Below are 144,179 nucleotides of genomic sequence, written 5' to 3'. Positions count from 1 at the left end.
CTGGTAACACAATAACATATTTTCAAAACCAAAGACTGTTATTTTCTAAATGGGTTTACAGATGCATGAAAATATTCTAAAAATAGACTGAAACAAAAATCATTCTCATCACCTTTCAAAAGACTTATCTTCAAATTTTACCAAGTGATGCCTGCTATATATGCATTATGCATTGTTATGACAGTAAGCTTCTAACAATAGAACACAATAATCTGATTAGGACTTGTCGATGAATTTGCTCAATTGACACACCTTTTTGTAATTTAATTTAGTGTTCCAGCAGTCACAACAGAGAATAATATAGTCTTGGTTCTTGAACAGTGTAGCATCTTGAACATCTAAACTTGGATATTTTTCTTTCCCTTTAAGTTGAATAATATTTCTAGTTGCAGCAAATAATAATGCTGCAAATATTTCATGTATACAGTTTTCCAAACTGAACAAGGGGATCTGATCTCAGAATTGTGCTGCTTCTAACCTTCCTTTTCTAAAAAGAAATCTTCATTAATTACATGATTTGGACTATGTACCCAACCATATTTTCCAAGCTCTCTTTGGAAACTGGACATTGTATTTTAATTAGCTTATTGCATATTGATTCCCTTTTTATTTAAGCAGAGATACAGGCACAATTCTTTCACCATCCAAGCTCACTTATATTGTTGAGAGCTATTTTCTCTGAATATCCAACTCTTTTTCATGATTGAAGATTGCCTTTTGGTTAGGATGTTAAACTGAGGCTTCATCTGCCCTCTTGTCAAGGATCCCTTGACACTATTTAAAGAAGAATAGGGAACTCTCCCCAGTGTCCTGACCAATATTTATCCCTCAACCAGCACTGGTAAAATAGATTATCTGGTCATTATCTCATTGCTGTTTGGGGAATGTGTTTATGTGTAAATTGGCTGCCACATTACCTACATTACAACAGTGACTACATGTCATATGTACTTCACTGGATGTGAAGCACTTGGAAGACCCTGAGGTCATGAATACATCATGTATAGTCAGTATCAACATTGTAGGAGCAATTAATATAAAACATGGCTTAAAAATTACATCTTAGAGTTCTTTCACTTGAAAGATTTAAAAATTGAAAATTTATTCTTGCAATATATAACTTTTGAAACTTAACAAACTTCAGCTCTATATTTTTCATAAACTATTCCAGTCCATCATGTATGCTTTGCATTTCATATTTCATAACCATCTGCTTATTAAGAAGTCTCTTCAAGTAATGAAACAGCAGCAGCAGCAGCTGTAGGTCAGAAAGCGAAATTTTTTTTTCCCCTAGTTGCTGGCGAGTGTATGATGGTAGTAATTATGTGAAAAATACAAGGATAGGAAAAGATTGTTTTCAGTTTTGTGAAATGTTTTTGAAGTCATTGTTTTAACCCAGCAATTAAATATTTATCTTTATGAATTCAAAAAAACCTTCAAAACTTTACACCTAAAAGTAATATCCAGTTTTCAATTTTTAACATGGGCAAAGATTTCATGTCGTACTTGCATTGTTCATTATCTTCCACCACCGATATCAAGTAAAACGCATCTGGTCAATTTGAAAACTTTATTCTAGTGCCAGGAGCCAGAATCAAATAGGGAGGGGGATGCAATAGTTAGCTGAGTGTCCAACCTCTAACTTCTGGAACATGGGATTACTGTGTGTATACTCTTGGCATCTAACATGTAGAATGGGATCCTGCAGAACTGGCAATGTTACCGGAAAGCTACTGAGGCTTTTTAACACAGGACACAGTTCATGTCTTTAACAACATGATTTGGACGAATAGGTTGTATTGGAGTTCAGTAATACTCTAGGTCCTGAAGTATTAAGCAGAGATACAAGCACAATTCTTGCACCATCCAAGCTTACTTGTATTGTTGAGAGCTATTTTCTCTGAATATCCAGCTCTTTTTCATGATTGAAGATTGTCTTTTGGTTTAGATTGTTCTTTGGAGTATGTTCAGCAGAAACAAGCAAGTAACAAGGGCTTCATAAAATTGAGGCTGGGGTTTTGGTGTTTGGAAGCACTGATGTGAGAATCTTGTTTGTCAGCATCAAACAAGAGTATCTTTGGCAATAACAAGGAATTTTTTTTTAAGTAGATCTGGGAGCAGGAATTGTGTCTCTCTTTGTGATTCATTAATGGATTTTAAGGCCTAGCAACACCTGTGGATAGCGGTCCTACAATATAGCTGGGCAGGGAAGAGTATAGCATGTTGGAGAATCTTTATTCTGTCTGTGCCCTAAATACCCTCCTTCCAGCCTTTCTAGCTCCTCTCAAAGATCTGCTCTCCATATTCATCCCTTGTGCATTTGTTCTCTGTACATGCCAACGTGCCCTTCTCTCAACTGGTAAATTCCATTTTCCTCATTTCTTTCACTTTCCTTTGACTGCTTCGTTTTTACACAAATCTTCAACCTCCTCTCCAACTCTTTACTGTCCATCACTCTTCCCAAAGTCTATTTCTGATCAGTAGTAAATGGTATCAGAACAATAGTTAAGAGATGGTTGTGTAAGAAATAAAGTTCTGCAAGCAATGCATCTGAAATAACTGCACAGAGCCTGATATTGCATCACAAAATCATCCTTTATTGACACATTTATGTTACATGGGTTCTAACCACCCCACTCAGAACCCTAGAATGAGGAGACTCCCTGAATCTCCTGTTTATATCTGTCAGCCAGGGCTCCCTAATTGATCATGGTTAACAGTCTCAATCAAGGATCTCATACTCCATAAGATTCACCTGATCCTCATTCCAATCACTACGGCGATCAATCTGTGATCTGTGGAATTGGAGAGGGAGGGGCTAGTGGATTTCGCCTGGGCAGAAGAGAAGTATGGTACGGGAGTTGCTGATCTAGCTGCAATATTTCATTTTACCCATGCTCATAAATTACTCAAAACCACTATCAAACTGGATATTGTTCATCATGGTCTCCTCTTCAGTCTTCTGCTTATATCACTCTACATCTAGAGGTAATCTAACAAGCAGAGATGTATGATTAGTTGAAGCACAAGCCGTTCAAATCAAGCTGCTAGAGGATTGAGGGGCAGTAGTGATGGGGGGTTGTGGAGGGGTGCTGCAGGGAACCATTTATGCAAAGGTACAATTGCAATATGACAATGTTACCTCTGAAGTCTTCATTATGGTATAGACAGCAGAATTTATAATAGAAATGCATTGAGACAAAGCATGGTTACATAATATATCTAAATTCAAAAAGATGCAAGATTTTAAAAAATATTTCATTGTTTGATAAAACTATTCTGTTTTATTATAAACATCGTAAAAAGTATGAAAATCTTTTTTAAGATTGTTGTAAATCCATGAAGTTAATTATTGAGATTAACCAACCAAAATGGTAACACAGCTAGGTCTTTGTAAGGAAAATTGATAGTATTTACAATCCTCAAGAAATAGATTATCCTTTTTAATGAAAACAAAGGTTATTTAGTCAATTTAAATGACATTATAATGTAACAATGATTGGTAATGCTATCAACAATGCATAATGACTGCTGGTAAGGAGTCTGTGTACAATTTAAGTGTAGTCTGTGATTCAGAATAATGACCACAGGTGAGATTCCTGTTGGGGTTGAGGTTTTTCTTGACCCTACTTACTTGACCTGCCACAAGAGTGGATGGAAATAGTGAATGGAAATGGTATTGAATAAGCTACCAAAATGATTCAGGGTGAAACATCAGCAGACAAAGACCCAAAGGTTGGTCTTTAGGGCAGAGTACCTATGGAGTGATTAATTGAATGGAGTTGGAAAAGATGAAGGGGTTTGGATAGCATTGTAGTGAAAATACCATCCTGTTTCTGAAATTCAGGTCATAGAGCTGAGAAGAGAAACTCCTTTCTGATTACAGTTATGAGTTTAGGAATGCTCAATTCAGTTTCCAATGGATGCATTCACAACCCAAATAATCTGTATATTTAGTATTAATTTGATGGTATCAGTCCAAGAGATACACTAATACTGAAGATATTTGGAGATTATGCACTGGAAAGGCATTCATCAGTTTGATTACCATAAACTTTAAAAAGAGTTACCCGATAGCTCTTTGTTTATTTGACTATAAACAACAGTGTTTGAAATTAGAATGTAAATCTTGGGACATGTGAAATGCTTTCACAATTATCTGATGATTAATTTATCTCAGTGTTTATGTTTGTGAAAGATATTGGCTTAAATCTTTCCATCTGCAGATGATTGGAGATAGAATGTATGTCTAGAAATGCGCATCAGGACCCGCCGAATATCTTGAAACATGAACATTCGTGGGAAGTTTACATTTCTCATGGGACAACTCCTTGCTGCCAGGACCATCCGTAAGTGTTTTCAACCCTAAGTTCAGGACAGGGACTTTGTTTAGATATGAAGGACTTTTCTGTGTACTTATCTCACAAATGTCTAACAGCTCAGTAACTCCACAAGTAACCTCCCATTTAACTACCACTCTGAGGACTCAATTTAATCCCCATGATAACCCATCTAATTCCCTGCCACCTGATTACCAGCTCGAACAACCAACTAACCCATGCAATGAACTACCTATTACTCCAATTAACCTATGACCACTGAACTACATTCCCCACCTGTTCCAACTACTGGATCCAACTATCCCTGAATTCCCACACAACCAATGTTACTGACCCAAGCATTTGTTTACCATCCCCCTGAATTGACTAAACAATCACCCATCTGTTGACTTAACCAGCTCACCCATGAAACTATCTCCCCTTGCTTCCCACCTACTCACTGAAGGATAGGTTGGAAAGTTGATGAGTGGTTAGTTAGTGAGATAGGCATGTTTGGGGGTAGGAGGATACCCCCAAGTAGTGAATTAGTTGGCTCAGGTATAGAGCTGGTTCAATGATTAAAGAGTAGTTGGGTCATTGTTATGGATAGTCGGGTACTTGGGGATGTAATGAAATGGGTAGTGGGGCCAGATCAGTAAATATATGCGATCAGCACAATCTGCCTAAGTTTGTCACTGACTGGATTATATTGGCTAATATAACAAATAACCATTTAAATGCATCTCATATGCATGGCTATGTTTGAAAAAAGTGCATTTCAAGTTACTGGCAATAAAATTAATGCTTGAAATCATTGAGTGATCACTTATGATTTCCGTTTGAACTATTGACTATAAAAATTCTGTTGCTAAGTTTAAAAAGTCTACAGATTTAAAATGCTCTCACTAAAGATGAAAAACATTCTCCATGAATGGTTAATTTTACAAGATATATCAGATTGTCTTTTCTCAGATGTAAGATACATAGAGAGTGCTCAATTTTGTAACCCTTTTATAATTATGAACTTTATAAGATTATTATATCTTAGGACTATATCTTTTGGTTTATAAGGTTCATAGATATTGGGTCAAATAAATGTACTCATGTGACCTATACCTCTGAGTCTGCCTGACAGTAAGCCTGGCTGGGCTGTTAGCAATTAAAAGAACTCTGATTACTTTCTGATAGGAGTCATGATTTGGAGATGCCGGTGTTGGACTGGGGTGTATAAAGTTAAAAATCACACAACACCAGGTTATAGTCCAACAGGTTTATTTGGAAGCACATGAGCTTTCAGAGCGTCGCTCCTTCATCAGGTGGTAGTGGAGGGCTCAATCCTAACACACAGAATTTATAGCAAAAATTTACAGTGTGATGTAACTGAAATTATACATTGAAAAATTGATTGTTAAGCCTTTCATCTGTTAGAATACCGTGATAGTTTCATTTCTTTCATGTGTAAATCACAAAACCCTTTTTTTAAAAAGTTGCATTCTTGGGTTAGCTGTTAATAATTGGTGTTAGCTAAACAATATGTTGAAGGTGTTGGCCCCCTGTGTTCTCTGTCTATGCCATGATGTTTAAATTGATTCTGGAGTTTTACATGAATTCATGCAGTTTTTGAGCAAAATACAATGTAACCCTGCAAGTACACATTCACCCCACAAAATATATGTGTGCATGTGGGTCTTTGTCTGTCTGTGTGTCTGTCTGGGTTGGGGGTTGTGAGTGTGAGAAAGTGTACGTGTGTCTGTAGTGAGTGCAGAATGTCTTAAGTCTGTGAGGGGGTGCATGTGTGAGTGTGGGAGTGTGTGTGTCTGTAAGGGTGTGTGTGGGTGTCTGTTTGCGTGTCTGTGTATATGTGTGTCCGTGTGTATGTGTGCATAGGAGTGCCTGTGTGTGTGTGTGAGTGCGTGTGTGTGTAGGAGTATCTGTGTGTGTGTATAGTGCAGTGGTGGTCACCTGTAATGTGACATGAACCCAAGGTCCCGGTTGAAGCCCTCCCTATGGGTACCGAACTTAGCTATCAGCCTCTGCTCAGCCACTTTCCTCTGCTGCCTGTCCCGAAGTCCACCTTGGAGGATGGTCACCCGAAGGTCCGAGGCCGAATGTCCTGGACCACTGAACTGTTCCCCAACTGGGAGTGAACACTCCTGTCTGTTGATTGTTGTGCAGTGTCCATTCATCCGTTGTCGTAGCCTTTGCTCAGTTTCCCCAAAGTACCACGCCTCCGGGCATCCTTGCCTGCAACGTATAAGATAGACAACGTTGGCTGAGTCACATGAGTACCTGCCATGTACAAGGTGGGAGGTGTCCCCATGCGTACTGGTGGTATCCATGTTCACACTCTGACACGTCTTGCAGTGCCTACCGTGACAGGGTTGTATGGAGTTGTCCTGAGAGCCGGGCAGCTTGCTACGAACAACAATCTGTTTGAGGTATGGCGGTTGTTTAAAGGCAAGTAGTGGAGGTGTGGGGAAGGTCTTGGTGAGGTGCTCATCCTCATTGATAATGTGTTGCAGGTCATGAAGAACATGGCGTAATTATTCAGCTCCTGGGAAATACTGAACAACGAAGGGTACCCTGTCGGTTGCAGCACGTGTCTGTCTCCTGAGGAGGTCATTACGGTTCCTTGCTGTGGCACGTCGAACTGGTGGTCAATGAGTTGGGCATTGTATCCCGTTCTTGTGAGGGCATCCCTGAGTACTTCCAGGTGTCTGTCACGTTCCTCCTCATCTGAGCAGATCCGGTGTATGTGTAGGCATCTCCATAGGGGATGGCTGTTTTAATATGTTTTGGGTGGAAGCTGGAGAAGTGTAGCATTATGAGGTTGTCTGTGGGTTTGCGGTAGAGTGTGGTGCTGAGGTTTCCATCCTTGATCACCATTGTTAACAGCTAACCTGAGAATGCAACTTTTTAAAAAAAAGGTTTTGTGATTTACACATGAAAGAAGAGAAACTATCACGGTATTCTAACAGATGAAAGGCTTAACAGACAATCAATTTTTCAATGTATAATTTCAGTTACATCACACTGTAAATTTTTGTTATAAATTCTGTGTGTTAGGATTGAGCCCTCCATTACCACCTGATGAAGAAGTGACGCTCCGAAAGCTAGTGTGCTTCCAATTAAGCCTGTTGGACTATAAGCTGGTGTCGTGTGATTTTTAACTTTCTGATAGGAAGGTGCAAAGAATTGACTCTTGTCCTTTTGTAAACCATCAATCTTGACTCCAAGTTTCACAAAATCCCAGAAAGGTGTTAGAAGTGTCAAGTTGTAAGCAGTGGAGCTGTAAACTATCCATTTATTTCCCGGATGAAAGGAAGTCAAAATCAAAGACAACTAATGGTTATTTCAACTGAGACACAAAACTAACATATTTTCCATTGTCATGCGGAATGGCAGCCATTTTAAAATCTGATTATAAGCTTCCCCATAAACCCATAAATATCATGGAGAGTTGGTTCCAGTTTTGTCTCGTGTAATCTGTGGATATCTGAGAGGTAGAGTAAACAAAAGACAGAAACAAGCAGGCCTGCACCTCAATCAGTGCAAGTACTGACTTTGCCATCCACCATGCAGAATGCAGTGGGACCTCATGCTCAGACTGAAGACCAAATTTGTGATGAGTTAAAGGAGGCTAGAAGATTTTCATAGCTTGTTGCTAGAAAAAGACATCTACAGTGAGGGATATTTCCATGATTAGAGGTTCTCTGGCTGGGAAAGTAAAATTAGATGCTTCATATGAAGCTGGGAGCAACTGGAAAGTGTTTATGATAAGAACTGTAATTCCTTGTGATAAGTAAAAAAGGGTGTACTTATTTCAATAAAATGTGAAGTGTAAATAACAAAACATAGTTTTGTCGATAGTTTATTTTAGCATTCGATGTAATAAAATTTTAAAATATAATATCTTGACATGTTCTTCTAGCTGTTAACTACAAATTCAGATTTCTCTTTATAAGTTATTTGTCTCTTTATAAGTTATAGTAGTAATGACCCCAACTACCATAATTGAGGAAACCAACCTGATGGATGTACTGACCTTAACATTACGATATAGCTATAATGTGTCAGTTTGAGACAATAACCAACTTAGAATGATAGGGAGCTGGTAATATTTGTTGTCTCCACATCGCCCTCTAGTTAGTCAAATTGATCTTAGCATGCTTATCATTTACATAGAGTTCTGCTTTAGGCTTCCAAATTCTGATTATATTTCTTAACACTAGAAAATGTTGATAAGAGCTGACAGCAGTAATACTTAGCAAGTTTACCTTGCACAAGTTATTTTTGCACTGTGACTGACACAAAGGCAGAATAGCACAAAATTATTTCCTCCAGGTGATCTTGCATATCTGCAAAAATTTGACGTTTGCTCAATTTGGCAAGATTACTCCCGCGTAATATTAACCTTTCCCCATAAAGCAGGGCCATTACTACAATTTCATAATGATTTTAGTGACACTTGTAAGTTATTTTCTCACATCAAAGGCATTTATTGATTTAAGATCAGAAAACTTCAGAAGAGGTCAGAGTTGGTTTTTAATTTTTCTTACTGGTTAATTTTTAATGCGGGTCTGCCTCTATTTTTTCATAAAACATCTCTTCTCATAAACACGATACTGTACACAAAAGGAAACACCCATTAACTTTGTCATCACATCATATCACAATAACAAAAAATGTTGAGGAAGGCTGCACAGGAAAGGCAACAGTTTAAGTTATTAAACAAAAGAAAAGATACAAGAATAAATGCCAAAACAGACACTGGACCACACCTTGTCAATAAGTCAGCTCACAATCGAAGGAAGAGCAATCACCAAAGGAATTATTCTTACAAGTTTAGATAGGTGGATTTATTTTCTAAAAAAAAACAAGAGAACATGATTGTTGACCGTTCAGAATTTTGAGTTTTGCTGTTAGACTAATTTTGTAGCTTTGCAACTTACAAAGTCATTTCCTGCTGCCAAATAGGCAGCACATGAAAATGAAATCTGTCAAACTGATTTTTAAGAATTTACGAACTAATGAGAAGATCACCCAGCATGTGTAAGTTTAAGTTGTTTTGCATAGGGATGCTTGTTGTGCAGTAAAAAGTAAATCAATCAAGCTTTGTAGAGATAGAAGGTGTGAATTGTACCTTTCCTGCTCAGAGAGACGACTTGCCCAAATATTCTGCTATTTTCTAGTATAACTACTTCCAGCCACACAGCAAGGATCTCTGAGTCTGGGACACCATCAAGCCCTGTGTGTAATTATAATTGTATTTTGAGTGAAAACATTATCGTGAATTTCCCTCCTGATGAAGGCAACAGAAAGACAATGAGAATAAAAAAAATAAAGTTTGAATAAGGCTTTGAAAATTGTAATTGTGGTTCCCCAGAAGAACATATCATGTGTTTCTCAAGGCTTCACAAGTATATTTTAGGTCTCTGTTGCCCAAATATTTATTCTCATTTCTCTCCTTTTAAACATTTCCCGTATCTGTTCCACAACTTAACTGAAGGCGGATGAACCGTGTTTTGGTGACAGCCAATAGATTTCTGCTACTCAATCATACACCTACACAATCCGACGACTTCTCAAGCAGCTCGTTGTCCAGGGGCAGGCAAAAGAGGCCTAGCAGTTAAAATCACACAGGATTGATATCTAGGCATCCACACTTTCATCAACAGACTTTCTCTCGATAAGGAAGTAGACATATTGAAAATATAACAATTAATTGTGAAATATCTGAGAAGTCCCACTTTGTCACATGAAAGGCAGTCTCAATATCTTACCAGCCTCTGCAATCCCAAACCCTGATCACAAATATGGACAACTCTGTCTCTGGCACTTAAGTCACCACATCTGTCAAAAGTCAATCATTATTCACTTCATCCTACATTAGATGAATGTAGGATGCCAGAAATACATACTTGTAGTGTGACTAATGACTTTACTATCCCCTGTACAGAAACTACCAATCGCAACAGAAAAAAAATCCAGTATACTACAACCAGTCTAACATTCTGTGGGTCAGTTAGCTCAGTTGGCTGGATGGCTGTTCTGAAATGTAGAATAATGTCAATTCCTGCTCCAGCTAAGGTTAGCATGAAGGTCTTGCCTTCTCAACCTTGTCCCTTGTCTAAGGCATGGTGACCCTCCAATTTAAACTACCAGCAGTAGTATCTCTCTAATGAGAGAGTGGTCCTCTGAGATTATGACTTTTCCTCTTTATTGAAGCAGCATGTTACATAAGCTTTTAAATAAACCTGAGAAAGCATTTGTGTGCCATATTTCCAATGAATTAGATACCCAACCCAAATTACTTCATTATCCGAGAGTTTACCTCATAACATACATTCAATTCCTGGCAGGATGAAGAAATCTAAAGCAATTAACTTTTTACATAAAGTTCAATCAGGTTTTCTTCACCTTAATGAAATATTCCTTGCATCTCTGAACTTGCTTCTTCTTCTTGTTTGCTGATTCACTTGATGATTGTTTCCTGAAAAGCTGATGAGTCAATCTTACGTAGGGACTGCAAAACTTGATTGTGCTGAATCCACATTTCCACAGCAATGGGTGGTGTTTTGGGCCCAAAAAGGCATCTGAGTTATACACACAATTCTATTACAGTCCACAACAGTTGCCATTTTGTAGAGAGAATGTGACGTCAGTTGATATGCATCACTGATTTGAGTCTAGTACCATTTTCAATGTCACAGCTCCAACTAATGACTTCTCTTAACCTTACACAGCCCACTATCCACTGAGCAGCAGCAAGGAGCCCCTGGAAAGCTGCAAATTTAAAAGGATCAGCAACCACTTTGAGGTCAGTTGCTGATTTATTTCCACTCATAGTTACTGAGTTAGAAAGATTTGGACTTTTATACAGCTATTTAATGTTGCTGATGCCTACAGGGAGCAATATGGCAAATGGTAAAATCCTGGGTTCTGATTCCAAGCTTTCTGCCTTGTAAGGAAGTATGACTATCTCTGATTTTACCAAATCTACACTGTAATATGACTGAAATTACCAAACCAGCATGTCTTGAGAGACTGAGGGATATACTGTTGGATAGGTTTAGATGAACCAGTTTCAAACCATTCTCCCTAATCTAAACACAGTTACTTGAGTAATCAAAATTCACGTGTTCTGATAGAATCCCTACAGTGTGAAAACAGGCCCTTCAGCCTGACAAGTCCACAATGACCCTCTGACAAGTCCACCCAAACCCATTCGCCAACGTTTACCCCTGACTAATGCACCTAACCTACACATCCCTGAACACTAAGGGCAATGTAGCATGGCCAACTCAAGTAACCTGCACATTTTTAGATTGTGGAAGGAAACCCACACAGGCATAGGGAGGATGTGCAAACTCCACACAGACAGTCGCTCAAGGCTGGAGTTGAACCTGGGGCCCTGGTGCTGTAATTCAGCAGTGCTAACCACTGAACCACTGTGCTGCCCCACTGATAGTAATTATCATTATCAAAAACTTCAAAGTCAAGCTGATTAGAACTACATAATAGTATCAGATTAGAAAATCACAAGACAACTATTGCACCTTAGGTGAAAGAATGTACCTAGAGAACTACTGAATGGAGAATTTCTGAAATTCCATCAGAGATATATCAAGGCTTGTTGGTTGTAGATGAGAAGAAAGGATGTAGCAACAACTGACAATCATTACTGTAGTCTTAGATGTTTGCATACAAGACTCATTTCAAGTACCCATCTCGATGTCCACTTTCATTCCTTTTAGGCATCATAAGAGTTTCATATAGCTTAGTGGCCAGCTAGGCCATTTCAGAGTCAACTGTCCTTCCTTAAATGGCATTAGGAAACCAGAGAGTCTTTTAGGATGATTGACAGTGGCTCAATGTGGATTTAAATTCCACATTGTGGGTTTTGAACCAGGGTCCTCAGAACATCAGACTGTGCCACTAGACTGATTCCAGCAACATTACTATTGCCTCCCCAATTGTTCCTGATGTCCTTGAATATCGTATTGCCCATTTGGCTTTCTTATATTAGTTCTTTTGCTTCAAGATGATCAACATACTTAAAGAAAATAATTTAACGATGGTCCTCAATGGGAATTATCACTAACAAAATATATATTGCTCATTCAATAAGGATAATCTGGATGGAATTCAATGAAGAAAAATGTGTTACTTATTCTGTCAGAACAGCATAATTAGTTATTTATTAAATGCTCTAAGACATCATGAATATTTCATGCACTATATTGAATTTAAAGTTTTAACCAAAATATGTGAGCAAAGGAATTTGAGCGCTGTGGTCACACTTTAACTAACATAGATCATTTGTGTTTTGTTTCTCAAATGGCCAATATTTAAATATACAAACAGCAAAGTATGGTAATGTCCCATCTCATCTTGGTTTTCAGGGTACAGCTTCCCTTTTTTTTTAAAGTTGGTTACCTCTCATCTACGCTTTAGTCCATAGCTTGAGTTTTTAGATTTTGCTTGGTTTCCCTTCTGTTACAAACAACAGTCATAAGGATAATGTCTCAGAGGACAGCAGAACTGATTGCATAACACTTTGCTGAAGCAAATAAATACTTGAGAAGAGCTTAGAAGAATTAAACCATACTTATATAAAAAAGAAACATGTATTAGCTAAGCAAATGATGGGCAATTAATTTGAATATTTTTTGGAGTAATTATTAGCTGAAAGAAGAGTTTGCACAGAGGAAGGCGGTTGGAAGTCAAAGCACATTAAAATAAATTTTAAAAAAGAAAAAAAGTCAAGCTTTAGATGGTATTATTTGAAACATTGCACTGGCTATCTACTTTATGAAAATTTACAATACTTTTGCTGATTTATTTCAAAGAATGACTTTTTCTCATATCACTTCTCATTTACATACCAAAATATTAGCACTGTAAAGGTTCTTAAAATCACGTGAAACCTAACCAGAATAGCCGAAAACCTTGCTTAACAAATTGAAGGATTCTTAGTTGAAATAAGATTTTCTGCATCTTAGGATAGAATAATATTTTGTTGTAATTGCTGTGTAGTAAAGAAACCGTTATGAAGTAATAAACAATTATGCATCTTTTTGATTTGTCCATTATCACAGGACTTTCATGCAATTCCAATGTTTGGTTATTACTTAATTGAGATCAGTGAAAGCTTAGATTCTTGTGTATTTAAAGTTGAGATGCTGCTGTCCACTTATAGTCTCCAAATGTTTCTTGGAGAAAGAATGAATACATTCAGAGTAAATTTTCGTGAACTGATGAAATATGCAGTTTTTTTATCCTTAAAACCTCTCTTTTTCAAAACTCGAAGTGATCAGAGAATTATATTAACTAGACAGCAATCCTTTATTTCACTACAATTTAATATTTCTCTGTCAATTTATCCACCTTCTTTGAGGGAGATTAACCTTTGTTCACCAGTAATGGATCTGGCAGACGTCCCGGGTAACAAATAAGCTGCTTTGACAAAATTGCATCTCGTATTTTAACATGAAACACATCTCCTTCCTTAAGTTTCCCAATTGTTGTAAGAGTCTACATAAAAAGCAAAAAGGAAAGGGAGTTTCAGTGCTATAAAAGGACAAACAATAGCAAATAGATTGAAGCTCATCAAACTAAACCCGGCATTGTAGGACTTAGACAACTGGTCCAGAGACAATTATAAAATTTTTAAACCAAATATACAGCAGTGTAAAAATGTCACATGAAATTTATAGCTGTGCCATTTGTCATTTATAACATTATGTAAGCAACATGAATTGTTTAATAATTGGTCTGATTAATATTCTTACAGCAGAAAACTATTATTTTTCAGCTGGAAAAGGTCTCTTTCGGAAGGTTGTCCTGAGGTGAATTAGTTTAGATTACCGACAGTGTGGAAACAGGCCCTTCAGCCCAACAAGTCCACACCGACCCTCCAAAGAGTAAACCACCAGACCCATTTACCTCTGGCTAATGCACCTAACACTATGAGCAATTTAGCATGGCCAATTTACCTGACCTGCACATCTTTGGATTATGGGAGGAAACCGGAGCACCCGGAGAAATTCGACGCAGACACGGGAAAATGTGCAAACTCCACACAGACAGTCACCTAAGGCTGGAATCGAACCTAGGGCCTAGCGCTGTGAGGCAGCAATGCTAACCACTGAGCCACCGTGCTGCCCCACTCATGAGTCTCATGAATGCTCTGTACAGTTTCAATAAACTTACCTATTTTTATTGCAAGAGGGTGAATTATGAAGTCCAACTTTCCATTTGTCTTCCTAAATGCTTGCTGTACCTGCATGGTTTTGTTTGTGATTCAATCATAAGAATACCGAGTTCACTCTGTACTGTTATGTTCTGCAGTCTGTGTCCATTTAAATCATTTTTTCCTTTTCTGTTCTGCCTTTCAGCTTTGATATCATATGTTCCACATTGTACTCCTTCTGCCATTTCTTTGCTCATTCACTTAACCTATCTATATCCCTTTTCAGTCTCTCTGTGCCTTCCTCACAGCATACTTTCCTATTTAATATTTGTATTATCAGCAAATTTTACAATATACAGTTGGTTCCTTCATCCAGGTTATTAACATAGATCATAAATAGTTGAGCCCAGCACATATTTGTGTGATACTTCACTAGTTCACAGTTGACCAACCTGAACATTTATCCCAATATTCTGTCACATATTAGCCAATCCTGTATCCATGTGAGGATATTATCTCCATCTCTTATTTCATGCGCTACAGTACTCTTTTGTGGTACATTATCTTATATTGTCTCGAAATCCAAATACACGTCTACTGGTTTCTCTATGTACACCTTGCTTCTTACATCCTCAAAGTAATCGTAATAAGTTTGTCAAACATCATTTTCCTTTTGCAAAACCATGTCTGACTCTACCTGATTATATGACAATTTTCTAAATATCCTGCAACTATCTCCTTAATAATGATTGTAGCATTTTCACAACGACAGATGTTGATCTGAGTTGCCTCTAGTTTTCCAATTTCAGTCTTCTTCCTTCTTTAAATAGAAGTGTTACATTTTCAGTTTTCCAGCTGAGACTCTTTCCATAAAATGAAATTTTGAAAGTTTACAATTTGAGGATCATGTGATAAACAAAATTTGAAAGAATATCTTTCCAGATACCTCTGTAGGAATTGATGCAGTTTGATTAATGTTTCTGTGTTATCACAACTTCTACAACATACATTTGGTATATTTTAACAAATCACACTTCAGTGGTTTTCATGGTACTGATAAACATTCCACAAAAAAGAGAAAATATCACCAATGAAATTATTTTAAAAATCGAGATTATTAGTGAATTCTAATCTGATCAATTATTTTATGAAGTATATCTTCAAGGGTTCAGAATGTTGAGATGATTAACTTTATATCTGTAATTTGAGGGTATAATTCACAAACTGTATTTGCAATGATATCTATTAGACTCCACCTGTTGAACTGTACCAAAACTTACAGTAAAGACAAAAGGTTTAAGCACTATAAAACAAGTTTGATATTTTCCAGAAATTATGTGAACATTTATGGTGAGAAGTTAATCCAAATTTTAAGGATCAGTCTATGCAACTTGTAATTATGTCTTCAGAAAAGAACCAAGTTTAAGTGTGTTTTTTTAAGTGATCCAAGGAACAGGAAAATGCTAGATCTGATTTCTGCACAGATTGTGGAGCCCGAGCAGATTTCAGTATGTTCCATGATTAAATACTTTCAGGATTTGGACACAGACAAGTTGCATACCATCCACAGAAGGTCAGAACTCACTACAGCTTGGTTTGACTAGAATCAACTGTTATTTTTTGCTCCACTTTACCATACAATAAATGTTCCTTTTGTTGGACAGTTACGATTTCCAGCTCCATTTTAATTTTAGCAGAACCTTTATCACATTTTGCTGGAATATTCATTTTCTATGTATCATTGGCACTATTGACTTATACACCATAGGGATGTTTAAAACTATTGGCTGAACTTGACCATATATTGACTCAGGTAATCTAATATTACACGTATGCTTTTTTTCAGAAATGGAATTTGTCATGGCTACTTTCAAATTCCATTTTATGAGTGCTCTAATTCATTCTTAATAACTTTGTGGGGCTCTCTGGGAGTATGCATCAAAGTCCAGTCTATCATTTATGTAATGACATTTATTTGGATACTGATTAGCTTCTATATCAGTTTTGGACTGCTGGAAACCCAGTCTTGATCATTTCATCTGAAGTCATACTGTATATAATCACAAGTTTATATTGTAAGTTTTAGGTTTCACACCTTGCAGGCTGGAGCACTGTGCGTGTCATCCCAGAAGCCTGTCAAAATCCAAGTTAGTTAATACAATCATTCAATGTGTTCCAAAACTTCAGGACTAAAACATAAATGATGGTCATCTACACATAAGTATGATTCCATTCAGAAAATATTCAACATTGGAAAATAAAATGCATTCCCCAATAGAAAATTTACAGAAGAAATTACTGTCCTGCCAGACATATTGATTCTGGTGCTGTCAACTTAGGAAATGAAGCAATTTCTTATATGAAACTTGATATTGTAAGACTTAGAAAATTGTGAATACAGATTTTCACATATAAAATAAAATAAAGGGCACTCCATGTAATCACAATGAAATGGGTGTGTAGATAGCTGCAGAATGAGTAGTTTGTGCAAGATACAGTAATCTTTGGGGTTTAGTTAAAGGATTGGAATATCAGACCTCGAGAACAAAGAGAATGTTTTTAATAACAGAAACTGCAATGGCCATTGAAAGGACTGCGTGCTGCAGGGTAATGGAACTGTGCACGTGCAGAGGCCTAAATTTCCTCCATTCTGTTTAGCAGTACACTTCTGCTTTGTTTATCATACAGAGGAAGTAATAGTGTTCATATGTTGTCAAGCAAGACAACCCCATTAGCTCTGGATGAAACGATTGGTTTATTCAGTTGCACATAAAATTTTTTTGAGTCTGGTCAGGTCCATCAATTATTAACAGACTTTCTACCTGATTTATAATACACACTTCTCCAAAACTGAAATTTGCAACTATATAATGTAAAAGTTTATATTTATCTACTCTGCATTATATAAGTTAAAATGCATAAATTAATTTATACCTCACTTTTTTCATGAAGTTAACCCTTTTTTGACTTCAAACACAAATTTTAACTCATTTCTTTGATGTACAATAATAAATGAGTAACAGTCTGGCATAGTCAAACTCACCAAATTAAATCTTACAGGCAATTTCTTAAGCATCACCATCATCATCCCTAGATGTATCCAGTCCCATGAGTAGAGCAGACCCCAGATGTGGCAGCACAGTGGTATATAGTCAGGAAGGAGTTGCCCGATGAGAGCTTCACATCAATTCTCAACCCCATGGAATCCAATGGCCTCATGTCAAACATGAGCAAGGAAACTGCTGACACCACCTGCCCCTCACCTAATGAATCAGTGCTCCTCTATGTTGAACACCAGTTGGAGAAAGCAAGGGTTCAAAATGTACTGTGGGTGGGGCCTTCAATGTCCACCAAGTAGCACTATCAGTAATGCCATCACTGGTTGGGCTAGCCGAACCCTAAAGATCAGCGCTTCTGAGTCTGCTGCAGTTGGTGAGAACAACATGAAGGAAAATCTTTTCTGACCTTGTCCTCACAAACCTACCTGTCACAGATGAATTTTCCCATGACAGTTTTTGTAGAGATGACCATGACACAGTCCATGTGACCATGAAGTTTCATCTTCACATTGAGGTGACAATTGGAACCTCACAGCCTATGGGAGAAGTAGTGGCAGAAGGGTACTGTCACTAGACTACTAATCAATAGAACCAGGCTAATGCTCTGGAGTCGTGAGTTCAAATTCCTCTGTGGCGATTTAAATTTAGTTAATACGCCAGCGATAAAATCTAGAGTCATCTTATAATGGTGACCGTGAAATTATCATCAAAACTAAAACAACTGCAGATTAGAAGTTCTGACAGAGCGATGACTCTGCTTTCTTTCCACAGATGCTGACAGAACTAATGAGTTTCTTCAGCAATTTCTGTTTTGTATTAAATTATCATCAATTGTTGTAAAATAGGGTTTATTATTGTTGTTTATGGAAGGAAATCTACCCTCTCCTAGTTCACTTGACTTCTGATCCATAGCAATGTCATTGATTCTTAATTGTTCCCTGAAATGGCTCAACAATTCATTCAGTTCAAGGCTGCATGGTGATGGAGAACAAATGCTGGCTGAGCCAGTGATGCTTACATTCCATCAAATAATTTAAAAAATCTCTAAGATGGCGGATCAAATTTTGTTCAATAAAGAGTGCAAGCAGGCATGCCTACAGTCTGTAGCACCTTCTTGAGGACAATTAAGGATGAGCATAAATGCTGGCTTAACTAAGGACACTCACTCACAACCTCACACTCACCCTCATATCAAGCATTTCCAAACTGCTATCAGTTCTGAAGAAGGGTCACCGGACCTGGAGTTAACTCTGCTTTCTGTCTGTAGATGCTGCCAAACCTGCTGAGATTTTCCAGCAATTTCTGTTTTTGTTTCTGATTTCCAGCATCTACAGTTCTTGAATTTGCTAAGGACACTCGCATTCCATCAATGAATAAAATGATGTTATATTAAAGAGCTGACAGAGTAGTGGTCCATCAAAATATTTTCTAGTGCAAATGAGATCATTTATAACCATGTAATTAATTAATTAAAGTTCACTTGATTTATGAACATTGACTAAGAAAAGTTAAATTTATCATCAAGGACTAAGAATGAGAAAACAAATTTGCATGGAACTAAATGATCATGTGGATTTTGTTGTTTCAGGATTCTAGTTGCTCTTTTTGGTCAATATAGACCCCAGTCCCTGTAATCATAAAATCAGTTATCAGAAACACTTCCAAAACTTATAAATATTCTTTACCATAAAAAATAGAAATCTAGCACATATTCATTGTCATTAGTCTCAAATAGTATCACAATATTATTAGATCTGATTGTCAGGTCACAGAGTGTTATGTAAAGTGACAAAGTGACATTCCAAAGGCTGGACAATGAAAAATTTGGCAACCTTTCAGGAAGCTGAAGGAGATAACATACCTTAAACTGGTATCTGGCAGTCAAGTTACATTTCCTCACTTGCTGGAGGAATAACCTGAATATCATTGCCCACATTTTCTGATGGCCAGATAGTTGTTTCTGCCGTTCAAACACAAGTTGCACATTGGGACCCTGTGGAATCACAGACATAGCAGACTCCAATGGATTTGCCTGGCAACTTGAAGATTCTGTTTTGCAATTCCCCTGCAGCTGAAACCCTCCACAAATGTATTAACGTAAATCAGAGGATGCAGAGGTTTCTGCTGCAGCTAAGTTAACAGTTACCCAAGAGAATTAAAATTCTCGTCAGACGGCTGGGTTATTTTTTGAACTGACCCCCCCATCCTCCTAATTTGACATTCAACCCCTAACTAGGCCTCCCCCAAACACGTTACACCTCCATAACTCTGTCCCAACACCATATATCTGTTAACTGACTGATGTGATTGCCCTACTCTCTACACCAGGAACCTAATGTTTCTCCTCCACCCAAACCCCCAGCAGGACTGAACATCTCTTCCTCTATGAGCTGAGAATTCCGCCCCCCCCCTTCATTTACCCCTTTCTTTTCCCAGCCTGCCAGCTGACGTGACAGCCAACTCTGCCCCTAGTACAGGACACACTCCCCTGCTTGTGACCCAACACCATACTCACTGGTGTACCCAACACTCCCCAGGATCTCACAAACCCCCCTGCAGGACCTGACACAACCAGCTGCCGCTGAGGTCTAATTGCTACCCGTCCTGACATCTCCCTCTGCCCTGGAATCTGACACTCCTCTGTCTGACTCCACACAATCCTGGGACCTGACAATGCCCCCTCTCCTCAGGACACCAGAGCCCCTCTCTGTCCGCATGACAGAACAGCAGCCCCTGCCCATCACCTGACCTGACACTCCCTGTCATTCCAAGATCTGAAGCCTCCCCTCCCTCTTGTCTGACATACAACTCCCCCTCTCTCTGCTGGGCCATGTACTTCCTGCCCACCCCAAGCTATCCTAAACACTCAAGGAATTACTTGGTACTGTTTCCATCTTATATCTTGGAACTCCACCCATGAGGCACCCTACCCACAGTATCCCACTTACCTTGCAGCCTACCATCTGGCACTTTGGCACTTTATCCACTCTGCTTATCAGGCATCTTACCTGACATCTCACTCCTTGTCACCATGGTATTTCATCCACCAGTCACCCTACCTAGCTATTTGGCACACTTCCTGCCTGGCACCCTAATTTCTCCTGACAGACAAGACTTATCATTTAATAGGAGCTGTCAAAATGGCTGTCTGAGCTGCTGAATGTTTGAATCACAGTATACAGAAACTACTGTCAGCAAAAATTCATAGCTTACCCCCGACTATTCTGCGCTACAAAAATAGAGTTGGCTCGAAGGTACACTCCATGTTTCTATAGGATCCGTGATCAGAATCTCCTCCTGGAAATGCAGAGGTATCTTTTAACTTAAAAATCATCTGACTATGATTGCCACTCCATGGAAAATCCAGGCCTGTGATTTATTGGAACTGCTTAAAGAGGTGCAGTGTTACACCTTTGAGTCACTTTTCAAGTTTATTTAGAATTTAGAATGTATGAAATTCATGAAGTGCCTCATCTACTAAACATGGGGCTAATTTTAGTTGGTTTAGTTAGTTTAGTTGGTAACTAAATTTAGTTAGTTTATTTGGAAAATAGGCCAAACCATGCTTTAATGAAGGAGAATGCAAAATGATGTCCAGATAACAATTGCATAATATGAACCATGTCAAAGATGAACTCAAGTGGAATTTTCAATGTTGGAATATGAAAATAGAGACCTTTTTCAAGCACTAAGCAGTGCGTTCCAATTAGTTTATTGTTTATAGGAGCTAAGAGCCAGGAAGGGCCTGGAAATCGAAAATAGTTGATGTGCTTTTCATCCACAATAAACACAATGACCACAATTTGGTCAGCATCTCAAAAGGCCTCTCCTAATCAAAATCCTCCTGCCCAGCTTCATATGCTAATCCATGTTTATAACAGTGGGTAGAAGTGTGAAGGGAAGTATTGGACGGTTTTACCAAACAATTCACAAATGGACTGGAGAGAGATACAAAAAGTAGGTGAGCCTATTTGCCTGCTCAGCAATTAATCTAGGAGGAGAACAATTCCAATGTAAGACCTTCATTCTTTCAGCTCCTGCACTGTGGCACACCTTGTGCTAGTGTAGTAGGCTAGGCCCACAAATCTTACCTATTTAAATCTGCTCAATATATTTCAGCAGGTTATCAACCAAAACTCCGTATCCTGGGAATTAACTCATGCATTCCTCCATGACACCTGTTAGTAACTAAGTCCCTTTAAGAACTTGCACAATATCCCTGATAACATTTAATTTCTTAAAATTGTCAATTAGTACTTCCTTGTTAGCCAATCAGACTTTGCTATTTTAATAACCAATCTACTCATGCAAGATGAAGACTACAATATTTTTTACTGTTAATTGTACTGTACATTAGTCATAATTGGGTAAACATGTTCAAGAAATGCTGTGTATCCTATTGAATTAACCCTTTGAGTATCAAAAAGCTGTTTTAGATGTAAAGATGTTCTATTTCAAAACTATTCTGTATTAGCTTTTCTGTAAACGTCTGTAGTGATATCACATAAACACAGAAAATACAGCTTATATATTTTTTAAAAATGCAGTTCCATTAACTTTGTTGTTCAAGTAACCTAAGTCAAGAGCTCAATACTTGTGTTTGCCCAGTTCTCTGTTTTATGTCAATGTGCTACACCATGAGTTTCAGGGTTCAAATTCATATCATTAAATCGATATGTGGCAAGAAGCAATTGGGCTGGACGTGGTTCAGTGCTGAAGATGGATAGTTCCCTTCTCGTGACTCGTTAGATAAGGGCACCGACAAGAACTTGATATTAGGGCCTGGAGCTTTGAAATGTCAGAGAGCCTCTCCATTTTTGCAAAAATGGAAGAGGAGGCAGAAATGCTAAAGTCTCACCCTAAATGTGGCACATACCATTTTCACAAGAACAGCAGTGGAAATGGGTCATGTCTCATACTTGTGCATATCACAGAGGCACTTCAATCAGCAACTGCTTCGGGTCATGTTTGATTTCAGTGACCCAGATGTGTTAAAAGTGAGATATGCAGATTATGGGTAGCACGTGGCTTAGTGGTTAGTACTGCTACCTCACAGCGCCAGGGACCCAGATTTGCACCCAGCCTCAGGTGACTGTCTGTGTGGAGTTTGCACATTCTCCCTATGTCAGCGTGGGTTTCCTCTGGGTGTTTCAGTTTCTTCCCACAGTCCAAAGATGTGCAGGTTAAGTGAATTGGTCAAGCTAAATTGCCAGTAGTGTTCAGGGATATGTAGGTTAGGTGCATTAATCAGGGGAAGTGTAGGGTAATAGGACTAGGTGGAGGGCCTACATTGGCATGCATGAGACATTGGGGGGAGCGTGCAATGTAAATGGTAGGCTGCTTTATATTCTATTATGTTTTTTTTAATGTATCACTTAACACGTCTCTGTTGTCAGCAGTCTCTGCATTCGTCCAAGGGTTTCCAAGTTCAACTCCAGATGACACCAGAATAAAACTTCCACCTTCTGGGCACTTAGAGTCATAGATATGTATAGCATGGAAACAGACCCTTCAGTCCAACCCGACCACGCCGACCAGATATCTCAACCCAATCTAGTCCCACCTGCCAGCACCCGGCCCATATCCCTCCAAACCCAGTTGTACCAGCCTCCACCACATCCTCTGGCAGCTCATTCCATACACGTACCACCCTCTGCGTGAAAAAGTTGCCTCTTAGGTCTCTTTTCTTTCCATGCAGACATATGAAATGCCCTGACACTGAGCTTCCAACCTTGGAGTGAAATTCCAGTCTACTTTTATATTACTGTTCTCTCTCATGTCACGTGTTCTACCTACAGGCAGGTCTTTGGCTTACAGTCCGCAAATGCTTCACCTTGAACTATTTTCTAAGTATTCTTTGTCAGTGGTAATTTGCCACTGCCTTTCACTGTCCTGGTCAGTGAGTGAATAAGTCCAATTCTACCTCAGCTGGAATGGGAATTGAACCTGTCCAGGTGGTGTTCTAAATGACAGAATGGCTACTATCGAGCCAGCTGAAATGATTACATCATTTCCCATCACTCCCCCACCCCACATCTCATTCTCCCCACTGCTAGAGGATGATTTGTGAAATAATGGTGCTTTGACTGCAAGAGGAAATAATTCAAAAGTAATTCTTAAAATATCAACTTAAAATCGATATAACATGCAATGGAAGAAGATTCTTTGCTTGACAAAATAGACCTCCTGATCAGCAAAATTCTATCAAAATGTTCATGACTATGCCGAAGATGTCAGAATATGCCAGTTTCCTTTGATTTTCAAGTCAAGCTAAAGGAAAATCACAGGACACTAAAATACCAAATGACAGCAGATTGTTACTGAGAAATGTCTGTCCCTTGCTTCTCAATTCTGCTACATCCATCCTGATGGCAGATTAGAAACAGAATTCTGTGAGGCTGTGACAAATACCTAGGTAATATCCTTCAGTTTGTTTAACTGTGAAACAGAATTTACCATCATTCTTTGTTTGATTGTCAACCTGACGCGTCAGATGAGAGTGACTCTCGGACAATCTGCCAGTGCTGTAGCACAAACTAAATGCCACAGACAAGTGGTATTTGAAGTAAGACTGCAAACAGTATACTTACAATAAGTGACAGGCCACATGTTTTATATTCCACAGTATGGATACTTCTGTGAGAAAGACATCCAAGATTAAAAAAAAAAGGAATCTTCTAGTGAATGTTTGATTTAAAAACGAATGTTTAACATCCAATTTAGTCCTTGTGATATATTTTTACTCATGCCCAGGTAATTCTGCTGAACTCTACTTTATTGGAGTTGGTTGGCTTAAACTACTTCTCCTTCCCTGCTGGGTCAAAGCACACTACCTGGAACTGCTACCTAAATATCACCATTTTTCATTTAACTTTATCTGTTGGTATGTTAGATGTAAAGTAATTTTGTCAGATAGCTTTTCATTTACGTCGATCCAACATCACGGTAAAATAGAACCAGACTTGCTTAAGAAGTGTACCCCATTTTTGTTTAGAATAATGCATTTTGATTTAAATAACCTACGGAAAAACATTAGTTTAAGATCAATGTGATCTCATAGTATAATGTAATGCATCATCAGTAAACAGATCAGTAGCTAAATATTTTAGTTTGTTTTTATTCACTCAAGGGATGTGGGCATCACTGGCTGGCCAGCATTTATATTGCCCATCCCTAGTTGCCCTTAAGAAGGTGATGGTGAGCTGCCTTTGTGAACTGTTGCAGTCCATGTACTGTAGATTGGCCTGCAATGCCTTGAGGGAGGAAATTCCAGAATTTTGACCTACCAATAGTGAAGCAATAGTGATATGTTTCCAAGTCAGGATGGTGAGTGGCTTGAAGGAGATCTTGCATGTGTTGGTGTTCCCATGTTTCTGCTGCCCTTGTCCTTCCAGATGGCAGTGTTCGTGGGTTTAGAAGGTGCTGCATTAGGATTTTGGTGAATTTCTGCAGCGCACCTTATAGATGAACACACTGTTGCTACTGAATGTCAGTGATGGAGGGAGTGGATGCTCATTGAAATACTGACAATCAAGTGGGCTGCTTTGTCCGGGATGTTGTCAAGCTTCTTGAGTGCTGTTGAAGCTGCACTTATCCAGGCAAGTTGGCAGTATTCCATCACACACCTGACCTGTGCCTTGTAGATGGTGGACAGGCTTTGAGGAGTCAGGAGGTGAGTTACACGCTGCAGTATTCCTAGCCTCTGACCTGCTCTTGTAGACATTGTTTTTATGTGACGAGTCCAGTTGAGGTTCTAGTCAATGATAATGCCTAGGATATTGATAGTGGATGATTCAGCAATGGTGCCACCATTGAATGTCAATGGGCAGTATGTAAAAGGTCTCTTATTATGGATGGTCATTGCCTGGAATTTGTGTGGCATGAATGTTACTTGCCAATTGTCAGTCCAAGTCTGGATATTGCCCAGATCTTGTTGCATTTGAACATGGACAGCTTCAGTATCTGGGGAGTCACGAATGGTGCAGACCATTGTGCAATCATTGGTGAACATCCCCACTTCAGACCTTATGATAGAGGGAAGGTTATTGGTGAAGCAGCTGAATATGGTTGGGCTTCAGACATGAGCCTGAGGAACTCCTGCAGAAATGTCCTGGAGCTGAGGTGACAACAGCCATCTTCCTATATGTCAGGTATGATACTAAACAACGGCGGGTTTGTCATCTGATACCAAGTGATTTCAGTTTTACTAGGGCTCCTTGATGGTAAAGTCAAATGTGGCCTTGATGTCAAGGGCTGTCACTCTTACCTCACCCCTGGCATTTAGCTCTTTTGTATATGTTTGAAACAAGGCTGTAATAAGGTCAGGAGCTGAGTGGCCCTGGTGGATCCCAAACTGGGTGTCACTGAGCAGGTTATTGCTGAGGAGATGCTGCTTGATAGCATTGTTGATAACATCTTCAACCACTTTACTGATGATCGAGTGTAGACTGATGGGGCAGTATTGGCCGAGTTGGACTTGTCCTGCTTTTTCTGTACAGGTCCTATCTAAGCAATTTGCCTCATTGTCAGGTAGATGCTAATGTTGTAACTGTACTGCAATAGCTTGGCTAAGGGAACGATAAGTTCTAGAGCACAAGTCTTCAGTACTAGTGCTGGAATGTTATCAGGGCCCATTGCATTTGCAGTATCCAGTACTTCTAACCATTTCTTGATATCAAGTGGAGTATATTGAATTGGCTCAAGACTGGTATCTGTGATGCTGGGGATCACTGGAGAAGGCCGAGATAGATCATCCACTCAGCACTTCTGGCTGAAGATTGCTGTGAATTTTTCAGCCTTATCTTTTGCACTGATATACTGGGCTCTTCCATCATTGAGGATGGGAATATTTATGGAGTGCCCTCTTCCAGTGAATTGTTTAATTGTCCACCACCATTCATGACTGGATGTGTCAGGGCTGCAGAACTAAGATTTTATCCATTGGTTGAGGGATCACATAGCTCTGTCCATCATTTGCTGCTTATGCTGTTTGGCATCCAAGTAGTTCTGTTTGGTAATTTTACCAAGATGATACCTCATTTTTAGGTATGCCTGATGCTGTTCCTGGCAGGCCCTCCTGTACTCTTCATTAGACCAGGGTTGTTCCCCTGACTTGGTTGTAATGGTTGAATGGGGAATATGCTGGGCCAGGAGAGTTACAAATTGTACTGGAGTACAGTTCTCTTTCTGTTGATGGCCCACAGTGCCTCATGGATGCCCAGTTTTGAATTTTCCAACTGTTTGAAATCTGTCCCATTTAGCACGGTGATAGTGCCACACAGCATGATGGAGGGTATTTTCAATGTGAAGGCAGGACTTTGTCTCCACAAGGACTGAGCAGTGGTCACTTTTACTGCTGCTGCCATTGACAGATCCATCTGCAGCCAGCAAATTGGTAAGGATGAGGTCAAGTACGTGTTTCCCTTTTTTTGGTTCCCTTGGCATCTGGAGCCGACCTAGTCTAGCAGCAATGTGCTTTAGAAGCTGGCTAGCTCGATCAGTAGTGCTGCTACCAAGCTACCGGTGGATGTGAATATTGAAATCCTCCACCTAGAGTACCTTTTGTGCCCTTGCTACCATCATTGTTTCCACCAAGTGTTGTTCAACATGGAGGAGTACTGATTCATCAGCCAAGGGATGACAGTACGTGGTAATCAGCAAGGGGTTTTCTTGTCAAAGTTGAACCTGAAGCCATGAAACATCATAGGGCTCAGAGTCAATGTTGAGGACTCCAAGAACAACTCCATCCTGACTGTGTACCACTGTGCCATTACCTCTGCTGGGTCCGTCCTGTCGGTGGGACAGGCCACATCCAGGGATGGTGATGGTGGTGACTGGGACTTTGTCTGTAAATTATGATTCCATGAGTATGACTTTGTCAGGCTCTTGCTTGTGGGAAGCTCTCCCTATTTTGGGACTAGTCCCCAGACATTCATAAGGAGATTTTTGCAGGGTTGACTGCAAAAACAGGGCTGTTTTTGCCATTGTCTTTTCTGGTGCCTAGGTCAATGCCAGGTGATCTGTCCAGTTTCGTTTCTTTGTTGAGACTTTGTAGTAATTGATACAACTGCTTTCAGGGGACATTTAAGAGTCAACCACATTGCTGTGTGTCAGGAGTCACATGTAGTCCAGACAAGTGAGGATGGTAGTTCTTCTTTGAAGGACATTAGTGAGCCAGATGGGTTTTTCCTGACAATTAACAATGGTTGTATGTTCAGCTGTAGACTCTTAATTCCAGTTATTTCTTGTTGAATTTATATTCCACTAGTTGCCATGATGGGATTCAAACCTGGATCCCCAGTCATTAGCTGAGTTTCTGGATTAATAGTTTATTGATAATACCATCAACTCACCTACATGAGAAGGATTTTGGATATTTTAGGGAACAAACCCTCCCCCCCCTCCAAACTCAGTAGCATCATGTTCAATTTTCTTGAAGTTTGCTTTCCAATTCCAGTCTGCATTTCCCTTTTTTAATAGTTCAGCCGTTGTTCATGTTTGGGCTTTGATGATGAATGTCAAGTATTTTGCAGTGGATCTAGACCATATCTTTGCATGATAACCAAGCATTAACTTCCAATAAAGGTCACAAGCCAATTTTTTGAAATGGTGTATATTTTCTATTTCTCGACCTTTAGTGCCAGGATGAATTTTCCTGTTCTTTCTGTTACTCTGGCTTGGTTTATACATTGAGACTTCTTTAGCCTCTGTATGTCAGTTACATATTGATGAAGTAATATACAGGAAGAGACAGTACCCAGTGTCACTTACCCTCTGAACAGTCAATCATAGGCGAGCCACAGGATGGTCCATCTTGTGGTATCTGTCCACATAGTTGTAAATAATGTGGAGTTCAAATCAGAAATTTAAGCCTGCATTTTTTCTTCCCATTTCTGCCCATGAGGATAATTATGAAACTATTTGATACTTACTATTTCAGCGCAAAGTTATGGGACAAGTGTAGAGGAATCTTGATTATCCGACATTCGATTATCGGAATATCAGATTATCCGATAAGATCGCAAGGTCCTGATGCTTAGCCAAACCATGTTATCTGGTTTCGATTATCCAGAATTTGATTAACCGAATGGAATACTCCTCGCCCATGTCCTTCGGATAATCGAGATTCCTCTGTATTTGTCAAAGATTGACTTTAGTATGCATTCTCCATGGTTTTCTTTTCCAGAGGGGAAATACTAAATTCAAATCTAGATTCAGATTTCCTCAGTACTTTTTTCTATTTTAGGACTTCTATGTGACTGTTGTTCAGTGGAACTGAATTATGTAAAGTAATCTTTCACTGTAAATGGTTTGATGCTGCAGAGACCAGCATCTCCCATCAAATGCTAACTGCAAGGACAATTTGGTGATTTCAGCTTTTTTTTATGCTTTTCCTCTTACTTCATACAAGTTATATTTTCAAAATGATGGACGCATTCACGTATTCTGATGCTCCCTCATTCAATCCTAATAGTACTTTGTGCTAGAATGGGCACAATGGAAAGGGTAGCTATCATTCAAACAGGGCTAGGACATAATGTGATACTGAGGACAGCTATCTTCATTCTTATAATTTAGCTAAAAAGGTATTTGTTCACACTGCTGTTGATGAAACATGAATATATATTTACAAATGTGATAATATATTTACACAATATGGATATTGTGAAGTTTTCTATGATGGTAAATGTGTCGGGCAGGCTTGGAGGGTGAAAAGCCTGTTCTTGTTTTGTTTTATTCTTTGTTCTTCGTTGCCTGAGAAGGTTCTTTTTTTCCCTTTCTCTCTTACCATATCGAGGTGCCGTCCAGGAGTTCACGGCTGATGTGGAGGGAGCCCGCCTGATAGTGGAAACTGTTGTGGGTTTGTTTGTGGCTAAACAACCAGATATGCTGAAAGTGATCTCTTCAGAAGCAAGTGCACCCTCCTCAGCTTGAACAGCAACAGCTGGGGATTGCAGACTGTGTGGAGGTTGAGAGACTTGGCATTTCTGGAGTATCCTCTGAAGAGACTTACAGAGACTTGTATGTGGATCCTCCTCTGACTGGGAGCCTACTGGCAACATCCTACCTCCTTGTGAGAAAGGGACACTGGAGTGAGGTCAAGGTCCCTCACCTCTCCGTAACCTTGCTGTCTGTGTTGAGCATCAATGGCTAGAGCGTTGGAATGCAAGTCTTTGTGCATAGCCAGCCGACACTGGGCTGAGTCTCCATGAGAACTGCCATCTTGTTTACACAGATGGTTAGATGTTCACACACCAGAGGCAGTACAGTACAGATAGGTGGACTCCTCGATCTTTTGAATCATTTGGCCAGTGCTTCCAAAAAAGCCTGCCTGCTGCTCCTGTGTCTGCCAGTGTATGGAGTTGTTAATGGTGCGCTGACTAACCTGGAGCTGAGCAGGTACCTGAACTCTGGTGGTCCTCTGTGTGGCAGGAACCTGGACTGTTTCTTCCTTGGCCAACTGTGGAGGCATGCCTGTGTTGTGTTCACTGGAATGTGTTCTGTCCTGTCATGGAGCTAAGGTACTCATCAAGATGTCAGTATCTGAGCTGGTGAAGGATCTAGGAGGCAGCTTTCCTGATGCTTACTCTGGGGACTTTCTGACCTCTTCCTCAGAGAGACGAAGAACGTGGAGGTTTGGGTATCACCGTATGAGCAATTATGGTCCTCTGCCTCTCAGGAAAAGATTCCCTCCTAGGGGATGAGGAGGCAAATGTCAGGCACACTACCAGTTTCTCTGCCGTAGAGTGGGCTTGTTTTCTGCTGGAATGAGAGAAAGGGAGGGGTTGAGTGAGATTAGAATGGTTGGCATAGTGTTATTGCAGTTGCAGGTTGAGGAAAGGTTTTGAATGTTCCAAAGCACAGATCGCAGGCGAGGGTAAAAGTCCAGGAGGCTGAGGTGGATGAGAGAAATTGAGGAAAGATGTTGCACGCAAGAGGAAGAATGGTACATCATGTGTTAGGATGGGAGTTGGGTGCAATTGTAGTGTTAGAATGAATGTAAGGCTGCAGAGGGACTTTGCAGATAGTGGTACTTTAGCTTGTGGAGCACATAACCTGTCTTCCCACATTGCTGGGTGTTCTTCCAGACCATGGACATTGGTCCTGATGGAAACTTCAGATCAGGCTGACAGGGTCTAGGTGCAATGGTCTTCTCTGGCAGTCCTGAGGAAAAAGGATGGCCCTCCTCTCTGTCACCCCATCCACCAGAATCTCTAGGTCAGCAAATCAGGGTGCCACTTTGCCACTGTCAGCCATCTTGGGGTCAAACTTTGCCTCACTGCCACTGTGAAGGCCAGTTCCTGCCTTGCAATGATGGACTGGTGCACAGCTAGTGTTTAAGTACAGACTGGCAGCAAAAATCCCAGAAGGCCTTGATGGCAGCAAGTACTTTCACGGGATAGTGCAGAAGAGATGCCAGAGAGGAGTGACACATATATTGAGGTGAGCAGCATAGAAATGTATAAGAAAACTCACTGGGGCTCATGGAGTGAAACTCTCAGATATATTCCATAAAATTGACACTTAGTCAACCTTAGATGAAACTCAGCCTAATGTTTCAATTGATCTGATCGATATAATATAAGAACAAACATTGCAAATACTTCAGTTGGTGAGGGGTTTGTTTAACGATTTGCATATATACTAGTCAGAAGCAATTGTTGAAGAATCTAATAGTAATTATTTGAGAATGGTGATACATAAATTAAGGTTAGAAAGAATGGTTTTGATGGATGCCTCTGAACTGTACCAGTCTGGAAGACTGCAATCGATGGCCAACAAAGGTATTGATTCATGACAGGCATATAAATATGTGTTTTCCACAGGTAACAGTTATAACAGAGACTCAAAACACTTCATTGACTATAACCTGTTTTGATGTTCAGTGACCGTTAATCCAACCGCCCCGTTATTAAGAAAATGGTTGGGAAATAATAAACTTATAAAGGTGAAGAAATAAAGAATGAAGTTGGTAACTGTCTTGAGAAAATGTTTCTTTGGGATCATTTCTGGCATGCGTTGGTAAAGATTCAGTTTTTGCACAAAAAAGTTTCCCTTCTACTTTTGCTGCAAGCACACCTTGGGGATCTACTTAGTGCCTCCGTGTCTTAGTATACAATAAGTGGAATAGAAGACAATTTGTGTCATCCCAGAAAGAGAGAAAAATTAGATATGTGGCTCAAATTGCAATGACTCGCACCTCAGCCTTGAAATTCAGTGTGTGAAAAAGAGTAAGAATGCCTCCTTTGTACAACGTAGACCTTTACACTAGTGCTGACTGAAATGTTCATTTTGTTCCAGCAGTAAAGGCATCTGTGTTGTGAGGAAATTGAGAACAATGGCTGGGGCAGTTCCACATTCTAATCTGATTTTTAAAATCTATTTTTTTTTTGCCTAAATAATTAGTACTTCTTGCTTCGTTATTCCCATCACTTTCGTCCCTCTTTCAAATAACCAGAGAACGGGTTCTTTTCCTCTTGTCATCTACTTAATGCTGATCGTAAATGGCAATGAGATTGAAGCCTCAAATGGTATATCTCATGTTTGTTTCCTGTAACTGAATCAAGTAATTGTTCCTATTGTGTACATTACACATTGATAACTCCTTCTAGTCAGCTTATTCTGTTTATTGCCAGTGATTATTATCATGTATCACCTGACTTGGTGAGTAAAACAGTTAATATTTTTGCTGAAAGGAAAGCTGTCAGGTTATTGATGTTATTTTAAAATGAATAAAGGAACTCTTGTCATGAATTTGAGAGAAAGGAATAACTATGAGCATACAGATGATCACTAAGCCCTCTGGGGTATGCCGTAGAGAATAATGTTTTCAGTATATGTGTGCTGTCTGAATAGCAGTGCCAAAATCTACCAAATCTCTACATTTACCTCGGAGACTCCTTGAGACAAAAGCCGTATATGGTTGCCCCTCATTGCATGTAATTTCTCCCAGAGAGAGTTATTTCTTTTCCTGTGCACCCTCTGCCGAAACTACCTTAGTAGCATCTTTAGCAGTTATGCTGGTTTATTTATCTGAATAATGACCTTGAAAGCAAAAAAAAGAATTGCAGAGATGAATTGAAGAACGAGTTTGTATTAAATATATTATACAAATAAAGATCCCAAGTGCTATTTCGTACAGTACTAAGAGAATCATGAAAAGATTATGGTTTCACTTATTGCTCCAATTGCAAACAATGACCTTGACTTAAGATGCAGGGGAAGGTTGTTGAATTTTTCAGAAGGCAAAATAAAATGTTAGATTTCTAAGTTTTTTTTGAAATGAATATTTTTCTTCAGGTTCAAGGTTTCTTTTTGTTGATCCCTGTTTAATAATTAATAAACAGCATGAAAACACACTTGGGACATATTTTCAATTAACCCTCTGAGTACCACTGCTGGTCTAGATCTAAAAGTAATTCAGAATTAGCATTCTATATGTTTCTCAACAAGTAAAACCATTTGCCTGTAAACTATTTATATTCAAATTATCTGTATTCGTGGATTAGTTATGTCGTTGATATTAAATTCTTTCAGTTAGTTCATTCAAATTCTGCGCAAATTTCTTCCAGTTGATTCAATGATTTAGTAATTGTAAACTGGTAACTTCCAATTTGTTATAAGGAAAGGCAAAATTGTTCAAACTCGTCTTGGGGGGGGGGAGAAAGAGTGAGTTGCGCAATATTTCCTGTCATGCAATTGATAGACTTCAAGGAAGGCTTTTAACACAACATGAACCAATTTATAAAAAATCATGAAAGCACAGCCTATATATGATAAAATTGTACTTTTTAATCTTATTATTCCCTCACATAGTAGGCGATATTAAGGCTTTGGAAATGTCCACAGAAAGACCATAAGGTTCATTGCTATTTTAAACCACCTTAGTTACCCAGGTGGCTTACAATATTGGGTCTATCTTCTTTAGAACAGTGCTAAATCGGGGAAATTTGATTCAGGACCATTAAAAAAATGAAGGGACTGAGTTGCATTTGCATTGATAAATCATTTTAATTAGATTGTTTGCAGAAAGACTAGCTTTTTATAAGGATAGAGCTAGATTAGACAATAGATAGTTCTTCATTTTCCATAGCTTAGTAGACCATTGGATCAAGTTGCCAGCTTGTGTGGTGAGTGCTGATTTTCTAACGACCTTCAGTAAAAGAAGCTGTGTTACTTTATGACTAGGGTAGAATTTATATCTACATGTAATTAAGTTATGGTCAACTGATATCCTGGGCTAATTTTAATCACTTCAGTCATAGTTGAGGAAACTTCCAGATATTTTTCAATAGCTTTTTTATCCAATCCCAGGGGGCTACATGGACCCTGGTGTGTAGGTAGTGTCTAAATCTAATGCATGAGATACCATGATCAAATGATACAAGCTGGATGGACCAGTTGATCTTTTCTTGGCTGACATTTTTGTCTTTTGCAAAAGCCTAGCCTTGGACTTGATTATTTTCTTTGTTAGCTGATGGGAAATCCTATAGATGGAGCAGTGTGCAGAACTCCCTAAGATGCAACATTAGGATTGTTATCACTCCACTAGTAAAATGTTTCTTTTTATGTAATCAAAGCATTTTGAATATGTTTAGTTAGCTTACAAATTATTTGAAGAAATGATAGACAATAAATTTCAAAATTTTTATTAAAATTCTTTATGTTTTCTCATTATAAACTCAGTGTTTACATAAGTTGCAGTGTGAGAGAGAAATACTAATAATTCACTTTTGAATGTAAAAGATGGATTCATAGGAAGTAATTAATTATGACCTTTTTACCTGAACAATTACTCAGGGACTTTTATTGAAGATAAGTAATTTATTCCAAACCAAAAAGGGTAATTTTAACTTGAACTAACCTGCCCAGAAGGAAATTGCAAAATAGAAAATGTTATCAAATTCTGGAAGTTTTTATGATTGACAACTAAGGTTGACCATTCACAGAGGATTGCTATTCGCAAGTCTTGGCCTCCTTCCTGGCACTTTCTAAGAGATGTAAACATTGCTTACAGGATTTTACTGCTTGAAAGTAAAAGCACATTTTATTAAAGCAGACAAGTGTTTATTTATTCAATGTTCCAGAGAGATAGAGACATAGGGAGCTGCGGTGTTTATTTTTCAAAACTTGAAAAAAACACAATTTAAGGTCTTTTTACCAAGCTTACAAACCAATGATGCCAGACCTTCTCACGTACTCAGTGCTGACACACCTTGGGAATTCACAATTGAGCCACATTCCACATTCCTCACTCTGATCCGTTCCTGCAATGACTCAGGAGCTCCCTCCCTCCTGATAGTAACCTCCTCCTTCTGAACAAAAGGTGTACCTACCTCCAAACCAGTATGCCTTGGGTACCACTTAGATGTGTGTACAGACACTAAGTACTGCAGACACTAGAATCTGAAATAAAAACTGAAAATGTTAGAAATACTAAGTTGGTCAGGTGGCAACTGTAGGGATATAAACAGTTAAAATTTATTACAAACGCAGAGAATGCTGGAGAAACTCAGCAGGTCTGACAGTGTCTGTTGGGAGAGGAACAGTTAATGTTTTAGATTAGATTAGATTACATTAGATTACATTACAGTGTGGAAACAGGCCCTTCGGCCCGACAAGTCCACACCGACCCGCCGAAGCGTAACCCACCCATACCCCTACATTTACCCCTTACCTAACACTACAGGCAATTTTGCATGGCCAATTCACCTGACCTGCACATCTTTGGACTGTGGGAGGAAACCGGAGCACCCGGAGGAAACCCACGCACATACGGGGAGAACGTGCAAACTCCACACAGTCAGTCGCCTGAGGCGGGAATTGAACCCGGGTCTCAGGCGCTGTGAGGCAGCAGTGCTAACCACTGTGCCACCGTGCCGCCCACAATCTGGTTTGACTCTTTTCAGAACATTAAAACAGTTGACAACCTTATCCACATATAGACATCCAATTCATTGATACACTGTGTCCCCACCAGAATAATCTTCGGACTGTTGCTTCTTCTTTGAACAGATGCCCGATGAGTACCTGCCCAGTTTTGCCCTTCCTTACCTGACTGACCATGTTCTCTCACACTCCTATTTCTTCTTTGCTTCCACTCACTTCGTTCAAAGTAAATGTGTCTCCATAGGAATCCTTTGGATCTTCGCTAAGCTGACTTCTTGTGGGATATGTGAAACATTCGTGGTTGCAGTCCAATTCAAGTCCCATCAGTTTTTCTGGCAGTGCCATTTCCTGGTCTCACCACAAAGTGAAAAAAAATGCATTAACTTTGCCTCTAATATCCACTTTTCTCACTTTTACATAGTCCAACTCCAGTTCTTTTTTTGTAATCCTTAATTTCTTTGTCCAGTTTTGGGAATAGACTGTCAACTAATATCTGTTAGAGGCCTACTGACCTTGACAGCTACTTTGACTTCTCTTCGTCCAGGTGCAGTTCCTGTGAGGAATATATTCCATTCTCTCATTTTCCCAGGCGTTAATCACATCTGTTTTACTTTTTCGTAACCTCAATGTCCCCTACCCTTGCCATGACTCTTCCGTGTGCAATCAAAGAAGATGCAACACCTGTCTTTTTAAATCCTCACTTCCCATCATTTAGGGCTCAAAATAATTAGAATCAGAGAAGGGTAGACAGAAAGAGGCCACTGATCCCATTGTATCTGAACCAGCTGAAAAACAAACCACTCAGCCTAATCCCATTTTTGAGCATTTGCTATACAATGTTGTAAGTTACAGCACTTAAAATGCATACTGAGACACCTTTGAAATGCGTTGAGGGCTTCTGCATCAACTACCCTCGCAGGCAATGAATTCCAGACCCACAAATTTATGGGAATGAAATGATTTTCCTTATCTCCTCTCTATTCTTTTTACCAGCTCTTTTAAATCCATGCCTCGAGTGACCTGGCCCCTCTGCTAAGGCAAATAAGCCCTTCCTAGTCACTTTATCAAGGCCCTCATAACTTTGTAAATCTCAGTCAAATCTCTCCTCAGCCTGCTTTGTTCCAAGGGGAACAACACCAGCCTATCCAATCTTTCCTCACAGTTGCAGTGTTCCAGTCCTGGAAGTCGTATTCCATGTGAAACAATGATTTATTTGTACATCCTTCAGTATAGAATTCTGTATTCATTGCTTATAATGTGCTGTCCTCTACAGTGAGGAAATCTAACATAGGGTGGGTAACAACTGCTTTACATAACACCTTATCACTAAGAGTTAAATTAAATTTTTCTGAGGGGCCTCACAATATTTGAGTGTGTGCCTAACTTTTTATTGTGTATGGAATGGTGTTTCAGTTATCCGTGTGATAAGTGCAGATGTGCGTACCATGTTTGTGATGAATTCAAGACAATTTATATATGTTGGCCCTTGAAGTTATTATTGGTGCAGGACATAGTATACTGAAATCATCCATTGGTAAACGAGTCATGGTTTCTCACTTAAACATTTAAAATTTCAAATTTTGATTACTTTTGGAGGCCAATGTGTATGGGTCTTTAACTTTGTTACAATGAGCTTTTGTTGATTTTTCAATATTAGAGGAAGTTTGTTTCCCTCACCATTGAAAAGAATGCACAAGTAACTAAGACTTGAGTGTGTGAAGATGGGAAATGGTTACGCACAGTACTTGAAACAGTACATGCTCGAGTATTTGTGGGTTTTCAACTTAGTCTTGTGCAATGTTTCAAAACTTTCTTGAGAACTGCATGACAAAGTGAGCTTTGCCACAGGTCATGAGAAAAGGGCACATCTTCCTCAACGACAGCCAACTATGAGGTAACCAGCTGACTGCATTAATTTTGATGCAGATCCTATTTGTTTACTGAAATGTGGTTTGCATCCAGATAAGAACACTGATATTTGATGCATTTTCTGCACCAGGACCATCAAAACTTCAGTATCAAAAGGAAAATAATTGCTTGTGCATCACTATGAATGAGTAAGTAATCCTTTGTACCCTTGTTATAGTGAGCTCCCGCCCTTTAAAAAGCTATTCTTACATCCAGTCATGAAATCCTCAGCCATGTCTGGTACACTACTTTGTAACTGAGACAAAATACACTGAAGTTTATATAGAAAAATTGGCCATAGACCACCATGAAGTTGCACAGAATCTATAGCAAGGTATTTTGGAAAATTGAGCCTGTTTTGTCTGTATGTGTTACCGATCTCTGCAATATTTGCTCAGTTACCTAACTAAGTGCCACTAGCTCAGTGCAAGATCAGCCTCTGAGACACTTTTGAGTCTTGAGGCATCAGCTTCTGATGGACAAACATTCTAATACTCGGTCTGAAGGGGCAATCAGTAAACCACCAATTTGTGCTGAGCAATCTCAATGGTTCCTAGTCAATGGCACTACAATTTATTGTATAGATTATTCTTTCCTTTTCTTGCTCTTATCAAATAGCTGCGAGTAAATGATTCAGATTTTGCACATGGCTCTTCATACATATAGTCAACAAAATCTAAGACACCAATATATTTTCCTGTAAGCAGTATGTCATCAAAGTATATGATGTTTCCAGAAAAAGCATGTCCCAGCATATAAAGTCCTGAAAATTTAATTTTTAAGTACCAAAACCAAGGGCATTCAAAATTGCCTTAAGCAGAAATCCACAATGCATTCACACGGGAGTAACAAGGAGTAAGGAATAACACTCAATGCTGGACCAACAGATATGGAATAGTTTGCTTTTAAAGCAGAGTTGGTGTTCTGAGTTCAGTGACACTTCATCAAAAGTGGACTCAAAATGTTAACGTTGTTTTCTTCCCATAGATGCTGCCAGACCTGCTGAGTTTCTCTAGCAATTTTTTTTTGTATTAAAACACTAGCATTTGCAGTTCTTTGTTTTATTTTAATTAAATAATAGAAATTGAATCAAAGATGCATGAGTGAATTCTCAATGCATGATCTTTCTATTCAGTTTGGTGGTCCTCTTCAATGGAAAAAATAATTTGCATTTATTTAGCATCTTGTGTCATTTTCCTACTTTTTAAAATTCATTTACACAGTGAGGGCATTGCTGGCTAGTCCAGCATTTATTGCCCAGAGAGCAGTTAAGAGTCAATCGCATTGCTGTGGATCTGGAGTCACTTGGACACCAGAGTAGATAAGGTTGGCAGTTCCCTTCCCTAAAGGACATCAGTGAACTATTCACAGGATGTGGACTTTGTTGGCAAAATCTGCCTTGTCACTTTCCCAATTGCCTTGTGCTATCAGTGGTGAGCTGACTCCTTGAATCACTGCAGTCTCTGTGATGAAAGCATTCCCACAGTAGATGGGAAATTCCAAGATTTTGACCAAGCAATGATGGAGTGGCAATCTCTATCCAACACAAGGTATAGTATGTGACTTAAAGGGGGTTGGAGGTGTTGGTGTTTTCATTCTGCCCATCTGGGCGGTGAAGGTTGTAAGTTTGGAAGGTGCCAGTGAAGAAACCTCAGCAAGTTTCTGGAGTCCATCTCATAGATGGTATACACTGCAACCATCCTGTGCCAGTGGTGGAGTGGGTGAATGTTTTAGGCAGTGGATGGGCTGCTATCTCTTGAATGATGTTGAGCTTCCTGAGTCTTGTTGGAACAGCACCCATTCAGTTAAATGAAGAGTACTTGTTTGCACTGTTTGCCAATACTCAGCCACCAACCTGCTCATGTCAGCGTAGTGTTTGTGTAGCTGGTCAAATTTGATTTCTGGTCAATGGTGACTTTCCAGGATGTTGATACTGAGAAAATGAGCAATAAAAGTGCCAAGGTAAGGTAGCCATAGTTCTCATTTTGGAGAATATTATTGCTTGTTATTTGTATGGCTTGAATGTAAGTTGCCTCTCGTCAGCTTGTAGTGTAACACTCAGAAAGAGATGGTAGAAGGTCCAAATGAAGCAAAGGCTTTGCTTTATACACGTGTGCATATGGAGGGTAGCGCTTTAGATGGACTGCTCCCTGATTGTATTTTGTTGTATATGTTTACAATTGTGCCTGATTCTCAAATATCCTTATTCACAGCATAACTTGTAAAGCTAATCACGCCTTTACCTTACACTACTTGGGAACCTTTGTAAAAGTAATTGAGCCCCCATCTTGCAGTACTTATAGTTCTTTGTAAAGCTAATCAAGTCTCCGTAGTACTTATGTTTCTTTGTAAAGCTAATCAAGGGTCTACAGTACTTATGTTACTTTGAGGTATTCAAGTATCCACTTTGCAACACTTTCTTTCACCAGGAGTCAGGTATCTTTGTTTTCATTAAGCTATTCAGGTCTCCATTTAAGGTGATCAGATTAGATTCCCTAACTTGAATCAATTATTCCTTAACCCTTTAAATCCCAACAGCAATGTGTCACTCCTTTACTGCCACTTCTTTACTGTTTCTGCCACCTTCAGCTTGAATTTCACCATCAAATATATTATACCCTCTCTCTCCTGTCAGCAGTCCACAGGAACCTTTCCCTCAGCAATGCTCTGATTCACTCTCTGTCACTCCTGGCAACCCTTCACCTCCTCACCATGGCAACTCCCGAATCCCGGAAGGTGTTAGACTTGCCCATTTACTTTCTCCCTTCTCACTCACTAAGGCCATACATTCACCTGCTAAGTGAAGCAGCAAGTTACTTGTACTTATTTCTATTTAATTGATTGGATTTGTTGCTCAGTGTGGTGTCCTTTACACTGGCGAGAAGAAACATAGACTGGGTTGACCATATTACAGATGGAGCAGAGGGGTTCTGCAGGAATGACCAGAGTCTTCTGATTGCTTCCCATTTCAATACACCAGCTACTCTCTTAGGCACTTTACAGCCTATAAGACTCAACATTGAGTTCAGACTATGAACTCTGCCTTCCCTTTTAATAACCTCTTCTGCCCAACATTCCCCCAGTGTCTTTGCATGGGTTTGTGCTCAGCACTGCTTACCTTTTCTCTGCCATTAACACCTATTCTTTGGCTACAACTCTGTTTTCTTATTAGTTGCACACCCTTCCCCTTTTTCTCAAGGCATGTTGACCATCTGTTCGACTTACTCAATGTCCCTTCTTTATAACAGCAATAAACCCTTCACTTTTCCACCCCTCTTCAGTATGGAAAAGGAGTCAAAACATAAGCTCTACCTTTCTCTGCACAGGTGCTGCCAGACTTACTGAGTTTCTCCATTGCTTTGTTTTTATATTCCAGACCTCCAGCATCTGCAGTCTTCTGCTTTTATATTTCCCCTTTAATGAACTCCCTGCTTTTCTATATACCCGTACAGTTAATATCTATCTTCATATAAGCCCACATGAAGGCATGTATTATTTCATTTTCTGAAGAAGTGTGAATGATACTGAAGGTGGTGAAATCAAGAGGGAATATCATCACTTTTGACTCTACAATGGAGGGAAAGTCATTAATGAAACTATGAAGATGGCTTTGCAGAGGACCTGGCATGACAAATTCTTGCAACAATACACTCGTACGGAAATGGTTGGCTTCCAACAATCACAGCAATCTTCCTTACATGCTCAGGATGCCTCCTGATCCCACTCACAACCTTAAATTACTTAAAAGTGCTTACCGTCCAACAAGTTGTCTTTGGAGTGTCATCAGTGCCTTTGCAGTGCAGCATCCAATTTGTGCAGCACATTGTTCCGATAACAATAATTCAATAAATTAAAGAAAGAATGAGCATTCAATTTGTTTGTGGTGATGTAGATTGAAGGATAATGTTTGGCCGCAATTCACATTTATATAATACCTTGGGATCTGTTTATATACACCAGAGTGGGCTTTGGTTTAGTATCTTATGTGAAAGATTGTAGCTCAGCAGCTGGCCCACAGTACCACAATAAAATGTCTTCCTGCAATCTGTGCTTGAGGCCTGTAGTTGAGCTTGAAACCACAACTTGCTGACTCAGGCAAAAATGCTATCACTGAGCCAAACTAGCATTTCTGAGCCAGGCCCATTTGTAAACAAAACCTGTGCAACAAGATTTAACTCTCGGTTGCAAAATTGAAAACAGATGTTTAATAGATCACATTACTATGTGGTTTTTGAGGTAACCTTAATTTTTATCTGTAAAACAAAATGGGCAGTTGCAATTTTAGCTTATTACTCTAATATTAACAGCGTAAATAGTAGAGAAATGATCCATTGTAAATTTTGATTACATCACTTTCAGTAAAGTGTAATATAAAAATATATTGAGAGTCAATGTAATACATTGTTTGGTTAATGATCACCTATGGTCAGTGTACATTTTGCCATGATTATAGTCTCCCCTCCTCACTGTATGTAATGAATGAAGTATGCATCCTTGATGCTGTCACAGTTTGATAAAGCTATTAACCTGGGAGCTATTTCCAAGTTATGTTCAATATGCATCTCTCTGCAACTAATTTTCAAATGCTGGCAGCAACAGCCTTTAGAACACTCTTATTTCCCACTTAAGTCAAGAACTATCATTTATACAGACAGCAATGATCTGGGTTGTTACCAATATAAATGACAAATTAAGTTAAAATGCTCTGTGTAAATTTTCCATTATTGCTTAATTACAAGTCAAAATTATTATTAGCAAATCCTGGGTAATTTTATGAGCTTGACTGTAGATCAACTTCATCTTCTGTAGTTTTGTAGTAACTGAAGTTGTAGAAATCAGATGCCACAAATTGCACAAAGCTCACTCAGGATGTTCTTAGATACAGAAGACAATGTTGCTACTTTTCTCTTTTTATTCCTTTTAAAACCGCAATCAGAAAGTTCCACTGCATAATTTCCTCTTTTTGTTTCAATGGATTGTTTAAACTTTTTAATTATGCAGTTCTACATGAATAGAGAAAGCACAGTGTTTAAAGATCTAAACAATTCAACCTTTTTTATTATTGGTTATTCCCAAAACAGCAGGTGATGTAATTGAGCATCCAAAGGCATGGTTCTGAAGACGAATACAAAATGGTGCTCCTGGTGTGTCACAGAACTCGAGTGAGCTTTGTAGAATTTTTGAAAACATCAGTCTTGCTCAGTAGGATGGGGAACAAAAGCAACTTTAAGAGTAGATTAGCATATACCAATGTATAAGACTAGGTTGAAGTTTTATTTAAAGCTGTAAGTAAGAGTTAATGACATAGACCAACACTGCTGTAATGTTTTAAAAAATATTGGAAGTACAAATTCTATTTCACATTTTATGTATAAGAAATTTAACATACTTTTTTATCAATGCACACTGATTCAATATGTGCCCATTTAGAATAGAATAGAATAGATTTTGTGTTGCAGATGTTTCGTCCCCTGTCTAGGTGACATCCTCAGTGCTTGGGAGCCTCCTGTGAAGCGTTTCTGTGATCTTTCCTCTGGCATTTGTAGTGGTTTGAATCTGCCGCTTCCTGTTGTCAGTTCCAGCTGTCCGTTGCAGTGGTCGGTATATTGGGTCCAGATCGATGTGCTTATTGATTGAATCTGTGGATGAGTGCCATGCCTCTAGGAATTCCCTGGCTGTTCTCTATTTGGCTTGTCCTATAATAGTACTGTTGTCCCAGTCGAATTCGTGTTGCTTGTCATCTGTGTGTGTGGCTACTAAGGATAGCTGGTCGTGTCGTTTCGTGGCTAGTTGGTGTTCATGGATGCGGATCGTTAGCTGCCTTCCTGTTTGTCCTATGTAGTGTTTGTACAGTCCTTGCATGGGATTTTGTACACTTCATTGGTTTTGCTCATGCTGGGTGTCGGGTCCTTCGTTCTGGTGAGTTGTTGTCTGAGAGTGGCTGTTGGTTTGTGTGCTGTTATGAGTCCTAGTGGTCGCAGTAGTCTGGCTGTCAGTTCGAAAATGCTCTTGATGTATGGTAACGTGGCTAGTCCTTTGGGTTGTGGCATGTCCTCTTTCCGTTGTCTTTCCCTTCGGCATCTATTGATGAAATTGCGGGGGTATCCGTTTTTGGCGAATGCGTTGTATAGGTGTTCTTCCTCTTTTTGCAGTTCTGGTGTGCTGCAGTGTGTTGTGGCTCTTTTGAATAGTGTCTTGATGCAACTTCTTTTGTGTGTGTTGGGGTGGTTGCTTTCGTAGTTTAGGACTTGGTCTGTGTGTGTGGCTTTCCTGAATACCTTTGTGGTGAATTCTCCGTTCGGTGTTCTCTGTACCATCATGTCTAGGAATGGGAGTTGGTTGTCCTTTTCTTCCTCTCTAGTGAATCGGATTCCTGTGAGTGTGGCATTGATGATCCGGTGTGTGTTCTCTATTTCTGTGTTTTTAATGATTACAAAGGTTATAATCATTTTCATCAACAGATGCCTAAGGGAAAGACAACGGAACGAGGACATACCACAACCCAAAGGACTAGCCACACTACCATACATCAAGAGCATTTCCGAACTGACAGCCAGACTACTGCGACCACTAGGACTCATAACAGCACACAAACCAACAGCCACTCTCAGACAACAACTCACCAGAACGAAGGACCCGATACCCAGCATGAGCAAAACCAATGTAGTGTACAAAATCCCATGCAAGGACTGTACAAAACACTACATAGGACAAACAGGAAGACAGCTAACGATCCGCATCCATGAACACCAACTAGCCACGAAACGACACGACCAGCTATCCTTAGTAGCCACACACACAGATGACAAGCAACACGAATTCGACTGGGACAACAGTACTATTATAGGACAAGCCAAATAGAGAACAGTCAGGGAATTCCTAGAGGCATGGCACTCATCCACAGATTCAATCAATAAGCACATCGATCTGGACCCAATATACCGACCACTGCAACGGACAGCTGGAACTGACAACCGGAAGCAGCAGATTCAAACCACTACAAATGCCGGAGGAAAGATCACAGAAGCACTTCACAGGAGGCTCCCAAGCACTGAGGATGTCACCTAGACAGGGGACGAAACGTCTGCAACACAAATTCCCAGCTCGGCGAACAGAACCACAATAACGAGCACCCGAGCTACAAATCTTCTCACAAACTTAGAATAGAATGGAATAGAAAGTTATTGTCACATGTACTTCTACATGGAAAATACAGTGAAAAGTTTTATAAGTTGCACAATACGCCATATTAATGATGGAAGTCATGCATAATAATCTTTTAAAAGTAAAATTAAGACAAAGTTGATCACAGTTCAGTTAACAGTTTCTGGATTTGGGGAATGATGGAACGAGACCACCATGCTAGGCCACTGGAAGCCATCTTGTCACTGGGCCTGGAGAAGCCTCCTGTTCCCCATCCGACATTCCTCCATCTGCCGATCCGCCGGCCGTCCCTTTCACCAATGCTTCAGCAAATTCTGGCGCCCAGGCCTAGCCTCAGCCCAGCCTGAGGGGAGTCCAGGCTGGGGGAGTCAGCCCAGGACCTGCTCCTTCCTCAACAGGAAACTCCAGGTTGGGGTGAAACTGTGTCCAATTCATCCTGGTGGTGCTGTTGCCGCTGGATTTATTATCATCCCTTCCTCATTGACATTTGTTTTGCAACGTAGAAATATCTTGGAGTAGCCAATTGTTTACTTTACCATTTGACACTTTTTGATTTTCAGGCAATGAAAATTTCCACCTATTACATAATATTTTTCTGAATGTTGTTGTCATCTTTTCACCCGATGTTAATTCCACATAAATGAGCTGAAATGAATTTTTCGTAGTCATCATTACTGTTATTATTTAGGAACTGACCCTTCTTATTGATTGTTTCTAGATAAGAATAGTTTTTGTTGGAACAGACATTACAAATGATAAGCAGTTTAATAAAGCAAAACGTAGAAAATAAGAACACGAGTAGCCTGTTCAACATGATTATGGCTGTTTTTCCATCCCAGTACAATACTCTCACTCTCTCTCCAAACCCAAACACCTTTAGCCTCTCAAAATCTCTCTATTTCTTTGTTAAATATATTGCATATCTTGGCCTCCACTGTTTTCTGAACTTGAATTCTACAAGTTCACCACCCTCTCAGAGAAGTAACTTTTCCTCATTTCAGACTGACATGGCCTGCTGCATATATTGAGACTGTGACTGCTTGTTCTGGAATCCCTGACCAGGGTAAACAGCATTCTTGCATTAAGCCCTGACAGAATTGTTTACATTTTAAGGAGATTCCCTCTCCTGATTCTAAACTCTAGTGAATACAAGCCCAGTCAACCCTTTCTCTCTTCATTTAACAAAGCTGCCATCCCAGGAATCAGTCTGATGAGCCATGCTGGTCTCCATTTATGGCAAGTATATCTTTTCATATCACAGAGATTAAAATCACATGAAATACTCCAGATGTGGTCTCAGTAAGGTCCCGTACAACTGCAGTAAGACTTCCTTGCTTCTGCATGTAAATCCTCTTGCAATGGAGGCCAAAAGAGTATTAAAATAATGCATTGAATTCTAAAGTTAGTATTATGTCACAAATTCTTGGTAGGTATGTTCTATTCATCTCACTTGCAGATGATTCATTCTATACCAGGAAAATATAACAAGAATCATAAAACTGCAGTAAAACTCTTGACACATTGATGCTTTTTGTTAGGTGGTACTTTTATTTCAAGGAAATTCATCTTGAATGCTTCAGTAGAGGAAAACTGGCTGATATTGGAGTGAAGTTCTGTTATTGTCACTTCCGTTGATTGCCTTCTTTCTTGTCTGTCAAATTGAAAGTGACAGTAGAAAGGCTCCTGGTATTTTCCAGTTGTGAAACCCTGTTGTTCCTAAACTGTCACCTTTAACGAGTCTTAGATTAGTGACAGAGATGTCTCACATTGTGATATCGCAGGTATAATAATGAAGTACTGTATTCCAACGACTGATTTCTTTGAACAATTCTTCAAGTATATTAGAACAATCAAACTATTTTATTGAAATTCCTGTTTCCATAATATAAAATTGTTTATCTCTATTGTTGGAACATTACAATATTGTGCTGAGCAAAATTACAACCATTGATTCTTTGACATGATGGTTTCAAAAGAATATTAATTGATTCATAAGGAGAAATCAGACTCTCACAGAAGAACACAAGGCATTTGTTTTTTTTTTGTTTTCTAAGATGATTTGCCATTGTTTATTCTATCTTTTAAAAAGCTTTTTAATTGCGTAGTCAAATTTATTTGACTTACTCAATCTTCTGTCTCCCCAAATCAAATGTCCTCTCTCTTCCAAACAAGGCCACAGAAGTATTCAGTCTCTCTGTCTGGCTTCACCTGTATCGTGTATTCAAATTGATTCTGACTTGGCCTTTCTATCTGATTTAAATTTAACCTGACCTAGTATTTTTCACCCATTTAATTTGTGCTGGTACCTTTCTAGTTACCTGTTTTAAGTAGCCACTCTTCCTGTTGTTGTAAGTCTCACTCACGTGTGTTTCTCAGCTGTTGAGATTTGATTTCATAGTCATAGTAGCATCTGAGGAGCAGGAAAATCAACATTTCGGGCAAAAGCTCTTCATCAGGAAGGGCTGATTCCTCATGAAGGGCTTTTGCCCGAAACATCGATTTTCCTGCTCCTCAGATGCTACTATGACTGTGACTTTTCTAGCACCACTCTAATCTTGACTCTGACCTCCACCATTTGCAGTACCCACTTTCACAGTCATAGTGACAGACAAGATTAAATACATCTGTGTAGTATAACAGATTTCATATGCACATTTTCTGAGAATTTATTGCAAAAATTGTTGCTTCATGCAAAACATTTTCATTCCTAAATAGATACAACATGTACTACTTCAGTTATTTTTGAAGTTAGGTGGTTAACATCCATTATGTGAAATTTGCTGAGGAAGGGCAAAGCAGATATGGGGCCTGTCCTGACCAGAATTCTTCAACAGCCCTCCCCACATCTGTCATAAAGTAAATAATAAATATTTCATTGTTCTTATTTAAAAAATTACTGTGGCATAGTCCACCAATTCGGTAAGAGTTTCAATCAATTCCCAACCCCATGTAACTCTCTCTAAACTCCACCACCAACACCCCTCTCTGGACTTGTCTGAGAGGCACTGCCAATGAGACAGGTGGGCCTATCATAAATGCATTTACCTGGGTGAAATACTTATAGGAGCTGACAGCTTAACTGAGTATGCTGTAGGTTAACTTGCAATGAGTCTTGGATGTGTTGTTTTGGATTTGTATCACTTTGCACCAGACCTGGACCCAAAACTAGGTCAAGATGAAAATATTTTTTTTAACCTGTGAATAGTAGCATTGGAAATTCACTGTTCAATTATAGAAGTTTCAGCCATATTCCTTTGTGCCATTAACATGTAATGAATATGTAGGGATTAATAAGGTCCACCAACAGAAACCTTTCGGGAAAAAGTTAATAGTAAAAATATAGAAAAAAAACAGGCACATGTGATGGGTTTCTCTGTGTGCAGTATCTAGCCACCATCTTATGATGACACAAATGGCAGCAGGACTATTACATCCAAGTATCATTATCTGTTATCAACTTAAAGGTCATTGTTAAACCAAAAAAAAAGAATTGTGGATGTTAGAAATCTGAAACAGAAGCAGAAATTGCTGAGAAAACTCAGCAATTCTGGCAGCATCAATGAAGATAAAGCCAAGTTAACATTTCTGATTCAGTGAACCTTCTTTGGAACTGCTAAGGTGGGAAATCATTGAATCCTTACAGTGTAGAGACATGCCTACCAAGTCTATACCAATCTCCCGAAGAGTAACCCACCCAGTCCCATTCCCCTATCCTATTGCTCTACATTTCCCCTGATTAATGCACCTAGCCTACACAAAGGTTGGTATACATGGCAAAGAATGAGTGGAGAAAGGGGGAAAGAGTAAACAAGAGGTGAGATGGAGTCCAGAGAGAGGGAAAAGCAGTTAGGCAGACAAAGAAATAAGGAGAAAGCGAGGACTGCAGATGCTGGAGTACCAGAGTTGAAAAATGTGGTGCTGGAAAAACACAGCAGGCCAGGCAGCATCTGAGGAGCAGGAGAATCGACGTTTCGGGCATAAGCCCTTCTTCAGGAATGAGGCTGGTGCGCCAAGCGGGCTGAGATAAAAGGTTGGGGGGAAGGAATTTGGGGGAGGGGCGCTGGGAATACGATAGGTGGAAGGAGGTGAGGGTGAGGGCAAAGAAGACAAAGAAATAAGTAAAGATCAGTCCGTGAGAAGGCATACCTACTAATTAGGACCATTCGTGGCTGACAATGGATTGTTTTTGGTAGCAGTCATTATGTATGTTAGTACTATTTGTATTTAATTGTATGCATTAAATGGGCGTTAACTGGATTCACCTGCGCTTCTATAAAAAGAACAATGAAAGAAAATAGCTCTGGCGGCTGGTGTAGGAGGTGCATATTTGTAAAGTATAGTTGTGAATAAATTCCTTTAAAAGTAAAGTTTGACTCCAGTTCCTTTCTTTACTATTGTGACTTCTGGAACAGAATAGCTAAGACTAGAAACATTTTCACTCACCCTGCAATTACAGAATGGGCTTGATAGAAACCTGATTTTGTACGATAATTTTAACAGTAAGGCTATTTGTAAGTTTTAATTTCTATCTGGTACTTGAGCTTTACAGAGTTGCTATTTTTCATAGCATAGCCTTATTTCTGATATGATTGAATGTACTGGCTGCAGAAATGTATTTATTATATAATGCATCCAGTTTATGTATTCTTCTAAAGCTTAAGAAGCATTAAATCCACATTTTTGCATAAGTATTCAAGCATATGGGAATATTTCAAAACACAGCAGCTTATGACATTGATCTACTGTAAGTCATTCATGTCTGTCAGGTTTTATTATACATTCAGCTTGTGACTGATATAAAACGAGAACATAGGAAGGTAATGTTATGCATTAATTAAATAAAGCTGTTATCCCTGGAAGAATATCATACAGAGAGTATGCATTCACATCTCAAAACAAGAAGTTAAAAATAAACTGCTGCAGAATATGAATGCTTTTACAGAAGATTGTGGTGGGAAGATCCTTGTAAGTATTTTGCTCTTCGTCTTCGCTTTCATTAAGTATTAATTTAGCCCTATATTATGAAAAATATCTCTCAATGATTAACCCAGACACAGGAAGCAAAACTGAAAGTCCATGAAAATAATGGTATTATTTTTGGTGAGGTCCTAGGGAGTGTTGCTGAATAAAGAGACCTTGGAGTGCAGGTTCATAGTTCCTTGAAAGTACAGTTGCAGGTAGATAGGATAGTGAAGAAGGCATTTGGTATGCTTCCTTTATTGGTTAGAGCATTGAGTATAGGAGTTGGGAGGTCATGTTATGGCTGCATAGGATATCGGTTAGGCCACTTTTGGAATATTGTGTGCAATTCTGGTCTCCTTCCTATTGGAATAATGTTGTGAAACTTGATAGGGATCAGAAAAGATTTACAAGGATTTTGCCAGGGTTGAAGGATTTGAGCTATAGGGAAAGGCTGAATAGGCTGGGATTGTTTTCTCTGAAACGTCTGAGGCTGAGGGGTGACCTTATAGAGGTTTATAAAATCATGAGGGGCATGGATAGGATAAACAGACAAGGTGTGTCCAGAACTAGAAGGCATAGGTTCAGGGTGAGAAGGGAAAGATATAAAAGAGACCTAAGGGGCAATTTTATCATGCAGAGGGTGGTGCATGTATGGAATGAGCTGCCAGAAGAAGTATTGGATGCTAGTATAACTACAACATTTAAAAGGCATCTGAATGGGTATATGAATAGGAAAGGTTTAGAGGGATATGGGCCAAGTGCTGGCAAATGGGATAAATTAGGTTAGGATATCTGATCGGCATGGACGAGTTGGACTGAAGGGTCTGTTTCCGTGTGTTACATCTCTATGACTCTAAATGTAGTGATTGAAACACTTGATTAACCAACATCGACTCTGTAAAATACAGGAAGGTTTTGCTGCTTGCTAATTTAAGTAGTAGCAGCTTTAATTGCCCAGGGTCTTGCTAAGTCCACATCTCATGGCGAAAGTTCACTTGACGTGGGTATCGTACAAGTTAAAGCTTGTCTACACTTCAAAAAGCTAATATTCCAGCTCTCAAACTGTAACTGCACTCTGGCTGAGTAGGTGCTGGACACAAGAGAATGTTCCCTTCAAGAAGACTGACTAATGGCCACACAGTATAGGACATGGTCCAACATGCTCAGAAATAGCACTGTCATGGTTAATGCCAGCAGTACACCCAAAGATCTTGAATGCAGTTTCACAAGAAGGTTAATAATGTAAAACAGATGACAAATATCAGTGAATATATCTACAAAGCATACTGAGGGTTCTTGTGGAACTGCAATGGTGTCCCTGCCTCAGGGTCAGGAGGCTCGGGTTTAAGTCAGAAGTGTGCAATGACATCTCTGGGCAGGTTGGTTAGAAAATAACAAAAAGCATTTCAAAGAACACTTGTGGTGCAGTGTCCCTACCTCTGAGCCAGGAGGCCTACGTTCAAGACCCATGTGCTGCAGAAGTGTGTCATAACATGTTTGGACATGATTTAAAATAAAATCAATTACCATATTGTTACAGCTGATCTATTAGACTCACAACCTTTTCAATTGACTACCAGACGCAGCATGTAATGCTTATTTAGGGACGTCATACCTCCAGCATTAATATTAATCCAGCTCTAGTTGGATGTCACCATGTAGGGAGTATAAGAAGCAAACCTTTGTGTCTTCATTTGTAGGCTTCAGGAAGGTACTCTCCTTTGTTCAAAGGTATGTAATGCTAGTGTTGGCAAAGGGCACCCTGAAACCCACCCCCGTGACTTTGTTGCCAATTCCCTCACCCGTGAGTCCATCCCATGTTTTTGTGTGTGTGTATGTGTATGTGTGAGGGGGGGAGCGGTGGTGGGAGACAGGCGTGAAGAAAGGACTAACTGAGTCTTTTGTCAGCATAAAAAATAGAGAGTTTGCCTGAAATTTCAATGACTGGTGACTGTTGCATATCATGTTACATGTCTACTCAGTAGCATTAAACATTCACTTTCTGTCGATTGAGAAAAGCATAATGCCACATTCCGGTAAGGTAAATTATATCAGTTTTATCTTCAAGCTGGATTGTGCTTAGCAGAATCCACAGTGAAAATGCAACCTCCAGGAACTATAAATATTATTTTTGTCATCTGAAAGCCTCAATAGAAAATTAAAACTTTTTATTTGACACATCTTGCATTAAAATCAATGATTTTAAGATGGCCTTTATGGAATCTTGGTGTAATGTTATTATAGATCAGTAATCCTGAATGCCAACCGATCATCAACAGTATCCACTGCTTCCTGGTGTTATGAAAATGCTTCATTTTAAATAATCTTTGTTGACTTGAGTTTGAAGGATTGTGGAGATACTGGACATTTTTTAAAAAGACAATGTAATAACACATTGCAACTTGTTTTAAACCCAAGTATTTCTTGGATGCATGTTTCCAGATAATTGCTGATTTTGTTTACTTAAACTGAGTTTAGGAGAAAACACCTGAGTGCTTTAAATCTGTTCTGGTATAACGATGTTTGCAGGTTTCAAGTTCATGTTTGAATTTTTAGTTGAGAAAGGCCTGCTACAGAACAATTCTGACTCTATAAGTTGCTCAGACTGTGTCTTCTGTCTCTGAAACATCTTTGCTGTGAAATGAGGGCAAAACGTCAACACTTTTTTTTTCTTGAAGAGTGACTTAAAAACTCCTCAATAGTATATTTCCTGAGTAATTTGTATCTGCCAAGACTCCAGAGACAACTGTGGATGATTATTGACTTGACCATACATGTAAGAACAACAGACTTTGGAATACTCCATGCTTTATCCATTTCTGCCTTCTAGAATAATCACTCATGGCCAAAAAGTTGTTTTATTCTTCTTTTTAAGTGAGAGAGAAAGAAATCTTTGCCCCCCCCCATAAACACTCCTACCCCCCTAATTCATGCATACTGTTTTATGTATCTGTTTTAAATCATGGAGAAGGGCAAATATTTATATTTTTGTATTTCAAATTGTTTCCAGTAGCCAGTTCTGCACCTTCATTTGATGTGTTTTGCTTTATAATAAATCAGCAATTTAATGTCTATTGAAGAAACCTGATTGAAGGTTGTTTTCATTCTAAGCCATATATAGAGAATGCACACGATTAACCAATTTAGGGCTTCATGATAATATTTTTACTTTCTGGTGTAATCTGGTAGAAAAGAATTCTGGGTATTCCCAAGATGGAGGACGGGAAAAATTTCTGGCTATAAGAGCTGCTCCTTTTTTTAAGGTATTTTAGGTGTTGGAGGTGATTTCCTCGAATTCCAGGAGCAGCAATTATTGTTTTATATGCTGTTGCATTGTTTTGGAACTTTGGAAAAAAAAGTCAAAACAACAGTAGTTTTAAAAGGGAGAAGAGGAGACGAAGGAAGCACATGGTGAGGACAGTTATGGAGAGAGAGAGAGATACACGAATTCAAACAGCAAAGGTGATAACTGTGCAGGTTCTCTCTCAAGAGATGCAGCTCTGAGGAGTTACCACAAATCTGTGAAACACAAACCACTAGTTCTCTTTCAAACGGTCCTCCAAACAGGACCATTCTGCTAGTGCCCTTAATGAGAGTTCAAGGGGTAAGGATATCTACAACAAATTCACTAGATACATGCTTGTTAAAAACATTCCAGTGAATAAACTGATTTCCGTCACAAATGATTTTGAGATGGATTTGCTCAGCACAAATTGAGCTTTGTTGCATTTTGCTGAAATGAACTTGATTTCCCCTCTTTTGTGAATGAACACTGTCTAAACTACCAGCAGGCACTGGTGAATAATTTTATGATTTTTTTTTCATGTGATATAAGTTGTTGAGATTGCAAACTCAATTTGAGGAAGAGGCCTTCAGCCCTAATTGTTCAAATCCTTATTTGACAAACTTAATACTGTCTATGGTGAACTAATCCTCCATGTTGTTTGAGGTGGTTCAGTCAAGGGAAGGTACTGCAAAGCTTTTTCAAACTGCTGCCTGAAATTGTCACTTTCCTTAAATCAAAGAATGTCGTCTGCAGTGTGCCAGACAATGCGTGGTTGCTCAATTTAAAGTTTCTTATGGAAATAATGTGAAAACTGAACTGTGATCTGTTGGGAAAGGACATAGACTATGCACATGCAATCAGTGCTGAGAATGCATTCAAATTGAAACTGGATCCATGATCCTCCCAATTTTAAAAAAATGGTGCAGTATCTCCTAAATCTGGAGAAAACACTAGAAAAAAAATCAAAGGCAAAGAAAAATGGTTCCACCCAGAAATCTTCTGTGCACATCTGAGGAAGATACAAGAATTCAACAAACAGTTCCAGGAATTGGATACGATGGAACAAGTTCTCGTGTTTTCCTCAAATCCATTCCTTCAATTAGACATTAGTGGTTGGCTACCAAGTTCTACCAGGTTTAGAACAGTAGAGCAAAAGTGTAATAAACAGAGAAAAGTGCAATTCTATGCTTTTAAAGTGAAAAGTTATTTTTGTCTCCACATACCTCTGTGATACAGTGTTCTCCCAAACAAAAATAATCAATCCAAGTACTGCACTTGCCTCAGAGATACCCCTTTGATGGATTGTATACAACTAGCAGTCTCAAAGTAAAACCCAGACTTCAAGGCACTGGCAAAGAATGTGCAGTTATAGGTGTCACACAGAGACTTGGTGAGTAGAGGTCAAAATGAACAGGTATATTTGTATTTAGATTCATATTTCACTAAAAGTAAACTGTTAATTCTATATTTTCTTAGTAGTAGATCTTGGGTTGCATTTAAGCTTAAGAAGTTATCTTGTGTTTGAAAAGGTTAGAAAACACTAATCTACAAAGTTTTCAACAGTATTTATCAAACTTGTGATCTCCAACACCTAGAAAAAGAAAGGTAGTGGTACTAGGCATACAGGGCAAATTCAAGGTCACACACCAGTTTGATTTGGAAAAACATCACTATTCCTTCACTGTCCCTGAATAAAATTATGGAACTCCCTCCTTAACAGCACTGTTGGTGTACCTACACCGTGTTGAATGAAATGGTTCAATTCGGCAGTTTTCTGCCACCTTGTTAAGAGCAAGTACCAATGGGCAAAAGTTGGTGGCCTTGCAGCAATGCCCATATCTTGTGAATGAATGAAAAAATCTATATTGTGATTATATGCACGCCTGAGTTTTCAGTTTTTCTTTCAAGTTCTGAATTGCTTTGTACAAGCACATGATGTGGGGCATTCATGCTTGTATATATCCAATAACAGCTGGAATTTAACTGTAACAATTAAATTGAGCATAGAGTGCCATTGGAACAGTATGAATAAGATGGTGTTAAAGCTTGTGCCTCCTGTGGGCTGGCCAGGTAAACACACATTAGCGCAATGTGCAAAGTTGAAGAACCTTGTTGATATCATAATCAACATATTAAATCACCTTGTTATCTGAACTGGTAAATCCATTTAAATCAGTATTGCCAATATGATCAAAATACGCCATGTGAAAAATAACAAAAAAAAGTTTAAACTATAATTCATGGTAATGCTAGTTTCTTATAAAATGTTAGCTTGCTAGTAAAATATCAATTAATAATTACCACATTGCCATTTTCAGAAACAAGCTTTAAACTTAAAGAGGCCTAGAAGTCGATAAATTACCATTGTATTTAGTGTACAAATGCTAAATGCATGTGTATAACATTAATCTGCTATTATTTTAACAGAACTATTAACCCATTTATTTTCCAAGAGGCAGTGTCTCATTTAAATAGCAAGCAGCAAAATGTCACAGAGGTTCATTAAACATTCTTAGACAACAGTAATTTCTCAATTCTAATTGACTTTCTTTTGTTATAATGAAACTAAAGGTCTATGTATAACCTACTTTCTGCCTCCTCTTGCTATTAGTTGATATAGCCTAGGTACATTACTGTTTTGATCAACATTTATAAAATATATGACAAGAACAGCAAGTAGGTCACAGATAATTTGTCAGGTTTAATTACTTTTTACAATCAAATCAAGATACAAATAAGATGTTATCTGGAAGTTAACCCTTGCACTGGGAATAAAATAAAAATCTCAAACATATTGAAGGAATAATGCTTGCTGTTTGTCATGTTTCCAGCTTTTGCAAATGTTTGAGTCTGAACTTCATTCATGGAGATCATTTTAGCCGGGCTTCTTTTACAGGTAATCTGTGATGTGGGTGGGCTGTACAAGCAACACAATATGTGTGTTCAACCAATCAAATTGAAGAGCCCCTCTTAAAAGTGTATTGATACTCCATCCTTCCCACTCCTGGGATTATCACAAGAGTTACAGATTTAATTACGTTACTCAAAGTCCAGAAGTTTTCTGTCTGATGAGCTCAAGTTAACATAAAATACTGACTCACTTCTGTACCTAGTAAGAATCTACTATTTGTTACAATAAAATCAGTCCAACTACATGATAACAAAATCTGAATTATCAATTTATAACTGTCTAACTTAAACTCCATCCCATTTTAAACCCCAATGCACGCAGTGGACAGATAAGCAAAACAGAAAATCTGTGCTGGGTGGAGAAAAATTACTAAGGAGACACAGTTCAATAGCACCAGCCCACATGGTTGAATAGGGTGTTCTTTGCTTCTTCCAAACACTAATTTTATTCTTTCCAAGTCTTATCAGTTCTTTACTGCAGACACAGGGCAGTTCCCATACAAATTGTTCAGTGTTTCAGTCATTGGTTAGTTCAAAAACCTATGGGCAAATGGTGAGTGAGAATAATTAGCTTTTTTCTAATCCATTGTAACTTCTTTGTAAAGGGAAGTATATTTTTATACAGGAGCCTTTTTGGCCCTCTAATGTTCAATCACAGGCTGTCCATCTGCCCAGGAGCCAGAGAGTTGTTGTCATGCTGAGCACTCTTAACACACACAACTTGATCATGATTAAAAAAACAAACAACAGACAGTTTCTGGGTAAAACTGTCCTGAATAAACACCCGTTGGTGTCAATGACTCCAACAATCCTCCTTCATTGCTTGAACAAGGCAATAATGTAAATACAATTCACAAAGAGTTCCAATAACTTGTATCAAAACTGCAACACCTCCTTTCATAGATTCCTTGGTTAAAGCAATATCCTTTCACCATTTTGCTTCACAATCCAAAAATAAAGAAAAATTTAAAAAGTGGTCTTTACACCTGTAGAGTCCAAACTGCAAATAGAATACTTCATTCTATATATCTTGGTGTACTGGAAACAAAATAAAGAGAGGGAAAGAAAGACAGGTACAAAAGAACGGGCAGTCGAAACAAAGTAAAACAGAATTTAAAAACAAATTACAACAAGAATTATTGGAATACAGAATGAGACTATACATGTTAAAATTAAATTATTAGTGCGAGAGAACTGGTTATAAGTAAGTAAGCCGAGTCACTTTGTTAAAAGTTCACCTATACCTGAATGTACCAGCCTTACTTCCTTCTAGAATAGTCAGTGGGTAGTGTCTGGGCAAGTACAGCAATTTCACATCCTTCTATGGATTCCAGTTTATTACAAAGGTGAAGTTTCAAAAGATGATTATGTTTTGAACTGTCTCTTTAAGATAAAATTGTATTAAGAAGAGAGTCAAATGACTTGCTGGTTGTAACTGTTGGAAAAAATCAAGGTAATTGGAAAGGATCAGCTTGGTTTTGTGGAAGGGAAATTTTGAAAGATCCATCACAGTCTCCTCCATACCAATTTGATTCACTCCACATGATGGCAAGCAATGGCTGAAATAATTAGATGCTGCAAAGGCTATGGGCTCCAACTACTATATTGCTGAAGAATTGTGCTCCTGAATTTGCCACACCTCTATAGCTCCAACAGCTACTAACAATATGGAAAATTGTCTCAATGTGTTCTGTACATAAAAAGCAGTGCAAATCCACTACAACTGATTACTGCCACATAAGCAAATCTCACTGCTGCTTGAAATAATGCCAAGTACAATGTATGATGATTGTGGTTTTTGGAAATCAGTCATCTCAGCTCCAGGACATCCCTGCAGGAGTTCCTCAGGGTTGTGTCCTAGGATCAACCATCTTCTACTCCTTCATCAATAACCTTGCCACCATCATAAGGTTGGAAGTGGGATTTGCAATCATTGTCAAACAATGTTAATTTGCTATTCCTCAGATGCTGCAGCAGGCCATTTCCAAATGCAGCAAGACCTGGAGAATATCCAGACCTGATGTGACAGCTGACAAGTAACATTCATGCCACATAAGTACCAGGTAATGATTATTTCCAATGAGATAGAATCTAACCCATCACCCTTTGATATTTAAGATAATTGCCATTGCTAAATCCCTCACACACAACCTCTTGGGAATTACCATTGTCCAGAAATTAAAATAGACTATCTATATAAATACTGTGGTGACAAGAGCAAGTCAGAGCCAGGAGTCCTGCTATGGATTTAAACTAGATGGCCGGAGGCTGGGAACCACAGCAGCAGGTCAGCAAGTGGAGGGATCGAGGGGAAGGTAGTTATTAGGAATGGTAAGTCAGAAAGGAAGGATAGACAGAGACAGGTAAATGAACACAATGGTACTAATGCACTGAAGTATGTTTATTTAGATGCAAGAAGTATTATAGGTAAGGGGGATGAGATTAGAGTCTGGATCAGTACATGGTGTAATGGCCATATCAGAGATTTGGTTGAAAAAGGACAGGACTGACTGCTCAACTTTCCAGGTTTTCATTGTTTTAGATCAGATAGAGAGTGAGATAAAAGAGGTGGAGGGGAGTGGCATTGCTAATCAGGGAGAATGTCACATCTGCACTCAGAGAGGACATACTGAAGGGCTCATCCACTGTGGCAATATGGATAGAGCTCAAAAATAAGATGGATGCAATCACTCTGATGGGGTCATACTATAGGCCCCTCAACAGCCACTGAGATGTTGAGGAACAAATATGTTGACAGATTATGGAAAGATGCAATAAACATAGAGTTGTTATTGTGGGTGACTTCAACTTCCCCAATATAGACTGGGACTCCCTTAGAGCAAGACGCTTAGACAGAACAAAATTTGTTAAGTGCATTCAAGAGGGTTTCTTGAAACAGTATGTGGATAGTCCAACTGCAGGACTATCCACATATTGTATTGGTTAATGAGCCTGACCAGGGGACTGACCTGTCAGTGAGAGAGCACTGGGAAACAGTGATCACAACTCCTTATGTTTTCAGATAGCTATAAATAAGGATAAGTCAGGACTTTGCAGGAAGGTACTAAATTGGAGGGCAAATTACATTAGTATAAGACAGGACATGGGAAGTGTTAATTGGGAGGAGCTGTTATCTGGCAAGTCTACATTTGTCTTATGGGAGTTGTTTAAAGACCTACTAATCAGAGTTTGGGACCGGCAGGCTCCAGTAAGGAAAAAGGACAAGGATGTCAAGGTAAGGAATCCTTGGATAATGAGCAATGTTGTGAATTTAATCAAAAGGAAAAAAGAAGCTAAAATCAGACAGGGCCCATGAGGAATATAAGGAAAGCAGGAAAGAACTCAAGTAGGGAATTAGGAGAGCAAGAAGAGGCCATGAATTGACATTGGCAAGTAGGGTTCTGGAGAATCCCAAGGCATTCTATACATACATTAAAAATAAGGTGATAACTAGGGAAGAGTTAGGACCACTAAAGGATAAAGGAGGGAACTTGTGCTTGGAGGCAGAGAGTGTGAGTGAGATCCCAAATGAGTACTTTCTGTTGGTATTCACCCAGGAGAAGGATATGGTTGATAGTGAGATTTGTGTGGAGCATGCTAATGCGTTAAGACATCTTAAGATCAAGAAACAAGTGGTGTTGTTTCTCTCGAAGAGCATTACGGTGGATAAATTCCCAGGACCCAGTGGTATCTACCATTACTGAGAGAAACAAGAGAGGAGATTTCTTGGGCCTTGACCAAGATCTTTGTATCCTCACTAGCCACTGGAGAGGTCCCGGACGACTGGTGGGTAGCTAACATTGTTCCTCTGTTTAAGAAGGGAAATAGGGATAATCCAGGAAACTACAGACCGGTGAGTCTCACATCAGCAGTTGGAAAGCTATTGGAGAGAATTCATAAGGACAAGATTAATGCATTTTTGGAAAAGCATGGCTGAAGTATGGAGAGTAAGCATAGCTTTGTGCAAGGCAGATCATGTCTTACTAACCTGATTGAATTTTTTGAGGAGGCAACAAAGGTGATGAGGGTAGAGCAGTCAATGTTATTCACATAAATTTTAGTAAAGTTTTTGACAAGCTCCCTTATGGTACGTTCATCCAGAACATTAAGATGCATGGGATCCATCATGACTTGGCTGTGTGGATTCAAAATTGACTTTCCCATAAAAGGCAGAGGGTATTGGTGGATGGTTGTTTTTCAGGCTGGAGGTCCGTGACTGGTGGTGATCTGCAGGGATCCATACTGGGACCTCTGCTGTTTGTGATATACATATATATATATATATAAATGACTTGGATAAATGTAGATGGTTGGGTTAGTAAATTTGCAGATGATACAAAGGTTGGTGGAGTTGTGGATAGTATAAAAAGTTGTCAAAGGATACAGTGGGACATAGATCAGTTGCATATATGGGCGGAGAAATGGGCGATGAAGTTTACTTTGGATAAATGTGAGGTGCTGCACTTTGGGAGATCAAATGTTAAGGAAAATTATACAGTTAATAGCAGGATCCTGAACAGCATTGATGTCCAGAGGAATCTTGAGATTCAAAGTGAAAACAATTTTCTAGAGAAGGTAAAATATACCATCTCTGCTTATGGTTGAATATTTTGATTAGATAAATTAAGACAGAATATAGTGCTCTCCTTTGTCCACAACATTTCTCTTGCAGCTGTTGGACTGAGATCTTGTCATCGTAAATTTTCCAATTTTAAATTATGTTGAAGTAGATGCATTCAGTTAGGATCTGCCATCTGAAAAGAGCAGCATGGGAAAATACTTATCCCATAATGCTCAGCAGGGCGTTGCCTCAATACTCATTGCAATTGCTGCATTCACACTTGTCTAAGTATAGTGTCACAATCATTGCATCACACACATCCTTGGCATTTCTGCCGAGAATGAAAGACAGAGAGATTTCTACAGATGCTGTCAGAATACTGGTTTCTTGTTCTTACTGAATTCAGGCAGTATAACATCAGCAATGTGTGCTTTATCTACAGCAATCATCTCTCTTCCACAGTGTATTCAATATCCAGCTCTGCCAGATCATCCAACTTCCACCTGAGGGTTATTGATATGAAGTGGGAGAGGGAAAGAGTTTGGCAATTGAAGGTCATCCATTTTGGTCATTGCTTTGCTTTATAATTGAAAAAAATATTTATTTGATATTTTAATTTTATATATATCAGATATATATTATAAAATATAATGTTTGAGGAATATTGTAATTAGGAGTGGGATCTCAGCAAAACTGAACATGTCAAATGCCAGCAGGTGAGGGCTGATCAATGTTAACTCCCAGGTTTCACATGTAGATACTTGGGAGCTTCCCACACAATCACATTTGGAAATTTGCGGCCTGCCATTTGGACTACACAAATTCTGGCCAGTTTCTCCAGGTTAAATTTAGAGGGGAAAGCACCTCGATAGGGATCTATATTTCCCATTTTGAGCCTTTGTTAGAACACAGTTGGACAGAATTCTCCATTTGAACAAGTCGAAGAGCTGCACACGATTATGGGCAATGATGGGTCAGTTGGGGAAATACAGCAAGCTTAGTAAAACAAGACTCTCGACTTCAAGAAAGAGCAGGCTGATTCTGCAACCACACTGTGAATGGTGAGGCCTACTTACAACCACATATCTCACATTAGTACCCAAATCTCACTCCAATAATATGCAGTTTCCTCTTCTCCCATACACTGAAGAGAAACTAAATGGCAATAATTCCTAGCAGAGAAATTCAGAGCATGTCCCAGGTGACTCCAGCTCACTGCTTGCACCACTAGGCATTCATTTTAGACAGCATTCCCCAATATGTCAAGGTACACTCCACTGATAGTGAATACCTACACCTCCTACCTCTGGAGATTAGTTTGGGTGTGTCAACACCTTGCAATGTATTGGCGCTGGGTGAAACCTACACTCACAGACAAATCCCCATCTCATGATTTAAAGCAGGGTATACCACCGGGATCCTCAGCAGCTCTCTCAGCATCCAATCACTTTGCAGCTATTTGATGCTCACAGCATCATTGCCTTGATTTTTCTTCCATTGCCTTATCTTTTTGTCCTTTGCCGTGTCATTCAGAACTTAAAGGCTCACCATACTTTTACCTTTCCCTGAAGTTTCAGACACCCACAAAGCCAGGCAGCATGTCATGCTTGCCAGCAATGATCTGTCAAAGGAGATGGACACATAGCCGTATGGTACTGTGCCACATCATCTGCCAGCAGCGCATGCAGCAAGCACATTGAACATTCTCCAACCAAATGGCCAGGTCTCGAAGTCTAAGGGCAGCAGTCCTCGGGCAAGTCATGTGTACTGTCCAGAGTCAGGGGTCCTACAGAAGATAGTCCAATGTAGTGCCTGATGTCAGTCCTTGGGCTTGGACACAGTTAGTTGACTGTTTGGTGTGGACAGGGTAAAGGGTTCCATAACACACATTGAGCCCTGGTGCTACAGCTTAGTCATGCTACCCATTGTGTTGCACTGCCCCTCATCAAATGCAGGGTGGTTGTGAATGTCAATGACACCCCACTCCCACAGTATTTGGTCTCATCCAATGCACTATCTCTCACCCTTAATGTATTGAGAGATGTCATCTTCCACGGCATCCCAACCTGCTGCCTCCAATCCCCACGACTGGCTTCTCCAGCTTCTCTAAAACACCAGTGACCCTCGATAATTCCCTTTGAGCTGTTGTTTTATTCTGTCATGGGATGTGGGTGTTAACTGGCTGGGCCAGCATTATGATTTGCCCTTGATCCAAGTACTGAGCCACTTCAGAGGGCAGTTCACATCACCTACATGATTGTGGTTCTGAAGTGACATGCAGGTCAGGCCAGGGAAGGATGAATCATCTGCTTTTATTTGTTTAGCTGTTTGTACGAATGAGGAGTCACAGATTCATAGAATTATAGAATCCCTACAGGGCGGAAACAGGCCATTTGGCCCAACATGTCCACACTGACCCTCTGAAGAGTACCCACCCAGATGCATATCCCTATCCCATTTCCCCCTGACTAATGTACCTAACCTATGCATCCGTGAACACTGTGGGCAATTTAACATGGCCTATTCACCTAACCCGAACATCTCTGGACTGTGGGAGGAAACCATAGTGAGATGTCTCAAGTGAATGGGTCAGTAGTGCAGTGCTGAAAATGTGTTGCTGGAAAAGCGCAGCAGGTCAGGCAGCATCCAAGGAACAGGAGAATCGATGTTTCGGGCATGAGCCCTTCTTCAGGAATGAGGAAAGTGTGTCCAGCAGGGTAACGTAAAAGGTAGGGAGGAGGGGTGTTGGAAATGCGATAGGTGGAAGGAGGTCAAGGTGAGGGTGATAGGCCGGAGTGGGAGTGGGGGCGGAAAGGTCAGGAAGAAGATTGCAGGTTAGGAAGGCAGTGCTGAGTTCGAGGGATTTGACTGAGACAAGGTGGGGGGAGGGGAAATGAGGAAACTGGAGAAATCTGAGTTCATACCTTGAGGTTGGAGGGTTCCTAGGCGGAAGATAAGGCGTTCTTCCTCCAACCGTCGTATTGCTATGGTCTGGCGATGGAGGAGTCCCAGGACCTGCATGTCTTTGGTGAAGTGGGAGGGGGAGTTGAAGTGTTGAGCCACGGGGTGGTTGGGTTGGTTGGTCTGGGTGTCCCAGAGGTGTTCTCTGAAACGTTCCGCAAGTAGGCGGACTGTCTGCCCAATATAGAGGAGGCCACATCGGGTGCAGCGGATGCAATAAATGATGTGTGTGGAGGTGCAGGTGATTTTGTGGAGGATATGGAAGGATCCCTTGGGGCCTTGGAGGGAAGTAAGGGGGGAGGTGTGGGCGCAAGTTTTGCATTTCTTGCGGTTGCAGGGGAAGGTGCCGGGAGTGGAAGTTGGGTTGGTGGGGGTGTGGACCTGACGAGGGAGTCACGGAGGGAGTGGTCTTTTCGGAACGCTGATAGGGGAGGGGAGGGAAATATATCCCTGGTGGTGGGGTCCGTTTGGAGGTGGCGGAAATGACGACGGATGATACGCTGTGTATGGATGTTGGTGGGGTGGTAGATGAGGACCAGTGGGGTTCTGTCCTGGTGGTGGTTGGAGGGGCAGGGCTCAAGGGCAGAGGAGCGGGAAGTGGAGGAGATGCGGTGGAGGGCATCGCCGATCACGTCCGGGGGGAAATTGCGGAGTTTGAAGAAGGAGGCCATCTGGGTTGTACGGTATTGGAACTGGTCCTCCTGGGAGCAGATGCGGTGGAGACGAAGGAATTGGGAATATGGGATGGCATTTTTACAGGGGGCAAGGTGGGAGGAGGTGTAGTCTAGGTAGCTGTGGGAGTCAATCGGTTTATAGTAAATGTCCGTGTTGATTCGGTCGCCCGAGATAGAAATGGAAAGGTCTAGGAAGGGGAGGGAGGAGTCTGAGACGGTCCAGGTGAATTTGAGGTCGGGATGAAAGATGTTGGTAAAGTGGATGAACTGTTCAACCTCCTCGTGGGAGCACGAGGCAGTGCCAATACAGTCATCGATGTAGTGGAGGAAAAGGTGGGGGGTGGTGCCAGTGTAGCTGTGGAAGATGGACTGTTCCACATATCCTACGAAGAGGCAGGCATAGCTGGGAATCCTAGTTGAAGAAGTAGGCGCAGAGGCGAAGGCGGCGGAAGAAATGTTCGATGTCTCGCCGCTTATTGAACTCGTTAATCCGAGAGCGTAGGGGAATGAAGGTGAGGCCTCTGCTGAGGACTGATCTTTCATCCTCAGAGTGGGGTAGTTCTGGAGGGATGGTGAAAACACGGCAGGGCTGGGAGCTAGGACCTGGTGTGGGGCTGGAGCTGGGATTGGGGGCGGGTTGGGTGTGGGGGCGGGGACTGAGGTCGGCGTGTGGGCGGGGTTGGGCGTTGGGGCGGGGACGGAGATCGACATGGGGGCGGGGTTAGGCGTGGTGACGGAGATCAGCATGAGGGCGGAGACGCATGCGGCGGGGTGGTCGTACAGGTTAGTGATGTCACTGGGGGCGGAAGTGGCTGCGGCGACGGCAACACAGGGGGCGGAAGTGGCTATGGCGACGACAGAAACGGTGTTATTCTCGATAGCCGCGGAGGCTGCAAATCTGTCGGCGATGGTCTTCCTGGCGATCGTGGAGGCAGTTGTCCAGAACTATCCCTCTCTGCGGATGAAAGATCAGTCCTCAGCAGAGGCCTCACCTTCATTCCCCTATGCTCCCGGATTAACGAGTTCAACACGCGGCGAGACATCGAAAAATTCTTCCGCCGCCTTCACCTCCGTGCCTACTTCTTCAACCAGGATTCCCGCCCACCCTCTGAAGACCCCTTCTCCCGCCTCCAACACAACCCATCCACTTGGACACCCCGTGCTGGCCTCTTACCTGCCCTCGCTCTCTTCATAGCCAACTGCCGCCGCGACATTAACCGCCTCAACTTCTCCACCCCTCTCACCCACTCCAACCTCTCACCCTCGGAACGTGCAGCCCACCACTCCCTCCGTTCCAACCTCATTATCAAACCGGCAGACAAGGGAGGCGCAGTAGTAGTTTGGCGCACTGACCTTTACACTGCTGAGGCTAAACGCCAGCTCGTGGACACCTCCTCCTACTGCCCCCTTGACCATGACCCCACCTCCCATCACCAAATCATCATCTCCCAGACCATCCATAACCTCCTCTCCTCAGGGAGTCTCCCATCCACCGCCTCCAACCTCATAGTCCCACAACCCCGCACCGCCCGTTTCTACCTCCTGCCCAAAATCCACAAACCTGACTGCCCCGGCCGACCCATTGTCTCAGCCTGCTCCTGCCCCACCGAACTCATCTCTGCATACCTCGACACAGTCCTGTTCCCCTTAGTCCAAGAACTCCCAACCTACATTCGGGACACCACCCACGCCCTCCACCTCCTCCATGACTTTCGCTTCACCGATCCCCAACGCCTTCTCTTCCCCATGGACATCCAGTCCCTGTACACCTCCATCCCTCATCACGAAGGACTCAAAGCCCTCTGCTTCTTCCTTTCCCACCGTTCCAACCAGTACCCTTCCACTGACACCCTCCTTCGACTGACTGAACTGGTCCTCACTCTGAACAACTTCTCTTTCCAATCCTCCTACTTCCTCCAAACCAAAGGAGTAGCCATGGGCACCCGCATGGGCCCCAGCTATGCCTGCCTCTTCGTAGGATATGTGGAACAATCCATCTTCCGCAGCTACACTGGCACCACCCCCCACCTTTTCCTCCGCTACATTGATAACTGTATCGGCGCTGCCTCGTGCTCCCACGAGGAGGTTGAACAGTTCATCCACTTTACCAACACCTTCCACCCCGACCTCAAATTCACCTGGACCGTCTCAGACTCCTTTCTCCCCTTCCTAGACCTTTCCATTTCTATCTCAGGCGACCGAATCAACACGGACATTTACTATAAACCGATCGACTCCCACAGCTACCTAGACTACACCTCCTCCCACCCTGCCCCCTGTAAAAACGCCATCCCATATTCCCAATTCCTTCGTCTCCGCCGCATCTGCTCCCAGGAGGACCAGTTCCAATACCATACAACCCAGATGGCCTCCTTCTTCAAAAACCACAATTTCCTCCTGGACGTGATCGACGATGCCCTCCACCGCATCTCCTCCACTTCCCGCTCCTCCGCCCTTGAGCCCCACCCCTCCAACCGCCACCAGGACAGAACCCCACTGGTCCTCATCTACCACCCCACCAACCTCCATATATAGTGTATCATCCGTCGTCATTTCCGCCACCTCCAAACGGACCCCACCACCAGGGATATATTTCCCTCCCCTCCCCTATCAGCGTTCCGAAAAGACCACTCCCTCCGTGACTCCCTCGTCAGGTCCACACCCCCACCAACCCAACTTCCACTCCCGGCACCTTCCCCTGCAACCGCAAGAAATGCAAAACTTGCGCCCACACCTCCCCCCTTACTTCCCTCCAAGACCCCAAGGGATCCTTCCATATCCTCCACAAATTCACCTGCACCTCCTCACACATCATTTATTGCATCCGCTGCACCCGATGTGGCCTCCTCTATATTGGGGAGACAGGCCGCCTACTTGCGGAACGTTTCAGAGAACACGTCTGGGACACCCAGACCAACCAACCCAACCACCCCGTGGCTCAACACTTCAACTCCCCCTCCCACTCCACCAAGGACATGCAGGTCCTTGGACTCCTCCATCGCCAGACCATAGCAACATGACGGTTGGAGGAAGAACGCCTTATCTTCCGCCTAGAAATCCTCCAACCACAAGGGATGAACTCAGATTTCTCCAGTTTCCTCATTTCCCCTCCCCCCACCTTGTCTCAGTCAAATCCCTCGAACTCAGCACCGCCTTCCTAACTTGCAATCTTCTTCCTGACCTCTTCGCCCCCACTCCCACTCCGGCCTATCACCCTCACCTTGACCTCCTTCCATCTATCGCATTTCCAACCCCCCCCCCCCCCCCCCCCAAGTCTCTCCTCCCTCCCTTTTATGTTAGCCTGCTGGACACACTTTCCTCATTCCTGAAGAAGGGCTCATGCCCGAAACGTCGATTCTCCTGTTCCTTGGATGCTGCCTGACCTACTGCGCTTTTCCAGCAACACATTTTCAGCTCTGATCTCCAGCATCTGCAGTCCTCACTTTCTCCTCAGTAGTGCAGTGGCCATGCAGGACTAGTGTTATGAGGGTTCAGGGTAGGTAAGAGAAGATGTTACATGCAAGAGTAGGAGTAGTAGAGCATGAGATTGGGTGGGAGCTGTGTGCAATAGCAGAGAAAGAGTGAGTGTAAGGTATCAGAGAGACTGCACTTATCCTGGCAGAGCAAGAAGGTTATTGATCTTTTTGTGGCATTGCTGGGTATTCCCTGGATCATTAAAACAGCACTGACCCGGGCACTAACTTCGGATCAGGCAGGCAGGGTGTGGAGTCGTTGCCTTCTTTGCCACTCCTGGGGGAAGATGATGACCCTTCACTGAATCAATTCATTCATGAGGTCCTCCAGGTCCCTGTCCAAGACATTGTTTCAAACCCACGGATCCAATCAATTTTAATGTGTACTAAAATACAAGTTTCAAAAGCAATATTAATGTGTAGACAAATTATGTGCCTTTTATCACACAAGAGAATCAGGGGTTTGGGTGTGCAGATAGCAAAATGGAGGTGAGACAACAGCCAGATCAGCCGCCATCTTACTGAATGGTGGAGCAGGCTGACAGGGTCAATGCCTCCTCCTACCTCTGTTTTCCTTACTTGGATTGTTTGTAGGTTTGTGCTTCTTTAAGTAGGATTTCAGTCACCTTGAGAGGCCTATCCAGCTAGCCCTCCTAACAGGGTGGACATTTGGGTTTCTTTTTGGTTTGTTGTGTGTTTATTTCATACATAAATAGAAATGAATATATATATATATATATATATATATATACACACACACAAGAGATCTATGCAGAGATATGACTGCAGTTTCTACACATGCAGCAGGTTTATTTACAATGCTTTTAAAATATCTTCACAATCACAAAATGTCTGCACTCATACTCATAGCTCAGCTTCTGGTAGCTTTTGTTTACTCAGGCTATGAATCAATATACAGGTATAACAGTCAGCATTGATCAGTTACCAGAGTCAAGAATTGAAGATTACATTCAACACCTAACAATTCCATGTTAAAATGTTGCCAAGTCTTAGTGCACTTCCTGAACATTCTCGCACTGTGACACCATTTTGAGGCTTGGAAATTGCCATGGCTCCAGAGTTGTATGAATGGGGGCCCGGATATTGGTTGATATATGATTTGTAAGGGGAGAGGAAAGTTGTGAAAATAGGAAAGTGGTACTGCTTAGGTCGCAGGATTTTCAAGGAAGAAACATCTTTTCACTGGGTTTTTGAGGTCAGAAATCAGATCTCAAAGATCAGTCAGTTGGGCCATAACCCCTATTAAATAAAATCTGAAAATTTAACAGGCCCTCACAACTGGTGGCTCTTGCTCAGAGCTCCGGGCTACCCCATAGCTTGCACCTCAAAGCTTTATGACCCACACTTTGGGACATTCTGCTCTGTGACATCTACGTCACTTATTTGATTATAGTCATAAGGCTTTCATCTGTTTTAATGTGTACTAACACTCTGAAAAGAGAAAAAAAATGTTATTTCCTGGGATGGTAGGACTCATCCTACTGGATCAGTTACAACTCTATTCGTTATGAAGTTAAAAATCACACAACACCAGGTTATAGTCCAACAGGTTTATTTGGAAGCACACTAGCTTTCGGAGCGACGCTCCTTCATCAGGTGGTAGTGGAGGGCTCAATCCTAACACACAGAATTTATAGCAAAAATTTACAGTGTGATGTAACTGAAATTATACATTGAAAAATTGATTGTCTGTTAAGCCTTTCATCTGTTAGAATACAGTGATAGTTTCACTTCTTTCATGTGTAAATCACAAAACCTTTGTTTTTAAAAGTTGCATTCTTGGGTTAGCTGCTAACAATGGTGATAGATAGATAATATGTTGAAGGTGTTAGCCCACTGTGTTCTCTGTCTATGCCATGATGTTTAGATTGATTCTAATCTAAAAAGTGAGATAACGGAGTTTTACATAAATTCATGCAGTTTTTGAGCTCAGAGTTCTACATGAATGCATGATGTTTTTGAGCAAAGTACAATGTAACCCTGAAAGTACAAATTCACCCCATAAAATATATGTGTGTATGTGGGTCTTTGTCTGTCTATTTGTGTATGTCTGTCTGGGTTGGGGGTTGTGAATGTGAGAAAGTGTATGTGTGTGTGTAGTGAGTGCAGAGTGTCCTAAGTCTGTGAGGGGGTGCATGTGTGAGTGTGGGAGTGTGTGTATCTGTAGGGGTGTGTGTGGGTGTCTGTATGCGAGTCTGTGTGTATATGTGTCCATGTGTATGTGTGTATAGGAGTGCCTGTGTGTGTGTGTGAGAGTGTGTGTGTAGGAGTATCTGTGTGTGTGTATAGTGCAATGGTGGTCACCTGTAATGTGACATGAACCCAAGGTCCCGGTTGAGGCCCTCCCTATGGGTACCGAACTTAGCTAACAGCCTCTGCTCGGCCACTTTTCTCTGCTGCCTGTCCCGAAGTCCACCTTGGAGGATGGTCACCCGAAGGTCTGAGGCTGAATGTCCTGGACCACTGAAGTGTTCCCCAACTGGGAGGGAACCCTCCTGTCTGTTGATTGTTGTGCGGTGCCCATTCATCCGTTGTCGTAGCCTTTGCTCAGTTTCCCCAAAGTACCACGCCTCCGGGCATCCTTGCCTGCAACGTATAAGATAGACAACGTTGGCTGAGTCACATGAGTACCTGCCATGTACAAGGTGGGAGGTGTCCCCACGTGTAATGGTGGTATCTATGTCCACACTCTGACACGTCTTGCAGCGCTTACCGTGACAGGGTTGTACAGAGTTGTCCTGAGAGCCGGGCAGTTTGCTACGAACAACGATCTGTTTGAAGTTTGGTGGTTGCTTAAAGGCAAGTAGTAGAGGTGTGGGGAAGGTCTTGGTGAGGTGCTCATCCTCATTGATAATGTGTTGCAGGTCACGAAGAACATGGCATAATTTTTCAGCTCTTGGGAAATACTGAACAATAAAGGGTACCCTGTCAGTTGCAGCACGTGTCTGTCTCCTGAGGAGGTCATTATGGTTCCTTGCTGTGGCACATCGGAACTGGCAGTCGATGAGTTGGGCATTGTATCCCGTTCTTATGAGGGTATCCCTGAGTACTTCCATAACTATTCGTTATGAGTTTAGAAGAATGAAGGGAATCTCATAGAAACCTGTGTAATTCTAACAGAATTAAACAGGATAAATAAGGATGTTTTCAGTGACCAGGGAGTTCAGAGCTAGGGGTCATTGTCTAAGGATATGAGCTGAGCGATTTACGACTGAGATTAGGAGAAGTTACTTCACCAATTGAGTGGTGAGCCATTGAGAGGAATTCTGTCTCACAATAAGCATTTGCGACCAAACAGTTGAATGTTTTCTAGAAGGAGTCATGTACACCTGTAATTCTTAAGTCTGAAGAGATCAAATGTTGTGAGAATAAAATGGGAATAGAGTACTAAGTTTGATCGGCCATGATCATAGAATGTCAGGGCAGACTTGATGGGCTGAATGGCCAACTCCTGTTCCTATATACTATATTTTAAATGATGTTTGGTGGCAGGTCAACAGTCCCAAACAATTTTAACAACATCCAAGTAAATCTTTGCAGGGTGAGTCAGGTTATAGTCCTCCCAATTGTATCCAATGTTGAATACATTCTAAAATATTATTTAGAGTGGACTATGGCTGATCATGCCCAATTATTAATTTACATCCATTGCAATGCAATGTATAAATTTCTGTTGGCCATGGCCTTGGTAGGTTCCACTGTGTTTGTTTAAAAATTGAATTCAGGAACAGAACATAATTACCAATCTACTTAAAACATTTTTTTTTTACAATGCTGAAATCTGCAGTCACTTAAATTTCATGTTGATTCTTCACAATGGATTTCCCCCATCATTAGATGAACATTTTCATGCCATCTCAGTAATATTGTTTTATGTTCTGTAGAAAGATTAGACATTTATAATATTTCCTCCCTTAAATAATATGGTACGTCATTTTATGTATGCATGAAGGAGATTCCATGTTTGATGTTCATGACTAGTTTAGTCTTAGATGACCCTTTATCTAACTATCTTGAGGAAGTGTATTATATCAAGAAATTTTATATGGGTTCAAAATTAATGAGGAACTTAAATAACTCACTTGTTTTCAGACTATGTCAGTGTGAAGAATTACTACATTTAATTTGGCAAAGTTTTTTAGTTTTTGAATGACCTGCTTAGTACAAAATTGAATATATTAAGATAATGTGTAGACGAAGGAAGTTTAAATGACTGTTATCTCTACATTCCAAATGCTATAAGATATATTATGGATTATGACAATAAAATCTAACAGTGGTAGGTTATAACCTCACTACTATTTGGAATTAAGTGGACTAATGGAGCACAAAGATTTATTGCAGTGAAGATTTCTTGCTGAACATAAGCCTGATCATTCCATTAATAATAACTGCTTATGAGGTATCTGTTTGGCATATTTGTTGTCCTGAAAACTTGAAACACACTATGCAATTCTTTATGATGTGCTTGGTTCCCTCCCTCCCTTTGGGTATTCTTGACCATTATTCCATTTGGATATATTTAAAACCATTGCCTCTTGAGAGAGTATTAGGAGTGACCTTTCACCTTACAATATTCATAGTTCAAATGGTGTGATAACATGCAGTGAATATTTACAAGCATACTTATAATATAATAGAGTACTGCTGTGAACATTAGCACATATTTTCTGCTCAATCAGGCTTTGATGTAGAGCTTTGCTTTTACCCTGGAGAAATTGCATTCTCCAATAAGCTATGTTACTGCAACTCTACTGAACCTAAACAGCCTGCATTTACAGGACTGAGTGGAAACTGATTAAAAAGCATGTGTGTATGTTTATAGTTTGAAGAAATATAACCATGTCTGATTTTAAAGAATTGCATCATATATAATCCTTTGCTCTTTTGTAATGTCATAATGTCCAGACATTTGTTGGCTTACATGATGGAAGTCCTATTGCAACTTTGCCCTTCAATTTTACAAAATGTGTTACTACTTATGAGTGCAAATGGTTATATTTCATAATGTATAGCAAATGTAGATTCTTTGTAAGCTAAAGAGAAACTTTTTAGCATTATCCAGAACGGGTTGAAGATTGAATCCAAACATTACATTAATTGAGAGCATATACAATCTCAGATCTGTTGGTTGGCAGAAAAGAAATCAAATTTATAATTCCGAAATACAATATAAAACATGTTTTAGTTTGGCTTAAGTAGAGATTGCATTTCCAAGTCATTATTCTTCAGATTATGGGTCTGCCTTGCCAAATTGAGAATGTGCTGTAGAATTATAAGATCAGACTGAATTTTCCATCAGTCTTCCCACTCATGTATGCTGTTTCTATCCAACACTCTGTATAGGTTTGTAATGACAGATATGTTAAAAGCAGCACAAAAGTTTGAAATGGAATCAATGATGGTCTTACAGACAGAAATATATACAGCCTCACTCTAGATATAAATAAATGTATTATGAGGTATTAACATTTAAATCAACATGGATCAGATATTCTTTTCACGTATTTACTTAATCAGAATTGATAACCTCTACAATTCAGTTTCTACATTTGATTTTGTTTTATATTCACAAAGTATCATAATATTTACACATGAAAATACAAAAACAAGGATTGAGAGTGAATCAAGTCTGCCTCACCTGCTCATAAAATATGCAGCGATATGATTAGAATCCACTACTCACCATCAATGTGTTATTTCCTGACAGAGTCACAAAAATTAAAAGATTGTAGTTAAGTATTCAAAGAAAAATATGCTTTTCTCTTTTAGGCAGTATGGGTGAGTTCAGCCCTGATGTCTTTGCTCAGAATGATCAGTATGGTTTTCTCATAAATGAGAGAAATGTGAAATACTTAGAAGTTATTTGTATTGCCAAGATAGCTGTTGTAGAACAAATGCCTGATATTACCAAATTTTCAATTGGGTTTGGAGTTAAGAAAAACTACATTGAAGATTTTGAGAGTGCTGTTGATGTTCAGAAAGAGTAACTTCTCTGAATCTGCGAGTATCCTTCACTGGTTTGTTGGTGACTCTGCATATCCGACTACGATTTCAAAAGTATAATTGCCTGTTGAGGAACAAACACACACTGAAGAGCATGTACAAGAAGAACCACTACCTACACAAAGAGAACTTCCTACCATATTCACATAAAATATTATCCACAGGCTGTTCACAAGAAATGATTGAGCTTCATTCATTCGGCAACAAGCTAACAGCTTCACTTTTCTTCAGTGGTAGGGAAGGAGAAGTAAATGAAAGCAGAGAAAATGAAGATCTCTCTCCATCATCTTTCTATATTGGGTAAGAAGCTGAGATCTCATTTGTTGATGCCAGTGCCTTCCAAGGAAAATAATTCAGAGAGTGTACAGTTGACACAAGGAGTTGGAATTGGACAAAGGTGGAAATGATTTATGGGTGCAATAAAGGACATAGGAACTGTAGCTCAAGGGGTTAATCACTATTCGGTTCACTGTTGGAGTGCATCATCAATGATATCAGAAGATGTCAGATCATGTGGATTTGGGACCAGAGGGAAGAATGTTCTAATGGAGTCTTGCTAAACAGTATCACATAAATAATGTATATAGTCAATAAATACAGAGGAACCTTGATTATAATGCATTGAATTATCTGAATATCGGATTATCTAGCAAGATCACAAGGTCCTAATGCTTGGCTAAACTATGTTATCTGGCATTTGATTATCCGGCATTTGATTAACTATACTAAATACTCCCCACTTGTGTCCTTCAGATAATTGAGGTTCCTTTGTATTCAGTAGTATGCATTTGCAAGGTTTCCAACTCTCATCTGTCAAAAGCACCCATAACCCAGTCATGACATCTGTGCATCCAGGAGGCTGATGATTCTCTGAATTAGCAACATTCTTGATGGTTCCTGACCTCAAATGGGCTGTGGAAATGTCAATTTCGAAGAGCTAAGCCCTTGAAACTTTGAAAAACATTTTGATTTTTTTTTAACTCCTCCAGCATCTGTGACTTGCACCAGACATGGTCATCACTTCTATTGCATCCACCTTATGTATATGATCATTTTATAAAATTGATAATTATCAGAAGGCAATAGCATTTAACCCATAGAGAGGTTTATGTGTATGGGTGTCCACATAATAAGCTGACAATTTGAACTACTGTAACAAACATACCTTGCCACAAGCCAGGCTTGATTTGCTAAAAAAATTAGCAATTAAATGTTTCATGTTTCCTAATTTTTTTTACTGTTTTGAAAAGTAAAAGCACATAGAGAAGTGCTAACAGGTTGACTGTGAGGTCTCTCATGTGTACCAGTAGTGAATGATAAACAAAATAATGAAAAACATAAATTATATCAATAATATGTTAGTTTTAAAATTATAAGGCTTAACCAGATAATGGATGAAAATTGGCAATGGACATGTTTCTAAAGTAAAAATTATTACACTGCCTATTGTTTGTTTTATGTTACAATCTTTTAACAGATTAATCTGTTAGGAGTTTGGTTTTCTAAGGGTTTAGATCTAACCTGGTTTATGTTTTCAGATTGTGATTTGTTGTTTCATTTTTCAGAAAAGCAATTTAGCAATCAGTCTAATTCTAGTAATTGACAAATAGTTGAGGTCAAGTCAGGCGACACAAGCTGGCTGACTTGGATGCATTTACAGAACGTATTTGATTAACTGTGCAATGTCTGGCAAATGCATTGTTGCTTCATATTGACAGAATGGTAATTCTCATTCATTACCAAGAACACATACCAGCTGTAACCATGACCTGCCTGTGGTATTGAACATGTCATTTTAAAGAAAGTTAGCAGGAATATTCAACAGAATACTGATGTGCACCCTATGGGTGCATAACCCATACCCTGTGGTGCCAAAAAGAACGTGAAAAGATTAGTTCTTCCATTAGCTCTTGGGGAACACTCAATCATTTCATAATTGAGAAAGAAGAAATTAATTAAGCAAAGATTGGCAAACATTACTCAGAAAAATAAGATATCCTCCAAGACCTAATGGAAGATGGATATCCTTGTTCACACAATGCCTTCATCATTTCAAAATGTCCAAAATTATGTTACTTTTGGTAACAGCCTATCACAATGATAATAAAAGTAATTTTGAACTTAAAGGTTCAATAGAAATCACTCAAGCAACCATTACAATAATATTCAATTTTATCTGCCCTTTCCTCAACCTAATAACTTTGAGCCCAGAAAACTATTTTAATCCTTTGTTAGTCACTAGTTCATGATCAACACTGGTTTCATCTGACAAAGGGAGCATTGTTACAAGTTTTGAATCGGCATAAGTATTTCTTTGGGATAGTACTGCTGATCACAGCTTTCAGCAATCTGATCATAAAGCACTTTGGCTAAGTTGACACTACGCAATGTTTAATCATACAATTACATTATATCATGGAGCCGTAACAATTTGAACTGGGTACGGTGTTATGTGTTTGTGCCTTCATATGTACCAGTCAAAACTTTTTAAAGAAGTATTTTGAAATACTTTGGGAAAGAAAATACCAGATATGTATTGTTGAACAATTTTATCTCACTAATGATATTTGATCATCCAATAATTTATTATAATATAATTTATTATAATATGTATTATAATATGTTCAATAAATACCTTTTACTCAGCTATATCTTACTTTCTCTTCTTTGAAAACAAAGGTAAAAATAATAAAGCACATAACTACTTGTTTTTGGCTAACTTTCCTTCAGACCCTGACTGTAAAAATTAAATTCTATCAATTTTACCTTCCAGGTACAAGGCACAGGGGCATGCCACTCAGCCTCAACCATCAACATGCCATTATCATACATCAGTGCTGTTGCAGGAAGCAGACATTTTTCCATGCAGAGATTTACCTGTCAGTCTGTCAACTGAATTGTCCCTCTGTCCTAGGAATTCATGTACGTTCCTTGCGGACATCTCAAGCTGTGCCTACACAAGTACACTAAACCACATCATAATGGATTTAAATATTTCTTAGGTAACTGAGATATGATGGCGAATTGCTTAATGTCCCATGTCATTTTGTCCACTGGACATGGGGAAAGGATGAGGGTTCTCGCATCTAAAGCAAATGTGAGATTGCATATTCTGCAAACTAACTCACTTGGCATTAATAAAGATCATTGATGGCTGAAGGCTGTGTGTTTTCTTTATGATGTAATATGAATTCACTTGAATTAAAACACAACCATAAAGCATAATCCCCAAATCCTCTATTGGGAAGAAAGAATGCCAAATGTGATAGTTATATTTCTAGCTGTTTTCTAAATTTCATGTAAATTAAAGGAGAGTATGAACTAGTGTTTCTGACAGTATGCTGATGCCTCTTCAGTTGAAATTAGCAATGGAAGACATTTTAAGCCCAAGTGATTGTTGAATTTATCAGCACTTCTAGAAGCACCTCCAAGGCCTTAAACCATGATCTTGTTAAACATTTGGCAAAAGAAGATGCACTAAAACTTATTATCATAATCTAGCTTAGAGTGTACTTTCAGATCATTGAAATGTCTAGATCTCCACCTATGTTCAAAATCAGATATCAGCTAACAACATCATCCACACTTCCATGAATGACATCTGCACTGTCACATCAGATGAACTTTGCAGAAACCATCCTCTTTCCTTTCCCTTTCCTGTTATCATGCCACAGATCTTTATAGATGCATTCATTTTCAGGTGGGTTATTAACAGTGTTGCTCCCAAGTGTCCCTGCTGATGGCTCGCAATGTTTGCAAATTGCCTTCAATTCATCATCAGAATAAATGTACAGTGTTGCCAGACAGCAGATGTTGTTTAGTTGATTTTTGATCCCTGCGCTGAAAAGCGTCCAGTTAAAGGACAGGAGTAAGTAGTGTGGAATAAGCATAGTGTGACCAATGTTAGCAGTTGCAAGAATGCTGGAGCCAGAATGCTTTCCCTTCATTCGTTCCCCACACCACCATTTCCATGATTTGTTTCTGACCCAGTTTGTACTCATTTTGTGAGATTTGGCTGCCTTTAGTGTATCATCAGCAGCATAATCCACTTTTGATTTTCTTGTGACCAGCTTTAACTTGCACACAATAATGGAATTTGTGGGAGAAAGAAAAAAATAGAGAAAGAATCAGTGGATTATGTAGTGGTCATAAGCAATGAGTTTGGCAGGCCCTATTGCAGTTCTTGGAATATCACAAATAATCTAGTTTTGCCACTGACCATCTGAGTACACTGACATAATTAGACAGGTAGGACACCATTCTGCTCCACAATGTAGATGGATTCATTTGTTTATTTACCTGTGTTTCTAAGTATCACTTCCATTGTCAGTATGATAAACTGTATAGATTCAAACAGTAGCGGAGGTAGCATTGCTGAGTAGCAAGACATTGTGTGCTTTGAAAGTGAGGTGCAGCCATGAATGTTAGGTACAAGCCATAATAGATTGAGATTGTTGGTGGAGGTGTAATGGCAATGTGGTGGATTGATAGTGTGTGAGACTCAGTGATATTCATGGTAGAATGTGACATTTTGAAATGCATGAATTTAAAAAAAAACAATTCACTGACTAGATGCACTCACGTTGGATTTCTTGTGCCACTGTGTCCAAGTGTTTGGCCTAGATTCCTACCCTATCTGTCCTCCAACTATCTGTCCCACTGCTTTGTGACAATTTGACAAAAAGACCTCTAACCCTTGCAGATAGACATAAGGAAAGGAGACCATAAAGCCAAAGGAACAGAAGTAATGACTCTGCGGATTATATGATGTGTGTCTAAATGCACAACTTTTACATCCTTTATAGTAGACTCTAATATTTTCCCATTGAAAATGTTAAGCTAATTGTTCTATAACTATGTTTTTTGTCCCTCTCCCTTCCTGAAAAAGAGTGTTATAATGGAAGCTTTCCAATCTTCTGAAACTTTTTCGATACCTAAGCATTCTTAGAAGATTATGACCAGCGCATTCACTATCTCTGTAAATATCTTCTTTAAAAACCCTAGGATGTAACCCATAACATCCAGGGAACCTATTGGCCTTTAGCACCCTGGGTTTCCCTGGTTGATTTTCTCAGGTGACAGTTATAGTACCTATTCTCCTTAGCACTTCCTTTAACACCTTGATTATTTAATATTTTTGGAGTTCAATTCATGTCCTCAACGGTGAAGGCTGTTGCAAAACACTTATTCACTTCCACGGCCATTTCCTATTCACCATTATTATTTCCCCAGCTTCATTCCCATGTTTACTTTGGCCTCTCTTTTCCTTATTTATTTATTTAAATAAGGTCTCGTTGCATTTCTATATTACTTACTGGTTTGCCTTCATAGTTTATTTTCTCCATCTTTATAATTTCATTTGATCATCTTTTGTCGGCTTTTAGACTTCCTTAATCCTCTGGGCTACGTCTAATCTTTGGAACATTGTATGTCTTTTTGCTTTGCTATTTTCCTTAACTTCCTTGGTTAACCATGGTTGGTTTATTTCCTTCCAGAAACCTCCTTCCTTAATGGAATATATCTTTGCTGTGAGTCATGAACTATACTCTTCAACATCTGCCATCATTTCTCAGCATTTCTTTCTTCTATGCTTCTTTCATAGTCCACTTCAGTTCAGTCTGTTCTCATTCCTATATAATTACTCTTACTTAACTTCAATACAATTGTTTCCAACCCAAGTTTCTCACTCTCAAACTCAGTGCTAAATGATGACATGTTATGGTCACTGTTCCCTCGGTGACTTTTTGCTCTGAGATAATTTATTAAACTTGCATATAACAACTCCAAATACACTCTGTGAATTCTTCCTTGTGGTTAATTTTGCCAGTATTTTTGAATATTCTGTAACCAGCTTTGATCTCCTTGCGACCATGCTTACAAGATAGCTGGGTATAAGAAATATGAGTCAGCAAAGGCCATTTGGTCCTTCAAACCTTCTTCACTATACAGCGTTAAAATCACACAACACCAGGTCATGGTCCAAAAAGTCTCTTTGGAAGCACTAGCTTTTGAAGCACTGCTTCTTCATCAGGTGGTTGTGGAGCAGAATCATGAGACTCTGAATTTATAGCAACAGGATTGCAGTGTCATAGAATGCACCATTAAATAAATTTAGCTTAAGTCTTTCATGTTTCAGAATAATCATGTTAGTTTCGATTTCTTCAAATGTAAATTCCAGAACTTTTTAAAAGTTATATTCTCAAGATATCTTTAAAAATAGGTGCCATCTCAGCTCAGACAATGCATTGAAGGTGTGGGATTAAAGTCAGTCTGTCTTTGTTCCAATGTTAGGTCAGACTGAATCTATTTCTAAAGTGGAATTTACAGAATCTTACATGGATTCATGCAGTTTTTGAGCAAAATAAAATGTAATTCTGAGGTACAAATTCACCCCACAAACTTATATGTGTGTGTGCAGGGGAGACCGAGTGAGTGTGTGCATGTGTGGGTGTGAGTGTGAGAGAGTATGTGTTTGTCTGTGTGTGAGCGTAATGGGGTATAAATCTATGAAAGGGTGCATGTGGGGGTGTGAGTGTGGGGGGTATATGTGTGAGTGTATGAGCGAGAGCTTGTGTATGAGAGAGGATCTGCGTGAGAGTGTGTGTGTGTGTGTGTGTGTGTGTGTGTGTGTGTGTGTGTGTGTGTGTGTGTGTGTGTGTGTGTGTGTGTGTGTGTGTGTGTGTGTGTGTGTGTGTGTGTGTGTGTACGTACATGTGTGAGAGAATGTACAGTGCAGTGGGATCACTTGTAGTGTCACATGAACCCAAGATCCCACTGGGTAACAAGCTATCAGCCTCTGCTCGGCCACTTTGCAGTGTTGCCTGTCCTGAAGTTGCCTGTTGGACCATAACCTGGTGTTGTGTGATTTTAAACTTTGTCCACCCCAGTCCAACACCGGCATCTCCAAATATTCATGAGACAACATAATTATTACTGATCTTCTACCTCAACTGTGGTTAATATTAGTGTTAATTCCCGTGATCCTCCAAAATCCCAGTCTCTGTCTTGAACATAACCATGTAAAATTCTTTCTATTTACAAGGATTACAAAAGCTTTGATTTAAACTGTCTTCAATGGGAATTGAACTCTGAAATAAGCATTCAAAGTCAACAGTTCATGTCATTATGTCATTGTCCCAGCACAATCTGTCTACCTCTGCAGCTCCCTGATCAAGGCCTGTACTGCTGTGTTGGAAACCCTTGAAACTCCGTTTTCTTGCCATGCTGTGCCACCGTCTTTCACTTTCCTGGTAAATTTACTTTTACAATTACTTGCAGTGCCCATTGCAGCCAAAATGCATTTCCTCTTTAAAGGGTGATGTTTGACTCGCACAGGCTAGCTTTAACTTGTTCTAGCCTCTAATAATTTTCCACTCCCTACACCCGACATGCAGTGAACATGTTTTTGTCAGGAAATTCATGGAAATTAAATGTTAACAGACTCAATCAACAGCATGTTCAAGAAAATATCTATGTGTAAAAGTGTTATGTTTAAAGAAATTATTTTCAATGTTTCACACCATACAATAGTTATTTAGGTCACCAATAACTCTCACGCATGTAATGAATGAATGCAAAATTAATATTTTCATTTCACATTATAGGAGAGAATATTAAGTGACAGGCAAGCTTGCTATGAATTGTTTTTTCATAAATTGAAAGTATTGACCTTCTGAGTGTAAATAGCTACTCAGTCTCTAAATAAATCCATAAGGGAATCCTTCCTCAGTCATTTCAAGTTCACAATATTTAATCCCCAAACACTTTTTAAAAAGCGTGATTCATGGCAACAAAGCCCTATTGAAGGGTGTATGCTGCAGATATTAATAGATGTTTATTTTAATAGTGTTTTCCATTTTTTTTGGAAAAAAACATGTAGAATCAACTTACTGCTTAATTTCTTCCACAGCTTGTCATGTTCCATTCATCATTTCTCCCAAATAATAGAACCTTGTTTATCACATTGATTCTGTCATAATTTAAGCCACTAACTACCATTGCTGACTGAAATGACCACAGTACCAGAACAAAATCAAGGATATGTAACACCAATACAGTCCAGTAGGAAATCAAATTCCAACTGGGAAATAAAAACCAAAATGTTTAATCATCCCTGGTATTCAAATTTGGATAATGTTTATTCCCATTTGTTTTTGACAATGATTATATACTAAATAATCCTTGTAATTTATCATTTATGGACAAAGATGACAATGTAGCTACTCATCACCCTTATGTACACAGCAATGAGTGATAGTTTGGGTGCCCTTCACTGGATGCCATTTTGATGAGGGTGTTAGCACAGCTGTTTAGAGTATGTGCCAAGAGTATGAACAGTAAGAAGATTGTGGTACCTGACGATAAAGTTCACTGCAGAGAAGTGTGAGGTGATGTACTTAGGTGCAAAGAGCTTGGAGAGAAGTTATAACATAAAGAGTACTTGTCTAAAGGGTGTGCAGGAGCAAAGAAATCTGGGTGCATATGTACATGCTATATGTACAAAACTATTAATAAAGCATACAATATTTTAGGAATCATAAATAGGAGCATAGCATACAAGAGCAGGGAGGTTACGATGAGCCAATTGAAGACACAGGTTGGATTTTAGCGACAGTATTGTGTACAGATCTTGGCACTAGATTATAGGAAGGATGTGAATACATTAGACAGAGTGCTGAAGAGGTTTATAAGAATGGGGTTCAAGGGATGAGGCACTTCATTTATGAGGAAAGATTGGAGAAGTTGGGATTTTTTTCCTTGGAGAGGTGAACAACAAGAGATTTCATAGAAGTTTTCAAAAGTATGAGATTCTGGACAGAGTGGAAAGGGAGACATTTCCCACTTGTAAACAGTTTAAGAGCTAGAGGGATCATTGTTTTGCAAAAGAAGCAAATGGGTAACTCTTTTTCTCACAGCAAGTAGCTAGGGTCTGGAATGCCCTGTTAAGAAGTGCAGCGGAGCCAGGTTTAATTGAGTCAATGAAGCGAACATTGGATGATTATTTAAAATGGAAACAATATGCAGGACTATGGAGAAAAGGCTGGAGATTGGAACTCGGTTAAAATGCTCGCAAAGCTAGTGTGAACACACTGGTCTGAATGGACTCTTTCCACACTGCATCAATTGTGAGAGGTAACAATGATCTAATGGCAGCAGTCTCTAGAATCTGAATAATAGAGCTTCTTAGCAAATGGATATTAGGGGATTTTGTGCATTGAACAGTGAGGTTAGTGGAATATGGAATTTCAATTGTTGACAGCTATTCGAGGCAGAACTTTCTTTTGAGCTGGAGCTGGAAATCGGGAAATCCAGGCAATTGTCTCTCTTCAAAGCATTAAATGGTTGTGAGACAGCCTGCCAGAAACGGGTGAAGATTCACTGCAATATTTTTGGTGGTGGAGCAAAAATCTGGGCCACTGTGAAATCCTGCTTCAAAGGTTTTATGCCATAGAATTATAAAGAATTGATTTTCCTTTTAATGATAGCTTCAGGATTTGTCCTCATATTTAAAACAATTGTTATTTGTTAGTTACTAAGTTTGAAGATTGCCACTATTACAAACAAACAAACACTCTCAATGCGCAAAATGTCCTGACACCCATTTGTCAGAATCTCTACCAGTTATTGAAGTGAAACTTGTCTCCATTTTGTAAATAAAACATTGTACTTACCAACTGGGTCAGAGCCTCTGGTGGTCTCTTTGAGGATGACTAATTTGGCTGCTGTGTGTCTGAGATAATTGACTGAGGCAAGAACAGCGCACGATGCACGTGATCATAACCTAATTTAGCAAAGTGGACCAAAAACGACATAGGGCTTCAATTTGCACGGCAATGGTGTTAAGCCAGCTTCATGTGGTCAGTAGATGACTAGCTAATGTGGCACACTGCTGTGTACTGTAGCAGACTGCATACTCAGATCCCACTCTCTACACTTGACACTATCAACACTTGTTTTTCACCTGGAAACCAGGCGTTGTGCAATAACTTTTCTTGGCCAATAAATTTAAAGCATGGAATGCTACAAATGTGCCAAATCTAAGTTTTTGAAAGATGCAAAGTCTTCTGTTGAACATTTCGCATATTTAAAACTGGATTTATGAATTGAATCCTTGTAATTTCTGAAACTCATTTTGTTTTGGATTATCCTGATTTTAAAAAAAATCTGTTTTGCATCAATACCATTTATTGGCATTTAGAAAACTTTCAGTGGAGTTAATATAAGGGTGTGGACATGTTGTTATACCATGGAATTCTACACAGTGATAATTTGATTTGAAATGGAAGATAGGACATGTAAATCATGTCTTCCCCAGTAGACAGGGAGGAAACATCAGAGGAGAATTCAAGTTAATGTTCTCATGCATCTTCTAGTGACAGCTAACATCACTTTATCATTAAAACATAAGATTATCAGATCTAAGAGACCGTCCAATTAATATGCCATTCTTTTGGCTAAAGATTGGTGAGTGACATAGAATGAGTTATGTAGAGTAACATGCAAGGCAACATTCAACCTGCAAAATGGTGCAGTTGTAATAAAATATAATAAACTACAGATATCTATTTCCTATTTCTCCTATGTGCTGCATAAGTCTAAGACACATCAAATGTTTTAGAAAATTTGAGGAACTACTTTCCCTAATGCTCTATATGATATGTTTAAATTACACAGGTTCAATTGTGTGATTTTTTGCTGGCATCTGTATATCTTGCAATATGCATGCTGAAGCAATTAACAGCAATTCACAATAGGCATAACATAGAGATAAATTTAAGATTCCTTTGGCAACTGCCAAATTTAACACTAAATACCCATTCCATTCGATATGTATTTCCACAGAAATTCACAACCTTCCTTCAAATGAACTTATAGAACAGGGACAAATCAACAAGAGGTATTCAACTGTGTTTTTTTTGTACCTGCTGTAAATATATGTATATTTAAATAAAATTGAAATCATAATATTTACTTCCCTTTTCAAATGAAGCAAAAAGCAGTATGATATAATAATTTAATAGCCCACAGCATACAAATACATGGAATTTCTGAAAATGCTTGTTAATTTCTATTTACTGGACCTACACAAGTGTATATATTAGATATGTTAGGTTTTATTTCACCTCTCACTTCTCCCAGGGAATCATATGGTTTCAAAATATAATAACAAGATATGGGACAGAGTGGATGGACCAGAGGGCCTTTAACAGTCTGTCACTATTTGTATGTCCATATGCGTACAAGATTGCAGCTACGCAATGGTATTTTTTCAACGGTAGATAAATGTACGGTTACTGGGATATAAATCTTGAGTGGAAAAATGGCTTGTCTCCAATAAAATTTTCCAAAAACCATTAAGAATGTTACATTAACTGGAAAGTTTGGAAATAGTAAAACATGTGTGTAGATGCAGAAATTTCATTACGTCATCTTAATTAGAATTATATTTTTAACTGATACTGAAGTGTGGAAGAAACACTGCTGTTGCTTGCCATTTGACTGCATTTTTTGAGATGCATAAAGGATAGAAAATCTTGGAATTCCATTTTTGTGCTTGAGTGAATTACTTGATAACATACATGTTATTGCAAACTTTTAATGAGTATTAGATAACAAAATGACCAACCTACAGCCAGGATAACTGCAACTTAGGAACCACTTATGGTTCCATTGAACAAAGAACAAGTTGCTTAAATCAGATTACTGCTGCAATGAGGTTCAGAGATCCCAATTTTCTAGGCTTTGGGGTTATGATTGAAGTTCAGCTTGGAGGTGTGAAATTTCACTTGAAAATGTTCAATTCATAGACCTTATGAGATACCTTTTGGTTCAAAACTGGCATCTACAGCACATTGATACATTTTAGATACTGTGATGCTGCTGCTCCAATCACAAGGTTGTGATGCCCTTGGTTATTTTCAAAAGTGTTTTACGACACAGGTTCTGAAATGTCTGGCTTGATCTATTTGAAGCTTTTAAGTTTAAAAAAATGCTTGTACAATGAAAAGGAAGTGGCCAGTTCTTCCAGCATAGTTTCCCTCTGGTTTGGTTTGGTTTGGGTTGGGTTATGACAGTCTGAATGTTCAGATTAGTCAGTTTGTTTGAGGATGATGATCAAGGAAACAGCTGCATGGAAGAAAGTGTTCCATGCTGAATCTCTCTGCCATCTCTCTCTCTTTCTGACATATCTCCTGTAAGAACCTATGTTTGACCTTTCCTTTTTTGCCAATGGGTGTTTATGGGGATTGTTGCAAGTAGTTGCAACAGCACGAGTAAGTTGGGACAGTGTGTTCTGTTTTCAGATAGGTTAAGTTATTCTATATTGTAGTCTCTTAAAATAAGTGGTTGGGTCAGCTGCATCACGCCTGGACTATCCACATTACACCTGCTTAAAACAACTGGCAAAGTTAGGGTCTGGGCTACTTCCTTGAAATGTTTCGAGAGGGTTTAGTCTGGTCCACAATATATTCGGGGCTCTTAGTGGGATTTGTTCTATCGCTCCGAATTGGGATTAGGACTGTTGGACTCGAAGGCAGTGAGTGGTAGGTGTTAATGTCTTTTGATCTGAGTGTTGGTTTTGGTTGGTTTAGACAATGCTTGGGATAGCAATGTCTCTTTCAGTCACTGAGAGTTTTCTGGGGATGGAAGTGACTTTGGGGGCCTTAGAAAAGGTGAATAAGGCCAAGCTGTTAGAATTAGCAGACAAGTTGGAGTTGAAGCTGCTTCCTTCCATGAGGAAAGGAGAAATAATTACAGCAGTGGCTCATCATTTAAATTTGCTGGAAATGCCATCAGAATCTTTAGAGATGGCTAAACTTCAACTGAAAATGAAGCAACCTCAGTTAGAGGCACAGGATAAGAAATGGTTTGAATTACTCTTAAAGTAGAGGAATGAGAGAGAGAAGAAAGAGATAAGGAGAGAGAGAGGAAAGGATGAAAGAGAGGGAGTTTGAACTTCAGAAATTGGCACCGAGATAGGAAAATCAGCTTAAAAGGATGGAGGTGAAGACTGAAGGTAAGCTTAGTGAGGCAGAGAGTGAGGATGAGCAAATCTATGGTAGCCAAAGGCCTGGTGAGAAACTGTTTAAATATATTCAAGCATTGCCTAAATTCGAGGAGAAGGATGTAGAGGTCTTTGTCTTCTCATTTGAAATGGTGGCTAAACAAATGCAGTGGTCAGTGACCATTTGTTGATCCCAACAAACTTTATAGGTAGAGCTAGTGAGGTATTCACATCATTACCAGAGGAGGTATCTGTGGCATATGAAGAGGTGAAGAAAGCTATCTTAAGTGCATCTGAGCTTGTGTCAGAAGCCAACAGACAACCTTTCAGGAATCTCAGGAGAGACCCGGGTCAAACCTCCACTGAGTTGAGGGGATCAAACAAAGTAATTTTAATAGGTAGATAAGGGCATTAAAAATAGAGCAAGCCTTTGACTTTCTTAGAGAGACAATTATTTTGAAGGAGTTCAAAAATTCACTTCTTGAAGTAGTGAGAACTCGTGCAAGAGCAGAGAGTTAAAATGGCAAGGTTAGCAGCTGAAATGGCTGATGATTATGAGCTGGTCCATAAATCAAAGTTTGGCTTCCAATATCAGTTTCAATCTGTGACGGATAAAAATTGGGGAAAAGAGAAATCCTCAAGGGGAAAGGGAAAGGTAGATCTCAGTGAAGATTATAAGGATAACTTACCACAGGGTGAAAAGGAAACTCTTGAAGGGGAAGAAGAAGTTAAAAATCTCCAATTTTTTCACTGCAATAACGTAGGTCACATGAAATCACAATGTTGGTGGGTTAGGCAAAGCACTGGGAAGCCAGATGCAGGAAAACAGGATAAGCCAGTGAATTTTGTTGGAGTGGTAATAAAAAGTACAGTGGAGGCTAGAAAGCTGCACCAGAATGTACAACCTGATTGGAGGTTGGTTAAGGAGGAAGTGCCAGATCTTCTTAAACCATATACCTGCAACGGTAAAGTTTACTCACATAGGTCTGGAGCAACAGGTAAAGAGGTTACAATATTAAGAGATACAGGATCCTCTCAATTTGTGAAACTGAAAGATAAGGAGATATGTACCTCTGAAGGACTACTGCCAGAAAAGATACGAGTAACAGGAATTCACGGTGAGACAGGAAGCACTCAATTATGTAGAGTGAGATTAGAGTGTCCAGTGAAGAATGGAGAAGTCATGGGTGGAGTACTGGACAAACTCTTAGCTCCTAGAATACAATTTGTCCTTGGTAACAATATAGCTGGTTCACAGGTAGGAGGGCTGTCTATTGTGGTTGAAAAGCCAGTGGAAACTCAGGCAAATGGACTATTGCAGAACACATAGGGCGGCACGGTGGCACAGTGGTTAGCACTGCTGCCTCACAGTGCCAGAGACCCCGGTTCAGTTCCCGCCTCAGGCAACTGTTTGTGTGGAGTTTGCACATTCTCCCAGTGTCTGGGTGCTCTGGTTTCTTCCCACAGTCCAAAAATGTGCAGATTAGGTGAATTGGCAATGCTAAATTGCCTGTAGTGTTAGGTGAAGGTTAAATGTAGGGGAATGGTCTGGGTGGGTTGCTCTTCGGAGGGTCGGTGTGGACTTGTTGGGCTGAAGGGCCTGTTTCCACACTGTAAGAAATCGAAATCTAATTAAAAAAACATATCCTGTGATTTTTCCTGACTGTGTGGTAACAAGGTCACAAAGTCATAAGTTGAAGCAAGTGAGATCAAAGATAAGATATAGATAAGAAAGTTAAAGTGGAATTAGCAAAGACCCTGTTTGAGCAGATAGTTGATGCAAACCAGGAGCAAATAAATGATAGAGCAAACAATGAGGATATGGAGAATATCACATATTCGGGCAGATGAGAAATGGGCAGAAATTCATCAAGTCGTACTGCCAGTAGGCTATAGAAAGGAGGTATGAGTGGTGCATAAATTACCAGTGGTGGGGGGCATTTCAGGGTGACAAAATCTCAAGCAAAAATACAGATCCATTTTTACTGGCCTGGACTTCACAAGTAAGTAGTTGAACTTTGCCAGATGTGTCATATATGTCAGGTGATTGGAAAAGCACAGGCAGTAATAAAACCTACACCTTTAATGCCTATTCCTGCATTTGAGGAACCTTTTAGTGGAGTCTTAGTTGATTGTTTAGGACCCCTACCTAAAACAAAAAGTGGAAATCAGTATTTGTTAACAATAATAGATGTATCAATAGATTTCCAGAGACCATTCCATAATGCAATATCACAGCTAAAAGGATTGTAGAGGAGTTCCTCAAATTTTTCACTAGATACAGACTAACCGCAGAGATACAATCAGATCAATGGTCAAACTTCATATCAAAATTATTCAAGGAAGTTATGGACAGCTTAAAAATAAAACAATTCATACCATCCAAAACCACAGGGAGCACTAGAAAGGTGGCATCAGACATTAAAGACCGTGTTGAGAGCTTATAGTCAAGACTATCCAGATGATTGGGATAAGGGAATTCTGTTTGTACATTTTGTGACCAGAGATGCACCAAATGAATTGACCAAATTCAGTCCATTTGAAGTTTTTGGGTATGAGGTGAGAGGACCACGAAGAATGTTTAAAGAGAAATTGGTAAGTCAGAATTCAGACACCACGTATTATGACTATGTGTCAAATTTCCAGGAATGATTAAATAGAGTGGGGGAGTTGGCTAAACATCATTTAAAAGTATCATAGCATACAATGAAACAGGAAGCAGACAAGAAATCAAAAACTCCCAATTTTGCTATGAGCAATAAGGTGTTAGTGTTACTTCCAGTGTTTGATGAACCTTTAAAAGCAAGGTTTAGTGGACCTTATCAAGTCGAAAGGAAATTGAGTGAGGTAAACTATTTGATAAGGACAGCAGACAGAGAGAAATTTCACAGAGTGTGTCAATGAATATGCTCAAAAGGTATTTTGACAGGGAAGGAAAGCCAAAGGAGACTGTATTATTGGTTACAACACAGAGGGGAGAACCAAGTTCAGAGGATTCTGAATTGGACGTTCCTCAAATTAAATTGGACAATGAGCAAGTTGTCAAACATTTGGATAAGTTATTGAGTAACCTTCCAGAGGAAAATTGAATTGACCTAAAAGTGTTATTACTACTGCATGGGGAGATATGTGGAAATAAGCTGGGAAATCCTAACTTAATTATGCATGATGTAGATATAGAAAATGCTATTCTGATTAAGCAACATCCTTATAGGCAAAACCCTCTAAAGTTGACACAGGTTCAAAATGAGATTGAACACATGCTGCAAGACGACATAATCAAAGTCAGTTCCAGTGACTGGAGCTCACCCACAGTAATGGTGCCAAAACCAAATGGTACCCAACAGTTATGCATGGACTATCACAAAGTCAATGCAGTTACAAAGACTAGTGCATATCCAATTTTGTGTTTGGAAGACAGTGTTGAGAAGGTGGGACAAGCAACCTATATTTCTAAGTTGCGCTTGCTCAGAGGATACTGGTAGGTGCCTTTGTCCGAAAGACCGATGCTAATTTTGGCTTTCATAATGCCAAACGGACTGTATCGATTTAAAGTCATGCCGTTTGATATGACTTTAGAGACTATTTCAGAAACTAATCAATAAAGTCATTTCCAGATTACCCAATTGTATAGTTTATGTTGATGACCTGGTGATTTTTAGTCACACCTGGAAGGAACATTTACAACATTTACCAGAGTTGTTCGATCGACTTCGGGAGGCTGGCTTGGTGATGAACCTGGCTAAAAGTGAATTTAAAGCTAGTTATCAATGCAAGTGATGTGGGTGTCGGTGCTGTGCTCTAACAGGAAGATGATGGGAAGATAGAAAGACCTATCAGATATTTCTCCAGGAAATTGAATATTCATCAGCAGAAATATTTGGCAGTTGAGAAGGAGACCTTGAGCTTGATGTTGGTGTTACAACATCTCAATGTTTATTTTATCAGTAATGTATCCGAGACAATCATATACACTGACCATAACCCATTGAAGTTTGTGGAGAAATTTAAGGACAAAAATACCAGACTGTTTAGATAGAGTTTGTTGTTACAGCAATTCAATTTGACAACTGTGCAAGTGGCAGGACAAGAAAATGTGATTAACGATGCATTGTTGAGACTTGGATGAGAAATGGAGGTGTTTGGTGGCAGGAGTAAAACAGACTGAAACAATGTAGTAGTAGTGCATGTTTGTATGATTCCTGTCAATGTAATGTATATGTAGTGTACTAACAATTTAAGATTAAGAGATTTTAATATGAAGCCATCTTTGGATATTAATGGTTCATTTTATTTTAAGGGAGAGGTGTGATGATGCTGCTCCTTTAGCAAGATTGTGTTGTCCTTGGTTTTATGAAACAGGTTAAGTTATTCTATATTCTATCCTCTTTTGTTTGTGTTTCATTTGGTAATCTTGGAAATAAATTCTGTTTTGTGTAAAATTAAGTGGTTGGACTAGCTGGAATGTCCATTTTACACCTGTTTAAGACAACTCGCAAAGTTAGGTTCTGGGCTACTTTCTTTAAATGTTTTGAAGGGTCTGGCCTGGTCCATAACAATACAATGTACACCCTATTCATATTGTTAAAGGAGTTAGTGTGCACCCACCCTATGTCTGCTTCAAGTATGCAGATCAGTCAGATCATGATGTCAATCAGCGTGCAAAACTGACTTGATGGGAAGAATCCTATTTTGGTATATGATGTATCAACCTCCAACCTATCTGAACCAGTGCGAAATGGGATGAAGGAGATTCTAGATTAGAGTCAAGATCACAATCTGATGAAAAAATCTCTGACATGTTTCAGCATCTGGCTGAGGAAAAATGTACAAGATTGGGAGCCTGCTCAAGAGGGTGGGAGGATTTACGAGAAAGTAAATGTTGGCTTACATCGCAAAAGGAAATGACAGCATTGCAGGGTAGCTATTTGGATATTGACACCTTGAGTGGGACAGAAAGTACCAACATTGAAAAACAGCAGCAAATAGCATCTAAAGAGGACAAAATGGGAAGGTAAAACTCATGGTTGTTTACTGAAATGTATATAATATTTGGAATAAAATAAGTGAATTAACTGCGCAAATAGTGATAAAAGATATGGTTTCTTTGTCCTTTACGGAGACATAGTTACAAGGAGATTAAAACGGGGAACTAAATATTCAGAGGTATGTGACTTTTCAAAATGACAGCTAGGAAGGGAAGGGTGCTTTTATTGGTCTATTGAGTTCAAGATATTCCATTTTCTTGATGCGTTCTTCCGAGTTTGTTTTGTTTCATCTGTAAGCAAAAAATCCTAGTTAACTACATCTGTGATTTATGGGTCAGATTTTTCTTGTTGCCCAAGTTGTGCTGATTTAATCTTGAAGGTACGACCTAATTTGGTGAAGCTTTGAATTAATTCATGGAGTGGAAATTCTTGTTAGATATGTTTCAGTCACCAGCTAGTGTGCAGGCAGCTCTGCCACTGACATGTCACCAACTAAATTTCTCATATCCAACCCAACTACCTAAGCTCCCCCTATACTCGCCAGCCTCATTTGACATTTTTACATGCCTGTTAGATATCATCATCATTTCACTGCTGCCTTTTATTTCTAGAAACAGATATCTTTGAACTCATCAAATTACGTTGCATTTATATTTCCTGGTGAAGGGTGAAGACATTGAGTTCTGATTGTCTTGGGTAAATCCAATCCCTAACAAATCATTTTATAGCATGACATTTTTCAAAGTCCTTATGAGAGATGAGACCTGGAGAACAAGATTTGGTTGAATAAGTGACGACAGTAATAATAAAAATTAGCACAAAAATCTAGATGTAAGAACAATGGGGAGAACAGTGAATCACAGATTTAAATACAATCTTCAATTCAGCAGACAAGGTTCATTGTTAAATCAGAAAAATATTCTGTTTGAAGTGCTCAGAAATATTGCCTAACAGAGTAGTGCATTGCTCACAGGAAGCATTCTTGGGATAAATTTAACATGGACTGATTTTGGGTCCTTATTATGAACACAGTTGTGTTCCCCAGAAATGTGGAACATGATTTTCATGCTCTTAGATGAAAGTAAGACATTTCATGGCATCTGCCAGCTATAAGATCAGCTTGAAGCTAAAAGTCAATCCAAGAAATTTCTGTGGTACAGATGAGTATATTTTAACCACTAAATCTAGAACTATGATCATTTGCAAACCAACAGTAATATTAATGATAAATTGATTTGTTGAGCCACTTGCAAACACAAAAGATAAGAATGTTCCATAACAATGCAGGACCGAGTGGTTCGGTGATTAGAACATTGTTGTTCTGCACTTCTGCATCATGGCTGATGTTCTTCTTGGAACAGTAAGATGACAATGTCTTTTACTGATGGCTACTCAAAGTCCTATGACAGGTTAATGTTGTGTGTGATCATAATTTACCTTTGTGTAGGAGACACACAACCTGACTATATTTCAATTTGCAATAATTTTGGAATCATCTTCACTGGCCATAAGATTGAATGATTTATATCCTACAGATCAATGATGTATAGAAGGAAATTTCCGAAAAAAAATGATCACAGCTATTCCTTCAAATGACAATAATGATTTTCGATGTAACTGAAAAAGTATTTAAATTCCATAGCTTTACTATTTTTAACTTAGGTGAACGGTGTATGGAAAATCATTTGTGTCCGAAGAGACACCATTATCCAGAAGTCACGCAGAATTGTTTTGTAGTTATGTAGTTTTATCTGTACTCAGTTAAAAATAGGATTTAGAGTAAGAGGGATTTTAGTAGGAAGCAGGTTTTGGATCCATGTGGGAGGCAGTGTGAGCATCAAACAAGGCAAACACTGCTGGTTTGATCCACAGGTAATTTTAACTTTTGAGCCTTACTTACATCCTGCTTACCAGCTGCTCACTTGAAATTTGGCCAATAAAATGCTCAGCGGCAGTATGGATAAATAGTTGGCTGAATGACAAGAAACAGAGGGTTGTGGTGAATAGTTGCTTATTGGATAGAAGCAAGTTTATATAATGGTTCCACAGGCCAGTACTTGGATCATTGCCTTTCGTGGTATACTTTCATGATCTAGATTTGAATGTGCACAACACCATTTCAAATGTAGGGGCTGTCACAAAATTTGAAATCAGTTATGAACTGTCAGCAAGGCAGTAATAAACTTTTTGAGATGAAATGCTGTTAGAATGGGCAGATTTGTGGCTCTTGAAGTTTAATGTTAAGAAATGCAATACATTTTGGAAAAAAACAAGAGTGGGGTTATAAAGTGAAGCGTACAATTCTAAAACGGGATGCAGGAGCAGTGGGACTTTGGGGTTTATGCAGAACTAGACGAAAATATCATGGTTGCTGATTCTCCATCCACTTCAGAATGAAGGGTCACGAGACTTGAAATGATTAAGTCTGCTTTTCTCTTTACAGATGCTGCCAAACCGACTGAATTTCTGCAGCACTTCCTGTTTTTGCCCCTTATCTCTCCTCTGCTTTGACCCTCAATAGCCTCCGTTCAAGTGCCTTTGCAAAACATTTTATGTCCAATAGAACAGTACCAATCAGAAGAATGCCATTCAGCTAACCAAGTCTTTGAGTTACAGTTCTTGCAAAGAGAGGAGAAGGGCACAAATAGATGGGAGCAGCACCATCTGAGAATTCCCCACCTAGCTACTTACCAACCTGACTTGGAGATACATTGCCAGTCCTTTAGTAACATTGGCATCCCATGAATGAATATAAAAAAATCCAGTCAGTCCTACAACTGATATGCCCACTCATTACTTCCCTATATTTTTAGCAAGTTTTCCTCCAATTTCATTTACAACATTAACTTGAATCTGTAGGTGACTTATTTGAAATCTTTGACTAAGGCTAAACTGGGAGAGCTAGCAGATAAATTGAAGGTGGAAGGAAAAGCAGAATTTTGCAAGGAGGAGATAATTAAGTGATTATTCAACAGTTAGATTTAGAAGAATGGAAAACTGAAATTGAGATGTCTTAGTGAGAGTTAGCTAAGATAGAAATGGAAATGTAAGGACTTAAGATGGAAGAAAAAGTGGGAGAAAGGGGAATGAAAAAATCTTGAATGGGAAGAAAAGAGCAATTGATAGAGACTTAAGGTTAAGAGAGCTGTATTGCAAAAAGAGGATAAAGTACAAAAGAGAGACTAGTGGAAAGTGAGGAGAGAAAGAAGTAGACAATATTGAGGGGAAGATGGAATTTAAAAAGCTTGACTGTGATTGTCTGGGTTCACAACTGTCTTTTAAAGATGGCATTGGTTCTAGGGATATCAGTCCATTCCCAGACACTGCAGCAGTGGCAACTTGTTCTGGGTAAGTCAAGTGGTAGAATTTGGCTTAAGTAGGATGAGATGGGTACCATCAGAGTGAGGTAGGTAGTTAATGAGTCAAGTTTAGTAAGATGCAGTGAGTAAACTTGCTAGTTATTTGGATAAAGTTTTTTCACTCAGAAGGTGGTAGGAATCTGGAGCTCATTGCAAGTCAAAGTGGAAGAAGCACAAGCCCTCATGATATTTAAGAACTATTAGATGTACGCTTGCAATGCTAAGGTCATCACGACTATGGGCCAACTGTTGGAAAATGGGGTTAGAAAAGTTAGGTGGTTGTTTTTGACTGGTGCTGACTTAATGGGACAAAGGGCATAATTCTGTACTGTAGACCATTATGATGAACACTCACCATGAAACTTAAACCTGACATTTAGCCAAAAGATTGTAATATTTAGTTGAATGTTACGGTGGGTACGTTATCAACAGCACATATGATGCTGATATATTGACATTAAATATGTAATCTGTTATTTCTGTTATTGTGACGTAAAGAATAGTGTTGAAAATGTTTTTTTAATGGATAATGAAGATGCCTCTTAAAGTTACATTTTCATTCTTCTTTGGAGGAAGGTCCAGTAAAGTGTATGTTATTTAAAATCTTAATGTTATTTTGTAGAGATTGGACTTCAAACTAGTGCAATATGGTTTTGGTGTATGATTTTTATGAGGGTATTTAATAATTAACTAGGTCAGTCTTTACAGAACTTTGGTTTTAAACTAGTAGCTATCAGAGAGCCAGTAGGTGACTCTCTGGAGGGTTAAGGAAGTTTGTTCATTTTGTGGGATTTTATGAAAAAGAAATAAGGCCAACAGCTTAGCAGTAGTTAAGTTATTAATGTTTTTTTTTTGGATTCAGTTCAACAGATACCTGACTGAAGTGAGTTACTCCAAGAAAAAAGGGAATGTATTCAGGGCGATTAAGGTTTCAGTTTATGAAGATATCAAGGAGTATTTGTTTCGATATCTGCATTGATTATTTAAAGCTGAGAAAGTCTAAAATCTGAGTTGTGTGAGTCAAAGAAAAAGCTTTGACACATTCTAGCTGTGTCCCCACTCCATCTGCAGCAGTTAAGGTGGGTTAAAATCCTTACCAAGTTTCTGAAAACAAGACACCCGTTGGAATCCAGTGAAAAGCTTTTCTTTACAACATATATAAAACACTAATAGGTCAAGATCATTGTAGTCAAGTTGACATTTCTTCAGATCAGCACCACATCTAAATCAGGCAGCAAACTATTTAAAGGTGAAGACATGCACTTCTATAATAATTTAATACTGTACATATCACCTCTGATAGTATTTAGCAATTGTGTTTCACATATTTCTCTGTAGATCATTTGTCACTTGATTAACCTACATGAAGAGTTAACATATAAAATATGGTTCTTACCTCATCTGCATCTCTGTTCAGTCATGAGATACTTAAATTGCAAATTCACATGAACTGTGACCCCTGTCTTATGACTCTTGATGCCACATTTCCCAGTAGATCACCTGTCACCAAACACATGTGTCAAAATTAGAATGTGAAACTCTTACCAAGTAGGAGGCTTAAGGTACTGCTAGCTGAGTATATATTACAAAGACAAACTAATTATCCAAGTAAGTGCTTTTTCTGTGCTGTTATATTCATTTCTTTTCAGGAAATTGCTATGAAATAGTGTACATTATTTTCACTGGTATAAAATATGTTTATGAAACGTATTTATTCTGCCATTGCTAAATTTAGGAAAGGCTAAAATTTCATAGGCTGACAAAGTATTGATAACGTATTAATCAGATCCTGGCACATCATAGTTTCTAATATGGTGAATATAAAATGCTACATGCTCACTGTTGTTATAAAAATCATTTGAGAAATTCATTGAATGCAATCTTTATCAAATTAAATGTTAATTGGAGCTGAAAAATGAGGAACAGTCCAGCTTAAGTGTTTATTCCAATACTTTTTAAAGTACATATAAATCAGATTTCAATAAGTACAAAGTTTCAAATGTAATTCTAAACATCCATCTCATTTCTTCATTTGGAAGCTTTTACCCTTAAATTCTACTGAGAGCAACATATATTTTATGAATGGTCAGAAAGTAACATACATACCTAAAGTATACCCACCTAAAGTGGGTGCACAGTTGCTCAATAATTAGCACTGCTGCTTCACAATGCTAGGGTCCCGAGTTCGATTTGACTGTCAGGTGACCTGTCTATGTGGAGTGTGCTCATTCTTCTTGTGGGTTTTCTCCAGGTGTTCCAGCTTCCTCCCACAGTCCAAAAATGTGCAGATTAGATAGATTGGCCATGCTAAATTGCCCATTGTGCTCAGGGATGTGTTGATTAAGTGGATCAGTCATGGGGTATGCAGGGTTACAGGGATAGGTGGTATGGTCTTCAGAGAGTCAGTGTGGACTTGATGGGCCGAATCGCCTGCTTCCATGCTGCAGGGATTCTATGATTCTAATGGTCAATCTTATTTAAGCCAAGCCAACTGTTTGGTTAGAAATTATTTATTATTCTGACTTTTAGCTTAAACACTGAATCTGTTTGTACTTGCCACTGAAGTCACTTACGCTGGTGCAAAACCATTTCATAGAATCACAGAATAGCACACCATTGAAGGCAGTTGTTCAGCGTCTCATATCCGTGCACAATAACATATACTGTCAAGGCTAGCTCTTCTCTGGTGCTTGCTGCACCCCTTCCAGAACTACCACGTAAGAAAGAATAGTAGATACACAATCCAGTGCAGATTTAATATCATTGGAGTTATAGAAGAGATAAATAAGTAGGCAGCTGCCAAAGGATTCAAAGTCTTGGTGAAAAATGTTAGAAAGTGGAGATGGTTTTCCAGACAGCTGGACAGCTGCTTAAGAGTACATGTTCAAACAGAAGAACACCTAGCGTTTGCGCCACAGTTGGAAGACAAAATTGCAACATACATGAATGAAAATTTCCAGAATGGACTTGCAGTTTCTCAAGGACCTATTCAAACTATCACCTGAATCAAGCAAGAAAAATAGGTATTGCAGATTTCAAAACCAGTCCTGGACAGTGTGCCAGGCTTATGAAGAAAACAATTTTATGCTGTGGAAGAAGACCAAATGTTCACACAGTCACCCATCAGGACTTGATAACGTGGGCATTTTGCATATCAGCAGCTTATCATCAAACTTCAACAAAAGAATGCACACAGATTGATCTGTACTGGGAACAAGGATGAGAATCCCATGAACATTCATATGCCATCCAATCAGATGGACAACAAAATTACAGCAAAGAGACTACTAAGTGAAATTAATGGGCCAAAAAAAAGATTGGCAGCTATGCTGTTATTTATGACTAATGGGACAAAGCTTCAACTAATGGTGAGATTCAAGTGAAAAACCCTCCCTAAACAGCAATTCCCAGAAAGGATAATCATCCATGTTCAAAGTAAAGAATGGATGGATGAAATTGGCTTAAAAATACGGCTGAGAAACGTTTGGAGCTTTAGATCAGTAGGAACAGTTCAAAATGAAGTCTTCTTGTCTGGGGCATCTGCAGATTATATCTTTTTGATGACATAGTTGCTGAAATTAGATTGCAAAACAATGATATTGTGGTGAGTCCTAGTGATCCAAACAGTCTTGCTCAACCATTGGACCTTTCTCTAAGCAAGGTCTTCCAGTATAGCTTAAGAACTTGATGGTACAGATGATTATTTGCAGAATAACATTGCTGATGAAGCTGATATTGATGATCCATATGATGACAGGGGTCAAAGGTCGCTGAACTTACTTCCTCACAAGGGAACAGATCACCCATCTTGAGGAGGATCCACAACAGGTCTCCTAGAATTCTCCTCTCATACTCTCCAGTGTGGCAGGGTCATCCATCTTCATCCTGTCTACCACCCTCAGCCCTCTGGGAGTTCAAGCTGAGGAAAGTGCATATGCCTCCAGGCAGGATGCGCTCAGTGTATCTGGGCCTGCTAGATACAACTGCCCCCCCTCCAAGGCCAGTGGGTTCCACAGCAGGGCAGGCTGTCTCCACCCCAGGTGGAAATGCTGGAATGCACTGAGATATGGTGGCAAGTAAAGAAAAAAGATCTTCTGAGGGCACATTGGAGGTACTGGTGAGATGTCAGTGTAAATATGATTCCATGACAACACCCTATTGTCCAGTGAGAATCGCATCATGCTTCTGGTGAAATAATTAAAGATGGAGTGAGATGTTCCTCACATCAATTTAGTCCTCACTGGACATCTTGTCCAATTTTGCCAGACATATCACCATAGACACTGCCACTTGGGCCTCTATATGATTACATCCTATGGGAGACACACATTGGACTATATCTTCCAGGCAAACCAACAGGTTGGCCAACAATTAGAGGTGTTATTCACCTAACTGCTGACAGACCTCTGATGCGAGACTCCAAGAACTTCCTCCCTCACACCAGGAACAGTGCACAGGCCCCAAGACATGATCTGTCCTCCTCCTTGACAAGGCCCGCTTTCACTTCATTCCTATGGAGAGAGATCTGCCAAATCGGGAATATTCCTAACTGAAACCTTTGTGCCTCATTAGTGAAAATCTGACATGGTTCCGTCTATTCCTCAAGTGGAAGACTTTTAACCTGCTTGACATTTTTGCATGATGGAACTGTTGAGATTAGGATACATCAGTTGGATATATAACCTTGAATCTGACACACTATCTCAAGGCTCATTTAATTACCACTATTTTATTATTAACATTTTCAATAGTGTCTACTAAAGAAGGTAAAACTGTATAAAATGTAGGTCAACAAGACTCAAGAAACCAAAAATCAGCTTGTTCTAGCTTCTTACTGAAAATATTCTGCATTATTAATGAATTCATTACCCAGCATCAGTCTAATCCACCAGTGTATTCATTACAAATAATGGTCATTTACGAGCTGTTTTTGGGCTTCACAAAATAGACAATGTTTATTTATACTAATATAAATGTAACATTTTAACCTGAGACAAAGCTCCTGGGAGTTAAATGTTTAAATATATTGTAAATGGATGATTTGTCTTGTAGTAAACTATTTTCAATCAATGGAAGTATAGCAATGTTTCAAATCTGAGTTATTCTCTGCTTTCATTTCCAGGCGACCTATTGACATTTTCAAAAGCTTGAACTTCCAGACATATTTAGGAAATCTTAGAATAATTTCTCCAAGATGATTGCTTTTAAATATTCTGTTGATTAATATTTAATTACCATGTGAAAATTATGGATTTAAATGTACACTGTAATGATAATTTGCTAAAATAAAATGAAAATCAATAGCATGCCCTATACTCTGACTTAATTTTAAATATTCACTTCTCGATATAGAATATTGTAACTTTTGGTCACTAAAACTATAAATAAAAACTATAGCTACATTTTTCCACAAGTTGATGCCAAATTACAACAAGAGTAAGTGAGTTTGAAGTTAAATAATTATTATAAAATACCTAATATCACTGAAGTATGAGAAATCGTCAAGAATGTCTTTGGAAAATGCCCAATCATTTCCTTGGTTATTACCTTTATCATGTCTAATATTTGCTAGAATTAGTCAAAGCTTTTTAAAATACTTGATAAAGTAAAACACCTCCCAGTCATATTTGTCAAACAAAACCTCAACAGAAAATTGTCATAGAGTCAGAGATGTACAGCATGGAAACAAACCCTTCGGTCCAATTCGTCCATACTGAACAGATATCCCAACTTAATCTAGTCCCATTTGCCAGCCCATATCTCTCTAAACCCTTCCTATTAATATACTGATCCAGTTGCCTTTTAAATGCTGTATTTGTAACAGGCTTCACCACTTCCTCTGGCAGCACATTCCACACACGCACCACTGTCTATGTGGAAATGTTGCCCCTTAGGTCCCTTTAATACTTTTCCTCTCTCACCCTAAACCTATGCCCTCTAGTTCTGGATTCTCCAGCCCAAGGAAACGACCTTGTCTATTTATCCTATTCATATCCCTCATGATTTTATAAACCTCTATAAGGTCACCCCTCAGCCTCCGAAGCTCCAGGAAAAAAATCCCAGCCTGTCTAGCCTCTCCCTATAGCTCAAATTCTCCAACACTGGCAACGTCCTTGTAAATATTTTCTGAACCCTTTCAAGTTTCACAACATCCTTCCGTTAGGAAGGAGACCAGAACTGCATGCAATATTCCAAAAATGGCCTAAACAATGTCCTGTACAGCCACTACATGACCTCCCAACTTCTATACTCAATGCTTTGTTCAATAAAGGAAAGCATACCAAATGCCTCCTTCACTATCCTATTTACTTGTGACTCTACTTTCAAGGAACTATGAACCTGCACTCCAAGGTCTCTTTGTTCAGCAACACTCCCTAGGACCTTACCATTAAGTGTACAAGTCCTGCTAAGATTTGCTTTCCCAAAATGCAGCACCTCGCATTTATCTAAATTAAACTCCATCTGCCCCTCCTCAGCCCATTGGCCTATCTGATCAAGATCCTATTGTACTCTGAAGTAACCTTCTTCACTGTCTACGACACTTCCAATTTTGGTGTCAACTGCAAACTTACTAACTATAACTCTTATGCTCACATCCAAATCATTTATATAAATGATGAAAAGTAGTGGATCCAGCATTGATCCTTGTGGCACTCCACTGGTCACAGGCCTCCAGTCTGAAAAGCAACCCTCCACCACTACCCTCAGTCTTCTACCTTCGAGCCAGTTCTGTATCCAAATGGCTAGTTCTCCCTGTATTCCATGTGATCTAACCTTGCTAACCAGGTTCCAATGAGGAACCTTGTTGAACGTCTTACTGAAGTCCATATAAATCATGTCTACCACTCTGCCCTCATCAATTCTCTTTGTTACTTCTTCAAAAATCTCAAATTCATGAGACATGATTTCCCATGCAGAAAAACCATTCTGACTATCCCTAATCAGTCCTTGCCTTTCCAAATACATGTAAAATGCTCAGGATTCCTTCAAACAACTTGCCTGGTCTTTGGTTCCCTGGCTTGTCCTTACCACCCTTCTTAAATAGTGGCATGATGTTAGCCAACGTCCTGCCTTCCGGTACCTCACCTGTGACTGTCAATGACACAAATATCTCAGCAAGGGGCCCAGCAATTACTTCCCTAGCTTCCCACAGAGTTCTAGGGTACACCTGATCAGGTCCTGGGGATTTATCCACTTTTATGTGTTTCAAGACATCCAGTACCTCCCCTGTAAGATGGACATTTTTCAAGTTGTCACCATTGTTATAACACGGGATAAACACTCCTGCTTAATTTAAAGCAGCAACACAGAAAAGATTTATCCTTCATGTTAACAAGTACTGGTTCCCACTTTTAGTTCTCGGGAAGGAACCTACACAATGAATTATAACCTGCGTGAAAGGTTCTTCAAATGTGGGAATTGGCAACAAAAGTGCTGGTTTTATTACCGCCTGTGGCTTATCTACCATTTGGCATATATGACACATTCAGCAGAAGTTAACCACATCCTTGTACGTTCCAAGCCAATAAAAATTTTTTTGTACCTTAACCTGAGTCTTTCATACCCCAAGGTGACCTCCTACACATAATTCATGTGCTACCTGGAACACTTCCTGTCTGTATGCTACCAGCAACACAATCTGGTGCACTACTCCTTGACACTAACCTGCCGTGGTCTCCAGTTCTACCTTAGGATTCTATCTTTCAGATAACCCTCCAGAATATTCTCTGTCTCCTTTATAGAGTACGCGTCCACATCTATATCTTTTATTGTCTTGTCTTGCTGTTGCAAGTCCCTTAGCCTTTCAGGAGTAAACATTTCTGTCTGACCCTCTGCCCCTGCACCATTATTATCAAACAGGGTGCCTGCTAACTCCTAACCTCAACTCCTCCATCCTTCTCTTTACTTTTTGCTTTGTGTTGTGACTTATGATAGTGTGATCTGGTTCCTACATAGTCTGAAAAATACCAGGATATTTCTATTCTAACTCCTCTTCCTTGAGCTTCTCCACAACATGGAGTGTCACTCCCACCTTGGATCCTGCCAAATCATTCCCAAGAACAAACTGAATTCCTGGAACTGACACTCTATCAATCACTCCCACTGTAACTTTCCCAGTCTTGAGTTGTCTCTCCAGCCTGATCTTACATTGGGGAACACTAAATTTCTGTCCATCTATCCCACAAATTACCACACTCTCGGGTGTCAGATCAGAAAGAGTGCATATTCGCTTGTCCCTTACTATCAGCGACTGGTTAAATCCTGAACTTCTTGTCCTTCTCCCCCTGTTCTTTCTTAGTAAACTTTACCCAAAAAGGCAAATTCTTTGTAGAGATCAGGTACTAACTCCATACCCAGCCCCTGCCTAGGCTGTACACTCTCCTCCAGCTCCTCGGCTCTTCTTGGGGTCTCCTTTACTACCTTCACTAATGCCACTGACTTAGCTTCTTTTACCACATCTTTTCCCACAGCATCCTTCTCGAATGACCAATACTGTGACTTTGCATGCCCCACCTTCAGGCAGTGAAAACATCTTTTCCCAGTGCCTTTCTAAAACCACTGGCACTGTAATTTTCTGTGTCCCACTCCATTACAGTGAAAATACCTAAGGCCTTTCACCTCCTGTCTACCCTCTTGGGCCTTTTTTTTATCCTGTGGTAAATTCTTACCAGTGCCCTCTACTCTTGGTTTCCTAGTGTAGGATCTCCCCTTCTCCCAACTTCTATCCCTCACAGGACAAAATTTTGGCCAGAAGCTTATCTTATGATCCAACATGTACTCATCTGCTAATTCTGCTGCCCTTCTCACTTCCTGACCTTCCTCCATGTGAATTCTTACCATCTCTGGAAGTGAGTTTTTAAACTCCTCCAGCAGAATAATCGTTCTTAGAGCCTCAAAGGTCTTACCTATTTTCAAAGTACGCATCCATTGATCAAAATGACTCTGTTTATTTTTTCCCAAACACAATATAAGTCTGACCTGGTTCCTTCTTTATGTTTCTGATCCACTGTCTAAATGCTTCTGGTACCAATTCATAAGTACTTAAAGTCTGTTTAACCTCTTGACCACTCATCTGACAGTGTGGCAAATACCTCACTAGCTCTGCCTACAAGTTTAGTCTGAACTAGCATTACCCACAAATCCTTGGACCACTCCATTTGCCTAGCCAATTTTTCAAATGAAATAAAGAAGGCTTCAACATCTTTCTCATCAAAATGTGGCAGTTTTGACATATTTATATATATTGCTACCTTCTTTTTTAATCTCCATCCTGTTAACTTAACTTTGCTGACTCAGTTGCAACTTCTCAAGTTTAAATTCTCTCTCTTTTTCATCTAAAAACATTCTCTCTTCCTTTTTCCTCCCTGTCTCTCTCTTTCTCTATCCCTTTCTTCTCTCCTCTTTGCTCAGCCAAGAACCTTCTCTCTTTTTCCTCTCTCCTCTCTTTTTCTCTTTCTTTCTCCCTCTCTTATCTCTTTCTCCTCTCTCTGTCCCTTTCTCTCTCCCTTTGTTTATCTTGTAACTCCATTTTCCTCAATTGTCATTTTAGTTTTTCTACCTCTACTGCACTTGGTCTGTTTCTCTGATATACCTAAGTGTTTAAATAATCCCCTTACAATTTCAGCTTAACTTTCATCCCTGGTTAAACCCAAAACTAACTTATTTGCTAATTCTGAAAGAATGACCTTTTTCTTTCTTTCTAAACTTCCTTGGCAAATCTGGGAATCAACTTCAAATCCCAGAACCTCTTTAGCAATTTCAAGAGCTATTTCTCTCACTTTAAATTTAATCAACCACAAGTCACTGAAATTAAACAAATTGTCTCACCTACATTTTATTTAAAAGTCTGGGACACAAAGCTGCAAGTGTTTAAATCTGCTGGGACTTTTCATACCCCCACATCTGTTCAAATCTGTCTAAACCAGTTCAAATCCCAGATCCGAGCCCCCAAACTGTTACGACACGGGGTAAACACTTCTGCTTAATTTAAACCAGCAGCACAGAAAAGACTTATCCCATGCAGCAATCTGTCAAAATTCGAGAGGCCAGGAACTACTTAAAGTAAAAATTAACAACTTTATTTCTTAAAGTATAACACAGAATAATTAACTAACAGCTATTTACAAGTCCTTCATCTAACCTAGCTTTCACCTTCCCTTTCTATAATACTAGTCTGATAAAACTCCCAATTAAGATTTATAAAACAAAACTTCTTATCTCAAAACCAGGCAGCTTTCAGTTTTCTCTATATTCCTGTCTTCTTTTCTTCTTTTTGGGGATTCTGCTTCAGAGGTTACTGATCAATAAAGGTACCTTTATAGGTAGCTATTTTTCAGACAGTCTTTACATGCTGGTAGCTTGGCAGTTCTCCTCTCAGCTGTTCAATTCTATCCAATCTTATACCACAAAGCATTGGATTGTGTCATTGGCTTTTAAGATTGTCAATGTACTAAATTCCATCTGGATTAGAGTTTAGTATTTTTCAGGGTATAATTTAAACTGATTGGCCTAATTCAAATCTGTTTTGTTGTTTCCAGGCAACCAGCTACCCTAATTACCCCAGTAGCTGGAGCACATGTTATATTGTATTTTATTGAGAACACTTGGTGCTGTCACTGCTAGCTGTTAACTCTCTTAAAGGTACAATACACTGTCATCTTCTATTTCCCCACTTTCTATATTTTCCATGTCCTTCTCCACAGTAAATACTGATGCAAAGCACTTGCTTAGTATCTCTCCGATCTCCTGCAGCTCCACACATAGGCTGCCTTGCTGATCTTTGAGGGGCCCTCTTCTCTCCCTTGTTACCTTTTTGTCCTTAATGCATTTATAAAATCCCTTTAGATTCTCCTTAACCCTATTTGCCAAAGCTATTTCATGTCCCCTTTTTGCCCTCCTGATTTCCCTCTTAAGTATACTCCTACTGACTTAATATTCTTCTAAGGATTCATTCAATCTCTCTTGTCCATACCTGACATATGCTTCCTTCTTTTCCTTAACCAAAACCTCAATTTCTCTAGTCATCCAGCTTTATCTACACCTACTAGCCTTTCCTTTCACCCAGACAGGAATGTCCTATCTCTGGACACTTTACCTGCGAACACCTGCCCCCAATCAGCTTTGGATAGTTCTTGCCTACTACCATTAAAATTAGCCTTCCTCCAATTTAGAACTTCAATTTTTAGATCTGGTCTATCCTTTTCAATCAAAAGTACTGTAAAATAGACTTCCCTGTTCTTAAAAAAAGGGTGACTCTCACATCACTGTTCAAGCATTTAAATTTACTCAGATTCTGAGCTAAAGCAAAATGGATAATAATTTTAGGAGATTATGTATGTGGATTGCTGAGTTCTTGTAGCATGTCCAGCAGTAGAAGTCCCTTCCAATAAGGATGAGGTTTGTTCATGGCAAACATGAGGTGTAGCTCTCAAAATACTTAACACAGATTTGTGTGAAGTACAGGCAACCATTTGCTGCATGCTGTCTGTGTACACTACTCAGCAGAATAATGGAAGCGTTCTAACAAGCTGCTTCTTCAGTTCCACAGCATGTATCTAAACTATTGTAAAGACAGGGGAGAAAGTGAGGACTGCCGATGCTGGAGATCAGAGTCAAGAGTATGGTGCTGGAAAAGCACAGCAGGTCAGCAGCTTTTGAGGAGCAGGAGCATCGACGTTTCGGGCATAAGCCCTTCATCAGGAAAGCTATTGGTTACCTTTTGGTTAAGTGTGGACTTATTATGGAAACATAACAAGCTATTTTTCAGTAAACGAGAGGAAAAAAGGTCCGGAGATTTAAACATAAACTAAATGCCCAACTTTCATTTAAAGATTGGAAATACTGACTAAACCTATGTATTGATCAGTTGTTTACCCTGCATTTTTGATGTCACATCTTAGTTTTAAGAAGGCTTTTGATCCACGCTTTATTTCCTCTCCTGCTCACCTCTCATTTTGGAGACTTTATTTCTTGGACAAAATCTTAACTAGAGCACCAATTTCTACCTCGACACTAAATTACCACTTTGACCCAAATTCCTCGTGATTCACTCTGTCTCAGTCTTACTCTGGCAAAGTCTCCATCATTCTGACTGTTCGCCTTACTTCTTCCAAACGATAAGCCATGGCTTTCCAAATACAATCATTTCCTTGAGATTAATTCTTCAAATGTTCAGACTTCATTTCCATATCTTTCACAATTTCCTCTAAACATTTGTTTACTCTCTTACAGTCCAATGCTTTGTCAGGTTGTTGATATTTTCATTCAGCTAAGAAACAGCTCTGGTCAGTTCAGTCACTGTGGTTTAAGATTCATCTGCAGAACTCTTACAAAGGATTGATCACTTCACTTAGGCATTCTGTTCATTTTGGAATTTTTTCTTAATGGCAACTGATTGCTCCTCAGTCTCTTTCAATTTAATCACCAGCGTTTCCTTCTGCTCCTTCAAAAAAAAATCCATTACTGCTTTTAAAGTCTGGATCTGCTCTTCCATCTACTGTACACCTCATTGTTTTATTCATTGGAGTTCACAACTTACAATGCGCTTTTCAAACAAATTTCAACTGTTTTGTCAGAAAGAGTTATAATTCCACATTCAACCAATTAGTTTGACTCATTAGCATTTCCTTCTAATAATGGTATTTTTTCTGATGTTCGCTAGAAATAGCTGTTGCTGGATGTTTGTCAAAGTTCAATGGAAGATCTAACTTGGTTAAATTTACTTCAACAAATTTATCACTTAAATTTTTCAAACCTTCCTTTAAATGTCTTATGTCCTATGGCTAATACTCAAGTGTTGTTATACTTTGTGTTGTTCATTACTAGTCATATCATTTGAATTAGTATTCTGCGCTAATCAGTCATTCATAATGCCTGTTTCCTGATGCTACCTGTGATGTTCTTGCATCCTTATACTGTCTTATTTTCATGCTGGGCTTATCCTGTCTTCCACTTTATCCTACAAAGCTACCAACATAAACAAGAAACAGTCTTGGATGTTCCTTAGCCTTCCGAAGATTCCATGGCTTTGATCAAACAACAGTTAACTTTACTATATAATATCAGAACTGTAATACAATCTACAATAGATGCACAAGATATTTCTCATACACAGAATTAACATGTGCTAATTATGAGTAACAAAACTATGATAGAACACACACAATACACATCAAATAATAAATTCAATTAAGACAGGTTCCACAAATTTACCAGAAATCCCCCCAAACACAATGCCACAGTGCACCATCAAATCTCAGTAAACTTCACAAGGAATTACAATTCATCACTCTTTGCCAATCTGATCTTGAAATATTTTCTCAAAACTTGGTCTGTCAAGAACTGCCTCAAAGACTGCTCCCATTGCAGTTGGTCACCCACCTTTCCTGGGCTTATAAAATCATTCAGGACATGGATAGGGTGAATAGCCAAGGTCTTTTCCCTGGGCTAGGGGAGCCCAAAGCCAGAGGACATGCGTTTAGGGTGTGGGGGGAAAGATTTGAAAGGGACATAAAGGGTAACTTTTTCACACAGTGGGTGGTGAGTGTATGGAACGAGCTGCCAAAGGAAGTGGTGGAGGCTGGTACAATTTCAACATTTAAAAATCATCTGGATGGATATATGAATAGGAAGGGTTGAGAGGGATATGGGATAAAAGCTGGCAAATGGGATGAGATTAATTTAGGATATCTGGACGAGTTGAACCGCAGAGTTTGTTTGTTTCCGTGCTGTATATATCGCTATGATTATGACTATACTATATGTCCTCCTGCAGAGTGAAACTGCACCGTAGTATTTACTCATAGGCACAACTTCATCTTGTCTGAAATTATGTAAAATGCACAATTTATTCCATTAAAATTGAATATATCTACCTTGTGTGGTATTGGACTGTTTTTAAAGTATGGTAAGCTATTTAAACAATGTTAAAATCAAAATTCTAATTATTGCAAGAGCATAATAAACAACTGTTCCTAAATGTTGCAGTTTTAAAATGATTTTAAGATTGTAATGTGCAGAAAAAATGTGTAAAGTCAATAAAGAAGACACAAATGGGGTGGCACTGTAGCTCAGTGGATAGCACTGCTGCCTCGCAGCGCTAGGGTCCTGGGGTTGATTCTCGACTAGAGTGACCTGGGACCCTGGCTCTGCGTGGACTTTGCACATTCTCCCCGTGTCTGCATGGGTTTCCTCCAGGTGCTCTGGTTTCCTCCCACAATCCAAAGATGTGCTGGTCAGGTGAAATGGCCATGCTAAATTGCCCATAGTGTTAGGTGAGTTAGTCAGGGGTAAATATAGGGTAGGGGAATGGGTCTGGGTGGGTTACTGATCGGAGGGTCGGTGTAGACTTGTTGGGCTGACGGGTCTGTTTCCAGACTGTGGGGAATCTAATCTAAACACACACTTAACACCTATGAGTTTAAAAAGATTTGGTACAAAATACATGCACTGAAAAGATATCAATTGTTATAACAAAAACAAAGAATTTTTAGTTATATTATTTCTCAACTTGCTCCACAGCAGGGAACAAGGTTAACTCTCTTCAGGAATTGTCCAACAATTGTTGCTTTCAATAGTTAGCTTCATGAAACTGGTACTACTTTTGCATTTCTCCAAACTCAAATCTTGCTCAGCCACACAAAGCCAATACTGCTTGTGGGCTTTTCAATCCGTATCCTCAATTGTACTGAACTATTCGAGAACATGGCTTCTTCTGAACACCCCCCTCCCCCAAACCCCACTCTCAGAAATTGTTTGGAGTCTTGGCTGCAATACTTAACTATCTACTTGCTCATAGACTTCTGCTTAAGTTCTAACAACATCCAAAGATTTCCAACTGCTCTTGAATTTTCACTGAGTCTCCTACACAGAATATCTGTATAGTACAGTTGTCTTCCTTCTCAGCATCACAGCTAAAAGTAACACCACCGAACATGGAGTCTGCATGTCTTTCTTCCTCTCACATGATTTCCCCATTACTTGTAACCTTTAAATTCTACTTCTAAGACTCTTGAACTGTATTGAGTGGCCTATCGAACACCTTGCAACCATATTTCTATCTGAATTCCATGTAACCAATACAATTTGGAACATCCGATTGTAATACCCCTTTCCACTGATTTTGAACCCTCACAGAATGTTGGATTCCAGCAGAAATTGCAGAAAGTAAATCCTCTGTATCCACAAAATCATGAATTCTGAATTCACCTATCTACACCAGGAAATAAGTAACAACAAAATTCAACACCAACAGAAAAAAATCACATAACCACAATATTTAAACTATTTTTAATCTCTTTTTTTTAACGAGCTCTGCATTCAAGAGTTTCACTATTTGTGGGGGTTCTCCAGGATGGAACCCTTGTGGATATGGAGGAATAATTAGTGAAGGACTAACGAAGAAGGATTCATCATAAAGAGAAGTAATCCTAAATTCAGTTACAATGGGAAAGGAAGGCTAACACAGGATCTAACTTAAGAGACAGAGCACAGTAAAAAGGCAATTGACTCTGCTACAGCAAGTAGAATGTCAGAGACAGGGTAAGAACATTAAAAGTTACAAAATTAACTTGATGCTGAGCTTAAGCACAAGATAGTAAATATTCTGAATGATTTTATTCTCAAAGTATTCACAAGGGAAACCATAAATCGCACACTCTTCCTAAACTAAAAGCACTGCAATATAATTCAGGAGTGTGATATAAGTGAGTTGGAAGGCCCAGATAAGATGAAAGGTCTTAAATAAATAAATGGTCTGCACAAATAAAATTTTTCTCAAAGTGCTGAAAGAGACTGTGAAACATTGACAATCATAATTAGGGTGTCAATGCACTGGTAAAGCATTTGTAAGTTGGACACAATTTGATTCAGTGTGTGTATTCATAAAGGATGACAATCCAAAAATGATTATAAACAAATCCATTAGTCTTCATTAAATTCAACTAAAATAATGGACTCAATTATCAGGAGTCAACTTGAAGATTATCCTTTAACACTAACCTTATTAACAACATGTCAGTCAACATGAAATATGATATCTAGCCAACCACCTTGGTTTCTTAAGGAAATCATGATGTGGAGGTGCTGTGGCTGGACCGAGGTGGATTAAGTTAAAAATCACACAACACCAGGTTATAGTCCAAGTCCTGTTGGACTATAACCTCGTGTTGTGTGATTCTTATCTTTACAAAGTGATAACCAAGTTGTTTGTGTACTTAGCTTTTCTGAAGAACACAGTTCTGCACAAAGGAGTTTGAATAAAACTCAAAACTTCGGTGATTTCGATCAGAACTTGACTATGGATAAGGAACTGGCTGATGTTCAGATTGCAGTGGTTACTAGCTCAATGAGCATTATCGATATTTGAAGGTTAACCATAGTCCACAGTGGAGCATAGAAAAGTCTCCCTGTTAGGGAGAAACAAGTAGTTGAATACCTTGAGGAGCCTAACTCTGCATTAAGCATGAGGAAAAATAAGGAGGCAGGCCTCCATGAACTACCAGTTCATCAATTTATCAGGAACCTTCTGAGGGTCAAAAATGAGCAACTTCGTAAGGATCCTTGTCACACTGGGGCTCAACATGGAAAGGCAGTCCTACATTTTGCTGATAATTTCTAGCAATAATGCAGTGTGCCATTGGAAGGTTTTGTTCCCTGCAGATGTGAGAATGAAAGAAGGTGTCGCTGAGAGCCACAGAGGTGGTGACTGGCAGTACAGTACAACAAAATTTAACAACCACATCAAAACAGGAAATGTACAGCCCCTCACTGCACCTTTCCAAGTTTTCTACTACACATCAGTCCTTATAGCAACAAACTTGTGTACCCATCCCTCTCTATCAAGGTATCTCTTCACATCCCTATCTGACCATCCATCACTCACACTCAATCTCATCCAAAGCAATGCCTCACCCATTCCTCATAGTGATCCTCCCCAAATTAAATCTTTTTATCTCCTCAAAATATCTCATAGCTCACACACAGTGGACTCTTTCTTCTTTTGTTGTAGGAGAAGAGAGTACAGAACAGCAGGAAGAGTCAGAGGACCAGAGATGGCCATCCTGGCCTTTTCCACCTTGGCAGATGTGAAAGAGGAGGTGGCATTCGAGTAAGCTAAGTCTCAGAATTGAAGATAGAGAGATGAACTTCATCCAGATTCCTGGTAACAAAATTAACTGTCACACAGCTGAATGGCATATGACACTTACTGTGGTGACTTGATTCCAGCAGCCACTGAAATACAATGATCTGTACAGTGTTGGCTTAAATCCATCTCATCAATTCCAGCACATGTCTTTCATCTCTTGCAAGGGTAAGAAAGAGGCCTCTGAGGAGGTTGTTCACTCTACAAATGCACCATCAAATGACTCTACACACCTTCAAACAGCTCGTATATGCATACATCTTGGTGGGGGCGTCAAGACAGTTAAAGGAGTTGTCAGATGACAAAGCACACACAAAAATGTGCAAGACTAGGTGTTGTAGACAAGTACAGCAGTGGCTTACAGCAGTGGCTTACAGAGATCACTTGTCAGAGGTCACTTCAATTCTGCTCAACCGGAGAGAGGTGCTGAATCTAGTATCCCATTAACAAAGAGGACTATTCAGGAGCATCAGCTAAATCTGTGTGTAATCGGAGCAGTCCATCTCTACCATAAGTTTCACAATGCCTCCGGCCTTGGTGCTGGTCTTTGTGTTAATGCAAAAGGGAGACATCTACAAAGAGCATCCAATACTGTGTGGCAATTGACTGAGGGGGCCAAACGTTTTCACGCTTAGAATGTCATCTCGAGCAGGTTTGAGGAAAACCCTCTTTTGGCTCTTCAATGCCTCAATAAAGTGCAGTCAGCTCTTTGCTCGCAGGGAAGTTTAGGTGCAGAGACTTTGGACAAAAGGCACATGGCAGTGGGGATTTTACTCAGTGATTTCACTCCTGACCTTGTGTTTCCCCACTGCCAACATGCACACAAACTGGAACTCTGTGTACTGCCTCCTGTCCAGATGGCAGAGACCTCCCATAGGTCCAAGTGGAGCAGTGTGTTTGGGCCAGATGAAAGGCTGTCGGTCAGAGCAGTGAAATAAAACATTTGTTCCTAATCTTCGAAGCCACAGAGTTTTCATCATGAAGATGCAATAGAAAAACGAAGAGAAATGATTTATACTGTTGTTGCATAAAGATATTCACTTAACACTCCATTACGTTAGCATATTTTGGTTTGATGTTTCTTAACTTTATTTCAAAGCTCCATTCTCCAGTCCTCTCCGTTTTTGCCTCCCATCTGCCAGGTTGCCTTTTGCCTTGCAAAGACTGTTACAATAGGAATAAAAGGGGAGTATCGTATGGTTGAGAGAGGGTTAGATTAGCACTTGCGGAATTGTTTTGTGCTAGGGTCTGGGAATGGCAGGGTAATTGTGAGTTCAGAATTGTGTAGATGGCTGCACTGCCTCAGACTAACAGAGATTCTTGAATCAGTCTGTCCCAGACATCCCTGGCAGCTTAATGTGCTGCTACCCTCACTGCAACAAACTTCTTCTCCTCCTTCAAAGATGCAAAGCACAAAGCAGCTCCCTCCTCATGGAGTTCTAGCACTTGTTGTTTCACAATGTTATGCAGGAGGTAGTAGATAACCATCCTTCCCATAACCCCGGTTGGCACATGTAAAAGGCACCTCCCCAGATATATCCAGACACTTGAATCTCATGTTTGGCACTTGAATTGTTTGTTAAATTACAATTCTAATGTTCATCTCATTTCTGTTTGTATTTTTCTTGGGCATGAGTAATAGGATTCCTCAGATTGGCATCAGGCACATTTTCAGAAGTTATGGTCTGAATTCAGGGAGACATTTATTAATTCTGCTTCAACGTATGGATATCTGTGGGAGATTTGACCAGCACATTGTTAAAATGCCATTGTAGTTGCTTGGGAATCATGCATGGTGATTTTCCATGCAGACCAGTAAAACTTTAAAGAGTGGAATCCCTTCTGGTTGATGAATACTCCTCAGTGGACTGTGGCCTTTTGACTGGTGCAATCTATGATTGATTGATCTATGATTCCATGGTGACAAGGAAAGCCAGTCAGAACAGCTTATTTGAGGGAACACTTCTTAGAGACATAGAGTGATAGGGATGTACAGCAAGGAAACAGACCCTTTGGTCCAACTAGTCCATGCAGACCAGATATCCCAACCTAATCTGGTCCCATTTGCCAGCACCTGGCCCATATCCCTCTAAACCTTTCCGAAACGTGAGTACTAATCTTGGCAATCACCACCAGGTCAGCCACTTGTCAGATGCATGTAGTCAGATTCAACAAATATCACCATGCAAGAAAGATCTGGAGATGAATAAATTCTGCCCTGTGGTGACCCTTACCACCATTGGCAATGTGCACACTTCATTCACTTGGAACGAAGGTCTGCTGCAAGAAGCTGCAATTGTCCTGTAAGAAATTCTGACCATTCTGATGCTCTGGTGCTCTGTCAAGTCTAAGATGCTGATCCTTTTCATGTTGCCCTGAGTTGGGGATATTGTCACCTAATGATCTGGAACTCTGTGTGTATCCCCTCTGGTCTGTGGAGCAGCAAGTAGTTACGAAAAAGGATGCTGGGAGGAAGAGAGGACTGCAGATGCCGGAGATCAGAGTCAAAAAGTGTGATGCTGGAAAAGCACAGCAGGTCCGGAAGCATCTGAAGAGCAGGAGAGTCAATGTTTCGGGAAAAAGATCGACTCTCCTGTTCCTTGGATGCTGCCTGACCTGCTGTGCTTTTCCAGCGCCACACTTTTTGACTCTGAAGGAGAAGGATGCTGTTGATCTGATTATTCCTCATCTGAGACCCAACATGAAGCTATAAAAGTGGCTGTTGTATTGCTGTAAAGGCTGACATATTGAAAATGCAGATGAAAGGCAACAATATAGCAACAATTAATGTAGTTGAAATTATCTTTACAGTATTGGATTACATCCTCCAAAAACAGTGAAAACCCACTTGCAGAACAATTCCTGTGAACAAAAACCTTTCACCTCAGCATAGAAACAAGTGTCAAGTTTCAGTTTGAAAGCATTTCTTGTTTGTCAATTCTTCAACCCCCATTAATTCAAGCTGTTCTCCCTCCTTGGTTTACCTGACAAATTCCAGAAAGCTTGGAAAACCCAAGCACAAAACACAAGCTAAATTCAGAATCCTAGGTTAATGACTTTTGCCAGATTCTTGACATGTTGGCAGCTTCAGGTGTTTTAACCTGGTATTTGCACAGAAACATACTCAACTTGACAGGTTATAATTTCAGTTTGATTTATGAAGAAAGCATAGAGAAACTTATGCTTTTCAGCAGAGAAATGTGTGTGAGAAGTGTGGTTGTGGAAGTCTGTAACAAGCAAAAAATTAACCTGGATCACCAGGACAAGGGAACACGGGTGAAGTGGATTGTGCATTTAGACATGCATGTTACAAACACCAGTTCAGATTTTTATAGTTTCATATAATTCTTAAAATGTCTGCTGACAAAGATTTATTAAAATATGGAAAACAAGTACTTGAGAAAACCACATTGTTAATCCCTCCTGGACCATATATTGAATTTAATGTACTAACAACTACTTTGAATACTTAAGTAGTATTGTATTAATCAAGACATATAAAAATGTGTAAATATTTTTGTTTCTCATCCATCCCATATGTATGCTATCATCAATAGTCAGATCAGTAATTCCATTTCAGTGTTATGCCTTTACATTCTGCCAAAGGGTATTCAACGGCCAGTCCCTTGCACTCATTTGTTAGAAGTGGGAAGACTCCTTTTGAAAAGAACTCTTTTTTCAACACAGAAAATTAAGAGACCACACTGTTCAAATGTAACTACTGAAGCAGCTTTATATTCTAATGGAGTGTTTAGCGGTTTAGTTGGTTCTGCCATAATGTGTGTTTCTTCAACGCGAATTGATTTTAACACACTTGAAGGATTTAGACCATTGTTTGTAGAACGCTAACTTTCCTTACCTGTATTGGCTATAACATGATTCTGGCCCCTTCAGTTTTAAAGGCGTAACTTTTGCACAATTTTTTATAACACAAGATTGCATGAGAATGGAACTATCAGGTTATATCAGAACCAACTGTATAGAGTTGGAGTAAGTAGTTAACTATGCATTTGTTTTAAGAATAGCTACTAAGTATGTGCAAAAAGAGAGGGATCATTATCATATCAGCTCAGATGGAAGTCGTTCATGGTACTATGGGATTCCAAAAATGTCTCTTCTTTACCATGCCTTGTAAATGGTTACATTAATGAAGCTTGTTCATGTTCACTGAGGTTCACTATCTTACTGCATGGTAGCAGTGGTGACCAGGAACTGGAGGCAAGCAGCAAGGAGTGCCTGAAGTGAAGCCCATCAAGAATATAGTATTGCAGGTGAAGAACATGGCCAGCTGAATGGGGGTAATACCTGAAGAGAAGCTCAGCAGCAACTGGAAGCAGCAAACACCAGACTTCAAGGCCCACCGAGGCATCACACCATGCAGAGGGAAAGCGCACATAATAGCTAGAAATGCCCTCAGCAGGGAATGCAGCATACCTCCGACAAAAGTATTCGGCTACAATGAGGGAAATAGTATCATAAATCAGAAAACTTCCAGGGAAAGAAATTCCCCTCAGAAAATTCACCAACTGCAAACTCACAAAAAAAAGGTATGGATAACACCAGCCAGATTAAAAGTGTCATGAGTGCCAAGAGAAAATATAACAGCTCTACCAGCAGCATAGTGTATTAAATACAGATTGTAATAGTCTGCAGACGTCCCAGGAGTAGAACACAAGAAAGCACAGGCCGAATTCTCACGCAGATTTGTCTAGGACTTTGGCTTCCCTCTGATGCAGACCCACAAGGTGAATTCTGTACACAGATAAGTGACAACAAAACCTATTTTAAAGTGGACATAGGCAGATATATTGATTCTTTCAGAGGCTTAACCATGGTTAAGGCCAAAGCTTCTCAGAACATTTGCCATTCAACTTTGGGACAAAAGAGGTATTAAAATCAGCACAAAGTATAAAGCCTCAATACATAAAGATGGTCTTGGTGGAATTTAAAGTCAAGAATGAAAATGAGACTGATATCAAAGTTTAACAAAAAAATGGATCTCTCGAACTGCCTCAAAATGACTGCTGACTTTAAAATGTCCAGTTATTAACAACCACACAATAGACTCACATCTTAATGACTAACAAAGAATAAGCTACATCAGTTACAAAACAATCCTCTCCAAAGACAGCCAATGTTTTAATGAAGTCAGTACAACTTTGTTGAAGGTGGAGGAGGCAGGAGGTGTGGCAGCCAAAGTGAAGGTTTAAATATTAATGAGAAAAAAAATACCATTGAGTATTTGGGGTGAGGGGGTACAGCGTTAATTATATGTTTATTTACTAGAAAGAATGGCAACTGAGCACGTGTAGAAATTGCTAGGAGATGGAGCCTGAGCTTATAGAATTCCAGGAAATATTCTCTCTCACCAAGCCTATTGAATAGTTACATTTAATAAAGTGTGTAATGTTCAGACAGATAGGCGTCAACCTCATCTTTTGTAATACAGACAAGTCTATAGGAATTTAGCTGGTTCAGTTTAGCTTTAAATTTTCACATGCACTTGTATATCATAGTTGTATCCAGAATGTGTGTGTATTGGGTGATAATCTTAATTCGGGCTGCTACATGCCCATCAACCATTGCATACATGCATAGTAGGCAATGTATGACTGACTTGAAGTCACCACTGCCATCTTGGAACTTAATATTCCAACCATTGCATTGTTTGAACCTTGCATACAAACACAATGTTAAACCTCATGGAATCCTCATCAGCTTTGAGTCCTGAAGCACTTTCTGGGCTAGTTGCCATATTACTTAGTTCCGACTGCTATTGCAATTGCATGGATGCTTGCTTCTTTGAGAGAAAGTTTTGGACCTTTGCAGGAAGTGGTCTAGCTGGCCTTGCACCCCTGTTTGCATTATTTAAAATATTGCGCTGGAGGAGAGTGCTTCCAGGCAGTAGTTGTGTCAAGGTTTGTATTGGAAATTGAACACAGCAGGAAGAATAAAGAAAAAGCAGAGGAGGATGATCTGCTAGAAGAGGAAGAGAAATTATGTGGAACAAGGCTCTCTGTGGGAGAGATATCCAAAGAGAATCTTCAGGGACCAATTCTTGTATCTCAGCTTGAATGAGCACACATGCTTGAAATGTGTTGATTACACAGGAGAGTTCAAAGATGAAATCTATAATCTGTTGGAGTTTCATTGCAGTTCAAGGACTGCGGCTGTTAAAGTGACACTGGCTCTTTTTTTCACACAACTGCCTTCCTTCAAGTCTCCCTGCCAGAGATATAAGCCACATCTCCCCATTTTGTTTATTCATTCTTAGGATGTGAGTATTACTGGCAAGATCAGCATTTATTGTACATCACAAACAGCTCTCAAGGATGTGATGATGAGTTGCCTCCTTGCACTGCTCCAGTTTATCTGGTGCTGGTATTACCCAAAGTGCTGATACGGATGGAGTTCCACGATTTTTGGCACAATTGACAATTGAGAAAGAGCAATACATTTCCAAATACAATGTTGTATGACTAAAGGAGGAGCTTGGATGAATGACGTTTTCATCTGCGTGCTGTTCTACTCCTTCTAAATCATAGCATTCATGGGTTTGGTGGGTACTATCGAAGAAGCCTTAGTAAATTGTCCGAGTGCATTATGTAGATCATACATACTGCAGCTACAGTGAACTGAATGATAAGGAAATTAACATTGACATTTTGAGTATCGTCAGAGCTACACTCATCCAGTAAATTGAAAAGCATTCCATCACACTCCTGACTTGTGCCTTTTAAATCATAGAAGGGCTTTGGAAACTCAGGAGCTGAGTCACTTGCTGCAGAGTGTCATCTGCAAAGAGTAAGATTGAGTGGCAGTATTTCTTCATCATCACTGTCTTCTTTCTCTTGCTCTTCCAACTTGTAGGGTACATGAAATTAAGAAAGGGACAAGGGTTAAGTTGAGATGAGGAGAGAGGCAAATCAAAAATCTGAGTTTTCACCATCTGCTACATGTGGGCAGATATAAGAATTGATCCACATTGTCCAGTAGCTCAGCATGAATGTTGAATGTTGGGGGAATAGTTTTGCACAGTGAGACCAGGCTGGTAGAAGATCTTTTTGTCATCCAGATGTTTACCCTAATGCCCAGTCTCTCATACACTTCCATGTATACATGGATAGGGCAGACGACATTCAACACAGCCTGAACATTCCAGCATAGTCATTGTTTTTCTGAAGAACATTGCGTTTTATGCTGAAATCCCAAGCCTGGCACCAAGCTCATGGTCTACAAACTAGCAATGTTACCTGCCCTTTTGTGTGCAGTAGAGATGTGAAAAATGTAAGGCAGGTACCTCATAACACGAGAGAAATATTCAGTGATGTCTCTGCAAAATCTGCAAATGTAATGGCTGGATTGATGGTGCAGCATCAGTGTCCTCTCTAAAGCCAACTTGCTCAGAAATTTTGTAGTGAGTCACATATATTGGGTGGGCCACATTGTTCCAAATGTCTGACACAAGATGTCCAAAACATTATGTACTCTGTGCTTCATCACAGGAAACAATTTACCAGGGACCAGAAGAAACAATTCAAGGACCCCCTCAGAACCTCCCTGATAAAACAAAATATCTTCACTAACTCTTGGGAATCTCTCACTCAAGACTATCCAACCTGGAGCAGAATCATCCATAAAGAGGCCAACCATTTTGAGCAGCTCTGACAGGCCTGATGGAAATAGCAGAAGGAGACAGCAAGACTCAATCATCACATTTGCCTGTCTTTTCAAACACCAGGGTGTGTGAATCCAGCATTGGACTGTTTAGTGACCGTAAGGTCCACAACACTGGAGTGTATGAAAGTTACCTTTGGTCCAAGGAACTGTCTAAAAAAAAGACGGAAAGAGACTGAATTGTGAGGGAGAATTGGATTGAGAGAAGGAGCATGGTGGCTCAGTGGTTAGCACTTCTGCCTCACAGCACCAGGGACCCGGGTTCGATTCCAGCCTCGGGCAACTGTCTGTGTGGCGTTTGCACATTCTCCCTGTGTCTGCGTGGGTTTCCTCCCACAATCCAAAGGCATGCAGGTCAGGTGAATTGGCCATGCTAAATTGCCCAGTGTTAGGTGCATTAGTCAGGGATAAATATGGGATGGGGGAGTGGGTCTGGGTGGGTTACTGTTCAGAGGATCGGTGTGGACTGGTTTCCATACTGTCAGGAATCTAATTTATAAATTGCCCATAATGTTTAGTGATATGTAAGTTAGGTGTATTAGTCAGGGGAAATGTAGGTTACTAGGGGTAGAGGAATGGGTCTGGGTGGGAGACTCTTTGGAGGGTTGTTGTGGACCTGCTGGGCCAAATGGCCTGTTTCCACACTGTAGGTATTCTCTGGTATTCAATATGATACTCTTATCACTGATTCTGTCAATTCCATCAATGGCCACAACTTCAGGGATGCCAGTGCCCTTCTCGCATTCTTCTGCATGCTATGCCACTCCTCAGAGTACAATGGCCCGGATTATGTTTTCAAATGACTCCAATCAGTTCTTGAACCCTCAGTTCCTCTTCTCTTTTTGAAGTGCAGACTACCTCAAAGGAGTGCTAGCCACTTGTGATATCAAACCCCTGCTTATGCATGCAGTTAGTGAACCATGCAAGTGGTACTGACTACATACAGCAATAATTTGAAACAGCAGGCAGCACAATTTAATGTTAATCACAGACGGTGATCTTCATGGCCATTTGCAAGCGCTATCCAACTTAGCTCGCATAATATATTTTCATTGTTTTGATGATGATGCTTTTCTTTCTGTTATATTCTACCTGTATTGTTACAATTTTGTTAAGTGCTTTGTGTGACTAAAACCACTGAACTCAATAAATAGTTTCAGTAAACCTTTATATATCATTGTAAATCCTTTGAATAAGTGACATTAAGTTCTGTATTGTACAATGAGGATTTGTTGTGATGACTTGGACAATTGCACATCTTGTGCAATTGAAACTATTTATTTGATTAAATGGGGAAGAATAAATTGGCAAAGGAGTTTGCACTGACATTTATTTTACTCCTAATATACTGAGAATGGGCATAGCTGATTTTTCTTTTCCTGCGGGCGGAGAAGGACCTTTTAATTCATGTTTGATGAATTCTGCGGCTTTCAGAGTAATTTGGCTGTCTGTGAGGCTGTTGATCCTGTGAGTGTATTTGTGAATCTTAGGGATTTGTATGCTATATCTGCATATCCAAGTTCAAATATAGACTTAGGATGATTGGCTGAAATAAGATGTTGATTTTCCACATGACCAGATTTAACAATTTTCTCTGATTTCTTGGCAAACCCATATGGCTGATTAAATTCATTTATAAGGTTAGTAAAAGAATTAAATTTACAGTTCAAGCTCTTGTCAATGAATGAAAGTTATATTTATTTTCATAGAGCAAATAACAGCTCAGCAATGATGGGCCTAACAAATTAATTACATCCAAAATTACCCTGTGCATGCAATGTAGAGAAATTAGGGAGGAGTGCAAATTCAGACCAGAAACTGGGACTGCTGACATTTGGTCACTTTAATCAAATCAGTTCTAAACTGAGGTCTGTTTCTTGCTGGGAGATGGCCCTGTACATTGTCTAAAAGAGCTTAGTTCATCCTTTTTTGATAATCACCGTCTCATTGCTTCTGCCAATAAACTGTAGACATAAAACAGAAATGATCAGCTGGACTCAGCCTTTCAGGCATATGGGTTTATTGTGACTTGGACAAACCAAAACTCAATTCTTCATTTTGCACAGATGACATTGGTTTCAGTATAAATATGAACTCTTGTCCTTGTACAATTGTTTTAATTCCCACCAGATTGACCAAGAACTAAGATGCTCCAGTCAAGTCCATACACCTTCCATTATTTCTGAACAACCATATTATCTCAGTAGCGTTGCATAAATTATCCGAGAATCCCAGGTTTGTTCCAGTGCAAAGGAAGTCAGTCGGCCCACTGTATCTCACACGGCTCAGCAAATCAATATTTCACAAAGTCCCATTGTCATGTGTTGTCCACATAATCTTGCACATTATTATTTTTCAGATAACTATTTCATTTTGCTTTGTATGCCTTTACTGATTCTATCTTCACTAGACTCTCACACAGTTCATTTTCAGATCTTAACAACTTGTTGTGTGAATAAGATTTTACTCATGTTGTGTTTGCTTCTTTTGTCAAATGCTTTAAATCTCTGCCTTCTCAATCTTGATCCTTTAATGAGTGGGAACAGTTTCTTCCTCCCTGCTCGACTGTCAAATCTCGTGTCAGTCTTCCTTTCTCCATGAAAAACAGTGCTAGCTTCTCCAGTTTTGCATCATAACTTGATGTTTGTCATTTCTAGAACTATTTTTGTGAATCCTTTCTGAACTGTTTCCAATGTCTTCATCTCTTTCCTACAGTTTGTTGGCTGGAACATGACAGAATACTCAAACTGAGACCAATCTATTGTCTGATACAAGTCCAACGTAACCTCCTTACGTGTATACACCATGCCCCCATTTAATTAAACTGAGGATGTTGTGTGCTTTATTAGCTAATGTTCTGAAGGTACCACTGCTTAAAATTGACCTGAGGTAATAATTTAAATATTTTGGCTACAAGAGCAGGTCAGAGGCTAGGTCTGAGGCAAATAACTCAACTCATAACCACCCAAAGCCTGTCCTTCATCTACAGAGCACAGTTTAGAAGTGTGGTGAAATATTCTCCACACACCTGCATGAGTGCAACTCCTGTAAAACTCAAGAAGTCTAACATCATGAAGAATATGGAAGTCTACTTGATTGGCCACTACATCAACCACTACTTTCAATGCTTACTCCCTGTACCATAAGACACTCAGCAGCAGCAGCAGTGTGTACAAGATGCACTGCAGGCAGGGCTCCTTCGACAGCACTTTGCAGATCCATAAACTCCAAAACATAGAAGGACATGGGTAGTAAATGCGTGGGAACATCTCCTCCTGCAAATTCCCCTCCAAGCCTCACACCATCGTGTTTTGGAATTATATTGCCACTCTTTCACTATCATTTGGTCAAAATCCTGGAACTCCTTTACTAATAATACTGTGGGTACATCAAACCTCCATGGACAGCACTGGTTCAAGAAGGCGGGTCACTAGCACCTTTTCAACAGCAATTAAGGAGGTGCAATAGATTCTAACCTCGTGAGTGAAACCTACAAACTGTGAACAAATTTCAAAAAAGCTCTCTCAATCCGTCCTGCCACCTTGAAGGACAAGACCACATAGAGAGACCCGTCTGTTCCTGCACCCACTTTAGAGCACTAGGTTTTATTTTGTGTTGTCTCTTCATGCTCTTCCTATCAAAAGGTATCACGTCCCATATTGCTGCATTAAATTTCATGTCCTCTTGTGGTTGTACATCATCCTTCTCACAGTTCATAATGTTTTCCAGCTGATATCATCAGAAAGTTTGAAATTGTACACTGTATTCCAAGATCTAATTTATTAATTTATTTCAAGCAGAGTGGGCATCCAACACTCATTCCTTGGGAACTCCACTGCAAACTTTCCTACAGTGTGAAATATAACTTCTTGCCACTGTTCTCTGGTACCAGTTACTCAGCCTGTCTTGTATCCATGGTGCTACTCCCCTTCATTTCATTTACTCACATGGCTGTTGTGTACTGCTGTATCAAAGGCCTTTTGGAAATCCATGTACTCCACATCAACCATCATTAAACCTCTCTGTTATATTTTCATAAAACTTCAGCAAGTTGGTTAAATATTTCCCTCTGAAAAATGTGGTGCTGGAAAAGCGCAGCAGGTCAAGCTTGGTGATGGGGTCTGTTTGGAGGTCCTTGGTGGTGGGGTCTGTTTGGAGGTCCCTATATTTGGAGGTACCTATATTTCCCTCCCCTCCCCTATCAGCATTCCAGAAAGACAATTCCCTCCGCGAGTTTCCTTTAACAATACTGTACCTGGTGGTGGTCTATAATTAACACACATTTGCCATGTGACTATTAATTTTATCTCAAATTGTTGTTTCTATACATTTCCTCAACACCAAAGTTAAACTGACTGGCTAGTAGTTGCCAGATCTATTTTTACTTGCTGTTTAAATCAGGTTTGTAGCATTAGCAATTCCTCAGTCTTCTTGCACCACTCCATAATTCCCTAAAACAGACAGGGAATTATGGAGAGCATTTCTGGAACTTCTAATCTCACTTTTCTTAGTATCCTTGGATGCATTTCATCTGGTCCTGGTTATCATATCAACCTGAAGGAAATACTGCCTAAAATAATACTTGTCCATATCAATTTCAAATCTCTCTAGTTAATTTTATTCTTTTCCATTTGGTTGGTATCTTCTTTCATAAAGAATTTAATACCTTTTGTCTCCCCAATTGGCCTTACTCCTCAATTTACCTACCCCTTTATTACTCAAATGTATATTATGGAGTTGAGATTATTTCTTCCCAGTCAAATCAGTAAATTTTTGTTTCCCAGGCACAGAATTTTTGGAGTTCAGGCAATGGAAAGGGTGGTACATGTCTGTAAATAAAAGCCTATAGATGTGTAAAGTTTCAGCTCCAGTTCTATCCTTCACCACTTGGCTGTCTGGAATAAGCAGGAGAAAGTGAGGACTGCAGATGCTGGAGATCAGAGCTGAAAAATGTGGTGCTGGAAAAGCGCAGCAGGTCAAGCTTGGTGGTGGGGTCTGTTTGGAGGTCCTTGGTGGTGGGGTCTGTTTGGAGGTCCCTATATTTGGAGGTACCTATATTTCCCTCCCCTCCCCTATCAGCATTCCGGAAAGACCATTCCCTCCGCGACTCCCTCGTCAGGTCCACACCCCCCACCAACCCAACCTCCACTCCCGGCACCTTCCCCTGCAACCGCAAGAAATGCAAAACTTGCGCCCACACCTCCCCCCTCACTTCCCTCCAAGGCCCAAGGGATCCTTCCATATCTGTCACAAATTCACCTGCACCTCCATACACATCATTTACTGCATCCGCTGCATCCAATGTGGCCTCCTCTACATTGGGGAGACAGGCCGCCTACTTGCGGAACGTTTCAGAGAACACTTCTGGGACACCCGCACCAACCAACCCAACCACCTTGCGGCTGAACACTTTAACTCCCCCTCCCACTCCGCCATGGACATGCAGGTCTTTGGCCTCCTCCATCGCCAGACCATGGCAACACGACGCCTGGAGGAAGAGCGCCTCATCTTCCGCCTAGGAACCCTCCAACCACAAGGGATGAATGCAGATTTCTCCAGCTTCTTCATTTCCCCTCCCCCCACCTTATCTCAGTCCCAACCCTTGGACTCAGCATCGCCTTCTTGACCTGCAATCTTCTTCCCGACGTCTACGCCCCCACCCCTCTCCAGCCTATCACCCTCACCTTAACCTCCTTCCATCTATTTCATTCCCAATGCCCCTTCCCCAAGTCCCTCCTCCCTACCTTTTATCTTAGCCTGCTTGGCACACCCTCCTCATTCCTGAAGAAGGGCTTATGCCCGAAACGTCGATTCTCCTGCTCCTTTGATGCTGCCTGACCTGTCTGGAATAAGCATCAGAGAGGGAAATGTCAAAGGGGATAGTGATGTTCTGATTAATGTAGCAACTTCTATCCATGGAAGAAAACAAGAGGATTATATCTTTCATAGAAAGGATATGAGGCTTCATGGATTCTTGTGAATCAGAAGTCGAATGTGACTTTTTAACAAGCTGACAGTTTTCACTTTGGAACTATCTCTTTCGAGGTATGCAAAATTGCTGATTGAAGACTTAATTGTTGCTTTGAAGCACACCCAGTCGGCACACAATAAAGCTTGGATGTATGCCACTATCATTCCACAATATTCAGTTTTAACCTACTCCTCTGAAAAGAGGAAAGATACAAACTGAAACTGTTGTTTTTCTTCTTTAAGTGTACAAATTCAAGTACAGACCTGAGGAGGAAAGCCAATATGGCTATCTTGCCAGATGAAGCTGAAAATAAATTAGCCAGAAGATTTTAAAAGGAATAATTTTGGAATTATCACATCATATGCAGCATGATGGTTCAATGTTGTCACTGCTGCCTCACAGTACAAGGGAATTGGGTTCACTTCCCCGCTCGGGTGACTGTCTGTGTGGAGTTTGCGCATTCTCCCTGTGTCTGTTTGGGTTTCCTCGAGGTGATCCGGTTTCCTTTCACAGTCCAAAGGTGTGCAGGTTAAGTGGGCTGGCCGTGCTAAATTGCCCATAGTGTGTAGGGATGTGCAGGCTTTGTGGGTCAGCCATAGGAAATACAGGGGGAAGGGGTGGAATGCTCTTCGGAGAATTGGTGAGGCTGAATGGCCTGCTTCCAAACTATAAGAATTCTATTATATCTGTAACATAGCACAGAGGCTATTTAGTCACCATACATGTGATAGCTCTTTGTAAATGTCAGTAGGCCCCCTCCATTTCACTCTCCCCATAGTCCAGCATGTTTTTTTCATTTCAAGTATTTAGCTATCTTTGCAAAATTACTCTTGAATCTACCTCCACTACTCTTTCAGGCATTGCATTCCAGATCATAACAACTCATTGTTAAAATGTTCTTATCACTTCTCCAGTCTTTTTTCCAAGTAACGTAAACCTCTTATTACTACCCTGCTGGTTGAAGGAGTTCCTCCCTGTTTAATCTATAAAACCTCTCATGATTTTAAACATTTCTATTATGCCTCCTTTTGACATTTTCTTTTTCTCTAAAGAAAATGATCAAAGCTTCTCTAGCCTCTCCACATATTGAAGTCCCTGATTCCTGAGACTATTCTAACATATTCTAATATCACCAAGATCCTTTTCAAACCCTAGTCATGTTTCAAAAGGTATGAAACCTACATTGGTTGGAATATAGTATCTGAGCCCAAAACAATAAATTTAACTTAAGCAAATCCAGGGCTTAATATATATTATTAATGGTTTCACCAACTTCTCCTGCCCCTTAAAAAAATTATGTACTCAAATCCTTAGATCAATCTGGCATTGCACCACCTTTACAATTGTACTTTTCAGTTTATATTACCTTTTCTTATTTTCCTTCCAAATGGAATTCCAAATGAATTTTTCAATTCTCAGAATTAAATTCAATTTGCTACATGTCAATCTATTGGACAATCTGTCTATACTCTCCTGGAGATAATTACCATTCTCCTTTCTCCTTACTACATTTCCAAGTTTTTGTAATCCAAATGCTTTGAAATTATGCCTTTTACATCCAAGTCCAGCTGGTTAGTGACTATCATAAAGAGCTGTGATCCTAATATCGGCCTCTTGAGGGACATGATTGTACACTTTCTTCCCATCTGAAAACTATCAATCAATACTACTTTCTGCTGTCAGAACCTTAACCAATTGTATATCTACATTGTCCGTGAATCCAATGGAATTCAATCTTAAGCTAATAAGTCTATGTTGTAATTGCTTGTTAAGCAACTTTTTTGAAGTCCTTCAACAAAACATCAAATGCACATACTTCATTAACTGTCTCTGTCATTTCATTAAAAAAGTTTAGTCAAGACCTTCATTTAGCAATTCTATGTTGACTGCTGTTATGTTATTTGCAAATTGCAGTTAGTTTGCTTATCTATTTTCACTTTCTTTATAAGGTCAGAATTGAAGCTTCCCCCACTTTTCCCAATTGTAAGATCAGCCCAAAGTATCAACTTCACACTTTACTTGCTAGGGATCAAGTTTTACTATTGTGTGAAGTACATAACATAATTTCATAAGATGGATGGCGAGATAACAGCACCATCTAATCAATTTTCCTACCATAAGGACTGCACATATTTTATTTAGAAGTATAAATTGGAGAAAATGGAAGTTTGGACATTTTTTGTGATGACTAGTGGAATAATGACTTTGATTTCCAGTGCTCTATTCCAACCAGGGTCATGGCATTAATTGAAGGGTTTCTTAGTGTAACAAAATCAGATGTTTTGCATCTGATTCCCTAACTTTAAATAGCAGCAGAATAGCATCAAACGTTTGACATCCTCAATGAGGAGATTTTCAGGAACAGTACAAACATTGCTTTTCAAATTTCATTTCTTGATCCAAACTCTCCTTAAAATTTTAAATACTTCAGACAATTATAATAATTATCTCTCCGATTTCTGGCAAGTTGTCTTTAATCCACAAATTGACTTACATAAGCAACTATCCAAGCAGCTTGAGACATATGAGCACGTCATTGGCACGAGATAAAACAACTTCAGTTGGAAACTCGAGGGAAGTCAGGAGAATGGAATGGTTCAGGAAGAGTAAATTCCAATACTTTAGTAATTTGCACAGTAGATTATGTTTTATCATTGCTGATCCCAAAAACTACATACGTGGAACCAAGGAAAAGTTTTTGGTATATGGTCCCAAGTGCTGATCAAATAAACTTAGGGTAACATTGATAGACCCATGAAACCAAGAGCAACAGCTAGCTGTTGTTATAGACCAGACCAAACCCCCTAAACACCAGGTCAAAGAGATAGTCTGGAACCTGACATTTTCTTATTTTAAAGGCAAGTGCCAGATGTGTTCCGGATGCAACTTATGGTCAAACTACCATGCTTGAAGCAAACCCCACTTTATTCATACACTATAGTTAAAATACTGGCAAAATAAAAATTAAAGAATTGGCTTAACTGTAACTCTATTGAAATACTTAACAAAATAAGAAACTATTCATTAATTGTTCCAATATGGTAACATCCCATAAGCACATCCTTGATGAAGGCAAAGTCAATGAGCTAAATTATGTCTCTTGCAATTCCAGCAGCAGGAAGAGAATCTGAGCTTTTAGCTGTAGCAGACAGAGAGATGTAGCAGCTTTCACAACCTTAATAGCTACTGAAAGCTAAAACTAAAATCTTGGTTCTGCCGAAGCTTGATCCCACCCATTCAGGCTTTTTCTATTGTTCTAACTTTAAAGAAAAACCAAAGGCCTCACAAACTGTTTACTTTATTCGCTTGAAGCAACCTGCTGTACACCTCGGTCTCAACCAGTCCATAAAAATAAAAGGAGAGCGTGAGGACTGCAGATGCTGGAGATCAGAGCTGAAAATGTGTTGCTGGAAAAGTGCAGCAGGTCAGGCAGCATCCAAGGAGCAGGAGAATCAATGTTTCGGGTATAAGCCTTTCTTCTGAAGAATGTTTCCTGAAGAAGGGCTTATGCTCGAAACGTCGATTCTCCTGCTCCTTGGATGCTGCCTGACCTGCTGCGCTTTTCCAGCAACACATTTTTCAGCATAAAATTAAAAGGGCAAAGTAAACCTCTTTTAAAGTCTCAGTACTATCACACCATGGAAAAAGTGTTAACACAGCACTGTTGTTTTACTCAGTTCCTAAGAGATGTTATAGATTTATAATTGGTCAGGCTCTATGTAGAATACTAGATGTGGTTGCAGTTAATTCTAGGGTAGATAAACCTCCTAAATATCTGAAAGGCACAATTCTGAACACCAGGTAAAAAGAATTTGTTAAAAGTAAGGGTAAAGAAAATTGAGAATTTTTGGTTTAGAAAATATGAAACTTCAAAGTGATCTAGTGTCATTTACTAAATTTACGGGGGCATTGTTTGAAATTTATTGTCTTTTTGTTGTATTCCCCCTTATCCTTCTGAACTCCATTGAGTACATATCCAGAGTGTTCAAACACTCCTCATATGACAAGCCCTTCAGCCCTGGGATCATTCTTGTAAATGTGCTCTGGACCCCCTCCAATGCCAGCAAATATTTCCTTAGATACAGGGCCCAAAACTGCTCACAATGTTCCAGGTGTGATTTGACCAGAGACTTATACAGCCTCAGCAATACATCTCCTCTCTTATATTCTAGCCCTTTCAAAATGAATATTTACATTGCATTTGACTTCTGAATTTCCAACTGAACCTGCATGTTAACCTCACTTTTTCCTGCATGGTATTCTATCTACCACATCTCTGCAAACTCCCCTTGCCTATCCAAGTCCTTCTACAGGCTACCCACCTCCTCAATACTACCTGACCCTCCAACTACCTTTGTGTCATTTGTAAACTTAGCAATAATGCCCTCAGTTCCTTTGGCTGGATTGTTACTGTATAACATGAATAGTTGTGATCCCAACATTGACCCCTATGGAACTCAACTAGTCACTGGCTGCCTTCCAAAAAAGATCCCTTTATTCCCCACTCTCTGCCTTCTGCCAGTCAGCCAATCCTCCATCCATGTCAGTATCATACCCCTAACACCATGGGCTGATATCTTATTTTGCAGTCTCCTGTGCTGCACCTTGCCAAAGGTCTTCTGGAAATCCAAATATATCACATCCACTGGCTCTCCTTTAATTTGCTCATTACTTCCTCAAAGAATTCTAACAGATTTGTCAGGCAAGACCTCTCCTTGATGAAGAAGGGCTTATGCCCGAAACGTCGATTCTCCTGTTCCCTGGATTCTGCCTGACCTGCTCCGCTTTTCCAGCAACACATTTCCAGCTCTGATCTCCAGCATCTGCAGACCTCACTTTCTCCTCTCCTTGATGAAGCAGTACTGACTCAATCCTATTTTACTATGCACTTCCAAGTACTTTGCAAGTTCATCCTTAATAATGGACTGTAAAATCTGACCATGACTGGCCTAAAACTGCTTGACTTCTGTCTCCCTCCCTTCTTAAACAGGAGGTTTGAATTAGCCATTTTCCAGTCCTCTGGTCCCTCCCTAACTACAGTGATTCCTGAAAGATCACCACCAATGCCTTTACTATCTCATCAGCTATCTCCTTCAGAACCCTGGAGTGGAGTTCATCTGGTCCATTTGGGGATTTATCCATCTTCAGATCTTTTAGCTTCCTCAGACTCTCTCCTTAGTTATTGCCACTGCACTCACTTCTGCGTCTGCCTCTCTTGAAGTTCTGGTAAGCTGATGATTTCTTCCAGCCTGAAGACTGATTGAAAGTACCCATCAGTTCCTCCACTATTTTTTTGGTTACCCATTACCACTCCTCCAGCCTAATTTTTTAGTGGTATAATATCCAGTCTTGCCTCTCTTTTGCCTTTCTTATATCCAAAAAAGCTCTTCTTTTTTATTGCTTCCTCTCATATTTCATAGTCTTCCCCCTTTTTGCTATTTTTAGTTATCCTCTACTGGTTTTTAAAAACTTTCCAATCCTCTAGCTTCCCACAGTCCTAACTATGTGATTCACCCGAACTTTGGTCCCTGCATGATTTAGATTGATGCTGATCCATCGGAACAGCTTTCCACTCCCCCAATGTCAATGTCCCATTTGTCCGGTTTGGTAGCTTCACCAGGTTGGCATCTTATTTTTAGGTGTGCCTGGTGCTGCTCCTGGCATGCTCTCTTGCTGTGATTGTAATGGGGTCAGCCAGTTGGATCCCATGGAATATAAATTCCCTGACTGGGACTGTTAATCTGGCTGACAGGTGTAACCAGAAGCGTTAGACATCCTGACACTCTGAGAGCTGGTTCTGAAGGAGCTGCATTAGTGTCAAGGACTTTCCACGTGTAAATAAAGGGTGACTTGGTCACCGGGATGCCGGTCTCTGTGAGTTATTTCAGTGGTGACGAGAGCAAAGAACGTTCCTGAAGAAATTCACTCGCAACAGTCGTCTTTGAGTTGGAGCAAGCATTTCTGGCATCATGCCATTATTTGGGAAGCTTGACTCATTCAACCCTGCCATCAAAGATCGGGCTCAGTATATGGAAAGAATGCATTTTTTTTCCTGGGCAAATGACATTGGGGCAGATGAAAAGCATTGAATAATTTGCCTGACAGCTTGTGGACCCATAGCTTTTTCAGGTATTAGAATCTTAACTTTCCCTGTGGTACCAGATATTAATACCTTTCAAGGGAAGATGGATTTAGATAAGGAATATAATAGGAATAAGAATAAGCCTCCTCTAATTCTGAGTCACTATCATTTTTACTTGGCAATTCAAGAGCTAAGGGATGTATATCGGGATTTTTGACTAGGTTAAGATGACTGGCAGAGGCATGTGACTTTGATTTAATCCTTAATGAGAAGCTGAGAGACCATTTGGTATGAGGGATTAATGATGTAACCATAGAAACGTGCCAAACAGGTGAAGCTTAACTGAACTTCAAATAGGCACTACAACTGGCTTTATCATTTGAAAATGTGGCAAATGAAGCATATGAGTTGCAGGGTGTTTCGATGGCAGTGGACACCATCGCCAGTCTGACTGTGGTTAGGGAACACCAGCTGAATGAAGGCTATTACATAGTTTCTCACAGGACATATTCTGAACAGAGGGACTCTAGGTCAGCCCAAAGCAAAACCCTGAAACAGAGCCAAGCCTCAGCCGCACAGTTATTCTCAATGTGGAGGAGGGACTTCATCTCCATAGGACTGTGTAGTGGTCACTCTTACTGGTACTGTCATGGGCAGATGTACCTACAGCTAGCAATTTGGTATAGATGAGGTCAAGAATGTTTTTAACCTCTTGTTCCCTTACCTCCTGCCACAGACCCAGTCTAGCAGCTATGACCTTTAGGACCTGACCAGCTCAATCTGTAAAGTTTCTGCGAGTCACTCTTGAATTGAATTCTCCCACCCAGAATATATTTTATGCCCTTGCTACCCTCAGTGCTTCCTCCAAGGATTGCAAGTGGTTATCAGCAGGAGGTTTTCTTGCCCATGTTTAACCTGACGCTCTGATTCTTCACAGGGTCCAAGCACTCTCAGGGCAATTCCCTCCCTACTGTGTATCATTCTTCTGCCATCTTTTCTGGATCTACCCTGCTGTTGTGACAGGACATATCCGGGGATGATGATGGTGGTCTAGGACCTTCTCTGTAAGGTATGATTCCCATGAGTATGACTATGTCAGGTGGTTGCTTGACTAGTCCATGAGATAGCTCTCCCAGTTTTTGCATTAGCCACCTGATGTTAGTAAGAAGGACTTTGCAATGTTAACAAGGCTGCTTTTGCCACTGTCGTTTCTGGTGCCTGGTTAATGCCAAGTGGTCCATTCAGTTTCATTTTTTTGTTGAGACTTTGTAGCAACTGATACAACTGAGTGGCTTGTGAGGCATATTCAGAAGACATCTAAGAATCAACCACATAACTGGGGGTCTGGAGTCACATGTAAGTTTGACCAAGCGAAGATAGCAAATTTCCTTCCCAGAATCCAGATGAGTTTTTTTGACATCAACAATGGTCATGAGTAGATTACTTTTTTTTTGATTGAATTGAAATTCTATGTGGTGGAATTCGATCTTGGGTTTTCAGACTATTTACTGAGTTTCGGGATTAATAGTTTGGCATTAATAACACTGTGCCGTAACCTCCTTATAACAGTATTGGTCATTGGTCAGCACCTTGGAGATGGCACTGACTCAAGTGGTGAGCTTAGATCAAACTGCTGGGGTCTGCAGCCACACCCTCCTCTGCCTGTCCTCCGGGAAGAGGATTCCTCTTCTTTACACCAACCACTTGAGGAGGTCCTCCTGGTCCCTGCTGGAGAATCAGGGTGCCATCTCCCCCTTTTCCACCATGCTCAGACTGAGCAGTGCAGCTTCAGAATGCCAGTGGCCTCTTAGAAATGGTGGTGGGTACCAGGGATGCTGGTTGTTCGGTAGATAACTGCTAAATGGTGTGTTGTTTCAGTGACACATGGAACTGGCTGTGATAGATGCCCTAGGGGGAGTTAATGGGGTGTGTTTGGTAAGATGCAGTGAGACATCTGGCTCATCTTTGTAACTGGAATTCCTCCAAAAAATCCTGACACAACTCACATTTAGCCAAAGAATGTAAGATTTAGCCTCTTGGCTAACTCTGGGTAATTGATAAACTTACACTGCAACTTAACATATTCACCCCAATTAAAGCTGCCACAGATAACTTACACAGTGCAGACCCTGGCACGGTGCAATCAGTCCCCTGTCATTGGGCTGTTGGCTCCTCTTTCCCCCATGCCCTGACCCCGCCTCTGCCCTCCTGGACCCAGCATCCTCCTTCTTCCTGGAATCTACCCCTACCCTCAGGATCTGACAGAATCCACCATCCTGAGACCTGACATTCACTCCTTCCCTGCGTCCTGAAATCCCCCTCACCCCTCCAAGATCCAACAGCCTGATACCTGTGATCTGGGTCTCAATACCCATTTCCCGTAGGATTAACAGCCCCTTCTCCCCATGGGAACCGACTCTGCTCCATTCTCATCCACACATATAACCCGAGACTCCAATGCTGTCATCTCCTGGGACCCAATACTGCCCCTCTGCAATTGAATCAGCTCCCCCTCTGCCCTTTACTGTCAGATCCAAAATCCTTGCTCAAAAGCCCATCCCCCTCCCCCCCAAGACTCAACACTTCCCCTCACATACTCGCTGGAACCTGTATCCCACTGCCAAAGAACCATTACATCCACCCCTTCCCCCATCCCCAACACTCCCCTCCATCTCAGCATTGGTCACCTGACCCTGGACCTCACGAACTGTCTGCCACCAGAGTTGACATCCCCTCTACCTTCAGGCATCCAACATCATGCTGGAAGTGACACCACATCATGCTATCCAGACACCACACACCCCTCCCCATCAACACACTCAAAACATCTATCCATTCAGGTCCCAACACTTTTCCCTCCTAACCTACTGTAAACACTCCATCACTTCCCAAGCAACCTTCTCATCTTGCACCCTGGCACCATATCCAACTGGCATTCCAACACCTTATTTTGTGAACACCCTACCGACCTGACACCCTGCCAATCTATCCACTTTGCTTCCAGCCACCCTGCCCAGCTGGCAACCTACTTTACCTGGCATCCTAACCAGCTGGTATCCTAACCCCACACCTAACAATACACACTTAGCCTTTCACAAGACCTGTCAAAGTGGCTACTGGACATTTTATTAACAGCATAAAGCAACTAATTCCCTGAAAAAGGAGCATGGTTTGGTTTGAATTCCACTGATTATCTTGCATTACAAAAAGTCTGTAGATTTAAGGGGAATACCACCATGAAAGAGCCATTATTTGAATATCTTGCCAGAAATGGAGAACTCTTTCTCAACAGAAAAAGTGGTGGTGCAGAGGCAAGCTGAATCTGATTACCACCTTCTGACAGAATATTGTTCTCAGTAAATGTGCTAAAGCAAGAAAGACATATTAAACAAATTAGTAAAGGAAAGAGTTAAATATGTCTCTTAAGTGAGGAAAGTGATATGTTAAGGAAGTAACCAGGTGAAATAAATCTATGAAAAATAAGGACTAATAGTCATTTTCTATTTTCCAAAAAGTTGTTTAATTCCATTAACTCCTGCTGAGGGCTTGTTATGGACAGAAAAAGTCTCAGAATTTGCCATTTTTATGAAAAAAGTTGTTATCGTTGCTAAAGTATTGTTAAATATTCTTTTGGGAATCTCCAAAACATTGACAGTTGTCCTGGCTATCTTTGATGTATTTGTGTTTAATGTTTGCCACTTGAACTGGTAAATCTATCTCTATGATATTGATCCACAAACCATCTCTCCAAGTGCCTTGAAAATAAACCAGCAATAAAGAGTAAAGGAGGCTGAACCATTGTACAGGTATAGGGTGCATAAACTAGCATTGTTCTTCAAGATGATCAATCTAAATATATTGCTCAGATTTTAGCACACAAAATAAACATTGAGCCACTTCTGTGTTGGTGATGCAAGGGCTTTGAAATATCAGAATATTTGATACATTCTTAAGTATGGGTGTCTCCTCTAAATGAGCTTAGTTGATTTTTTTTGTGTGTCCATAAGCAGTGGGCATTTATTGCTCATGCAGTAAACCCAAGTCAATAAAATGTGACATGACATTAAACCATCAAAAGAAGCATTAACAACAAAAGTGTTACTTTCCATCTGGAACCAAGTTGATGTAAAAACTACTGACACTTTGAAATACTGCTGGCCAAAATACATTGAAATCTAGGAGTTCAGTGTATTTTGATTTCATTTACTGATGGCAGAGTTCGCAATTGCCATTAATGTCTCAAATTTCTTTTTAATCACCAACAAAACTTTCTTCCAAGAAACCTTTACCAGAAGAGAACTTTGACATTTGTAGTTTTACCAGATATTGTAAAGAAAATCTTAAATGTACACAATCTTCAGCTGGTGGTTAAATGCTGTCAATAATCAGCTAAGCAATTATAAATGGGATCAATAAATGGATTCGTTCATTGTGGAGACTCTTCTAGAGAAAAATATAATGTGGAGTATAAAATATTGTAAAGCTGAGAGATCACTGGAAAAAGAGCTGGTGTGGTCCTATGCAAGAAACTAATCACTCTCCACCTCTTCTCCTTTCCCTTTCCTTCAGTAACCTTCCTTTAAGGTTATCTGGAGAAGTTTAACAGGACGCTAGCAATCTGATGTACAAATCTTACCAGACTTCTGTTCACCCAGCTGAAATCCTGTAGGAATGCTGGCTTCTGAGTGTCATGCTGAGGAAAGAAAAGAGGCCATAGCAATAAATGTCTGAGGCTTACAGCTTACTCTTTGTGGAAAACAAAAGGAACAAACCAATAAAGGATAACAAGTATTTGAAATGCTTGACTTACAGTTATTACATCCCAGTTAGGAGAGTCCTTTCCTTGCGTCTCTCCTCCACGAGTCACAAGAAAGTGTGAATTTAAAAGGAAGATAATATCCTAGTTATATATAAAACAGACCATATATAGTTCAGCACAGGTCATTCTGCTATAACGTGCATTTTGTCAACGCGAATTGGCTGTAAAATGATTGATGAATACAGAATGCTGTTTCTGAGCCACAAACTTTTAAAATGTGTGTTGGCTATAACACGATTGCAGCGCCAATACTTTAAGTATTACTTTTGAAGCCTGGTTTTTATACAGCGCAGGATCACACAAGAACACAACCATCGCATTACAGAAGATACAAACTGCATCAAAAACAAGTCAGCCAGGTCCTTTAAATTAACAAATAAAGAAATGCATCATTGGAAAAACAATCAATTACATAAAGAGGCAGAAGTTATTACTAAAAAAAAAGCTTAAAACGTGTAAATGTATCCATCCACTCTTCAGTTAAATTTGGGGGGAAAAAGGACATTTTCACAGATTTTCCAAGTGTTGGTCTGCAGCTGAACTTACCTTCCATACAAGTTGTTGCCATTTTTCTTGTGTTGGATCTGTTATGGCTGGTTGAATCCTCTTTTTTGAGAGACCGCAGTGCAATTTCAGATCTTCTGTTTTGAAAACCCTTCATTTGTGGTGTGATGAGTCTTCCAGTATACTTTCAACTCATTCACTTTTATGGGAGAGGCTTCAAGAAAGTGAAAGTGTTTTCCTGTGGTAAGCTCTCGCTGACTGCTGAAAACAACTTTTATTGTATCGGCAAACTTTGTCATGTGACTTCTCTCCAAAACTCTTGCAGACTTGGTGGCTCCATTGAAGCAGTTTGATCTTTGCAAATGAAACATTGCTGCTACTGTAGCAGTATCCTTCCAAGTGCTCTTTACCAAAGGTTCAGGATATGTCCAACTAATGATATCATAAATGAATGTTTTTGAGAACACATCTTCATAACTTGATACTCAGAATGCTGAGGGACATTTTTAATTTACTTTGCATTGGAATATATTAAAACCATCTATCAAAATTGTGATCCTTTATGGAGAAGTACAATCAATATATCTTCCTGTAGAAATGCAATAGTTGGATGAATATTATATGAAGAGGGGTTAGATTTTCACAGTTTAGCTTTAATAATTTATGTTTGCACACCTTCATGGTGGGTAAATGACTTCATTTGTTCTCTCATTAATCTTTTATCCTGATGTTTCAGACCAAGCCATCCTCTCTTACTTCTCTGGCAGGTAGCCTTTTCCTCTGCTGGGATGAGTCATCCAGAAGTGCTATATTGGCTGTGTTGAGCGTTTAATGACTTTATTATCTCAACGGTCCAGCTGTGGATGTCATTAGGAAAAGTTGTGAGTCCTTGCCAGTTCCCAGGATTCTGTGAGATGGTGTTTGTTTTGGCAAATGCAGCTTTTGTTCTGTCTGTGGGGAATGACCGGATGGTTGGACCAGCAAGTTGCATTGTTTTGTTGCATTTTTCACAGCAGTGCTTTGGTAATTATAATGCCCTCTCGCTATCCTTGAAAATAAATGATCTACTTCATAATTTGTGATAAATTTTCTGATAAAAGAATAGTTAATTGTAAATCATATTTAGAAAATGTTTTGATTTGGCACTGAATGATGTTCAAAGACTGAATATGTTGTAATAATTTGCTGATATTGTAGTTGTCATGACTGACATGTAATTACTAACCATACAACATATACTTCAATGTGATCTGCCTGAAATCTTTATTATTTCTCAGTGTATCAGTGTTCATTATTTTAGCTTTCCTTTTTAGTTTTTTTCAACGTTAGGAACTGGGATGTTTTAAGATACTGTACTTTTTTTTGGTCAGATTGATCACTACTGGACTGAACAAATGAAAAAGCCTTTTGTATAATCATGGAAACTCTGCAGACAATCATTAATTAAACAAAATGACTTTTGTATCCATATAACAATTTTAATGATATGAAGGACACATTTATTAGCCCATCTTTTGAAATTATACTTGAAAATATTGAGGAAAACTAATTCAGACATCACAGCATGGGGTGTCAAATGGGCTGTTATCTTGAACTAAATTGACAAACTTACAGCAGCATTGCTTTACAATTCAAATCATACTCCAAACGGGGGATGTGGTGGGAGGTATAGTAATCTGATACTGAGTGTGACAGTGGCTATATTCTGATTAATCCCTATTTACCTAGTTTCAACCAGCGTTATATGTAACCTCATGTTAGTGACATTTCCATCCAAATCTCAATAGTGTAGAAATGAGGAATGGCAGCTCGTGTGATGTCATTCTTCAATGTCTGATTAAGCTGTTTTTCTGATGATAATGATCTCTTGATCAAATCCCTAATAATCTAACTTGCAGAATAGGTGGAGAATCCACTGTGCTGTTAAATACGCCTGGTCTGTTGTAATTTAAAGAGAACAGGTTAAAGTCTCATGGTGATGGTGAAGCTTGTTGCTTCTGCTTTCTAGTGTAGGCAAAATTGGTCTAAAACCCGGTATAAATATACATCCTATATTTTGACTTCTGTACTCAGGTTCTAATATTACTTCGGATTTGAATATCTAATGGGATGTAGTTCATATCTTTAGTAGTAACGTAATCTTAAAGTAATAATATTTTAAAACTTAAATAGTGCCAAATTTATGCCCTGAATTCAGACATGAAGAGCAAATTATGGGAATGATTTATGTGAAATGGCATGTTATGATCAGATTGGAACATTTAACTTAATTTCCAAGCCATATAATACAAGAGGATGCATTATTTAACAATACTAATGGAAAAGTAAAGATGCGTTTATATTTCACCCTATCTCAAAGCATTTCACACAGAATTACTGTTATCTCAGGGCAAACAAGTTTAAGACAGTAAGAATTCAGTCACAAGATAAGTAAATCAAAAGCAGACAATGCTGGAGAAACTCAGCAAGTCGATCAGCACCTGTTGAGAGAAAAACAGTATTCATGTTTTGAGTCCAGTGACCCTTAATCAGAACATTCAGTTTTTGTTTCAGATTTCCAGCATCCATGCTTCTTTGTGTTTGTCCAAGGTAAGTGAATTGACTTTAACTGCTGTTTGCTTGAGGCAACTATAGTGACCATACAATACAGATGTTCAATCCAATACAATATCACCAGGGCAAACAGATGGGGTTTCAGTTTAACAGCATCTCCAGAAATGCATTACCCCATAATTATTGCACTGGAGAACTGGCCTCACCTGGAATATAAGAATAGGTTTTGAAGGGCATATGTACTTATATCCTTCTGATACAAACTAAACAGCTATCAACATGATCCTGTATCTTGAATGGAAGCTGTAATTACCCAAAATCTGCACAGAGATCAATAGTTTCGTTGTTACTCAATTTTTTTTTCACATTGCACAGTCAGGATTATTGCATCCTTGAAGAGTCAAAACTACCAGTGAGAGAGGTGACTTAAACAGAGGAGAATCTGAAACTCAGGTAAGTTGTCCCTTCTTACCATCAGGTGGCAAGAAGCCAATCTGCAAGTATTTACATTGAATCAAATATCATACTTAACCGAATGAATGAATCCTTCCCAATTAATGGTTGCCCAATGGAAATACAGATGCTTCAGAAACACAACTGCATAGACTGCGTGTACCTGATGGCTTTGATCCTTTGTTTCAGTTGAGGTGAGTGCACAGCATTACTGCCTCAATTGATACTTTCATAACATAGAACATAGAACATAGAACATAGAACAATACAGCACAGAACAGGCCCTTCGGCCCACGATGTTGTGCCGAACTTCTAACCTAGATTAAGTACCCATCCATGTACCTATCCAAATGCCGCTTAAAGGTCGCCAATGATTCCGACTCCACCACTCCCACGGGCAGCTCATTCCATGCCCCCACCACTCTCTGGGTAAAGAACCCACCCCTGACATCTCCCCTATACCTTCCACCCTTCACCTTAAATTTATGTCCCCTTGTAACACTCTGTTGTACCTAGGGAAAAAGTTTCTGACTGTCTACTCTATCTATTCCTCTGATCATCTTATAAACCTATATCAAGTCACCCCTCATCCTTCGCCGTTCCAACGAGAAAAGGCCGAGAACTCTCAACCTATCCTCGTACGACTTCCTCTCCATTCCAGGCAACATCCTGGTAAATCTTCTCTGCACCCTCTCCAAAGCTTCCACATCTTTCCTATAGTGAGGCGACCAGAACTGCACACAGTACTCCAACTGTGGCCTAACCAAAGTCCTGTACAGCTGCAACATCACTTCACGACTCTTGAATTCAATCCCTCTGCTAATGAACGATAATACTCCATAGGCCTTCTTACAAACTCTATCCACCTGAGTGGCAACCTTCAAAGATCTATGTACATAGACCCCAAGATCCCTCTGTTCCTCCACCTGACTAAGAACCCTACCATTAACCCTGTATTCCGCATTCTTATTTGTTCTTCCAAAATGGACAACCTCACACTTGGCAGGGTTGAACTCCATCTGCCACTCCTCAGCCCAGCTCTGCATCATATCTAAGTCCCTCTGCAGCCGACAACAGCCCTCCTCACTGTCCACAACTCCACCTATCTTCGTATCATCTGCAAATTTACTGACCCACCCTTCGACTCCCTCATCTAAGTCATTAATAAAAATTACAAACAGCAGAGGACCCAGAACTGATCCCTGCGGAACTCCACTTGTAACTGGGCTCCAGGCTGAGTATTTACCATCTACCACCACTCTCTGCCTTCGACCGGTTAGCCAGTTTTCTATCCAATTGGCCAAATTTCCCTCTATCCCATGCCTCCCGACTTTCCGCATAAGCCTACCATGGGGAACCTTATCAAATGCCTTACTAAAATCCATGTACACTACATCCACTGCTCTTCCCTCATCCACATGCTTGGTCACCTCCTCGAAGAATTCAATAAGACTTGTAAGGCAAGACCTACCCTTCACAAATCCGTGCTGGCTGTCCCTAATCAAGCAGTGTCTTTCCAGATACTCATAAATCCTATCCCTCAGTACCCTTTCCATTACTTTGCCTACCACAGAAGTAAGACTAACAGGCCTGTAATTCCCGGGGTTATCCCTATTCCCTTTTTTGAACAGGGGCACAACATTCGCTACTCTCCAGTCCCCTGGTACCACCCCCTTTGCCAGTGAAGACGAGAAGATCATTGCCAACGGTACTGTAATTTCCTCTCTTGCTTCCCACATAATCCTAGGATATATCCCGTCAGGCCCGGGGGACTTGTCTATCCTCAAGTTGTTCAAAATGTCCAACACATCTTCCTTTCTAACAGGTATCTCTTCTAGCTTACCAGTCCATTTCACACTCTCCTCTTCTACAATACGGTCCCTCTCGTTCGTAAATACTGAAGAGAAGTACTTGTTCAAGACCTCTCCTATCTCTTCCGACTCAATACACAGTCTCCCACTACTGTCCTTGATCGGACCTACCCTCGTTCTCGTCATTCTCTGGTTTCTCACATACGCATAAAATGCCTTGGGGTTATCCTTGATCCTATCCACCAACGATTTTTCATGCCCTCTCTTAGCTCTCCTAATCCCTTTCTTCAGGTCCCTTCTGGCTATCCTGTATCCCTCCACTGCTCTGTCTGAATCCTGTTTCCTCAACCTTATGTAAGCCTCCTTCTTCCTCTTTACCAGACATTCAACCTCTCTCGTCAACCAAGGCTCCTTCACACGACCATTTCTTTCCTGCCTGATAGGTACATACATATCATGGACACGTCGTATCTGCTCTTTGAAAAAGTTCCACATTTCCACCACATCCTTCCCTGACAGCCTATGCTCCCAACGTATGCTCCTCAAATCCTGCCTTACAGCATCGTAATTTCCCTTCCCCCAATTATAAAATCTACCTTGTTGTGCGCACCTATCTCTCTCCATAACCAAGGTGAAAGTCACAGAATTGTGGTCACCATCACCAAAATGTTCACCCACTAACAAGCCCACCACTTGTCCCGGTTCATTACCGAGTACCAAATCCAATATGGCCTCCCCTCTGGTTGGACAATCTACATACTGCGTTAGAAAAGCTTCCTGGACACACTGCACAAACACCGCCCCATCCAATCTACTTGATCTAAAGAGCTTCCAATCAATATTTGGGAAGTTGAAGTCGCCCATGACTACGACCCTGTGGCTTCTGCACCTTTCCAAAATCTGTTTCCCAATCTGTTTCTCCACATCTCTGCTGCTATTGGGGGGCCTATAGTAAACACCCAACAAGGTGACTGCACCTTTCCTATTTCTGACTTCAGCCCATACTACCTCCAGAGGCAGATCCCCCTCAAACTTCCTTTCTGCAGCCGTTATACCATTTCTAATTAGCAATGCCACCCCCCCTCCTTTTTTCCCACCCTCCCTAATCTTACTGAAACACCTGTAACCAGGAACCTCCAACAGCCATTCCTGTCTCACATCTATCCACGTTTCCGTGATGGCCACAACATCGTAGTCCCAGGTACCGATCCACGCCTTAAGTTCACCCACCTTATTTCTGATACTCCTTGCGTTGATGTATACGCACTTGAGCCCATCTCTGTGTCCGCTAGTAGTCCCTGTCAGTGCTACCTTCTCCACAGCCCCCCTACAGTCTTGGGCATCCTGACAAACAGCTAACCTACTTGCTGGACTACAAGTCCGGATCCCATCCCCCTGCCAAATTAGTTTAAACCCCCCCGAAGAGTGCTAGCAAACCTACCCCCCAGGATATTGGTGCCCTTCTGGTTCAGGTGCAACCCGTCCTGTTTGTACAGGTCCCACCTTCCCCAGAATGCAGTCCAATTGTCCAAATATCTGAAGCCCTCCCTCCTACACCAGCCTTGCAGCCACGTGTTCAACTGCACTCTCTCCCTATTCTTTGCCTCACTGTCACGTGGCACCGGCAACAACCCAGAGATGACGACTCTGTCTGTCCTAGCTTTTAGCTTCCAGCCTAACTCCTTGAGCTCTTGAATGACCTCCCCACCCCTCTTCCTACTTGATGGAACTTCTACAAGAGGATTAGCTACCTCCATGTTGTCTAAGGCATGATGGCTCCCTAAACCATTTTCCACTTAATTGGGTGTCAAAACAGCTTCATGGCTGGCAGTTCAGCAGGCACAGTGAGAGAGAAGGCCTTTTCAATTGTAAGGCACTTTAACACAGAAAGAAAAGAGAAACAGCTCATAGCTAAAAGGGAAGCTGTATTGCAGAAGGACAGGCAGGAGAGGTGACTGTAGGAAACAATGAAGAGTCAATCTGTAAGAGGGGAATAGGTATTAATACTCACATAGTACTGTATCAACATCAGATGTAGTGCATGTACCAGCACCTTGTGCAGCAAACCCCAGACTGCATGCACATGAAGAACATGTCTATGTGTGAACAAGAAAAGGGAGGCATAATTAAAATGCTGAATGTGGACTCCAGTCTGTGGCAGGTTTCCATTAGACCAAAAGATATAGGAGAAGAATTATGTCACTCCCTCCATCAAATCTGCTCCATCGTTCGATCATGATTGATATATTTCTCAACCCCATTTTCATGCAACCTTCTCATAATTCGTGATTCCCTTACTAATCAAGAACCTATCTACCTCTGTCTTAAATACACTCAATGTCTCAGCCTCCACGTCAATGAATTTAACACATTAACCACCCCCTGGCTGAAGAAATTCCTCCTCATCTCCGCGCTAAAGAGTCATCCC

At 39.9% G+C, this 144,179-nt stretch overlaps 2 long non-coding RNA genes across 2 annotated transcripts; one reads left to right on the top strand and one right to left on the bottom strand.

The window, feature by feature from the left end:
- Nucleotides 1-37,433: 37,433 nt before the first annotated feature.
- On the top strand, nt 37,434-76,541 carry LOC122560957 (uncharacterized). The gene is made up of 3 exons (XR_006314860.2): nt 37,434-37,519; nt 57,658-57,755; nt 76,162-76,541. It is a non-coding gene; the product is annotated as an uncharacterized LOC122560957 (long non-coding RNA).
- LOC122560958 (uncharacterized) lies at nt 72,934-136,304 on the bottom strand. Its single transcript, XR_015761013.1, has 3 exons — nt 136,248-136,304; nt 96,135-96,238; nt 72,934-73,452 (listed from the first exon to the last, which is right to left on the bottom strand). It is a non-coding gene; the product is annotated as an uncharacterized LOC122560958 (long non-coding RNA).
- Nucleotides 136,305-144,179: the final 7,875 nt, after the last annotated feature.

This window comes from Chiloscyllium plagiosum, unplaced genomic scaffold, assembly GCF_037043375.1.
Source record: "Chiloscyllium plagiosum isolate Xiang-an unplaced genomic scaffold, Cpla_swu_hap1 HiC_scaffold_22, whole genome shotgun sequence".
Taxonomy (NCBI): domain Eukaryota; kingdom Metazoa; phylum Chordata; class Chondrichthyes; order Orectolobiformes; family Hemiscylliidae; genus Chiloscyllium; species Chiloscyllium plagiosum.
Note: the sequence above shows the minus strand (reverse complement) of the source record. Positions and strands in the feature narration are given on the sequence as shown.